A 144,179-nucleotide genomic window follows, 5' to 3' on the forward strand; every position below is an offset into this window, starting at 1 on the left:
TAGAATTCTTTTCCCTGGGACGGGGCGTTTGTCGAACTAAATTATGACCGTCGAATTGATTGTGTGAAGGATCTATTTTCTTCCCGTTCCCCATCGTTCATGTCACATCTTAAGCCAACATGCCGTTGCTCGTGGCGACTCTTGCCCGATGCCCAACGTGGAAAGATTGTCCACAAATGCAGCAACACTTGGGACGGATTTAGCTTCCGCCTCGAGGCTTTCTGGTGGGAAGTAAGCAAACGAAATCTCGGTTATCCCCCCCTGAGATATCATGGCCAAGGAGGGTGGGGCTTGATCCACCACGTTTTCCTTTTGTAAGTCGAATGGTGGGGGAGGGGATGGGAAGAGGAGGGCGATTTATTTATTGCCCGCCAGCAAACCAGAAGGAAACGTTGCGTCCATTGTGAGACACATCCGCAAACGGCCTTCGTCAAGACGCCCCTGCAGTGGTGTTCGATATAGCGTTGCGTGGCCTGTATAGCAAGCGGTTGCTCACCAACCAACCCCGTCCCCGTTCACCCCCAGGGTGACTTGGCCCCAACGATCAACCGGACCACCGGCTTTTGGGTGGCGGCCCGCCGAAGACATATTGAATTATAGGCTGTCCAGCATAATCGGTCTCTTGTTGATGGTAAACAAGGATGAATGAGCCAGTTGACAAGGCAATCCCCATTGAGATGGCGTTTGCTTTCGGCAAGTTTTCGGCCGCACATTACCGGCACGTTGGCACCATTGGGTCCGGACAAAAGGGACTCATTTATGCTGGTAAAAGCTTCCGGTGATGGTTCAGTTGGTCGTAAATAGTTTTTCTTGTTGTAAATCAACAGTTGAGTTCATTCGTCATCAGGAAAGCCAACCATCGGTCTTGGTTATATTGAGAACGAATTAATATGCTTCAAAAAGTGATCTGAAAGAGAGTTCAACATTTCGTTATGTTTTTATAATGTCTTGAATAATCTTTAGTTAGCAATCTTTTCAATCGTGCACAGAATAATCATCGTGTCTATTTGTTTATGTAACCAGTCTTTTGAATTTAAGAATATACGTTTAGCAAAGATTTTGGCGTCTATAATTTCATCTAATTGATCCTTAAAAGTTGAATTCTGAGGATTAAACAATTGCAATCAGCTTATCATGTATTGGAATTTATGTTTTCATTTTCAAATAATCGATCTCTGCAAACGATCTGTTTCGTTAAAAATCAATCGCTCCAGTGCACCACTTAACCTCAGATCGGCCAATTACTTAACGTAAATTTTTCATCCATTCAGCCCGGTACAACCGCTCAAGGGCCCTGGCATTCCCGGGCGAGTCTGTTCTGTAATTGGCATCGGCGCATCGTTTAGACACCACTCACCTGCACACGTTGCGCTTGGTCCGGATAATCCGCCATTGCCATGACTGCATGAAGAGGGCCCTCGAAAAGGCCGTCCACCATATAGCCAAACCATCGAGAAAGATTCGTTTGGCATTGGCGGCCAATGTTGTGTGTAAAGGTATGACAGGGTGAAGGTTCAATAGCACCTCCGTCTTTCGCGTTCGAATCAATGAGCGGTGGTGCATGCTACTCGCATGATTTGCTACCCACAACCCGCTCGTCGCGAGCGCGCGGGAAAATCCGCTTCCAAACCCGCTTTCGAGTGCGGGCACCATCCTGAACGGAAGAACCCGCACATACTCGCACACACACACACACACTCGCGCATGCCGATGCAAAAGCTGCAATTGATCGAAGCCAATCGCGGTATCGTTGCGCCAGGCAGCCACCCGATTTGGGGTTTGGACGAACCCGCGAACGTCGACTGCAGGCATTCGGCGTGGAAAACAACCTTCACCACACTCCCTTGCCTTAGCCTTGGTTGGCGCGGCGCGCGCGTGAAGGTTAATAATTCACGGCAACTCATAGCGCAACCGAGCGCCGGGACGTCACTTCGGAGTGGTTGTTGGTGTAGTTATGTTTCTTTTTTATTTTTTTGGTTCGTCCGCCTCCATTTCGTGCAGGAATGTTCCGACGACATCCGCCCGGTCGTTTCGATTTGTTGAGTCACCGCCGCTTTCAGGATCCCCCGGTGCCATTGACGGTACGACAGTTGAAGGTTAGACGATGGCAAGGTTTTCGACGTGAAGGAGGGTGAAACGATTTTTGCATTAGTGAAAAGTCAAAATTGCACGTTAGGCATATGGGATTGTGTTTTTAATCTTTGAAAAGGATATAAACGCCCAAATGAAAGGAGATGAAAAATCGGATGAAATTTCAATGTGACTATAAAAGTAGATCAATACATAATTGAATTCTTTATTGATGGGCTATTTTTGCAATATTTTCATATTCATATTTTTGATTTTGATTTTCTGGTTACCGAAGCGGAGGGTCATATCATTTTATACGTTGAGTGTAATATTTTTGAGGAGAAAAACTTAATTTATAGTAGAAATACATGTATTTATATATTTTCTCAAAAACATCCTTGTCAAGGGATACAAATTAGAATGTTTTTTCATGATGTTCACTGCTTCCAACTTTAATTAAACTTTTAACGCTATCCTTTGATCGTATAATTGCAAATTGATTTAGCCTTTTGATTAAAAAGGGAACAAACTATGTAGTTTTCCACAAATTTGAGAAGTAAAAACGTAGGAAAGTGGGTATTTTATGTGGAGTACTATTGCTGGGTTCCAAAAATGCTCTAAGTAGTAGATTACTTACATTTCTTCCTTTTTATTAACATAATAAATTACAATTATGAGATTATAAATTTCATAATGAACATCACAATAAACTAATAATTTATCAAAAAATGATGTTGATGATTATATTTTCATGGTGACTTGTTGATACTTAAAAGACAGATTTCTTCATCATGAACCCACGTGGAAAATATTCAAATAATTTCCTTTACATAAAACCACCCTCAACCTTCCTTCGCAAAGGCGGGAAAACGTATCCAGGCTTGCATGCCTATGCCGAAAACTGATGCGTTTACCTAATGACATGCACGAACATATCACCGGCTTTGCTTTTGTTTTTATCACTTCCAAGCACATGCGACAGACAATCGCCCACAACGCGAACGTTTACGATGTCTGGCCAGGGTCTAGAGGCAGACTAGGTTTGTTGTGTTTTGGTATTGTTTTGACGCAAACCTTTCCATTTTTGACGCTGGTTGCTCAACCCAGCCAACGGTTTGTAGTCAATGGCGACGGTTGCATGGAAGCGCACAGTGTTGAGGCACCCTCACGTTGGCGTTTCGGTTTCCAGGCCACACAACACACACACAAACCAACGTCCCGTGACCCTTTCGTTCGCCTGTTCGCGGTGTTTCACCTTGACGGAAGTGAAGTTCGCCAGGAAAATCCAACCATCGCAGTAGTTTACGACGGACTCCGGCATGGAGCGCAACGTGGTGGTTCGACCGTACGACAACCGTGCGGTTGCTCGGAGTTGCAAGCAACTGTGAAGAGCGCCGTTGTCCGTATTATCGATGAGGATTGATTTCCGAACTCAAACACGAGAGCCGTCTGGTAACGAGCCGCTTTGAAGCGGTTCGGTGTCCGCTTAGATAACCAGTTGGAAAACAAACCAGTGCCAAAAACCATTCCAAACGCTGTTTGTGGGCTGTTCATATGCTCGTGCGGGAGAAAAGTAACGCTATAACCTCGGGCTTCATTCGCCCACACTCTGTAGCGGGCGAATGGGGGAAATTTAATGTTCTTCCCTTTTGGGCCATCATCAACAACAAACGTTTCGCTAATGGTAAGTCTCTCCCTTGGTTTCTCCCTGCTTCAGCCTAGTGCCGTCCATCGACGAGATCGAAGCAACAAAAGTGCCTTACACTATTGCAGCAGCGCGCAGGACATTGCGGCGGCCGCCAGCGTCGCCATGGTGGCACCGGAGCTGATCGAGGCGGCCGACGAGGACGGCTTCACGCCGCTGCACCTGGCCGTGATACAGGGAAATCTGCAGCTGGTCAACCTGCTGCTGGCCAACGGGGCCGATGTGAACGCGCTCGACAACGAGGGCCACTCGGTCGTACACTGGGCTACCGGTAAGTGTTGGCCGGTGTGTCATTAGTGCTTTTCATCCGAAGGAGCCTTGGAAACTACACCGTCGTGTAGTGAAGAGTTGCGTACCAACATTACTTCCTACATTCGCGTTTCAATATCAATTAGAAACCCGAAAGGCGCAGTAATTGAAGGCACCCAAAAAGCGCCGGGTGCCAAGTAACGACGGCCGGTGTTTAATCGATATCGTTCGCCTTGTTTAGGCCGCGTTTTGTTTTGGTTTAGTTCCCCTTCGCGGTTGGCTGTTCTTCGAAAGTTCCGGTTAGTTCTGAGTTGATTCCATAATCGCCCTTTTTTTGTCCATACCTCCGAACAGTGTGCGGTGAAGTGGATGCATTGCGGGCGGTTTTGGCGGCCGGTGCGGATGTGTCGACGCCGGACATCAACGGTGGCAGCCCGCTCCACTATGCGGCGCAGATGTGCGGCGCCAACTACGAGGGCAAGACGGCCCGCGCTTCGGCGAAGCTGGCGCTGGAGATCCTGAACACGCTGCTCAACCATCCCGACACTACGGTAGAAGTAGAGGACAAGGATGGCCGACAGCCGCTCCTGTGGGCCGCCTCCGCGGGCTCGGCCAAGGCTGTGCTGGCTTTGATAAAAGCCGGCGCTCACGTCGAAAGTGCCGACAAGTAAGTGCGCGAATCGGGTTGACATTTTCGGTGTGGTTTTGGAGATCGGTTATTGGTTTTCTTTCTTCTTTGTACAGGGATGGCTTGACGGCGCTCCACTGTGCCGCCTCCCGGGGACACACGGAGTGTATCGATAGTCTGATCAATCTGTGCGGCGCCCACACGGATCAGATCGATTCCAACGGGTGTACCGCGCTGCACTACGCGGTCACGCTCGGGCATGCCGATGCCACGTCGCTGCTGCTCAAACTGGACGCCGACCCGAACCGGCAGGATCGGAAGGGCCGCACACCGGCACACTGTGGTTGCGCCAAGGGCCAGATGGAGACGGTGAAGATTCTGCACGCGAAGAAGGGCAACCTGTGGCTGCGGAACGCCAAGGGCGATCTGCCGGTGCACGATGCGGCCTCCTCCGGTCGCCGCCAGCTCGTCCAGTGGTTGATCCAGATGAAACCGAAGCACATCAACACGACCAGCAACGATGGCCGCACCTTGCTGCATATTGCCGCCGGGCACGACAACGTGGACCTGTGCAAGCTGCTGCTGGAGCTCGGGGCCGATGTGAACCTGCTGTATCGACCGTCCTCCAAGAGTGCCCCGCTGACGCCCCTGGACTATGCACTAGCCAAGGGCTACCGGTCGACGGCGAAGTACCTACAGATGCAGGGTGGCCTGCCTGCGAACAAGCTGCGCCTTTCCGGGCGGCAGCAGAAAATCCTGCCCGACATTGACCGCGTGGAGCCGCTGAAGCTGACCGAGAAGGAAGAGCTGATCGATCTGAAGACCTCGAAGCGCTACATCGTCTATCTGAACTCGAACTCGGAGAGCGAAACGGCAGACGAGCGGACGCACCGAAAGAGCCGCCACAAGCGGAAAGGTTCCAGTCAGCCGCGGGGACGTCGCACCAGCAGCTGCAGCGACACAGTCTACCTGTACAGGGAGGGTGCGAACGACATAAGCCGGTCGCGGAGCAACGCCGAGCTGCATCGGTCGCACGGGAGACATGGGCGACGTGGCAGTAGCTGTTCGTCGACGGCTAGTACCGGCTCCAGCGGATCGTCCTCGGGGGGTCACGGTGGAGGCGATTGCTGCCGACACGTACGCCGTAGACACAAGTGCTACCGGAAGTGTTCTTCCAAGCGGACGCACTCGCGCGACCGGCATAAAGACCGCGAGCGTGAACGCGACCGGGAGGAGAAGCCGGACACGCAGAAGGAGTACGAGTTTAAGTACGCCGAGAAGAAGGAACCCGGGCCGCGAAAGCCTGGCGAACGGTGCGGGAAGATAATCTTGAAGCAGATCCACAGCGGCTCGTCGGAAAACGACTCCACTGGGGAGAATGGGCGAGCGGCTCCCGGGGGCTTGAAATTTAGCTCGGAGCGGAACGGACGGGGTACCCATCTTGGGCTTCCGGCGGGTCAGATGGCCCAGTATGGTGCCGGTGGTAGCGGCGGTGGTGGAACATACGACCCGTCTGGAGGTGGGGATTATTACGAAGATCCCATGTCCCCGCGGTCGCCTCCGCGTGCCGAGTTCAACATTCGCAAGGAGTCGGACACCAAGAGTGAGGGTAAGTCGTCCGACTCGAGCGTGACGAAGAAGAAAAAGAGCAAAGTGGGAGCGGGCAAAAAGTCCAAAACGGCGAAGGCTCCAAAAAAGTCCGAATCACCCAGTGACGAGGAAACCCGGGGCGGTTCGGTGGAGGTGGTCACGGAGGCGCAAGTCCATCAGCCTCCGCCACCATCACCGGTGCCACCAGCTCAACCACCGGAAGTGGGTTCTATGGCGAAGTCGACTGAGGACGACGGAGCGGCGACGGACGCGACGTACACGATCGAGCAGCGGACCCGATCCGACGTCGAGGGACTCAGCGAGCCGGAAGAGCGATCCGCCATTGGGAAGGGTGGGGTACAGGGGAAGCCAGCCACGGAGACGATCGAGGAAGTGCGTGACGAGCCGGCGCCGGAGGTAATGGCGGTGCAGCAGCAGGCAGCCTCCACCACATCCCGCGCTAAGGATCGCTCAAAGCTCAAGTCCGCCAAGAGCGATAGCAAAAGCCGATCCAAATCCGACTCCTCCGAGCGGGAGATCGTAAAGGGAAAGGGATCAAAGGTGGAAGAACCACCGTTACCACCCCCACCACCGCCGACGCCCCCTTTAGTGCAAGAGGAGCAGCCTCCGGAACCAGCTCCGGAACCACCTCAACCAGAACCGATAACTCACCCCGATCCGGAACCACCGGAACCAGAATCACTGCCACACCAAGAAACGTTGATAGAGGCGACCGAAGATAGACATACAGTAGGCGACGATGAGTCCATGATCGCTGAGGAATCGTTGCCACCTCTGATCGAACCAGAAGAGCCACCGATCGAGGAGCGCGAAGAGCCACACGATACAAAAAACGAGCAACCGCCACCGGTGGAGATGGCACAGCAGGAGGAGCGGGAAGATAAAGGTACCCCAGAGGAGTCGACCGAAAGCACTCCAACGAAATCGAGCGACGAAACGGAACCACTCTCGGTGGTGGAGGAATCAGTTACGAAGGCGTTTGAAGAGCCAGTTCCAGAGAAAGAGGTGGAAGTAGTTCCTCCCGTGCTAGCGGTAGAACTTTCGTCCTCCAAAGAAGAGGAGAAGGTGCAAACTACAGAGCAGCCAAGGGAGCGTCCAAAACTGCGCCGCTCCATGGAATCGAAGATGGAGAGCGTGGAAGAGGAGCGACCAGCGGAACCAGCTCCGTTGCTCGACCAGGAGAAGGTCGATCAGACGCGAGGGTTCTTCGTCAGCCTAGAGGACGGTGGCGGGTCGGCCACCGAGCAAGACGAAAAGAAGAAGCAAATGAAGAAAATCAAGAAAAAACCTCGCCTAAAGGAGGACGAACAGGAACAACAAAGCAGCAAGGATCAGGATTCGGGATTCGAGCCGAGTCCGCAAGCGGTTCGCAGTAGGCCAACTATCTTCGAGCGGCCAACGCACACGGCCACACTGCCACGTCGCTCGGCGTTCACGATGGTGGAGGAGCGTGCGGTTAGTTCGCGACCGGAAGGACGGAAGCCGGGTGACAAGAGCGCCGTCAACATGACCACCGTCCAGCAGTCGATCCACAGGAATATCCGCAGGTAAGCAGCGAGTGCACGGTACGCCTCGAAGTGGCGTTTAGTAGCCGTAGTCTTTTTTAGCCGCCGGTAGCCTCGGTGTGAACGATCACACAAACACACACACACATACACACACGAACCCACATAGATCATCCACATACTCACCGCTCTTAGATCCCTGTGAGTGATTGTGATCTGTGAATTGTGCGACGAATGGCTGCGATGGTTGCATGTGAACCGTAGTGTGTGAATGTGTTTCGCAAAAGAAAATACTTTTCCCACCCCGATCCTTGCCAAATGGTTCCCCGCGTCCCGTAACCTACCCTTAACTAGTCTCGTGCCACTCGAAAGACCTAACTCTGAAGCCGAACCCCTCCCCCGTATTGTTGTTTCAGATAAAAAGAATGATAAAGTATGAAGATGAGTTGCTCGTAAACTGTAAGAAAACCGAAAACAGAGTGACATACACTAAAAAAAACACAACTGTGAACAGAAAACACGTACTCAGACCCATCTGCATCGTTGGCCGTCGTCCTGTAAGAGATAACGAAAAAAAGGACACAAACTCTTAATATCCTAGCAGACGCTGGAGCAAAAGCAATGGCTACTACAAACTACTCTAGAAGACATATTTTACCTATTCACATCGGTAGCTCCTCTAATCAACATAATCCTGGTGAAATTTTAAAGTTTAGTAATACAAGAAATGAAAGTGAACTATTTAAAAGGAACACATTGAGCCCCTCAAAATAATGTGAAAATAATTTTTATAATTAACATTCTATGGAAGATTTAATCTGGAAAAATTCAAAGTTTGTAGTCAAATGTACTCAATCCAACTCGTATTTTCCATAGAAGCTCCCATGTAACCGTAGCATATGTTGTGGTTTCCAAGTGTAGACAGGTGTGACTTTAGGGGTTTCTTGTTGGAACCGATTGTAGTTTTAGAACCAACAACGTCTACGTTGATAATCCATAGGTAAGAGGCACCATCTATAACTGCGTTTGTGTGATTTTGCGGGCAAAAAGTGTGCTAGATGGCAACGAGTGGTAGAAAATAGTAATTTCATGTGTGATAGTACCCTAAGAGTCAGGGGATGGAAGGGCGTAACTTGATAACGAAACAAAAACCCACCGAAGTGAATCCAGCCACTGAACCACCCTATGGACTTTCTAATCGAGAAGTTAACCTAGTTGAGCACATAAACGTGTTCGTGTGCATCTGTGTATTTGTGTGTGTTTGTTTGTCATAAATTAGGATGCAAAAGAATGCAAAAATCACTTCGAAAGTAGAAATATATGCCGAAAAGTATAAACAACCTCCTGCTACCGAAAAGCAACAAAGAGCACACAAAAGCGTTAGCGGCGAGAAAAGTGAAGAGGAAAACTTTGTGTGAAAAATCATGGATTTGAGCAAAATCTTTAGAACCAAAATGTTATTGTACCATTTTCTGTACTGAAGGTATTGGACTCCAGTCTTCCACACAAATCCCAATCCAAAGCACCATGCGCCTCCACCCAATGACCTCCTTTGCCATCATCGTGATCATGCTGCTGGTGCAATTTTTGAACCATTGTTTATCTTCCATTTTTAACTGTTTTTACATCTACTACATCCGCTTTCCAAAACAGCATCGTTCCGCTGCCACGATGTACATTTGTTTTACGTTTTCCGTGTCGAAATGTTGGTGTTTTCTGTTCCCTTTGAATTTATTTTTATTTTCCGATGATTTGCTCACATCCTTGCTGGTTCACCGATCGACCTCGCAGGGCTTCGCAGGGCTTACGGGAGAAGCAAACAAAGCTGTAAACCATCCACGTACATTTTCCAACACGTTTTTTCCTGTTGTGTCATGTTTGTGCCTTTGTTTTGCCAAAACCGACTGAACGAACTGCAAATCGATGCTAATCAAATTTGCTTACAATCGCCACGAGTCACTTTTTTTCTCCTTACTATATTTTTGTTTTATTGAACAAACAAGCTACGATGAAGCGATTCACAAAAAAACAAAGCAAAAGTTTAAAAAAAACACACACACAACCTATTCGAGGAGCAGCGTAATGCTAAAAACTTATGTTTTGAAAAACAAAACCCTCTCCATAACAAAAACAAAACTTCAAGCCGAGGAACATTACTATCAATCGAACCCCATACTGCCCGCTCTAATTCCCAGATATTATATGGAAAGAAAGATTTTCCAACACTTGTTAGAACTGAAAAGTTTGCAAATTCGGTCGACGAAAGTGAACGAATCGGTGCTGGTGAAGCGGGCCGTGGACGACTACCACAAGTCGACGATCGAGCTCGGGTACGAGACGGGCAGCACGCTGAAGCGCTACCCGTACACGGAGTACTCGTTCCGGAACTTCGAGCTGTTCCTGTACGACACGCTCAAGAGCCTGCAGAAGAAGGAGACGTACAATTTCCAGAACATCTCGGAGGTTTACGATGAGGTGAGTCATTTGGCGCATCCGTCCAGTTCATGCGAAGGTAACATATTTGCTAGGAGTAGGTTAGCATGTGTTTTTCTCGAAACTATATTTGATTTTGTGATGATCTATGGGATGTGTTGGTTGTTGGTTTTGAGATGAATGTCAACTTTATAATATTTTCTTATCTAGAACTTAATTTTCTTGAACCATTTTTAACCAATTTTATCCCAAACGAATAGCATTTTACTCTCCATTTTTATGTCTATTTATTAACTTAAATTTGGTCAAAACTCCAGAAGTATACAATACAGATATGTCATAAAGTTGACAAGACAACATAAAATTAATACACGGTTTTGTCAGTTTCACTTTCTTTAAAAAATTATGCATCATTTTTCGTTTTTATTTCACCAATGTATCGAGCGTTGTATGCGTTGGTGATTTATGCAGAGATTCCGCAGGTCAGACGCCATAATTACATCGTAACGCTGACGAGATTTGACGGTTCATTCCTCCTCCGGCAGGTCACTGGTATCCGTCCGCTGCGTTAAATTCCTTCGCTTTTCACCCCCCCCCCCCCGCCGCCCCCCCCTTCTGTGCTAAACTAAAAAGCGACACTCAAACATCAATCGTCACAGCATTCCCTGGAACTCCTCCGGTTAACGTCATAAAAGTTTATTTTCGTCCCAAGCCGTCGGGTTTTCGCAGTGCATCCGATAGTTGCGCCACCGCTCCGGCGCCGACAAAACGTCATAATGGTCCATTACGTGTGCTTTCGTAGAAAGAGTAAATAAATCCGTTACACTTTAGCGAATCGCTTGGATGTAAACATAAAGATAGAGAAAGTGTCTTAAACTGGGAAAGATCCAGCCCGACATACGTAGCACGAAAGCACGTAGGAAACGTAAATTCCTAGTGTCGAAGACCTCGCACGGTTGCCCCCGATGGCGTGCCGTGTTTGTTGGTTCTGCTTTCGGTACGTCTTTACGATGGTGTATCGTCAAGCGTTTACACTTAGGTGATGGGCTAGTTAATATTTCAAATAGCAATCAAGGCTGGATCGCCTGCAGACCGATCAACGCGTCACAAGATGACGCTGAGGAGCAAAGTTTAAGTGTTAAACGATCTGATTCAAAAATTCAACATATTAAACTGTTCGTAAAACTTTTCATTCAGTTGGATATGTTTGTGAGAGAGGATACCATGCTCTAAAAAGAAACTTTGTTCACAGATTCTTTAACGGAGCTGCTTTCTTCCTACGTAAATTGTTTTTCTTACAAAAGGCACGACTAATTAAAAAAACACATGTCAGTGAAACAGTAGTAGTTTTGTTAGGATTCCATACAATCCTTTACCTTAAAAGTGAAACACGCACACGTAGGTTCCTTTTCCTAAACCAGATACTACAGAATTTGTTACATGGGAGAAAAAAACAAAGAGTTGTAAATGATGATTATTTGAATTTGATCATTAAATAACATTCCAAAAGATGTTTAATGTAGGTTTGCTGTAGTCGTTCTCTATCCAAAGTGTTTCGTTTTACATTTATCTAATGGGATCACAATGTTTGCTGATTGCACGATACATCCACCTGTCGGTTAATACCGCGTTATCCTTCGCAGGCCGAACGCAGACTCAGCCCGGACGTGAGCCGCTACGAGCGCGCCCTCAACTGCACTACCAAAACGCACCGATGTCTTCATGCGACCCACGCCTACACGGGAATCCCCTGCGCTGCATACAGTAAGTACTGACGGGACCGACCATCTGTCTGTCTGCCTGTCCTATCGGTCCACTTGTCAGCCGGCGGCATCTGGTCGCGGGCGGGAGATAACGCGAGCACTAATTGTAACACTTACCTACCGTTCCCGGTTCCGCCCGATAGTACCGATGATGAACCATCACACGATACCGAAGCTCGGATTTGGCCCGTACAAATCCAGCAGCTCGGGGGTGGGTAGCTTCTTCCTGCCGAAAATCCTCACGCACCCCACCGACCGCAGCTGCGCCGGAGGAAAGGTCGCCCTGGAGCTGACGCACGGTAACAGTAAGCAGGTCATTACACTGCCATCCGAGAAGCTCGATAGCAATAAGCGATACTACGTAACGTTTACCCTCAACCCGAACGGCACGTCTGACGGTGATCCACCACCCGTTCCACCTGTTCCTCCCACTCTCTCCGCAGGATCCGCCCGAGCAGCCGCCCACCAGCCTCAGTCCCACGGCGAGCACCAACCGTCCGATCCAGATGCCCAAGATAGCGCTCAGTCCCCGCGCGCTCGACAGCAACAACATCAGCAGCAGCAGCACCAACAGCAACATCAACAACCTTCAGCCACGGTTCTTCGGCAGCAACAGCAGCAGGAGCACCCACAGTCTCCATCGCAGCCCTATTCCCTTCCCGCAGTAGAGCAACAGCGAGTCGCCGCCGGGTCCCGGGGAGGCGCCTTGTAGCATCGATACCGCATCCCAACGGGCGTGCACTGTCGAGCCGTCGGGGTTGCCTTCCTCGCACCCGGGACCGGGCTCGTGCTCCTACTCGGCCAGGTTTGGCTCGTGCTTGATCGTGTGTACATATACGGAGCCGTCTTTTTTCGCGTACCTCCTCCAAGGGTGTGGCGCATAATTTGTTCGACATTAAAGAAAAACCTTCGGAAGAAATGCTAAAAGAAAAATACCAGAAATCCATCCAACAAACTAAATGAATGTTGCGTTGCGTTTCATTCTCCACTCCCCCCCACTGTTTCACTTGAATTTCCCACCCCTGGATCGTATGCGTACTTTGGTACCGTTGAGAAATATGGTGTGCGTTCGGTTCGTCTGTAGGTTCGTACATTCGTTGGTATCGCCTTTTCCACTCTCTTGTTTTCTCTTTTTCTGTTGAGGTTGTTTCGGAGTATGAATTATCCTTTCACCTTGAACACGTCTAACCGATTGACGTCCTTGGTGAGTCCGTTGACCAGTCGGCCACTAATGGGTTCACTTATGCGTTTGCTCCGGGATGAAGGAACGAACCCGCTTCCGTTCCGGGAGCGTGCGTTTCCGGATGCTTCATGCCGATGTCCTTGACCTAAATCGCCTCTAATTACGGGGCGGCCATTTGCATATCCGATCGCAATAAAAAATGGGCCACGGGAAGCCAAACCCCTGGCCCTGGAGGTCAATGTTGGACCTTGGTTGAGGTGTAATTTTATTTTTCCACACTACTCTGGAACACGCCATTACCAACTGATGTGGTCGAAGCGGAACGGATTTTCCCTTTCTCTTTAACCCCTTTCGAGGGGGGTGACTACTTTCTCACAACAACTTTCACCATTCTTATCGGCTTTCCAAGTCATCGACCGGTGAATGCCGGATCGTTATCCTTGCTTTCCCGTTTGCTGGGATGAACAAAACAAAGCCCAAAGAGATGTCCTTACTAATTGGATTGATGTTTCCGATTCCCATGATTTCCGCAATACTACCAGAACCTCCACTGTGCTGGTTTGTTGTTTGATGCAGTGAACTATGTTTGCATGGGTTGGGTATACCGCTGAGAACTGGTACCAAGTTAAAGGGTAGAAATTTCGGATCAAAATCAGGGACCAGAAAGTACAGATTAATGCCATGGAAACAATTAAAATTGCCACAGTTTGTCTTCCATCATCATATGACGATGTAATTCCGGTTTGAAGTGTGGCAGTATATCAATGGGATTTTTTAATGAGGTTAGATTTTTAAGCAACCGGCAAATAAATGTACGAACCTACAACAACGAATACGAAGCATTGCTTTTGTAGCAACTTATCTTTTTCCGAAGCTAATTGTCTGTGTCCCCTCGATTCTGTTTAAGGCAGAACCGTTCAAGGAATTCCATTTTTAGCTCATTCCGTTTTGTCTCTTCTTTCATACTTTTAAACCAACGTAAAACCGCTCGCCCTAGCATCGAGTGTACCGACAATGTGATGAACTAAACAAGGGGAAAACTTTTCTGGAATGATCAGTCCACTTTCCACCCCTTGAAACACTCCATACCCGCGCAATATGCGCCAGTTTGTATCCAGTTCTAAAACTCTCTCCTCCCTATATTGTGCCGTGAAATAAATTTTCCATTACTCCAAGCGTTCGTTACTAGAGTTTAATAATGAATACCGGTGCTGCTAGTACTTCCGGAAGCGCACTTCCGCCTCGCCGAAGCCGAGCGTTTCTGTTGTTCCTGCTACTGTTGCTGTTGCTGTTGCTGTTGCTGATGCTGGTTGTAATACATGGTGCTAGTGTTTTCTGCTGCTGCTAAGTGTTGTTAATTGATGGCGCATCCTTTTCACAAACGCGGCAAGGTTGCCAACAGTTTCCTATGGCTGATGGGTATGATGGCTGAACGGTGGATCGGTAGCGGTTTGCTCGGTGGATCCCGGGTGGACGGATGGGTGGAACATGGAGCCGTAGCAATAAGTTAGAAAATATTTAAATTATAAAGTTATACCATTATGAGATGTAGTAGGAAAATGTGCAAGCATTCGCATGGCTTAGAATAATTGATAAGGACAAGCAATACAGAGACGGGACGAGAAAACGGGAGAGAATGGCGAAGAGGGAGAAAGAAACGGGCGGTTAAAAGTTGTACTACGTTACTGTTTGCGCTACTGCCGGGGATCACCGGCCAACGACGGAACGATAATGGGGCTTAGGGACAGAGAGTATCAACTATTTTGTTTACTATCGTCGTTTAGGAATCCAATAAACAAACCTTGTAGCTGTGTTGTAAATAAATAGAAGATTGGAACCATAATGTACCGAAATCGTTGTGTTTATTAAGCCATCGTGATGGGTTTGCCCGGGGTTTTCCAGCAGGCAGAACGCAACGTATTCTCCCTCCCACCCCCGCACCACTGTCCCTCTCTTTCCTCCAAGGCCAATCATCAGCTGGTAGACAATGGGGTATCAAATTTCATTCGTCGGTTTTCCTTTGGATATCCTGGTGATCCCATGCGGGAAGCTCCCGGGTAGCGGCCTTACGTTCGGTCGATAAACTCTCCGAAGGTCTGGCGACGAGCTCGAGTCGAATGGGACGTCGAGTCTGATAGCTCCCAAAACGAGAGGACCCTCGAACAGCCGAAAAGATTGAACCGATTACGGTTGGCAAGCGGACTGAAGCTGAAGCGTCGCTTTGCGGGGAGCCGAGCCCATTCGAGACCGCCATTGCTTGTGGCTTAGTGTGCAAGGTTTCCGCAGGCAACCGAAAACGGAGCCGGCACGGAAATAATAGGCAACAGCCATCGCACTACGGGATGCTTGCGGACATGCCAACGCCAACCGACAGTAAAATGCAAAGAGCCAGCGCATTACAAAGTTAATCTGTAATTCGTTGGAAAATGCACGACAACAACGACAACGATTGCGACGGCAACGATGACGACGTCGGTGGCGGTGTGGTTGGGAGGCGATTAGTGTTGGATGATGACGTTACCAGTGTTACAGTGGGCCAGGATCTTCGTTACCAGTATCCTTCTCGTTCCTTTGGCACCGTAAGGTGCAATCGGGAGACTCATTTTGAGACGATAAAATGAATGCCTCTGGAGGGCGCACGCGTTTTAGGAATCAAGAACCGCAACACCCGAGTGTTTACTTGAGTCAATGCTCATTTGTGCAATGTGATGGTGCACGACTGCTCTTTTACTGCAACCGAAGTGGGAAGGGCAACAAAAGTACGGTTTAATTAGATGCTGATAGATTATAATCATGTATAAAGGCTTTGTTTCTTAGAAAATATAAAGCATGGAAATTACGACAAGGCGCTCTTTAGACATAGCTATGAAATTTTGGAGGATTTTTTACTTTCAAAACTGTACAATTAGCTAAGTGAACACGTTTCAGGTGCTGTGCAAAAACATACATTTGGAAACCAATTTAAATTAAAGAATGTGAATATTTCAAAAATCAACATGCTGCTCAAGATCATGAATTTTTCTCAGGAGGAGGATTTTTCTTACAAAAAACAAACCAAAATGTCTTATTTTCGCTAACTAGTTTCGTGAAGCTATGAAATAATAAGATTTTTTTAATAAATGAAAGTTATGGGTCATCAATAGAATAGAAAATATGTATGTTATAATGTATCACAAGCAAACACTTTCATTTGCTTCAATCCGTAGTCGTTGTTTACCTCTATGAGTTTCATGTAGCAATCTTTACTTGGATAAAATATATAAAAGCAATTGAAAATATATACAGGTACGGATCTGAATGCAAAATCAAATAGGAACAACAAATATGCAAAAGTAATAGGACTTGTAGGTATTGGTTTAAAATAGGAATCATGTTCTGTATTGTTTCTACCTCGGTGAGATCAACAAAATTCACCTTCTATGAGAAGATAATACAAAAACTTTGAAAACAAATTTTTCAAAAACTATATCCTCACTGTTTGAAATATTTCTTATGGCTGAATTTACAGTTCAACAGTTAGTAGAGAGTGAGAGAGTTACTTCATATCAATTATAATTTAGATTTTAGTTACCTTATTTCCATGGGTCAACCTCATTATAAAATTCTTTGTTCAACAATAAGAAAACACTTTTCGATGCTAAAAACTGGAAGAAAATTGTTTTCTTCTCGTTTGGTAGCGTGAGGATGCATCCATACTCATTAGCGCGACATCATCACCCCTATTGCAATTTCATAGATATTTGTGGGCAACCATTCGGAACCAATTCTACCTTCCTAATTCATATTTCGTCCTTCGGAGGCCTGAAAGCTGAAATAAATTCCTTCACCGTTCCTAGTGCAGCAGTGTTTTCAAATTAATCGACTGAAACAAATGAAAAGCAACGAAAAAACTCCTAACTGCATCTGAACGATGCAGAATGAAGGCCAAACAACGGCGTGACCGTGGAGCAGGAACTGGCAGAGGAGAAGGGCGGAGGATAAAAACGATTTTGTGAATTACAAAACTTCAGCCAACTTTATAGCACAGTTTCGTTGTTTATGTGCACTATCTGTTCATTTTGATAATGGCTTTCTAGCTTTCACCCCTCGACGCTGGGTAGCCTTTTGGATTATGAGGCCAGCAATGGTGGCACATTGAGCATAAACTTCTGGTATGGTGCATTCCTTTTTTCAATTTGTTCGTGGAAGTTATTTCATAAAACCTTGTACTCGAACGAAATTGTGATAGAAGTTGTTCGAAAATATGCGGCACTTTTATGGTAATTGTAGTTAAAAAAAAAACCATAGCAAATAAAATGAACAGCTTTTTTTAACTGACAACGTTTTACCAAACTTTTGCATAAACTATAACTTTATAAATTTGTGTGATTCTCTCCTATTGAACCAAACATATCAAATTTCCACACATTTTCTCAACTACAGGCAACCAGGTTCAGTTTCTGTTCACCCCAAGTTGGTTAAACTTTGGCTGTGAAATCGTACGGTTTCGTTGCATCTTTTATCAAAGTTTGCCAACCCATTCTGCGAAAACGATGAACACCCTCTAACGGAACCGTGAATGTGAGCAAGTGCTTTTAAAAATCATCATCATAATAACAGCCTTAATCTTGACCGGTAATGCGGAGGGAAACATAATTTTTCTCTCGACCGAACATGAGTGTTTTCGTTCCATACGTTCGAATGGTCCGTTTGGTGGGTGTGTGGATGTTTGTGTGTGTGTTTCAGATTGGTCGAGGAGCAACTCTAAACAAGAACGCCTGGTAGTATTCGGCTTGAGTTCATTTGTACAGATCAGTAAGGAATATTTGCGGATGGTGGTATGTTTTTAGTTTGATCATATAAATGATCACTTTTTTGGCATAAAGTTTGGTAGGTTTTTTCTTTTTATAATAGAAATTCATCAATTGGAGAAAGTTCAGTTTTCATGTGTGTTAGTTTCATGGGGAAAATATTTCCCACCAATAAATGAAATGCTACTTTTCTCTCCAATACTGTTCACACACTTTTCGTCATTCTCCTTATTGAAGCGCGCTCTTATGGCGGGAGCAAAAGTGAAAAATAGTTGTTTCGTTGTTTTTGCTTAAAATGGAGCACATTTTCCTTCAGCTTAGAGACGTGGCCATGTTTCGTTCCCCGGTCGGCAATCGATCGATCGCACGGTGCGCTGTACGTTTGCCCGTACCTTTCGCTTGTTGGTGTGTATATCTGTGTGTATGTGTGCATATAAGTTTCCGCTCAGTGGACCATCGTTTAGCAGTTTTCGCACAAGGCACCATCCCCGTCGTCGTACCGGGCGAGTTCCTGGGCGAGTAAACAATGCTGCCGGCTGAGTGACGGCACACTTGAGATGCTGTTTCCGGGTTTTCCCGTTCCGTCCGGTAAGCGCACACCAGCGCACCAAGAAGCGGCCCAAGTGCTCGGCACTTTCGGTACCACGTCCGACCGAGCGGACCACAAGGACAAATGTTCTGCAAGCTGTGAGAAAGTTCGTTCCCTGCTTCCCCAACACGACGTTACGGTTTCCATTGCCTGGCGCGGCTCCTGCCTCGAACGTTTTCACTTCAAAAGTTTAAGTTTGGAAGCAATACTCAAAGACTTTCCACCGGCGCCAACGTCGAGTTGTTCTTCGAGTTGATCGTACTGTCGGCAACGAGGCTGGAGAAGAAAACACCTCCACGCAACCCACCTTGGGTTCGTGTTGTGGGAGTGTTTTTCTCTCAATCCATCACCAAAAAGCGGAAAGGAAAACCGAAACAAAACATAACAAAACATACCGCGGGGGAAGAAAATAAAGAGAGAAAAATCGCGCTGCCAACCGGGTGCAAAAAAGTTCTCAACTAGCAAACAGGATAACAGTTTCGTTCTACGAAAAACACAAACACGCTTGCACAGCAAACAGATGCAAGTACCTCGAAGCGGCAGGATTAAGTTGCATGCGTTGGTTGCAAGTGGGAAGCAAACAGTGCTCTCATTCGAGAGGAAAATATTGTTCCACGTGTAGTTTCTGTTTGGTGGATAATTTTCACCGTTTTCCTGCAAGCCATTAGGCTTGCCTTGGTTAGTATGCAAAAGTTTTCCTATGACCGTATTAGGATTCGATTAGTTTGGAGAATGTCAACCGGTTTGAACGGACCTGGGGTCGGCAACCTTAAAGTTGTAGGGGTTAGATTGTTAGAAACAATCTGTTATCTCACCCTTAATTACTCACCCTTAATTACACACTAGACTTGTTGATAGTCGGTCCTTGCGTGTAGCGGAGGGTTCGGTCTCGTTAAATTTAATATAATCTTTTTTTAACAATGAGTTAATTTTCTTCTTTTCGATGAAGGTCATACTTTAGTAAATCCTGTAAAGAAGCATGCATTTTGAACATCACGCCCTTTTCAATGACAACATATTGAAACAGAGTACATTTTATGCTTAAAATCCCATCCATGATATTTACCCAGACCAGCAAAATCAACGGAAGTTTAGTAATATGTCCTATGTTCCCATAACATCGTTGTTATGTTTCTGCAGTTAAGCTTCAAATGAACAATCAAATGTTTTTAGCGAGTTGCCATAATTTTTATACATTTTTCTCAGTTTTTTTTTCACAATTTTCATAGCCGAACGGCTTGTAAATTCCAGGACAAACATTCAGCTCACTGGAAAGAATCACTGAAACAAATGGGGTCGTTGAATTTGAATGAATTAATTTCGTATTCTTCGAAATTTAATACATCAGATTAATTATGGGATGAAAGAGCGCTTGACAAAGGATTTTAATAAATCGAGAATTGCCTTATCTGCTTTATCAAAGATGATCTGATTGCATATTTGCTGCTTCATTCACGCACTGGGCAAAGATTCCTTGGTACGGAGTATATTTTCCCATAACCTGAATCAGTTCATTTCAATAATCCCAAACATTTTGTATTGCAAATGATCCCATTATTACTAAGCGGAAGTGCAGTCATGTTTGACGGAAAAAATATTTGAATATACATACTCCACTTGGTACCAGGATGTGTCGAGCCATTCTTTCATAGCGTTCATTACCTAGCCATCTTGTCACGACGGACGACAGTTTCGTTTCATTACCACCCTACTGGGTGGACTGACTTCTGCCGGTGGAGCTATGATTGCAAGCGCCTTTCCAAACAGAAAAGAACGATTAAGGTGTTTTAACAGTGCAAACAGTCGTGTCAGAGTGATTTTTCTTCCGTACCTCTGCATGCTTCCGTTTGCCTTTGGGTGGCAATTTTGGCTTGTTGTGGAGTTGTTCCAGTGGTCTTCAACCCGTTTTGTTGACCATGCCGAATAGTGCTTAAAATGTGCTGTGTCTATTCTCTACCGGTCCAGTTTCGGTACACTGGGGTTTCCCGATATGAACTGAGCAATGGGTGGACAGGATAATCCCGAGACCGAGGACTTTACATAAAGTAGGTAGCAAGTGTACCTTTTAGTGAAAAGTTATACTTCTTTTAATGTACGTGCTAATATTTCCATCCCCGAACGCCAGCGAGAAGGAGGGACGCCATTTTCCGCGTCATTTGTTGGTTCGCTCGCTTTCGCTTCATCCGGCACGATTGCCGTAAAAGTGCAATTACAAAACGTGCGCACCGGTGTCGACTGGACCTTTGGAGTGCCAAAGGTAGCAGGGAGTAGTGGTACGATGTATCAGCAGGAGTCGTTTTCGTTGGCCTTTTTTTACCCTACAAATTTGGGCTCCAGATGAAAAGCATAGTTTTAATGGCGCTTCCCGCTTGGATGTGATATTACATTTCGTAAATTTCCCTTTTCTTTTTTCCTCTCCCGGGCCATACTTTTCCCTGCACTCTAACATTTTTAGTGGAAGAACAAATGGTTCGGCCGGGATGAGATTGTACCCGGGGATAACCGGCGATGCAAGCAAACGCCCGGTCGAGTAATTGTCACATTTTAATTTTGCTAATTTCAGCACAAACGGACAACCGTTTCTTACACGACCCATCGCGGCTGCGGGCCTTCGGTGAAACGGTTCGGACCGACGCGAGTGGAAAGAATAATTTCCACAGCATGATTCAAACAAGGTTTCGCCTCCCCGTCCCTTGCCCGCTCAACCCCGAACGGACCTCTAGTTGTATATAATTTTTTATGCCGTGTTTTGTTTGCTCGGTTCCTTCTACCCTGCACTTAAGTGCAGATTTTCCCAGGAAACGGCATGCTTGGGAGAAGGAGGTTAAGAGGGAAAAAACAACAACCACCAAAACGAGGAGAAAGTGATAAATTTCACTCCTCGGAGTTAGCCGGCACTTCGGCTCGATGTCAGCAAAAACTCCTCCAACCCGCACCACAGGAAACACTTGGTCACCATCCGGCTTGTTTCGGCTTTACAAACGACTGGAGAAAAGTGGGAGAGGGAAAGCAGTGGAGGAAAAACATTACGACGCTCACCTTTACGATGGTTCGTACACCACCGGAGGGATTTTCTCCGGGAAATTGGAAACCCGGCCGGCGCAGGCACAAGTGTCAGCCACGGGTATCCAACCGTAACGGAACTCTTGTTAGCGGGCAAACAATAACGATCAGGACTTTTAACCTTTTACCCACCTCCATGGGCGACCCAGGGTGACCCCAAGGGTCCGTCGTCAGCAAACGACCCTGGAACCCCGGTGCCACCGCACTCCCACCACCCGGGGGTGTTTGCCGTAGCCAGTATATTTATTTGCGTCCCAAATATAAAAACACGATTCGAGATTAGTCTCCTAAACAAGTGTTTTGCATTTTAATACTCTGCTCCCGTGCGTCGGGAAGTGACGAGTAAGGGATGCCGCATCGACCGGAACGCTCGAAATGGCCAAAGTTTTCCTTCCCTCCCCACTCTTCACGGGGCAAAAGATGGACGTTGGGCCGGATGTTTTCCATTCCCGGAGACGTGGTTTGACACGTGGTTTTTGGGTGGTTCTAACACCCTCGCCCAACGTATGTGGTATTGAAACTATGCTTTTCTGCCATTGAAATAAATACTTACCATGCTAAGAACTAAGTACCCTCGATCAAGACAAAGCAAACGCTACACGACCGTACGTTCATGAAACGAAGTTACTTTTCTGTTTTGGTTTTCCTTTATTCGTTTGATTGTTAGTTCGTTTTGTTCCATCGAGAAGTCGAGTGTCGTTTTGTAATGGATTTTGTTTTTCACTTTGTTTTTTTCCTGGTTGGTTTTTGTCTCTGATCCTCTCCTGCTCGGCTTTACACCCTTCTGTTTTGTTGCATTTTGCTAAACGTTTTAGTTTGGTAGATTATTGTACTGACAGATGCGTACGTGTCAGTGGGCTGCTTGTTTGTTCTTTTTTGCACATTTCGACTCCACAAAAGTTTATTTTTCTAGAAAAACTATCTTTCCACCGTCGCTCACGTGCGAGAAGGTGTGAGCTCCTAGCGACGTTGCACGCAGCGTGAAATTATCCGTGTCAGCGGTTTGGTTTTGTTTTAAAATTAAAATTTTGCAACCCTTCGATGCATGCATTAAACACTTGGGGAGCGATAGTTGATTTTCTCAAAATGAGCTTGTACACAAATCCTGTCGCCTTGTTACATTCAAATTCGACGGCATCGTGAGCGCTTTTCGTACACCTATAAATTCCTATTCTGGCCGGGCGGATGGCTAGTCCGCCCGTTCTTTCATGCTTGCTATGCTTGCTTACGTTTGTATCCACTTCTTCTTTGTTTGTTTGATTTTTTGTTTTCATGTTGTTTTTAAATGGTAATTAGATTATTTTATTCACTAGCTCTAAACTTTGAACTTTTTACAATTACCTTAAACACAATAACGGACAAACACTCTTGGACGAGTGTTTATTAATGTGTATGTATGTGTTTTAATTCCAGGTCATCTTGATGAGATTACGTTAGTACGTTAGATAAAATAAAACATTCTCTTTCGTTTCCTAACCCATTTTGCCTCTGGCTAATAAACTCTGCTTGTAGTGTACAATGGAATCGTGATCGTTCGCACAATCACTTGAAATTGCACCAAACCCGGGGCGGGTGGTTTCCCATCCCAACCCGGATAACGCTAAAAACATTACCGCTCGTCTCAACCCAACTCTCCCAACAGTCGCAACGCGCTTTCTGACTTGATAATTAATTTGGTATGCTTTAACTACTTTTGATTTGTATGTTTTACGGCCTATCTGCCCTCGGAGCCCACCAACTCCACACCGGTCCAGTATCCGGTTGGGGGCAACGGATTGAGTATCCCTTTTTAAAAAGTACGCCCGCACTGCCCTATGGCATCGCTTAAGATTTATTTTCACTATTCGACTATGTACCAGTATGTATATGCGCTGGAATTATGCCGGGCTCGGGCGCTAGCATGATGCCGGTGGCCGCCGCCGGTTCGTTCCTTGGTGTCCCGCCGTCTACCATCGCCGTCTGCGGGACCGAAAGTCGCTGTTAAGCCGCTGATAGGGTGGTGAACTCGATGTCTCCGCCGCGGGGCAGTATCAGGTCGGGATCTGCAATATAAACTGAAATTATAACGCAACGATGCAACGAAAGAAATCACAAAACAAACCGAAAGGGAAACAATAAACGAACGGAGCACACAAGCCAACGGAAGGGTGAAAGTGAAAGATGGAAAGAAAGAGGAAATTATATTTAGGTCGCTCAAGTGAGAGACAATCGGGGATAATGGAAACAACCGATAGTTTCACATTCCGTGGGATTTGTACCATGAAACGACTTGCTTTCTAAGGATTGATTTAGGTGAGCGTAACTTTTATTAATTTACCGTTTTCCCTTTTCAATTCAATGAAACTTAAAACGCATTTATTAATTCTTTTTCAAGCACATTTAATAATTAATCAACCTGAGAAAGCCGTTTATTAAACAGATTGCCCACCAATGCAATCTCTGCCTGTTTCACTCCATTGTTTGGACAAACACAAATTACCGTCATTCTCTTGGATGAAACCAAAAACGAAAAATTCTTCAACACTTAAAGATGCTTCGGTTGGTGTGAAGGTTCCGATTGTTGTCGAGTGACGAGCATAAACGAGTCTACTGTAGTACAAAACCCCAACCGAATGACGAGGGAGCGGCTACAACAAAGCTCTCCAGTACCGGCATCAAGATGATGATGGAGCAAGTTCTAGCCATTTGCTCGAGGAAAAGCACTCCGTTTCCGTTCCTGATGGACAACCGCGGTAGAGCACTGCAGCTGTGTCGAGCTTTCCTGGGGGGAGGGTGGCTACAAGGTCGGAGGGATGCTAAGCGTGAAAGGAAAGTGTATGTTTGTGTGTGTATGTGTGCTAGCAAATGGATTCTGGCACTTCCAGCCGACGTTCTTCGCACTCAAAACGAACGAAAACCGGGCCCCATCGGTTCCGGCTTGGCTTCAAATCATCTAACAAACACATTACATATTTGCATATGCAGCCCCAGGGACTGCCCCTCTCTTTCACTCCCTTTCTTGCTCCCCCTTCCACTCTCTCTCTCGCTATGTCCCTTCCTCAATTGGTGGGCATTTTCATTCCTTCCTTCATCGACAGCCGGACGCCGGTTCGAACCTGATTACGGCTTTCTGGTGCTGTTTGTGGTTATTCTATCGTCTGTTTTTTTGTTCTCCTCTTTTGCACAAACGTTGTTGTTGTTCGGCGAAGGGTCTACGGCTACCGGTGTGGCGCACTGGTTCATTTTCGGCCATATTAAAACAGCAACCCAAGGGCATCAGATTTCTCCGGCTCGTTTGTTTTGTCCGGTTGGGTTGGGAGGGGGGAAAAAATGAAATGTTTGGATTCGGTAGTGTATGTTATAGCTGGCTAGAATTTGTTTACCATGTGTAGGTGTTGAAATGAAAATTGAACATAATATTGAGTTATAGATCGAAAGAAATGTAGCACGAGAAGTTTGTATAACGAAGAGGAAAACTAAGGAGTAGAATGTTTTATAAAACGGTTTTATTCTAATTTTTGTATTTTATGAAACAACTAAAAAATACATGCTGCGTACTTTTATCCACTCTAGCGGCAACCCAAAGCATTGCCAAGGGAATTCCACTTCCAACTTCGGCCCAGGCCACGACTGTGCTCCGTATCGTGACCGTCTGTCCCGCATCGATACGATCCCACGCCACGCCGGAGCGGCAAAGTGTGGGAATTTGTTTAGGATTCCGTTGTTTGATTGGGTTTCTGCTCGCCGTCTGGCCGGAACACTGGACGTAGCACCGAACACATTGACACAGCATCAAGAGCCGGTCGGTCCTGATTGCGAATGCGCGACTTTACCGCAACACCGAGCGTCTTTCGGGCCGGGCGTGAAAGATTTTGGAAGCTCATCAATTTTTCTATTTCCATACACCGTCGTGCCGATCACGACGTCCACCATCACCACAAACAACACCGTGCCCAATCGTGGCGAGTGGTACGGTGGGCGTTCAACGAACAGGGTTTCCCACATGGGACCGAAGCCGGCGAAGCTTTGCGGAGTGCGCACAGATAAACAAACCGGCGGGTGTTTGTGCTTTGCCAGCAATCTACGTGCATAAGATTATTTGATGTGATTTCTCCGAGTGTTTACGAACCAGACAAGATTATGTGTCGTCTAGCTCGCCCGCAGGGAACATCGGTGGAATTCGGGTGCCGGTCGACGAACGGGTAAGCCGGTCCAGTTGCCGGCATGACGGAGCAATCATTTGATGCGGATGGAACGTACTTTCTGATGTCCTTTTGATTAATGTTGCCTCCGGTCGGAAGCGTTGAGCCCGGCCCGTCAGTTTTGTGTCCGGGAGCGCCGAGTGGGGGATAATAACGGTCGGCTGGAGGTGGGCTTTGAAAATTAATCATGTCAAATATTTTACTACAGCTGCACTTCAAAGTATAGGAGCGTTGTGCAATGATCATAAATCCAAACTATTCCGTACACAGAACAGCGATAAAGCACTGGGCGCCTCCATCCAGCCGGTAGTAATCAAACATCATAAATGACCATGCGTCTCCATTGGTAGAACAAACAGTCAGTTTTATCAATTAAAATGATCCTTGAGGTTTATATTGGAAATTGATTGAAAACCGAATAATTTTATATATTATTTAAGTTTTAATTTAATTTCCATGTCATTTGATATTTGCAACGTGAAGCCTCGCATCCACAGGATTTCAAAGAATGAAACTCCCCCAACTCTTAGGCTGGTTTTATTGCGTCAACCTATATTAAATACAAGCTTGACGCTCCAGTGACACTCGGTTAAAATGGGATGTAGGAAAGACTTGGGTATGTGTTTTACTCTTTATGCTTAAGTTATGCTTTCAAACTTTCTGCCAAAACTTTATTTGAAACACTTCTAAGAAATATCGGTCGAAATCGATTTGCTTCTGTATGACTTGAATTCGGTAAAAAACGGTATACTATGTGCATTTTAGGTCTACTAATCAGCTTAAGTGGTAGATAATATTTTATGCGGAATATTAAGATGTGCGCATCAAAACAAGCTACTCAGCTAAAACATCATTTCAAAATCACATGCTTAGCCTAATGCTTTTTCAATATGAAATACCTTGCAGACAGTCGAGGAAAGGTCACATTCCATGGAATATCAAGCCATAAGAATTTAGACAGATGACAGAAACGAATCTCTTTCCAACTATTAAAGAAATCTTAATTGAGATTATTTGCATTAAACGAATGAAGTACGTAAGATGGAAGTTGTCTGAAAGCCATCTATTACATAGTGCTTCAGATACTTGCGTGCGTATTAATGCTTCGTAACGAGTTGATAGAAATTGAAGGTTCTTCAAACCGTCACATCTATGCATGGAATGTCCATTGCATCTAGCCAAATGTTTATTTATTTTCGTCACATAATCCAACTGTTCTGTCGATACCAGCAAACGTTGAATATTATTAAAATTCTTTTCCCGACGTTCGGTTAAACGCGCCGAAACATTTATTCCCACTCACGCGTCACTGTGCCGGCGAAAGCTGACATAAAGTATTCCCGTGATTGCAAATCACACCCGGCACGACCCGGTCCGGCCCACGCCCCTCGCCATCTAGTGCCAACACCAACATTCCCAATATCGATCGTGTCTATCGCTCTCTGGGCTGCCGTCGCATAATTTTGCCACCGCCACCCACCGGTGAGAAGGGGCGGAAAAAAGCTCGTCTCTGGCGCTGGGCGGTTTCAGGTGAACGGTGAAGGTCGACGAGGCGGCGGCAGGTGTCGACCGACCACACTAATGGCACCGGCCGGGCATAGTTTGGCCACGCCGGGGATTGGCATGGGAGGGAAAAAGAACACCTGACAGGTTGTTGGCTCGAACCGTCCGTCCGTCCGTCCATCCGGACCCGGCGAACGCCGACGCGCGCTGGGCACGAGAATCTCATTTATTTATTGATTTGGATTATCATCATCACGTAATCGAATTTGCGTACTTTTGTGGTCCAAGCGTCGCCGGGCGCGCATGATGGACGGAGAGGTGTTCGGTTTTGTTTGTGGGTGCACGTGTGGGAGTTGAGGTGTTTTTTTTCTTGTTTTGTTCCTCGCATTGTTCACCTCCCGGGCGGTCGAGAAGGAAAAGTGAGTCGACGCGAACGCGTTGAAAGACCGAACGGATGGATGCTGCCCTCGGATGGCGGAGGGGCACGAGTAATGCAGGTGAAATTAAGTAAAATGAGATGGCAAATCTGAATTCCATTTGCTCCGACTAGGGTTTCCTATGTCTTGCGACCGGCCAGTAACGTCGGTTGGCATGGAAGGAAACATTTTTATCCCATCCGCAAAACCGTTGAGAACGGTCCGTTATCTTTCCTTCTCGTGGAAAAAGGGCTGTCGGAACGAAACAAAAGGAAGACGAAGTGGATCGCTGAACGGGAGGCAGAGGACGTGGGAATCTGCCACTGGGAAACTCACACCAAACCCAACATTAGCACAACCGACCACGGCATTGGGCGGGTGGGCACCAAGAGCCGGGATCGAGGGGGAAAAATTTGGGTTCCAAATGGAAAATGAACACCGACAGGCGGCGTCCGGAGTCGAAGAAAATTAAAGAGTTGATGCCTGACGGGTTGCTTCCGGGCGGAAAAAGGTTCCCATCTGACGGCCGTCGGAAGGTAACGAGCCATCATTTCAAGAAGTTTTACCCCGCGCTCGACCCCCCTCCCCCCTCCCTGGGATACCCGGATCTTTCGGGCGAAAGATTCTCACATTTGTAGGATCACCAAACCTACGAGTAGGAGCATTCGAATTTGATTTGATGCTAATGCGGTCCGGAGGAAAATGTCGGGGCTGTATTCGGGGTGTGGGAAGCGAGAGGCAACCGAGTGGGAGTGTTGGTGGAAGCCAAGGGCAGTTGAGATGATACCATCACGGGTTGTTTATCGCCTCATTCATCTTGTTGATATATGATACAATCGTCATTGATTGAATCGAAGGAAAAGCGGCACATTAATAGGATCGAGCATCAACCGCACACACACACATACACACATACACGCCTTCACCCATCGGGTGGGAATAGAATGAGTGCGGGAATCCCTTCAGGCAGTCGAAAGCCGGTGGGGGAGGAGGCAGAAATTTCCCTACAAGTGAAAACTCACATTCATCATCGGGGCTTTCGAGGGCAGAAATGTCTACGGATCGGGAAATGTTCTGACAATGCTAACCAAACGGCACCCAAACGAGTGTTGGAAAAACCGTCCGTGCCCACCATCATGCCCCAAGCTGGAAGGAACGTATCGTATCGTGTTGTTAAGAAGATAGGAAAAATGCTGAGCCGAGGAGAAAAAAAAAGAAAACCCCGAAAAATAAAATCGCTGCTTTCTGGGAGCGATTAAGAATCCAACGAAAAGCCCGACGAACCGTGGAACGGGGGATCCGAGGTCGGCCGGGGGGCCGGGAAGAATACACCGGTGCTCCAAGATGATGTAGGCAGCGGGATTATGTTTCCAGGAAAATTGGGTACTTTCGAGCATCTGCATAACGAACGCCACACGTCCGGCCGCTCAATCCGGGCGCCTCCCGCTATGGGTGGAAAACCCATTTGCTACAGCACACGCTGCGACCCCTTAATGGCCACCCCTCCGGTAACAGCGGCGAAGGCGACCGGCTTTCGGTAATCAACGTGGGATTGAGTTCCTTTTAAATAATGGATCGGTTCGCTTATGATTTGTCGGATCGAACGGGTCGCTGCGTAAGCCGGGTGGGGTTAACCCCCCGTTCGATACATTATTTATGTAGCAAACATTGAATGGCCCAATTCAACGTTACACTGTCAATGCTTATTTGACTGGGTTGGGCGTTATTTTGTGACTAATGCCCTATTCGAAGACGATATTATTGCACGCGTCGTGACGCAAGTCTGTAGAGGACAATGAAAACAGCTCGGTTCGGTTGGTTTTTATTGCTTAAATAAAAACTGACCGGGATGTGACACCAAAATTAAATGTTAGTAAAAAGAGGTTTCTCCTTTGGCACGAAAATATTTGCTATGAAACAGGAGTATTTTATTATTTCTCCAACAAAACGAGCCAAGAAGTATCATTATCAGAGCATCAAAGTCTTTTTTTCGCTTACAGGAGTATCTCAAACCAATTTCCTGATCGTTCCAAAACAAATGAGTTATTATTATTTAGTTTATAAAATGCACTGTCAGTGAAGAAGAAACAGAAAAACGATAGGTTAAGGGGATGTTTTTGTTTTTTTTCAACCGCTTAAGAGAACATTTTCCCACTGCATCGAGACAATATGAAACGTATAAACAAATGAAAATCCATAGTGAAAAAAACAAACAAAATCCGTGTAGAAAAAAAACCGTGCTCAATGTTTTTTGCAAGTCGTTTCAATGGCATCCTGCGAACATCGATACACTTTCCCGCTGGAAGAACACTCCGAATCGTTTTGCATCAAGCACGATCTGGGAGCATCGTCAGCGAAATAAATCTTCTCCCGAGGGGACACCACCCGGCGCTCACTACTTACCGTTAAGACTAGGTTGTGAATACTGTACAAATCCTTCCGATACGTAACGACTACTCCTAATGGTGGACGAGGCACGGCTGCAGCGTACATCCAGCTGGCGCTGATACTCATCATCGAATACATCGTCCTCGGCGTACATCGATGGCACATCGGTTCTGGCAGGTCTGGAAGGAGAAGAGGAGTGTTAGAAGAGGCGGTGGGGCAAATGGTACGAGAAAAACGGCAGGCGAGAAAGTTGCCAGCAATCGTCAACACCGATGCCCGATACTGGCTCTCGTTTGTTTCGTAGCGAACGGTTCCATTTACGCTTTCATGTCGAGGCATCCTTATAGACAACACCTACTGGAGTGTCATTCTTCTGCCATGCCGAGCCGGTTACGATGAAGCGCTCGCATTTTCCCTGGGGCGCAGGCTGGCGTTTGCTTATCACTTTTATGCCCACTGCGACTAATTGCAGAATCGCTTGTAATTATTCCCGCATCCGTGTCGGAGTCGAACGGAGGGTCCTTTTGCGTGGCTGCATGAGAAGGTTGGCTGTTATTAACAGATCCATCAAAAGTCACACGCCCAAAGGATCGCTCCGAAACGGTGCAATAATTATTCCCCAAACCGGTGGGAGGAGGGTGGGGTTGAAGCGTCACCGGATCGAATCGATACGGCTCAGCGTCAGCAATTCATTTTCTTCCGCAACCAGCGCAAGAGAACGAGCGAGACGGAGACTTTCTTCGGGAGCTGGTCGGTGTTTCCCATTCCCAGGCATCGAAGCGGCTCAAAGGGCGAGTCTCTGGAGCTTTCCCGTTGACTTGCTCCAATTGAACCATTGAACCATAAAGTCACAGAAATTACGTTATCAATTTAAACAATCTAAGTCATTTGTCCCCGGAACGGTGCCGCTCACTGCAGCAAAAGCTCTGCAGAGAGGCAAAAACCATCGAGCAAGACGATGCCCACGCCATCCCCGAGGAAATCGAAGCACGGGCCGGACGAGCGAGGAAGGCACCGTGGGCCATCGGGAGGGATTCCGTTTTGCCGAAAGCACTTTTCTTCTCCGGCCCCTTCGAACGAGGGCCTTCGTTTTGCGCCCGGCGTGAAAACTCTGCAGGCATTCGGTTTTCGGCCGGCCCTTCGTCAGACAGCCTAATGGCGCCCGGGAAATGCGTCCGCTCGACGTCTTCTTCGGCGCCGGTAGGGAAGGAAGCTGACCAGGCAGCGAGGGGATTTATTCGCCGAAACGCGCAAACCCAACGAACGAGCTGCCAGGGACCGGAGAAAACTGCTCGTTTCGACCGTCGGCCCCCGTCCGCCGCCGACCCGATCGTTCGCGCCGTAGCATCATTAACCCTCGGGATTAGTGAAGACGGAAAAATGACGCATATCATTATTTCTGCCACCCGCCACGAGTTCGTGCCACTGACCGGGTGGATCTGTTTCCGATTTCGAATCATTCAAATGAAACGAACGAATAAAAAAAGCGGTCCAGAAACCGGAGCCGGAAAGCAAAAGGGCAAAAAGGACCAACACCATCACCAGGGACGTCAGGTCACCTTTTGCACGGGACGAGGGACGAAGGCGAAGGAAAACGATTGGAATTTGCGTCCGACCGGAGCAGAGCCTCCGTTTCACCATCCGGTTTTGCAACGATACGATGGAAATGATTGTTTTGGAGCTTGTTATCGCCGCACACAATCGAATGTACCGATTCGGTCCGTTCGACGGTGGCATAAATGATTGACCAACAAAATGGTGGGGAAAATTTAAAATCATTCAACCGGCCGTAACAATTTGCCGGCACGATAAATTGCGTTTGGTTCCGATGTAAAATATGGTGAACGGGCATTCTGGACCTTATGGTGTAGTTATGAAAATTACCGAAAATCAATTATTTGTTTTGTAGCGTAGTAATGGTTGTTCCCTTAGCTTACTGCTTTCGCTCCTCGTTATTTAAACAGCTCTTAATGTCCTCGACATGCGTTTTGGAAAGTTTCAATAAAAACACTTTTAGTCAGAGGCGGTTTAAGCATTTTAGAGGGCCCACGCGGCTATAATTTGAAGCTCCTAATACAAACATATTATATATACCAAACATTTTTTCATTTAAAAGTCATAAAATTTCAATCAAGATCAAACCAAAAATAGTATTGAAATTTAGATTCAACTAAAATTTACTTCTATTTTTTGCATTAAATTGTTTTTTATTTGGCTAATTTCATGCGATATCATGCGACAATAAGAATTTAATGTTTTACTCTTAAATAAAGTAGATTTTCAGTCGTTTTCCAACTGAAAAAGTGTTCTTTGTAAAATGCTAAAAAAGGATAATAGATTTTTCATTATCTCTATGTTTTTAAATGTGCAGTACAGTACTTTGGCTTATCCAGATATGTCCATTATACTCAAACCATTCTGCGAAAATTCCTCTTTTACATGAATTCTTTGAGCCGATGACTCAAATATACGTTGATGAATCAATCTTTTCATTTTAACCCCAACAAAAACAGGAGAATGGTGACGTTTGAATACATTTTCTTCATCAAAACTCAGTTCTGATAATTCAGATGTATCGTTCTTACCTTTTCATATTCTATTTTCATTCGAAAAGTTCCTATTGAAAATTCTAGGAACTGTTTAGTGTGTTTTATGTACGCAAATTTCTCAGACCTTTCCATGGTAAAAAATGTCAACGTTTCCTATTCGGTGACAAGCAGCCATTTTGTTGGAGAAAATTTTGCTTTCGAACAGAAGAATTCGTTTTTAATTGGTCCATTGTCTAGATAGCATCCCAAATTAAGCTTGTTAAATTAAACCTACTCGAAATGTCACATAAAACGAAACCATCGACGAACGGATTAAATGTCATACCGCAGGACGCTTCAACACACTCGTACACATCGAGCATCCGTACAGTCCCCAAAATCCGGCAATGGCCATCAGTATGCAGTGCCCAAACGGCACGACTAGAATAGAATGATTAACTTGATTATGGCTTTGAGGTTTACTATGTGCTGCTGCGCTCGAGGTCGAACCGTCCGCTGGGCATCAGCATGCCATCACGGGCCGCACTTGTCAAAGCCATACGGAGCGATTCAGTGCATCCCAGCGGGAGGGTCCTCCTTCATCGTGAGCTGAGTGCCATTTTGCCATCATCCGGCCGAAAAACCGGGCTCAATGCACATCCGGACAAGCTCTCCAGGCAAGCGCAACCCGGGTATGGCCACTCCACGCCGAATTGCCCCACGCTCGTGGTAACGTTTGTTGGAAACACATATGACAACCTTGCCGCGCCGACGCTACGGGACACTTGGCCGTGTCGGATGTGCAACTAACAAAAATGTTTCATAGAAAACAGGTTTCTTTTTCGCCAACCACCAACAACCAGAAATGGTTACCGGGCTTCGCTTACCGCATTCGCTTCCGGACTTCCTGCGGCTCGGGTGGCTTCGGTCGTTTCAGCCGGCATATCGCCACGAAGCCGGCGACGATAATTGAGGTTATGATGACACCTACGGCGGCCGCTACTGCGGCAAACATGACCATCTGCGACTGCTGCTTCTGCTTGTCCTGGTGGGACGTTTCCGCCGGCGTCGGGTCCTCCGAGATGATGGTTTCGTCCACTGCGCAGAATGAAGGGGAAGAGATGGAAAGAAGTCGACAAACATTGCCTTTTAGTTTTACTGCATCCATGAATAGACGGTTATTTGGATCTATTAAAATAATGTATGTATAATGTTCAATCATTATGTTCCTATCTGCAGTCATTGGAGTTATGAGTTTTGGGCAATTTTCTTTATGAGAAAAAGTTTCCACTTAGTCGATCGTCTTTATTACTCTGCTCTCGTTTTTGCTTCGTCGCTTTCGAAAATAAAACCAACTCAATCCCAATCGAACAACAATTTGTATCATGATTCGTTCACATTTTGACAAAAAATAAACTCCGGATCCCATCCATCTGCCGCGTTACGGAAGGATTATGCCTTCTCGCTTAATCTATCCATTACTCAATCACTTCATAAACCCTGCTCGAATGTGCTCGGGATATAAAAGCTGCTCCTTATCGCAACATACATAGAATCAACCTGTTCTATCACCACAAACCATACACATGGAAGAAAGCGGCAAGAACGGGTTTTGCCTTAAATCCCCTCCCCTATCCCCGAACGGGGCCATTCCCACCGGTCACGGGCCAGCAGCATGGCCGGGTCGGCCTGTCATGAGTTTCGCTCACAAATGAAAACATAAGATTGATGGTTATTTTATACCGTGAGCGATCGATTGGGGCCGAAGAAATGCCCTTGCACACTTTCGGCGTGCTTCCTTGTTTCGGCGCTCTTCGTTATGCGTCAACCGTCTTTCCCTCAGCCCGTAAAACCTTTTTCCATCCACCCACCCACCCAACAGCCGCCGCCGGAGAGGATTGGCCTGAAATTGATTCCTTCAGTCAAGCACGCGAACAATCGACGGATGCTATCGGTGACGGCCCGGCCCACGGGGGTGGGTGTGCGGTGGGTGGGGTTAGGTGCGTATGCAAAACCTGGGTTTGCATTCTCCAACCGATGCCGGGCCAAGGCCGGAGAAAATTTCCCCGGAAAACCTTTCAAAACCGGGCTCCACACGGTTCGCGTTGCGATGAATGTGTACATGTTTCCATTCAACCTTCGCAATCATTCAAACAAAAAAAAAAAGAAAAGTTAAAAAGGAAAACGAAGGCGTGAGGGTCAGATAGAGGAAAATAGGAGAAACCACCTAAGCCCAACTAAAGCAGTGAAAGCAAAACATGATCAACATTTTTCTTCCATCAGATGCTTTCCGTTTCCGATGCCGACGAGCTCGAATGACGGAGGAGGGGGGAAGAGAGATGGGTTGGAAGGGAGGATTGGTGAAAATAGAGTAGAAAAATCATTCACACTCAGTTCAGCGGTTAGCAGCCGCCGGGCCGGGAAAACCCACCGAACGAACCGGAACCCGGAAACGGATGAGAATGATGCTGGAAAAGTCACACACAAGGGTGGAAAAAAGCCTGGGAAAACTACCGCGCGAACGTCGAAAAGCGCAAACCAAAAGAAGAAAAAATAGAAGAGGACATTCACGGAACGGCCGATCCATCCCGGTCCCGGGAAAACTCCCGTTGCTAGTTCCCATGTGTGAATAAACGGCCTCACGGATGCACAATGGCATGTGTGGCAAGAATGAAATTAAATCCTTCCCCCTCCTCGCACGGTCACTCTTTCGCGTGCCTTTTTTTCCTGATAGCGTAGCCCGGATGTGACAGAAACATTGCATTAGCTCGGCGAGACGACCGCTCCGTGATCCCTGTGATTCGTGCCATTTGAATACACACAAATCGGAGATCATATGTTTCAGCATGATTACGTTTCACTTTTTTAGTAGCTTCAGGGCTCGGGAGTTTGCAACTCGGGTGGATTTGACGATGCTTTTGTTTGCTAATATACCTTCCGGTTTTTAAAGTTTGGTAATGGCATTAAATTTGTTAAGGACTATGAAGTATTTTGAAGGGATGGTGTCATTAATGCAACATTTTAATTGGAAGTTTTAAACAGATGTCTTTCTATTTATCTTAAAGAACATATTACTATTAGGATCTCTAAATCACACCATTTCTATTATTAAAATCTCATGTAAACGACAAAGTTAACTGTTTTCCAACGTGCTATCGATGCTCGTCTCGTGCAAAACTGGGCGAGCTTTGTAACTGGAATTTGTGTCGTCTCGAGGAAACGGAAGCCTACGGCAAACGGTACGCCGGATGCATTAGCGAGCACGAATCTAATTGAAGTAGTTTCCGGAAAAACCCATCCGGATCGTGTCCGTTGCGGAGCCGGTGAGCCGACCGCTAGCGCTGAACTTACCGTACGGTGGTACGAGCGCCGAACCGACGCGCACCTTATCGATAACGAACGGTGGATCACTCTTGCCCTTTGCGTTGACGGCGTACACCAGCAGCTGATAGTCACGTCCCGGTTCTAAGCTGTGCAATTTAAACTGTGGTATCTGCTCCTGGATTCGGAATAATGGCGCTAATGTGGCCTGCGGACGAAAATAATAAACGAGAGTGCAGGATTAAGTTTTAATTGCTGGCATTTTCCGACATGCTTGTTGTTGCGTGCGCCGCTGGGTGGCGGGCAGGGGTGTAAGTGATACGGACGTTGGCTCCACGCCGGTAACATGGTAATGGTACGGTTCGGTTCGGATCGGCACACTCATGAATCATGCACCATACACCGGTTGCCCTGCGGTTCACATTGGGAAGGATTTCTAGTTACGCCTCGAAGGGAACGATGGAGCACTCGGATGGAGCGTTCTCGAACCGACCGAGACAACATCATCCACGAAATTATGTTTACGGTATCTTAGAAATTATAAGAGCATGGATATAAAATACTTCAATTAAAAATTTTCATTTCGCTTCGAATATGAAAACTGTCTGGATTGAAGTTTCCAGTTGATTTTTTGAAGGAATGTTTCAGAATGTTTCTCAGCGTTGAAAAAGTATTTTTTGAAATTACGAGATACAGTTGATATCTTTCTAGCCATTTTTCCTATCACTGCTTCCGTTGACGTCATAAGGGAGTGGCGAGTGCGCCCTAAATCTGTGCATGAATAACCTACAACAAGTCGCAACTTCATTTCCAACGGCATTCCAACTTTTCGGTTCGATTTCCCGCAGTTCAGAGTGCACATTCTTTCGCCGATGGTGCCTATGGTTCGCTGCGAAATCACCTCCAGGCACCGGAAACGAACCAGCACACAGAAACACACACATATGCGCGTACAATCGCACAAACAGAGAAACAGCACGTTGCCAACGTCCGGGTCGGGATGGATGCGAACAAACAAATGCCATTACCTGATCGTTCATGGTGGAAATTTCATTATCGATCTCCGTCGGTGGGCCCCGGGTGAAGTCCAGATTGTAGGCCAGCGGGGCCGAGCCACCGACGACCTCGAGCAGAAACGACTGCATTAGGCCACCGTCGCTGCCCGCCTGGCACACCACCTCCGGCACGGTGTCGTTGTGCAGCTCGCAGTTCCGAGGCGTATCCGGAATCTCTGCGTGTTCCGATTGGGGGCGGGAAACGTCGTCGTTGTCGTCGTTGTCGTCGTCGACATCATCAGCGGCGGGCGGAAATGAGTCCACAGATGGCCGCCGGGCAGATAGGGCAGCGATGGGAGCGCGAATGGAAGAACGTGAACATCAGCATTTTTAATTAAACGCCGTGAAAGGGGACCATATTTGGGCCGGGTAGTAACCGGGCAACGGCCAACCTTGAGCGCTGGCAGCACTTGAACGACGAACTTCTTTCCGGAACCTAGGAACAAGCCGTCCGAGCTCCAACTTCCAACCAGTAATGAGGAGGGATATTCGCCTTTTTTGTTGAGTTTTGCGCCCTCCCCCAAACAACGCACACGATGGCGTTATTTGATTTGGCACTTCTCATTTATGGAACCACTGCGGTTCGTCTTTTTTTTTTTATATCAGCGATAGCCTGCGCGCCAAACCCATCCATTCCAGGTGGAACACGGAACTGCAGTGTCCGTCGGCGGTCCTATTGGTTCCTCGGTTCCGGGAGTCGGTAGCCGTTCAGTGCTGCGCATCGAGAGGCGATTGAAAAACACACTGGAAAAACGTACTTGCGGGTAAAATATGTATCAGACAGGGCACCGTCTGGCGGCCGACATTGTTGATCGCCCAGCAGGCCAGTGTCACCAGCTCCGAGTCCGACTGGGGCAGGTGGGTCATGGTGCTAACGAGGCCGTGGGAGCTGATGCGCGAGTTCAGCACCGGTGACACATTTCGCGTGTTGTTGTACGTCCAGCTGAAGCGTACGCCGTCCGGTGGATCCGCTTCCACCTCGCACTTGACGTGCAGCGAGTGCATGTTCAGCGATCCCACCGACGTTTGCTCGGTGCCCGGTTTGCAGCGGGGTGCAACTGGAATAAAGAAAAAAAAAACGAAAACGCAAAAGAACATTGATTACTTGTGTCGCACAATGAAGCACTGTGATGGAAAATTGGAACAATTACATACATTTTACTACAATCTTTCACAAAACGTTGCCGATAGTAATGACAGTTGCGTGCATGGCTTCCTTAGGTTTCATGAACTTTAAAGAATCGCTAGAATTGTATCTTCCTTGCCTTCACAACTGTCTGCTGAGCAGATAAGACACAATCGGTGGCCGTTTTTCTGTCATTCTTTTCTTTTTCGTCGATATATAGAGAGGAAAATGCATACACTTCATTCAAACTCTCGAATGCCTGGTCGCTTCACTACCATATGCATCCTTTCAAAACCGTGCGTCACCCAAATGAATAGGGCCTGGCTTTGCCGAAAGGAATCTCCGGAGCAGAAAAGTGAAATGCCTTTTCCGTACGCCAGAATACCGGGAACCCGACGACCAAGGATCAGCATTAAGTCGTTCCCTGGGCGGCCATATTGCAAAAATGGACGACTTTTGAGCCGGTCGTTGGTATGCTTGTTGCGTAGTGTACTCCGTGTGCAAGGAGGCGCCTGAGCCTTGTACACACATTGTATTCAGGTCCTTTTACGAAAAACTATCCTTTCTTGCCGCCTTCGGTGGCCTGGATATACTCGGAGTAGTTACGGGGTGCATGAGATGCTGGCACGGTTGGTTATGAGATTGCTGAAGAGTTGTGAAACGAGCATTTTTCTTTTTCTCTTTCTAAACGTTAGCTTTTCTCATGTGCTGCCCGGTGCGTGTGTAGAACGGAATGTTGTACAAAATAAGGCAAGATGTCGTTTCGAACGACCAAGCAGCGTTGACAGAAAGCTTGTTTGCAGCTAAGTCACTAAGTTCTTGCTTGCTAACATCATTAGTTCTAGAAAATGTTTAAAAAACAGCAATAATTTGAATGGATCTTAGGGATCTCAATCGTTTTGTCGATGTTGAAATGATACACTGAGTATACTACAATTACATCGGAGTATATTTTAGATATAAAAAAGTAAGTTAAACTAAATGATGATGACACACATACTTTGCCTTCCATTAGATGAGATGCTCTACTAAATTCAACAAAAGAAAGAGAACAAAACAACCGAATAAAAAACCTCGTCCCTTAACATTTTAAATTTCAAGCATGGCGTGCTCCAATTTCTGGAAAGTACCAACAAGCACACAGGAACTCCTTTGCCCGAACTCGTACAGCGTGCGCGAATTGTTTGAATTTACGAAACAAAAACAAAACAAAGTATCCTCTTTAGCGGAAACGCTCTCGCTCGTATCCGCTTTTCGGTGTATTGTTGCGATTACGCTGAATGCGACCGAACCCGGCGGACACGGAGGTTAGTGTGCCCGATAAGAAACCCACACAGGACTGCGGCAAGTCTTTGCGGACCAACATACCCAGGGACGGGGCACAGAAGCGGTGGGAAATCTTTTCACCCGTCTCCGTTCATTCATTATTCAGAATTGTTAATTCCATCCCTTTCTTTCCCAACCGTCACCAGCCCCGGTAGGACCAAGTTTTGCATCTCCATCCAAACCACCATCCTTCTCTGCATTACCGGGCAACCTCCGGTGGGATCGTCCCGCATGCCGAGCGTGCACTAAGGCAAACAGAAGTAAGCCCGGTAACTTTCGGGTCAAAATATTAACCATTTATGCTCTCACCTCCGGTAAGCGACACGACGGTGGTGGCGACGTGCGGGGAAAGAAAAAGTACAGGAGCTAGCAAGGGGTTTTTCTAATTGAAGCTTTCGGCTTTAAAGAGCCAAGGTGCGGGCTCAAGCCGCATCTATTAATGCCCTTCAAATGGGATAACGCTTTTTGCACATTTTCCCACTTGTTTGTACATTTAGTGCGTATGTAGAATGAAAACATGGAAACCCCCTAAATATTTAACTCCAGTCATGAAACAGGGCTCAAAGTGGTTGTATCTTGGAGGTGGCAACAATCTCTAAATTCGTTTGATAAGAAAGAAGAGAGAAAGAGAGAGAGAGAGAGAGAGAGAGAGAGAGAGAGAGAGAGAGAGAGAGAGAGAGAGAGAGAGGAGAAAGAGAGTAACAAAAAAGTACCAACTCCCAAAATTGTACAAAAGCCAAACACTAAAAGCGAGCCCGGGGGTACATAAAAGACGGAGACGTCTTTCGCCATCGTAGACGGAAAAATGGGAAAAACCTTCCGAAACGGAAATATTATTATCTCTCCTTTATCCGACCCGCGTCCCGTGCACGGCGGAAAGGATAAAACGCCTACGGACAAAGAGCGAAAACGTCCGTGGCTCAGGCTCAACAGGAGCCTCGTTCGGGTGGAACGGTGCCTTCAGGAAGGAATCTCGCTAACGAATAAGCAACTAAGTACCACACAAAGCCCCTCAGGCTAACGGTAAGGAGAAGGCACAACGAGGGGGGTGGGGGAGGGAGCATTTCTCACGGAACCGGTGAAAGAGCGCTGGCGGAACTGGTCCTGATTATCGCCGCCGGGAATTCGCTGCGCCTTTGTTTGCCTTCTTCCAGGCTAGCGCAGCCATTTCCGAGTGGCCATTTTGGTCCTGATTCATGTGCGGGGGGCTAGGGGACAGCCGGGCCCGCTGCTCCACCACCCCCCTCCTTCCGGAATATCGTCGATGCGGTGCTGATACGTTACTGATAGCACATGACTAGCAACATCGCTTGGCTCTCTGCGTGGTCCCCGTTCGATGATTATCGTTTGTTATTCTTTATGCTTGGGTCCATTTTATTCAATTATCTCTATGATGTGTGCACTGTACTTTAGCTGCCCCAATAACTGATTCGAAAGCGGTCGAACGGGGCGAAGGATTATTGGGGAATGCTGGCGTAGTGTATAGATCTAGAGACTAATCTTGTTACCGCTTATTTCCCTTGAAAGCATAACTGTTTGATTATTTTCCTACATCAAAATCAACACGCTCGATTGATATGTCGGTGGAATTATTTATTAAGCGGATTTGAGAACCACTGTTTGCTTAGGTAAATAATCACAGGTAAATAAATGACTCTGTTGATGGTTACCCCGGTGATTTGTATCCGCTCCCAAGCAGTGTATCGAATAGACAAAATCCACTCACGGTCGGGCAAGAGCACAGCTTAAAGTTTTCTCCCCACCGTCATCCGTTCGGTCCGCTACTTTGCGTGAAAGCCACCCTAAAGAGGTCCACTGAATATCTTATAGCAGACCGGCGCGGCGTCCGTTTTTACAGCGATGGTGGCACTATAAAATCCCAACCCATCGGGGTGTCATTTGTATCCGACTCCGATGGGAGCTGCTTTAAAGCCCGGCCCTTCATCGACGTTCATTTTCGTGCTCGTTCGCTTATCGGTGGCGTTTCTATCCCAACACGTTATAGACGCCGTCGCAGATGGTGGCTAGCGCAACACCACGGAAACACTGAAGCCGGGTGATCTTTTATCATGAATCAATTATGTATTTTCTAGCCACGTTTCCTCCTTTGCACCGAACTCTCTCTCTCTCACACACACATACACACACCGTCCAGTGCCCCTCGGCCAATTTACATTTAAATAGGCCTCGATTATAAAAGCGGCATCATATTCCAACCACGGGCAGGATTGGAGGATCTCCGACCCCGGGGGAGTAGTATTTTTTTTTTGCCGGGCCAACCTACGCTCGACCGTTGACCGAGGTTATCGACCATCGAACATTTATTGGACGGATGGTTGTGTTTTTTTAAATTTCTTTGTTTTTTCACCTTCCCCTCTCAACACGGTGGACATTTATCTATCTACGTGGGAAGCTTCCGGGGCCAAATGAAGGACACAAAACACACACCAAACACGAACACAGATGGAGAGAGCGTTAAATTTTCATGGTTTTTCAATTATGGTAATGGTCGTTGGCGGAAAATACGACCACCATAATTACGATGAGTAAATGCAGCATGCGAGATTGCAGGTTCACCCTCGGCAGCGGACTGGTTCGGCCAAAAAAAGGTACGATGAAAATGTTGTTAGTTATAGCAACCAATTTGGAAAGAAAGGGCAACAGAATTAATAAATGTACGGTGTGGTTTACGCAGCGCAATAAAAATGCATTTTAATTTCACTGAAACGAGGGGGTTGCAGTATAAAATAGTGGATATCCGTTGTTTTCAATGATTAGACAAATTATTAAAAATCAAAACATGCAGCTTTGAAAGGCACAATAGTAATACGTGGAAATTTTGCTACATGGTTTGTGTTTATTTTTTTTTCTCTAAATTTTCTACCGAAAATCTTCATGTTGAAGGAAGCAAGGGCATGAACTATCGTAATTTAATGAAAACTGTTTTCTTGAAATTCAATTTATCTTGTCATGTAAAAATTTTGCTGTGTAAAGTTGTTTAAGTAGGAAAATAAGGCGTCTGTTTTTTAATTCTGTTGAAACATACTCGACTGGCTATATTCTTAGTTGAAATAGACACGAAGAGTCGGGTTTACTTACACTGTATCTTGAGCGTCAACGATGAGCTGCGTGTTTCCCCTTCCGTGTTGGATGCGGCACAGGCATACGAGCCGGCACTTTCCCGCTCCAGCTGAGTCAAGTACAAGGTTTCCCCATTTTCACCGGACATCCTCATGTTCTGTTGCGGGGCGATGGAAAGAAAGAACGAGAAAAGGAAAACATGTAGCAAATGGTGAAAAACATTCCAAGATGCGTCCGTAGACGACGACGACGAGGAACGGCGATGAGCGGCGACAATGGCGTGAGTACGACACCCGAGCGGATGATGATAAAATAAGTATGTTGGTAAAAGGCGAAAGCACTCGGGCCAGTGCTCCGTGACATTGCGGGTTTCTGCGGAAACAAGAGCGCATCATTAGCGCCGTTCGCCACCGTCTTCCAGCTGAAGCCGATATGGGGCGCGGTTTCCGAGGACAGTGCGGTCTCCAACTCCCGAGCGACAAACTCCGATCGATCTCCGGACGAACCGGGCTAATGATAGATCTCGTTGCGATAGATGAACATTTGTTACAAATCTTTAGCTGCCATGTTTGGATGAAAATGTGCTTGTTCGCGCGCTCGGTCGTGCGTCCTTTCGACGTGGTTTCTTTTTCGGTTCGCCGATAAGTGCACCCGGCACTTTGGAAGGTGTCGCGCACTGCTGAAGGTCGTTACGGACAAGCAACTGGGAGGACTTGTAAGAACACTTTCCACGCGGTGAGGACGAGACGGACAAGAGGGAGGCAGCCATGTTAGCGACGAGCGGGAGAGGACCTTGGGAACGAAAGCGCAGCGTACCAGGACTATGTTCGGTGGCGAAGGTCGCGGTGCTTGGATGAGGTAAAAAATCGAGGTATAATTGAACTGTCAAGTTCGTACGCTTGCAAACCCCGATTGCGTGTTGAGCCATCGGTTCGGTTCGAGCAGCCAGTTGCAAGCGCTCAACCTCAGAAAAGGGATAAGTGGAAAGGAAAATGCTCCACCAAGCCAAGGGCGAGGCTCCAATTCCGGCCAATTTATCCTCACGTCTGCGCTGGATTACACTCGTTACGTCGGTTGGCGGGGTTGCCAGTTGTCAATCGGCTGATAGACTTGCATAACTCTGGCTCAACACTGGGTTTAGATAGATTGTTGCAAATGTTCAAACAGAATGCATCTGTTTTTTTTAAGGATTGCATGCTAAGCGTTTCAATTGAAAAGATGAAAATGTTTGAATTAATCCAAAATGTTTGAAAAGCAAAACCATTAATTCAACACTCAAAAAGTCATTGGTGATGACAACATAGTATTTGAAAAAGTAATTCTTTCCCCTAAATGCCTTCAGTACCGTTGAAACCAGCAAAAACCAGAGCGAAAAACAGTTTGCCCTCCCACGAAAACACAAACAGCCGATTACCGAAGATTGACTTCACAAACCGTCACTCCTATTAATCGGTAAACTTCAAGCGATATTCTGGTCACTTCGTGCTGCGAAACGTGCTGGTAGTACTCAGTTGGAATGATTGCAATCGAAATGGTGGACGAGATAGAAAAAAGGCAAACCAAAAATCTCCCCAACTTTAGCTATTTGGTTTCACTTAACTTTTGCCAGAAAGTCGGTCGGTCTTTGATCAAACAGACCATGTTGGGGCGTTTGGATGCCGGGTAGGGCGACTGGCGACATGAAGAGTTCGCAGAAAAGCGTACGTCGTTCTCATCCTTGCCATTCGAACACGGCTAATAACAATTCCGTTTGACACCCACGCCACCGCCATCGCCACCACCGACCTTCGCCAAGGGATGGTAAAGCCGGAGGGTTACGACCGAAAGCCGTGCCAAGTGAAGCCCTTGCGCACCGCACGGATGACGCCGGGCGTGCGGGTGTGGAGACATCCAACAATCACTGGGAAAATTAATTAGTTTTATCTTCGCTTTGCCATCGAAATGTCTGTCATCTATTTGATCCTGTTCCAGCGACCGACCACCACCACCACGCTCGCCCCGGGTGCCCGCGTTTTCCCCAATCGATCCCAAAAGTTACACATCTTAGGAATTCGTTTAAAACCGGCACGAAGGGTCGGTCGAGCTCACATACACATAAAAGAAGGGAAACCCGACCGGTCGGCAAGTTTAAATTACGTCAATGGACGGCCCGAGGGGGGCGGTCCGCGGATATCCGATGCTTTGCCGAATCGAAAAGCAATCCGGCAGCCTTCGCAAAGCGCCGGCGAAGGTTGACCAGAACGTTGATTCCCGGAAAACAACCACCGCTCGCTTTTCCCAAGCAAAACCCGGTACGTACGACTTATTGGAACTGCGGCCGGAGGGTGCACAACTTTACGACACAAAGTTGACAAAAAATAGACTCAGCAAATGCTAAGTCTTGGCTAGCGTTCGCCAGCATTTGAAGGCCCTTGACGGATGCTCAACGCACACACCCTCCGGGAAGAAATACGTGTATATCGACCAGTGCTGAGCCGTCTGTCACCCGCACTGATTCGCTGGAACTAGAAGTGATTACAAAACTTCCCTCCGGGCGCGGTACTGTCTTGCAGAAACGGTACGACGGAGGCGACGCTTCTGTCGGCGGATCTTACTGGGGTCTTATTTCCGACAGGTTGGATGAAAATAGGTCACCACCCGGAGCAGCCAGAACCCGTGCTGTCACTAGCACTAGGTGCCAGTTCATCAAAGGAGTGAAGAATGACGCCCCGTGATGAGTGTCAAATTCGGATGATATAATTAAATTGTGTCTGGTCATCGCCATCAGAGGTTGCCATGAATTTTTATGAGTTGGCAGCCCATTTGACGTAACGGAGGAGATGGTGAAATCATTTGAGCAGATGTTTTGCAGAGCTTTATCGGAAAACAAAAGAATTTAATCCTACGAAAAGTAAGGATTATTGGAAATCTTAGGTTGTAGCGGGAATAAAATCAAATCCAATTTATGACTTTGGACATTTACAAACACGACTGTGAAACTAAAGCAAGCGAAACCAACGTAAGTTTCATTTCATTACAATCTAAAACCTACAGCAAAGTCATTAAAGCTTTAAAAAGCTACTGAATGGTGAGATTCCGGTTTTTACACCCGCTCGGCAGCACATTTAACGTAAATTGAATTATTACCGGCTTTCCTCTAATTAGATAACATTCACCGTTGGCCTGTCGCAATAAGGCGGGGAGTAAAAATTACGGTCATCTTCTCGGTGTGGCCACCGAACAGATATAGTGAATAAAAATCGATCAAAATCAAATGGACCTCCTGCAGGATAAGCCGGCGTACGAATGTGCGCTTCTTTTCGCAAGGCAGGTTTGGTAACGAAAGAAAATGAAAAGAAAATAAAGAAAATTAGCTGCCTACACTAAAGAGCAGTCCAGGTTAGTGCGAGGATGGGTGTGAGATGTTGCCCGCCTCGAAGCCCGGTAAGGTGCAAAGGGCAGTAAAACTAATTATTTCTGAAGGATTGGGAGGAAGGTAATAAGATTAATTTGTTTGAAATAAGGGATTAATGATTTAATTACGTGCCGGAAACCTACCGGGCTCCGGGTGTCATCCGGACCTTGCCTGCTTGCTTGCAGCATTGTAGACGTAATTGGTGCGAACGAGCATCGGTACAACAACGTCCGGGTCATCCCGGATCATCGCGAACGCAAAACCACTCTATGATAGCTAAGGCAACGGCAACCGTTCACATGATCCTTGAGTTGATTGTGGATCCTTTCGAGATCCAGGTTTTCACATCCTCTAGGTGTATGTGTGTGTGTACGTATGTAGGGCTGGCATTGTATGTTATGTCACGGGAAGTGAAGTTGCTGTGGGTTTCCGCTCACTAAGCATCCAATGTCCTTATGACTTTCCGCCCGGTGCGGAGCTAATGAAGGTGCATGCCGTTCTTGGCGTGCACTCCATATTTTTGAAGTGGCTTCCGGTTTGACCCCAGCTAATTGAGCGTACCCTGGGCTCGTGGCGCCTAGCAGTAAGTTCCGCACCTAACGCAGAAACTAATGGAGATGAAATGTATTAATACTTACGTTTTTGTACCAGGAAAAGGAAGTCACCGGTGGTCTCGCGTCCGCTCGGCATTTCAGCGTCACGTTTTCTCCCTCGGAGCGCGTTATCACTCGGCTCGGGTCCTCGTTGGCCAGATGCACCGACACGACGGGTTCATCTACGGGAAAAATAAGAAACAGCCCGATGCGAGCACAGTTGAAGGGTTAATATTCTTCCGTTCTATACGCTCACTGGTAGAAGTCACTTCCGCCGAACTGTCCCTCGGCACGCCATAGATAGTTGCCTCCACGCACCGTGCGACGGTGGTTTCCACCGACTCTAGGCCATTTTGGTTCGGTTCAGCTGATTTTCCCCTGCTTCCGGTGCACCAACTCCAAGCTCCATAGTGAGGTCGCTTTCGGTTGCGCCCGTGAACCGGCGTGGAAGCCCGTCCAGTTCAGCATCAGCAGTAGCGGTCGTCGCAGAGGAAACTATAAAATTGAATTTATCGTTCCATTGCACACGCCCCATTCGTCAGATGATTAAAGGACACGCGTGCTTGGGCTCGATTGCATCGGGCTGGCGTCGTAATGGGATTCGCTTTAGTGCTTCCCACCGCCAGCGGGATATGATTTGCGAAAAAGGGTGGCGAATACGACCATACGGTTGCGAACGGAATTGGTCTAGCTGCTGATAGCGAAAACCCACGCGGCTCGGACCGTGCGCGGAAAATAATGTCACCTTAATAGTCCCGTTTTTGTGACACGATTGATCGTAATAATTTCACACAAAATCCAGAACCATAGACATTGGTTTGGGATTTTACAGTCGTGCTCAAAACGACGCCATCGTTTGTCGGAAATTATTATCTCTGATTCGTCCAAAATGAGTGTCACTCCTGGAACTTTGTATGAAACGAGATTTTTCGGTGAAAACGTACAGCCACATTCTGTAAATAAAATTTTGCTGGAATTTTTATGATTACAGTAATTTTTCATCCGCAGTCAACATGGTTTAACCTTCCACGAATGAAACGATTCCTGAAAATCTAGCACAAACGAGTCCCCGACTGTTTGTACGAACCCCAAAAACAAAAAAAGCGCAACCCGGCTGAAGCTGATCTTTTCGTTGCTTTAGCTAGGACACGCAGCCACACAACCGCACCGACCACTCACAGGCTTTCCCGGGCTAACCGCTTTTCAAATGGCTTACTGCCGGTGCACACAAAAAACCCCATCGGCCCGGTCTCCCGGAGTCTCGGGCTCGCAGCGGGATATCAAACAAATACACCGAAAATAATTAACTATTGCGCGAAGTGGGTAGCGACGCCGGCAGCAGTTTATGGTTGAGTGAATATTCACCGAAAATGGAACATGTCCCGTAAAATATTGATACGCCGTGGGTGCCGTCACTCCGTGGTGGTCGCCCGATCCTGACAAGGTTACCCTTCATAATGGGCACTGTCGAAGGTCCTCCGCTGTCCCTTCCCCGGGAGCTGGGGGGCTAGGACGGTGGGGGGGTTTATTGGGGCACGTAATAGAAATCCGCTAAATTATGGTGCATCGAGCGCAGCGTTCGGGCGGGCATTTCCGGATGCACCGCGTCAGGGTGAGGAAAAGTAAAACGTTTATCGGGCGGAAAATAAACAGCGCCGAATGCAATTTCTGGCCGGAACTATTTCACAAGGCACGGGCCGGGGTCGGAAAGGATCGGTGGAGTTGGCGATTGGCGGCCAAAATGGAGTTGCGGCCGTGCAAATAAATTACATTAATTTCAGTTTTAGCCATAAGCCCGTTTAATGTGGGAAAATTTAATAAAATCGAATTTTAATCGTTTTATTGAGCTAGCAGAGAGCTCGCGCGTACGTGTGTTAGTGCGTTGTATGCCAGATCGCCCGATTTAGTTTTTCTACGTTCCAGCGAAGTGAAAACAAGGCGCGTGATAAAAAGTGAACCACATTCATGACATGATTAAAGCTCATCACCGTTCGCCAACCATCGCGTCCGTTCATAAATCAATGTGCAACCGCAAAAGGTCAGCGCTGCAAAACCATTAGCTTCGAGGAACACACACACAAACACACACTCAGTGCACAATCAGCACTGCGGTGGCTCGAGCACTGTATCGTTTTCCATGGTCGGGGCCGGTTTTTCCTCGGCTTGCGTGAAAACCAGCTGGCTCGATCAAAACCGGCATTGCGCTGCACAATTTCTTCGGTTTGCTGAGTTGCAATAATGGTCGGTCGTAAGTTACCCCCTCCCGGCACGACAAGGTTTCCCGGCACGTCCCCCGGGCGTCTTATCTGGGCAGGATCGTCATATGGCGGTGTGGCGACCGTCGCCAGCGCCAACGCCCGGGCGGCAAAGTTTCGCAAGTGATAAATCGTAACATGCTACTATTTTTCATCCGCCACTGCGGCTTTTCTCCGGCATCTAGGATGCGTTTTCCATGGGTTGCAGCACAGGGGGGGGAGGGGGGAGGCGATGTTGGCCACGAGACTCACGTTGTTTTGAATGATGAGTTGTTGAGGCAGAAACCGGACGACTCTCGGGAAAGCGAATCACTTTCCGCCCCTTCTTTCTGTCCCATTAAACGAAACGATACGAACGTTGAGAAGCACTGCTGCGGTAGTGGAAGGGCAAAGGTCCTTCCATTTTTGAGTCTTTTTCAACGGACCAAAGGATCTCCCTTACCGACGCACGGTCGCCATAAATTAAAGCCCGCGAGTCGGTATTTACGGAAGTCGTTAAAGATTTCATCACCTCGCCAGAGCGGATGGCTTCCCGGTGGTTTTCATCTGCTGTCTGCCATGCCAACCGTAACTCATTCTAAAGTGCATTCCCGGCCACCGCAAGGGCGAGGGCCGAGGCAAACGGGATCGTAGTACTTACATGCGACGCTTATGATGCGCTTGTCGTCGATGCCACCGCCGGAAAACCACGCGTTCGATGCCCGGCACGTCAGCTCCGCCCCGTCGTTGCCGGCCGTCACGCGGAGGTTCAGTATGCTCGAGGTCAGATTGCCGTCCTGCGCGGGGAGAAGGAAAATTAACAGCGTTCCATTTTCTCACGATTACAACGCGACGGTCGACCCGATCATTGAGCCCTGGGATCAGGACTTGGGGCTGGCCGTTAGTTAAACTAACACTTTGCTCGCAACCCAGCGCGCTTCGATGGCCTGCGGGCATACAATCGGCAGGATGACAGTCTACTTACGTTGCTGTCCGTGTGGGTCGTGATGTCGGCACTGCGGAGCGGCTCGCCGTCGAGCAGCCAGACGATTTTCGCCGCCGGATAGGAACCCCACGCCTCGCATCGCATCGGAACCGGCCGGCCAGCCGTCAGCAGTTCGTTTGGCGTTACGATTTTCACGCGCAACGGTTTCACTGGAACGTTGATATAAGAGCTCGGGATCAATATGTTTCATTGCCGTATCGATTTTCGTCGATCTATTTCCTTCCCCTCTCAATACGGTACTGCAAACCTCAATCCGGGTTCGTTCGAGCATGCCAGAATTTAAGCCGAGTACCGAGAACACTGCGAGCTTTACTGCGAATGTGTACCGGCGGGCTTTCCGGGGGTGGGAGGAAAGGATATACATTAATACTTACGGTGAACCTGGATGGCAACTTCTTTCGATACCGCCGGGATCAGCTTGGAACCCGCGGCGCGGCACTGCAGCTTCGAGCCGAAGTAGTCCCTCGTGACGGTGTGGATAAATAGTTGATTAACCATGGCCGAGGTGCCTTCGACGGCGGATGGGTGACTGGTGTTGGAGATCTCCACGCCATCGCGCCACCACGTTACCCTCGGCGGGGGACGACCTTAAAAAGGCGAGAGAATATAAGCATTATTTATATTGTTCCAGATGAACTTCGAGAGATACACAAAAATTCGCTTCATAGAAAAAGCTTTCATGTATGGAGTTTTGTGTACACTAAAAACTCAATCAATACTGAACCGTCGGTTTTGAAACTTTCCACACATTAAGTTTACGCGCAGGTATTGTTGAAAATTAGTATTTTTGATAAAATTATTCAAATTTTTCTGTTGAACTTCAGTTTCACAAATACAAAAGAAGGAAGCATGTACATAGTTGTCAAGGTGTATCCACCATAGTTATACAACAAGGCTTATACAACACGTGGAAATCGATGAAATATCAACCATTTTAAATATGTCGTTATTGTAACGATTAAATTAAAACATAACTCTCAAGCAAAGAGTTAAACCATAATTCTTTTCTCATTCCCTTCTTAACCAAGCATCGAAAGTGCGTCAAGCTAGTTATCAAAATGAACATTTATTTGCTTCTAAAAGGATGAGGTTATTCAGGATCTAACAAGTCAGTAGGAATAGCAAGAAATGAAATGGTTCTTGGAAGAAAATTGCACTCAAAAGTTTTTTCACGAAATAGAATCTTATTTTTATCTTGTAGTGATTTAAAGCAGCTACTTTTAGCAATTACTCAAATCTGCTCAATTTCAAAACAGAAAATGAAAAAACCGAACTCATTTTATCACCCCTCAACCATTTCGTCTAAGATAAAAATGAAACTTCTACAATATCCAGATTGCTCTGGCCTATCCTAGGTTCAACAACGCATTTCATTTGCTTCTGTCTATGTCTCACACTTTCGGCAGAGGGTAAAGCTTTTGTAACTGTTGACAAACTCCCACTAAATGCACGAAGACGCTGTGTGTTTCAAAGAACGAGGGTTGAGTGGAAAAATGACAGGAACCCTTGGGATGTTAAACCAAGCACGTGAAGGCACCACTCGACCATGAATATAAAGTGTTTTTCACTCATACACTCCATTTTCCGTCATAGGGAACTTTCCGCCCACGCGAACGGGGGCACGAGTAAAAGTAGTTCCGAACAACTGAAACCGTTGTTTCAACGCGAACATGCAGAAACTCACATACACACATACCCGCACAAACACGCACACGGTCATATATACATAAGCACTTCCTGCGAGTGCTTCCACCATTTCCGTTCTCCTACCGCGTGCGCATCTAAATAAATAATAAGCCTATTTACAGGGACGAGCAGCGGCGGTAATAAAAAAGCCCTTCAATGATGAGGAAAACTTAGAGAAATAAGTTCGTGCATCAAGTTTATCAGCTTCCGCTTGGTTTCCGCAGGCGGGACGGCGCAAAGAGAAACAGAATGTTTCACTCGGCACGTTTTCGGTTCGGTGGATTTGTGCGGAACGTGCGGCGGAATGTGTTAACCGGGGACTCCTACAAACCGTGTCGGAATGTGGCCCAGTTGCCGAACGAAAGAGAGAGAGAGAGACGCGACGGTGGCCTACAGACACCCATCCAAACATACACACAGCGAGACGCTAGCTTTGACTCGTCTTCTCCATTGGCGCCCGAAATGATGCCTTTTTATGATGCAACCTTCAATGCCAGCAACAATTTAGAAGTAACATCCTTTTGCACCGCAGTCATTTTCATGCAGATTTGCTGCACGGGACGGGGGTGCTGATGGCGAAGGCGGTCTATTAAATTTTTGTTGCTAAACGGAAAACTGTGGTTACGAGAAGCTGCCTCAATCGACCGTCGTGTTTGGATGCGGGAGCGTTGGGGGCGCGCTGTTTTTGAAGCAAGTGGTGACCTTGGTAACGTTTTAAATTAAATTGATTTTATTTTCCGTCCCTCATTCCACCGTTTTTTGAACGATTGCAATTCGTTCGGGAAATGCTCAGTGTGTAGAAATGTGTATCCATGGTAATGGAAATTTCGAGTTCTGCAAATCGAAATCGAATTCTATTTAAGTTGTGTGGTACGTTTTTTCATGTGTTATGAAATGACATATTACATAAATTCCTTGAATTGCTGAAGATGAATTACTAAAACAACACGATGCTATGCAAAGTCAACAAAAAAGACAAGCATCTTCAATACATCGTTAAAGCAGCACGTGTACATAAACAAAACAACCGTGGCTTACAATTATTTGCAAAATGAAGCTTAAATTTAATGCTCAGTCTAAATAAATGGCGAAAGAACATTGATGTGACTTAAATCGATGTGTTTAGAGAATAACATGTTCATGTTCTCTACTCTACTTCAAGCTTTAAAATTTGATATAGCTGACAATATTTTACATGTCAAACAGTATGTAGTGATCGTATTACACATTGGACATTTTAATAAAACGCAAATGTTTTTGAGTGATCGAAAAGCTTTCCAGGGAGCGATTTTCAATTAAGCGGTTGATTGACGTATTTCGGTTACACAAACATATTTTAATGCTCAAAGGGTCAATTTAAGTTTTTGTCCGATCCATCAGGTAGGTTTGCAGTACAATTTTCATGTTTTGTTTGAAGTATTCTTCTTTCGTTATAAAACTAAATTTAGTAAAACTAATTGATTTTCCAAAATAGAATTGATGTGATTCAAAAATCCTACACTTCTCGAAGTTCCTGGTCAAAGCCGGTAAATAAATCCTACCGAAATGACTTTATCCAAGTGGAGGTAAGCTTTGGGCAATCAAAAATACGCCCCTTTCTTGAAACCGCTTGAGCCTATCGTTTGAAAATGAATTCAAAAACCGAATGAGAACCCCATCTTGCTTTCTTTTTGCATACCACCTCAAATCCAGGGCCAACAACCTACCGATCGGGGTCGATGTGTGTTGCAATGGTTAACCCACATTGCGAAAAAGAACCAAAGGCAGGCAAACAAAGAAATCATCCAGCTCCCACCAACCTTGAAATTGATTGTACCGTCAGTGCATGCGAGCGAAAAACTACGGATTTTCCTCGCCAATCTTTGCCCTAAATTCGAATGCAAACAGTTTACTTTCGATCAGCCTCGCACCCAGGCCGGGAAACGTGCGCTCCGCTCCAGCCGGGGTGGGAAAATGTTTTGTTACATTTTACGACCGTGCAGCGGCTACGGGCTATCCACTCAAGGCAAGGTTTCTACATCATCAACATCATCAACACTAGCATCATCACCATCACCACCACCGATTCGAGCTTCAGTGGCACCATCGTGCGCCACAGGAAGCTGCACCGTTACGAGAATTTATTTATTTTTATTTTATTCCGAGCTTCCTTTCAGCACGTGTGTGTAAGCGTGGGGAAGGTGGGGGGAGGGGGGGGGAAGGAGAAGAGCGTTGCGAAAGAGTTAGACCAAGATCGGAAGGATGAGCAGGACCGTACCGTTTCGGACGGCTTTTGGTTTAGTCTCCCGGGAGGATGTAGTATCCGTTGTCGGCTGTCATAAAATGGAGCACGGAACGTGCAGGATAAAAATGAAAGGTGCCGCAGAAAGAAAGCAAGGGGTGGGGACGATGATAAAGGCGGGGAAAATCGGGCAAACACTGGCGCGCAAAGCCACCGGACCAACGGGCGAGCGTCAATTGTTGACAGGCATTTCTCGCCCGCACGACAAACGAAGCGCCCCGCACTCAAGGATACTCGAGCCTGACGGACGAAAAACGGTGAGCTGGCGCCGACTTCGGGGGGGACGAAGCGTGATGATACCTGGCGCTCGAATTGGGTGATACACACCCGATAGAAAATCTGAGCGTCTCCCGGCCGGATCCGTGTACGAAACGGTACCCAAAACCGAGGACATATGGCCCTGCACTCGACGGTCGGCACGAGGATCGCATGGTATGTGTTCAATTGACGTTTGTGTTGCCGTTTCTGGTCCGTTGGCTCAGTAATCGATGGCAAGGGGGCAGAAGCGAGGCAGGCAGAAAAAAAGACTCAAGTGTGTCCATCCATTCGCTTTCCGTCGGAGAGGAAACAAAACATTTGATAGCACGGGCACATTACGTCCGTGCAAACGGACGACTTTTTTTTTGCGACACAACCCGGCGTGAGACGTGATCCAGTTTTCCGGCTTGCGATACCTGTGAAAGACACCCCATCGAGCAAAGCCACAGTGGAAGCGAGAGCAGGAGAGTGATAGAGCCCACCAGAAGGAAGCTGACAGTCATGTGGAAGAATAAAAATGGGAAAGGACGTGTTGTTGCACGATTTCGATTTTTCTGGCCGTTTTATGGCTACGTCATCTATTCCGGCTGCCCGGAAGGTTGCGAGCTGATCGATTGCTGCAAACCTGTCCGCTCGCACCGGGATTGATGGTAATTCGTTTTCTTATCAATGCCGGAGTGATCTGGATTGTTCGGGCAGTAAAGCAAAAACAGGAATAAAAAAACACGGCGGCGCATCGCAACGGATCGTCCGAGGCGGGAGGGTTTTATTCGGGTGTAAATTAATCGAAATTATGCAGAATTCCTTATCCCTTTGGCAAAAAGGTGCGCCCGGATGAGCCGGCGCAGCCATGGTGATGTATCGAGCTCTGGGGATCTCACTTCCGTTCCGGTGAGCACTAAACAAGCCATCAAGAGCTACTACCTTTCGTGCGCCATAAAAACTGAGTTTTCCACTCTAGCGCACTGGTGCATGCCTCCAGCGCTCCTTATGGTTCCCGGCCTGCTTTGTTCACCAAGAAAATAGTACCTAGCCGGGGTCCGAAACCATCATCATCCCCGTTCGCAGCGCCAACCAGTTTCGGGAAATGGAAAGCGTAAAACAAAGAAAAACTTCATCCCTACCGGCTAATGTCCTATAGGTAGGTTATTTATTACAAGGGGGATGTTTTGCGAGACAACTTCGACGGGTTTCCTTCCCGGAACCCTGGTCCAGTGGGTCGTACGTACGTCGATATAAATATTCATATGCAATATGTGTATGATCCATCGTGTGGAAACGGGTTCAATGAGCAGGTCCTGCCTACAAATGGATTGAAATGAATCTCCCGTCTGGTCCGGTGCCTTACGGACGGGATCTACGCTGGTAGGAGTTTGCAATGGCATTTTAATGAAAAGAGACACCATAAAGGGTCCAACTTTACGGTTTCGAAGGAACATTTCCGGGAAAGTGGGCTATTTTTCAGGAGAACGTCATGGAGATGATACTCGGGTGCGAAAAGTTTCAGATGGATAAAAATGGGAGCTCATATTAGCATCGATTTCAAAACTCACACAAAGTCCAATTGCAATCCGGAACAAAAGGAAAGGAGCGACGGTGGGGGGGGGGGGGGGGGGGGGGGAATTTATTGCGAAATTAGTTGTATACGTACCTCCGGATACCTGGCACGATAAGAAAAGCTCATGTCCCTCTCGAAACGGTCCGGCAACGGTAGAAATCTCCTTGCCCTGTGTGTCGAATATCCTTGGCTCCTCCGGTGGAACTGAAAAGCGAGTTCACACGAAATGGAAGTATTAACATTTCATCGACACGGGCATGCTGGGAAATTGGAAAAATGCTCGCAAATTCCCGGTACCAGTCAATATGGTTTGCTGTTGTTTTAAAATCACCGCTCGAAGCGATGAATGTGTAGCGAATATTTCTAGCAAATCCAATATAGGCTGGTACGTATTTACGTGGGACAATTTGAGCAAGGCCATTTCTGGAACAACCTCCGATGGAGGCGCCCGGTGTTCGATGAGGTTCGCTTACCGGCTAGCGTCAAATTGACTCGGTAGTTGCGCGTGGGCGAATCGAAATAGTCCACCCGGCACCGGTAGACGCCACCGTCGGACGGTTTGATGTTGCGAATCTGCAGGCGGGCTTCGCTGGGCGTCGCGCCGACGGAGAAAAACAACCGCTGGCCGAGATCGTTGGCGATGGTCGAGTGCTGGGCGGCGGTAATCGGGACGCCGCTGCGGGAGTCCAAGCTGTACAGCGGGATGCCGGTGGAATCCTTAAACCAGAGGACCAGCTTGACGGCATCCTGCGCCGACGGTGCCGTGATGTTGCACGGCAGCTCCGCATCGTGATCAATCGCTGCCCACACGTTGCGCGCTGGAACTGCGGGAGGGAAGAAAGACGAGCGATCGGGTGAAGGTGTGGTACGGTGAAGTGGAACATGGAAGGAGGAACAGAAATATTAGAATTTTGAACACGGGGCCAATTTCAACAAGCAATGCAAACGAATAGAAATCCAACGAGCATAAAGGCAGCAAATGTTTTCGATTTTAGGAAAATTTTATTTTAACAACAACAAGCAAAACAAATTCACAGCATGCGGTGAATATGTAGTACAGTACTAGTAAATAACATTAGAAAACGGCAGGCTTATGAACTTTGAAAACAAGAATAATGAAAAGGAAAATTGTTTTGACTGCGCAAGAACAAAAAACTGTTTAACTTTCCAAGCAAAATCAAATTTTTAAACATTTTGAGAACAAAACAGATGAACGGTCCAATAAAAACCAATAAATCACAAGCTGTGTGCAATAACTGTGACTGGTATTGAATCTGTAAGCAAATATTTGCCTTTTTTACCTAAACTTTTCAACATGCAATTCATAAGAAGCAGAATTAATTGAAAATATCAAAATTAAGTTAGTTTACGTACACAAACTGAATATTTCTTGAAATCATATTAAACAATCAGCTCCTTATTTTAATAATAAATTGATTCATAGACGCAATTAAATGTATTCCAACAAAAACCACCTAAATGCAATGCGCCATTGAAATAGTTTTAGATTGTGTTATTAAAAGTCTTTGGTTGCTGTCATGCATTAAGGATATTTTTCTACACATGTATAAGTATTTACATTTACAGAGTTTAAGTAAATAATTAAAATTAATCTTCGTTATGTATGAAACTCTTCCAACCCTTCATTCACCAAAGATCCAAAGACTTTCAAAAACAAAGAAATCTGTAGACTCAAAGGTCTTTATCATTCTAATACAACTTCCGAAAAGAAAAAGGAATCCATTGTTTGGATTATGAAACATTGTAATGAATACGCCCGAAACAAAGAACATGAAAGCGGCCACAGACGGCCCAAGAAAGCTGGTGAAGGACCTGCAATAAATATAATTCGAAGCATTACCGACCCTCAACCAGCCACTCAGCGGAGTATCAGACGTAATGCTTGGCTGGAATAATCCCGTCCGCCACCACATCCTTCCAGCATTAATTATTAACTGGAGCCTTTCGCAGCGTGCGCCCACATCGCCCGGTTCACGAGGAAACGCATTAGCTGTAAGTTGCGATAGTGGCCAATATCAGGCCGCACTCCCGCGCTCACATCCCTCCTAATCCTCCTCGAGGTTTTGAGGGGAAACTCGAGACACTGCAATTTTGGCGCAACCGTATCTAACCCCGAAATCCACTAAATAATGCAAATAATTGCAAACGCAGTTACCCGGCCACGGCACATGCTACCGGACCAGCCACCTGTGTGTTGATGGTGAGTGAGTTTGCGTGTGTGTCCCACATTATCGTATCAAAACTAAACCACTTTTCCTTTCCCCCGGCCACACCCGGTAAATGGTCCACGTGATTGGGATTTTCCCTGCGTGTAGGCACGTGTAGATGTACTTGTGGCCGAGCTAGTCCCAAAGTCCGGTTCATTAATTTTTAATCTCCTTCGCACACCTGTTTGTCGGTGAACCGCTCGGGTTTGAGGTTTTCCCTTTTGGTTTTGTTTTGCTGTTTTTTTTTCGGTCAAGGTACCCAACCATCGGCTCCACCCATCGCCTTCGGCACGAGCTTACGGAAAAGCCCCATGCGAAACCGGCTGGGAGGGAGGCTAGCCACTTTGCTCATTATCCCGAAAGGCTCGTAAAACATAAATCCCAACAAGCTTGATGCCGGCATACGGTTCGGTCGTGCGGCAGGACAGCTTGCCCACGGGAGTCGTCGCTCAGCGGGCCCACCTGAGCATACGGGTGTGTAAATTACAAGCTACCGAATTGGCGGTGTGTAAAATTGACGATGGCATGTGGAAAACAGAGGCTGCACAAGCAGCGAAAGCAAAAACGAAAACAAAAACGAGCCGCTCACATCTTTCCCTCACCAAGCGACCAAAGTCCGGTGCAAAACAGAACCGGTGCCAGCATGAGCGTAAAATTGTTGTTATTTATCCCGGGGAAAGCTTCATCTTTTCGGGGCCGCGCCGTTCTAGCCCGTGAGCTCCAAGTGCAGTCGGCCGCCGGGGTTGACTTGAGCCCAAGCGTCATCGCCCGGGCGTACGGATGGGCTCTGACAGGGAGTTAAACTGATGAAAAACCGTCACCTAAGTACCATGCACAGAAGGACCATCGCGTGGGTTTCCGAAAACGTGGCTCAAAAAACTCGAACAAATGTGCCAAAAAAGTCCACGTGGACGATGGGATTTTCTGCAACGGGGAGAACAAGGATAAAATCACAGCAGTAACAGCATATTGTGGGAGCTTATTTTGGTTGAATGTTAAAAAGGATTAGAAGATTATGTTGAACGTAGAAAAGCTGCTCAAGCGTACCGGTGGAACAGTAGAAAAAAATGCCCGACAACACTGGCACTGGGATTCGACTCGATCATGTACTCGTTCCCCGGAGCTGGAACACATTGCTTTTTTATATCCTCTCTCCGCCCCATGACTCCATCCTCTGCGACGCCTGCATGCAAGAATCCTTTTTTGGTTACGCCGACACTGGTACACTCCGTAAGACGATGAAGAGTGTTTGTCTAGCGGCTTTAGGTACATCTGGGGCGCAAAAATCAACCAACTCCGTTTCGAGAGTGAGCGATATGCATCCCTTAAGCATGGCAAATAATTCTGCATGACCTACATGGGCCCGACCAGTTGGAGCGCAGTTTGTGTACTTTATCAACGTGGAGATTACGTGGAGATGGAAAGTGGTTTGCTTACAGTTTTGGATTTAATTTGAACGAGTTTCAGCTGTGTTTCGGAAAAATCCCTTTTAAACACATGTTTCATTTATGAAAGAAAACTTTTAAATAAACATTTTCATAGTTACTTGAAAGAATGATTCGAAAAGTATACAAGAGCATGCAAAATGTTTAATTTTTACGTGACTTTTTATGATATGGATATGATCTGTTTAAGAGATAGGAGACCTGTATAGGTAAACTTTTGAAGATAATTAAAATATACAATGGGAAGAACGGTAAAACCAACTACTACATTTATGAGCAAGTAAGTCAAATGTTAAATCAATGATCAGCATACTAAAATAATACTATGAAAGACTATGAATTTTTTTCCAAATGCAAACTACGTCAGTTCATAGTATAGTGAAGAAACTTTTTGCAACATTGCTACTACTAGAATAATTGCAACATGGAACTAGTACAAGGGATAAAGAGCGAGCGAGATTAATCTTTCCATGGTTTGACGCAAAAACAGTTACATACTGGTATCGACCGTTGCGGTTGTTGGTGAAAATTTTCCTGCAGACGAGAAAACATAAACATCAAAGTAAAACTGTACCGACATTTGATTTTGCTACCGATAGAAATACATTTCCCGGAAATGATGCAGGAAATCCTGATGCCCCGTAGGCGATTTGCCTCCATGTTATATGTACAATGAGGGAGAATGCAAGTGTTGAGTTTTTCATGTTGTGTGGTGTTTTTTTTTTAAATATTTGTTAAATTAAGGTGATTTGCAATACTGGAACTTTAAATAAATCATACCATCATAACAAAACAACAACAAAAATAGGAATAATAGATTTATTTCAACCCAGATATAAACAATCTCGTTTCTTCGAAATGATAGGCGAATGTTATAGAGTTGAATTGGAAACCAAGTTAAAATTTATTTCTCGTCTCGTCATGATACACGAACTTGCATTCCGAAAAGAACATGGTAAGCGCATGCTAACAGCAACGTATCAAATAAATGTGCCCCCGGCACAGCTGAAATTCTAATCTTAAGATTTTCTGCAGTGACTTTGTCTGACGGTTGATAAATCTGAACGCACTGAAAATAACGAACATCGTTCTTCCGAAGAAATCGTAGGAAATAACCTTGCTGATTCGAGGAAATCAGCGCTACGTTCCAGACCGTACGTTGACAAGACAGCGCACGGGTAACATACTTTAGGCACATGTTGCTTGCACATGTTTTTGGCACATGACTTCCTTACCAGTTCGTGGACTTTTGCAAGCAAAGAATGTCACTCTGGCATCGAACAAAAAAGAAGATAATAATATAGCCTAAAAATGGAACCAAAACTGACGTCTTGAGATGTGAATAACAATTTGCAGCAATGTTTTGTAAACCACGAAAAGGATTGATGTATTAGCTCACTTGGGAAGATAAAACAACAAATGTTTTATGTATTCTCTTTATTGGGATTTTCTTCAAACAAAATAATCCATATCGATATTCAATCGAAAGTGAGTTATTTATGTTTACAAACAAAAAGTTTTATTTTGTGTAGTAAAGTAAATTATATATTGTCTTCATCAGAATGAAATAAGTTAAGGTATATACAAGAAAATAATAAAAACATATGATTGTTAACAAAAGTCTCTGTAATAAATCATCCAATAGCTTTCAACCAAATAACTTGTTAGAGTGCATGTATGTGCTTTGAGTTTTTAAGAAATTGGTGTTATTAGAGTATGGTTGGATTGTAAACATTTCCTCTGCCATGCACAGTCATTTCCAGGTTTACTCCGGCGTCGGTGGCACACTTACCTGGGGAAGAAAGAAGAAAAATACAAAACTGCGTTATATTTGGTTCGACATGGCTTCAATTTAGACTGTCTCGTGCATCTCAGTCATCATTTGAAAAAGAACTGTAAAAACAAGTACAAAATGCGACGGAAGATTGGTCTACCTTCATTAGGCAAGTCTCTGGAAAATTCCGGCCAGAGATCAACTCGCAAATCACTGAGGGCGCATCGCATCTGCAGCTGGTTGGGAAGATGGCAGCGTTGGACAAACGTACCGCTGTGCGCAAAATTCAATCTAAAATAGCACCCTACGAAGACGATGATTGCGCCGACGATGGTGGCAGAGAAGCCGTCGGAAGGACAAAGGCGGGAAGACCGTACCGTACGCTGTGAAAATGGCTGCACACACAAATACACGGCGTTGGCCGCATACGGAGAAAACCATTTGACACTCTGTCGCGACCGGAAACGTACTGTCAACTAGTGGTGGGGAATGGATTTCCATAAGGAAAATGTGCCCCCAACGAACGACCACGACGCTGTAGGTATCGCGTTGTCTCTTGCAGCGAGGAAAATGAGAGCGCGATGAAACCTCGCCACGGAACACCAGACATATTTATGTGGTTAATAAAGGCGGGATGGTTTTCATTTACTTGCTGGTGCTGGTGAAAAGCACCACAGCGTTATCCGTCTTATGCGATTCACTGGAAATGGCGTATGGAGTCTTCTCTAGAGGAGCATTTTGTTAGCGGGTTAATTTCAGTCTAGACGGATTGTTAAATCAAACAGCGTATTACTTAATGATGTGTCCGTCTACTAAATTTTCATTTAATCAATAGTACAATTTTTATTGTTACCAAAAAACTAACATACTTCATTTTTCAAAAAGCATGTTGTAAATGTCCATACCTTGAATTGGGATTAAATGAACAAATTGCCTGAACCATTTCATTTTAATATCCAACTGTTATGGTAGTAATAAGCATTTGATGGAATTTTTCACAACGCTCTACAAATTTCGTGCGTCAGAAAACGAACTAATATACAAAATCATTCTACAACGAGATGTAGAAAAAAGTAAGGTGCCTTATGTCGGCATCATTATCACTGAATAGATTACGCTTTATTTGATTCTTGTTTACTAGAGTTTCATATTTCATGGGTATAGTTTAGTCTTTTCTTCGGATCGTTTTAAGCTTTAACGGTTATAGACTTAGACAATGGCCGTGAAGCGTGAAAGTACTACAGAACCGGGCACAGGGGTGTAAAACAGGGTAAAATGGAAAAAAAACCTATTCAAATATTCATTACGATTATACGAAGGTGCAGCCAACGAGTTCTGGTTTTGTTTTCCTCGAACGTGACTGAAGACATCATCATCCGGTATTACTACAATGTTTAGTAGCAAATGTGTTTTCTTCTTGTATTGTTGTGCTGTTTGTGTCGGCACGATCGGCTTGTTCGTCATTGTCGTGAGAGCATTACAACCATCGTCTATCCTTTGATGTCGCTCGAAGCGTTGCAGGTGCAGCAAACTGTTTGTCACCGTTCGACAACTGCATCGGTATTGTCTTACGTACGTTGAACCTGGTATTGTGTGTAGGTGTAATCTTTTCCATCGACATCGAGTGCAGGTGTAATCTTTTCCACTTCCGAGCAAAGGATTCATGGTTGGTATAATTACTCACTCTTAAGCTTTTGTTCCCATTGGGAGGAACATAAATTCTTCCTAACGACTCCTTTTACGAATAAAACAAGGATTATTATTTGCTTCTTTGAATTATGCACAACATTGCAATGTCTTGTCTATGCAGAGGCGTTCGATAAGATGTGTTTTCGAGGGAACCTGTCGCCCCGTCGCCAGCAACTTGAAGTATTTTGGCCCGCCATTCAGTTTGCCAAGCCAGCGTACAGCCGGAGACAAACATGTCCCAAACTGGTGCGGAAAAGTTTTGCTTGCGTTCGGTATTTGCCAGCTTCCGGGGTAAATTGATTTATTTATTTCCGGCTGTCGGGATTTGCTATCGAATCCAGCTTGTCGCCCCGTGTTCGCCTCTTCAGTGCACTGGTGTTGATATGTTTGTATGCACAAAACAAGTTGTTTCGAGGGTGCAAAAAAAAGGAAAAATCACCCCCACCCGGAAAAAGTTATTGGTACATTTCTTGTTTGGGAAGACCAAACTGGGGGAGTCAAAAAAAAATACACACACATTCAGTCGGAGTTCAGCGTACCGGTGACCAGTACCCGGACTGGACACGACACCAAACTACTATTCCCTGGGCGCGATCAGGCTGTTGAGCCTGAAATTGAGTTTCCAAGTGGTAACTTTGCCTTCCTTCTGCTCCGTCCGGCGAAGTTGGCATTTGGCTTCTGCGAAGTCAGCTTAGTTTTTACTTTTTTACGGAAAGTTATTTTTCATCCATTCAGGGTTCATTTTGGGAGAAAAGAATTTGACGTCGTTTTTTTTTCCTTCCTTTGGTAGCCTTCCTTTCAGGCCAAGCCATCGGTTTTGCACCCATCCGGTAAAGTCGGAACAGGGTAAGCAATCGAACCAAGCATCCTGTAGTAGGTGGGCAGATTTTCCTCGTCCTTTGAATCTCTCGCCCCTCGCGCTCACCACTCCCTGATGAATTCAATCAGAGAAGTTAAATTAAGTTATCGATAAAAATCGTCGAATGTGAAATAAACAACTTTTCCAGCTAGTGCTAGTGTTCGGAGCGCCGCACCGGATTTCCTATCCCGCATCGAGCGGCTTTCGGGCACAAGTGACGCTTCCTTTCCAAGCGGAGACGCTTTCCGGCTGACCGAACACGGTGTTTTGGGGCTTCAAGTGCCGCCCGGACCCTCTGCAGACCCTCTTGCGGCGGCTCGAGGGAAGAATAAAACGATTTTATTTTCCCAAGAGCTATAAATTTTTCTCACCCTCCGTGCGCTCTTTCATTGGCGGAAAAAGGAAACATTTGCCAAACGTAAACAAGTTACTTGCCGCCCAAGCAGCGTTCGTTTCGCGTGCGGAGAAAAAAGTCATCCGGTTCAACTAGTCGTGAGATGTTGCCTTACTTTGGTCACTTTTGGGGTATTTTTTTTTTATCAACAGCCCGCGTATTAATAGCGCTCACAAACACTCGCCCTTGCTCTATCTGTCCGTCATTGAATACCTCTTTTTTCCAAACGGACTTTCACTTCCCTTGACGTAGGACGAGGGGCCCGTGCGTCTCCTCGCCTTCTCCGGGGGCCTCAGGCCTGTGCCTTATAAATACACCACAACACAAATATTAATTGAGAGTTAAGATTATCTGATTGATGAAAGGCCCGAGATTAATCTTTCTCCATTCACAACAGATTCTCTGCGGCTTCGGCCGACCATCTGCATGAGGGTAAACAAGCCCGGCGGGCATGTGAAGGACTTCCGAGTGTGCTAGGTTTCTAGGGGGGAGGCCTTTCCAAGCTAACCTTCCTGGACCGAATCGGTGCAGATGGGAATTTTCTTCCCTACCGACCAGGGATAAGATGATCTAATAGGCTGGGAAGGGAAGAAAAACAGTACGGCGAACTGGACTCGGATGTTTACAGAGCGTGTTATTGAAACATGCGATCTTAAGGTTCATCAATCTGCAGAACGATCTGCCCGTCGATCGATGGACATGATGTGACTTTTATTACACCCGGGTTTGTTTATAAATCAAGCAAATTTGTTTTCCTTCCTCCAGTGAAGATGCTGTGAGCAAGAGCATCGGTTTATTTTTGGACAACAATGGTGCGAATGATGTTTCGTTGCAAGAAGAGATTTGATTATTAAAGGTGAGATATGGGATTTATGCAATAAAAGACTTTTTAAAGGTAATTAAAGGCCAAATAGATACCTTTTTGAAAGGGAAAATTGGAAATAGAGCGACGTTGTATTTTAGTTTTAGGTTAGTTTTTTTAACATAAAAACTGAAAGCTAAATTTATGATCATTGGCTTGCACTCTCGAACAACATTTCTTCCTTAGTTTTCCTTTTCTGAATCGCCATAAACAACATGATCTTTAGCTCGGTCACTCTATCTATTTCGAACGCTAAAACGAAAAAGGCGCTGTGACTTACTACCATTTTCCTCCAAATGCCACCCACCGGGATAGCTTTATTGGTTTTTCTCGACTCTACTCCTCTTCCCCTTCCTCCTCCATCGATTTGCGCTAACGAAACGAGCACGATTTGGATATTTATTTTCTCAGTTCAATTAAGAAAACTAGCATTCGGGGCACGGGGCCGGCGCACGGTGGCGTGGCTCGAAGCGGATCTCCGTTCTGCGTCAAAACGCCAGCGGTGACCAACAAGGTATCCAGTGCATCGCGTGGAGACACACCGACGCAACCTTTCAACACCGCACGATCAGTCGCGGGTGGGTGTGGTGCGGAGAAGATTCTAACGATCACTAGGGTGCGATTTAGTCGACGTCGTTTTTAAAACCTAAAATTAGACAACGAGGGAAAAAACGCTTCCATTTAGCACTTGAATGAAACGGTTCTACCGCGCCGTAGAAGCGCTGAAAGCGAACAGATGTTACGACATTTTGTTTCGCTGCTGAAAAGTCAAAGACGTACTGTAGGGAGCGTTTTTCAGGTGATGTAGTTAACAGCATCAATTTGAAGTAACAGAAATTTACTTCCGTTGTTTAACTATTAAATATTCATAAAGAAACAAATTAGTTCCAATTGATAGAACAGATCTCTGTTGGAGAAAAAGCTGCTGAATTTCTACTCCAGCTTAAACGTCGATTCAGATAAGCTATTTATAATTATCTGCTCAAGGCTACCGCTCCGTGAAGATCATGAATTTATTCACTTCATTTTACTTAAGAAAGCCTTGAAGCCCGTCAACATCAACACTGAATGCATAAAAATTCATAACCCTCAGCCGAACCATGGTAGAAACGCCCAGGATCAATCGGACTCATGCCGGTATGCCCACCGGCCATCGCATCCATTCAAAGGATCCTTCAACTTTTGGGAAGAACATTTCCACACCGGTGATGCCAATTTAAATGACTTGTCAATTTTGTTTGATGAAGGTTCGGCCAGCCTAGGGCAGGGCGTGTTTTGCCGGTGAATAATTCGGGTAGGCCGCGGTGCGGGATGACGGAGAGGGGAGGGTAACGAAATTCAGTGAACTTCACGGTATCGAATCAGGCAGCAGCTGTCGGGCAGCTCTACCCTACCGTGTAAGTCTGCGCCGTCCAAACCATCTGCAATCTTTGGACTGGAAAATAAAACAAAACCTATCCAGTACAAAGGAAAGAAGTCTGGCCTTCTCGAAAAAACAAGTTGTCTTCTGACAACTCAATGCTCCATTTTTCAGCGGCAACGTTCGACAAATGATTTATCTTTCAAAGTAGCGCAATGGAGAAATTGTTTATCAATTCCGAGAAACAAAATAAAACATTATTCTTCAACGCGTAATGTGCTGAAAGGGCAAAGGAAGAAAACATTAAATATTGGTTGCCTTTGGAATCCTTCCAGATTGTTACTGTCAACCGTTGTGAGATAAGGAACGACAGTTTGCTGTTGTTTCGACGGGTAAGACATTACGGATGTACAGTTTGAAACCTGTTTATACATTGCAAACACATCCTGTTTTCCACTCAACCACTTTGGAAAAAAATGAAACATACTCGTTTCTGCTCAATTAACAAAAAACTCAAATGTTTTAAATAGTTTATATTGGAAGATTCGCGAAAGAAAATCAAACTTCAAATGCTCTAGGTGGCACTCGAAAATCCATAAAAATTAGCACCCATTCGTCGCCGGGGGCTTAGGAAAACAGTGGACCCCGGTAGAATGAAGCAGTTACAGAGCGCTATGCTAATTATCCCCCACTTTTCACCTCATGCTGTGTATATGCATATAATGCGATGAGGCGAGGCGTTACTTACTGCTCGCCAAGCTCCAGCGGCGCAAAAATTAAGTAACCCAGTTCCGTCCGGAGCTCGTTTGACGTTCCCCGTGGCTGCGGGGCAAACCGGAAAACGCATCGTAACGAAGCAGCCTGACAGTTTTCTTCCCCGAGTCCTTCGGTCGGGTTGCATGAAGGAGGAAAAACATGGAGCTGCCACCCCCCGCAAACACCTTCCCGGGCGGGCTTCCGGTTGGCTGGAGTTGGGCCGATCTCGTTATTTTCTTTACGGTTCCTTCAGCGCCAGGATTCAGCGCTCTCTGGTCGCCGTCTGCTGGAAAGACGTGACTTTTTTAAGCAAATGCATCCAAGCTTTCATTCTTTGCGACGTGCATGTGAAGCCCGAAACGGCACGGTGAGTTTCACGTTTCACGGTTCGCCGTTCTTTCTGTTCTCGCCCAGCTTCCGGTTTGCGTTCCAGCTCGGTTTCATCGTCTTCGCCATCCGCGGAGGGATATGGCAAAGAAGGCTGACACCATCCTTCGGTTGTCTGCCTGTGGTTAAGGAAACAGTTTCCTTTTTTTTCTCTTCTTTTATTACCCTATCCTTCAGCCGACGCCGTGACACGTTCCGTCCGTTCGTTCGTTCGTTCGTTCGTTCGTTTACTGGTTTGGCCTGTGGTTGCCAATGTGTATAGTTTGTGCGCCTTCCGCAAACGGACAGGACCACGCCGCCAATCCATCTGTCTCGCACATGTGCTCTCGCTCACGTGCTTCACACGCTTCCCGGGGTCGGTTGGCAGCAGCCTTTTCAGAAATTCAAGTCGCCTGTCGCAAGGGTGCCATATTATAGCATCGGAACTAATTCAATTTGCATAGACGTATTCTTTGCCGTCTCATGCTGATTCGAGGCTCTTATTATGTAAATAGTTACCGATAGTGTGATGAGATAGTTGGCAGCACACACACACACTGGGTGCACCGCTGGCAAGCTAGGATGCTTTTCGGTAGCGCCCCGCACCACTACGTCTTTTCCCCGCTGGCTGTTTTTATTTTTTGTCCATCATCACCTCCGCACGGCACGGTGAACTTTTCCTCCCACAAAACGCGTTCCATTTTTTACTTCGTGCGCTACGCAGTGAACGAGAAAAACGTGAATACTATTTTCCATTTATTTGTGTCGCGCAAGAGGGTTTTTGTTTACTAGCCCTCTTTTTTTTTTATTCCACCGAAGAACTGTTCGTGTGCATCGATGGCATTTGGAGCCGATCCTACGCGGTGGGAAAAGGTGACCGCAGGGAATATCAAACCACATCGTGTCTTGTCCCCACGAAGCCACATATACATTCTGAGTGGCATTTCGAGCCGTAATTGTAATTAGAATAAACGGTTTCTAATGATGAGCCAAACAAGTGGCAACCGTCCTTGGTAGCAATGTAGCTTAAGGTCAAATATTTGTTTACGTTACAGCACGTAAGTTCTTTAAAATTTTTCGAACGAAATTTCACTGAATTGATTTTGTATATAACGATTTAATTTTATTGCTATCTCTCTGTTCCACTTTCTTTAGTACCTTACCGTATTATGGTGGTCACTCGAAACTAAAGTAAACCATCCCATCCGAGTTGGGTTTTGCACAGGAAAAAAAAGTCATTTAATTTGTACGCTTGGTTTTGCATTCCACTTCGGTGCCAAAAAACTGTACCGAAACCCAAACTATCTATTTACGGAAAGTTTTACGCGCTTAATGAGATTTGGAGTTTCGGCTCGGTGTGAAAGGAATCGATTAAATACCGAGGCGAGTGCAACTAAACGAGGCTCGAAGGGAGTGGCTGGAAGGCGGAAAATTCCCTTAACTTTTCCCGTAATCAGCGGGACGTGTTGGTGCAACTGAAAACCTCCCACCCTCAAGGCCGGGCGGGCTTTGAATGTTTGTGGTGGAATACTCTTACTTCGGTGCTACAATGGTAAGATCGAAACACTTGATAGTTGAATGGGTACGCAGTAGTAAAATTTTGGGCAAACAAATCATGAAAACGCTCTGGCCCGGGTTTAACCTGGCACCACTGGATGGTACTGTTTTCCCGACCGGGGCGAAAACGGAACGCCAGTCCAAGCAAAACACGGTTTACGAGCGAATGTTAAAACCCGAGTGCCGAACTCATTGATGCAATTGATTGCTGTTGGAAGCCTACTGGAGATTGGTACTTCTCCCAGCAGACGGGGCCATCTTTGCTGAGCAATTTAATTTTCTACCGAAAGATTCTTCCTCAAAAGAGATGCTGGAGCACTGTTTTGCACTGTTAGTGCTCCCGGCTGCTCACCGAAAGGCCTCCCGGTGTCGTTAATTCAATGTACCTTGATCCTATAAATATTAGACACACTTTGCTGATTTCCGACGTCATTAAAATTTTATCGCCAGCTCAGCCTCAACTGAAACATCTTCCAACGGACGTCTGGCCCCTCGGACGGCACACGTGGCGCACGGTGGAAAATAGTGATTCCATCAAGGCTTCCCGTAACGATCGATTCCGGGCGCCTGACCGTACGGTGTTTTCACGAGGCCCTTTCAATCTCGGAACATACGGTGGAAAAGTTTTCAAAGTAACCTTGGGGCTGTCCTCGAGGCAGTACGTCCAGCCGGGTGCTAACCATTTATGTGACATACTTGCTCCGTCGTTCCCGACAACCGTTTTCAAGCCTTGTTGATTGTTGTATGCTTCACGCTGGAGAGGTTAAACATTAAAAATGATTATGGTCATATTTATAAGACTTTAATTTTCTTCGTTAATTAATTTCCTTCGATTTTATGCCTCACTGCGAAGAACTTGTGACTTATGACAGTAACTACCGTTTTGAACGCTCGGTTTTAGCTTATCGTTGTTAAAACTATTAAAAAGATACATTTACATTAAAGACAAACGGAATTAATGTGAAACTTTAAGTATAAACAGTTGAAAAATATGTTTCGTATATGCGTTACATGGTTCTCTTCAAAACCATCACTGAGAAGCATATGACTTGGTTGGATGTTGCAGTGCATTAAAATAAACATCTTCAATACCCCCTCATACCCGCCGCCCGCCCTTCCCCACCTTTACCTCGGGTGAAGGAGCGCACTCCACGGCGTAAGATGGCACTTTTATCGGGCCCCGTTTTATTACCATGTGTGTATAGGTGTCTCCGCACTCAGGCCCGTTCCGAACTCGCTGCAACTGGGCCGACGACAATTTAGCTTACACCCAGCGACGGTACGAGTACCGTACGAGCGTGTGTTGCTAATGGCAACGTGCTGCAAAAATGCATCCGAAGTGGAGCAGGCGAATGCGAAGGTCGGGCGGACATTTGTGACGTCTATAAATATAAATTTAATGTTCTGCTTCCTGCGAGCACGCGGTGCAGCGTCGATTCCGTCCGCATATTTTGCATTATCCTTTTTTTGTGTTTTGCTTCTTTCCCGCCTGTTACTGTTTTTTGCACTCGAGTCTTTCGAGACGGGGGGCCCTTGGGTTTTGGGAAGACCAGTTTCCCGGAGAGGCCGGAGGTTGTTTATGCTTTCTGCTAGCCAATGTTTACTACCGCCCGATGCCGACTTCGCAATTGAACCGTTCACTGCTCCGGGAAGAAAAACCAATGCGACTCTTGTAGCTTCTTTCTTCTTCTCCATGAAAGGAACTGTTTTGCTTTTCTGCTACGAGTTTAATGAAAATCAAAAACCATTCAAAGCACGGCATACGAAAAGGGCTAGTTTCATTTCAAGCGAGCACAAAAAGAAGCACTTTGGTGTAATAGAAAAACGGCCCTGAAATATTGCCCCAAAGGGTAGCGATTGGGAAAAGGTCACCCGGCATTGCACTCGATCGTACCGGGGCCCTCTGCCGGTTATGGCGAGTGGCCAGATTCCTGGTCGTACGGTGAACCCGGAACACCGGAAGGTGAATCACGTCCGTTCCGAGTGAAACCATACGCAAAAGAAATGGTGGTGCCACACATAGAATGCGATCATACAACAACGGCGCGTGAAGAAAAACGGGTTTCCCATCCAAACAACTACGCACCGGAACGAACCGAAAGGACCGAAAGGTGCATGTTTCCAGTGTTTCGAGTTTATATCCGTTTGTTTGTTTTTTTATTTTTTATCTTGCCCCCGACACATGTTTTGCAGGCCGAAGAGTGAACCGTTTGTCGGCAACGGGTTTCCACTTCGGACGAGTGTGGGAAAACGGGCGGCGGTTTTTGTGCAGTCTGCAATGACTCTGCCTCGGGTTGGCGTTTGAGATCAAACGGAAAGGGCACCATGACGTGGAACGCACTGACGTCGGGCATTATTCTTACAAATGAAAACGAATCGCTTGCGGGGTGTAACTCTTTATGTTTGTCCTGCCTCGGGCTTATGCGGACGTGTTGATCCTGCAGTGTGTTTGTTTTCATTTATATCTAAATTAAGACAGTTAATGTGTCCTGCTTGGTCGTTTATCAGGAGGACTGTTTGGCTTTTTTACTCCAGTAAAATGGTGAGATAATCAATTATTTTCCATTTACTTACTTTTCCCGTACATCTACGCCAAGGTGCTAAGCAAGTAAACTTTCCCGCACCACCATCTGTTTCGTTCGGTCTGAACTAAAATAATTAAAACCAAAAACCAATAGAACTCTTCCGCAGGGCGCCGGAGCACTAAGGCGATCGGAAGGATGTACGAAGTGGAACTCCAACTCCAATGACACTCGAAAACTCGGCCAGGACCCCCGAAACATAACCACTTCCCCCGCTCGCAAAAGCAGTGAATAATTTCATCCGTGCACACGAAAGTTTTCAGCAAACTCGTTAACACCAGCCCGGGGGCAAACTAATAACTAGCAAGATCAACATGTACAACTTTGGTGCCACCGGAAAATCGGCTGCACGTTCACGACAAGGGAAAGGAAGAAACGAAACTAAAAAAAAAAACACACACACACCAAAAAGATGCAACCGAGAGGTAAAAGCTTTGTCATTCCGTGCAAATCATGTTTATACCAAAGCTCCGGAGAAGAGGACTTCGTGTTGTGAGTTCCGAGGACGGGTTGGGAAAATAACTTTTTCCGCACAAATTCCTTCTTTCACTAACCCTTTTCGAGCGATCAGAACTTTTTTCTTCCCTTGAGCCAAGCGGGATAGTACACTCAGTGTAGTGTATGTGTGCCCCGAAATGCGATCGCCACATTCCCAGGCCAGCTCGAAGCTATGTGCGCGCTATCGGGGCGAAATTGTGTGCGGTGTGGGATTTACATGTTTCCTGTTCCTCGTCACGTAGTTTGGAATGTTTTGTAAAGATTTCAGACCATCCATTGCCAACCGCTTCTACGCCTCGAAGATTTCCTTGGATCATGTTTGCTGCTCGGTGCGATGCTGTGTAAAAGTGTAAGATCTTAGATCCTGCTTCTTGCGTTGCACTATGATTGACACCACGTAACATTTTGGGAATTTTGTTCAAGATCAAACGTTTGCTTTAAATTAATCAAGATTTTTCAGAAACATGTCATATGGATCTTGATTACTATATGTGAAATAATCTTAAACAAAATTTGTCAGTATCAGAGTTATTTGACATCATGTCTCATTTTTTCACTTAGTATATGCACTTGTTTATTAGCTTCTTTGGAATACTGAAAAACACTAACCATGAGCTATTAATATTAATAAAAAACCCGAACCTTCTGACAAATTTTCGTGCATCGTAAACCGAGACAAATTTTTTCCCCCAACCACCGGATATGCAAAAAAATAAACTTAACGCTTCCTGTAACAGCCCGGGCCACACTTTGCACGGTGAATGTTGAAAAGTTTTCTCCACCAGCACCAGCGCTGTATTGTACTGCGATACTGTAGGAGAGTTTACCAAACTTTCGTATTCTGCAAAACTCACTCGGTAACACAACTAAAAAAAAAAAACGTAAACTGTACACTATGAGCCTTAACGTGGCTTAGTTTCCGATTTGCTACATGCTGTACGCCGCTGCACTATTGTACGGCGCACATCCGCCATCTTCAAAGGGAAAAACCCCGACGGAGAGATGGACGTCAAAGGATTTCCACTTGCCGCATTTCATCCCTTTGTGCAAAGTGTGTACACTGAAGGGAAGGTTATTTGTAAGCGAGATTATGCTTTTCAGAAGGAGTTTTCGTGCTCAACTTGTTCGATGGTGCTGTTCGGAAGCTGTTCGAATATTTGAACGGAAAGTTAGAGAAGCTGGTGGGTTATTCATTTTTTTCATTCTATGGAAGGATGTTTTCCTCGAGTAACTTTAGGCTATAGGAACATAATTGTTATTTAGTCCTTTAAATAAGTTTCTTTTCAAAAAACAAATTCGAGCATTACTGTTCTTCTATAGCGAGCTACAAAATGTTTCTAAGAGCTTTTTGTTTTAAAATGTTTACAACGGCATTATCGTAAATTTCCAAACAAATTAACGCACCGCTATCGAAAGGCTGACCATCATACAAAAGATTTCTAGCGCTTTTCGTATAAAAGTTGCATTACCATCATCATTATTTGAGTGTCAAACAAAAAACCATTCTGGTCCACAATAAAGTTCTCCCCGGTCCATTCGATGCCGTCCCACCCGATCCCTTGATAAAAAGGCAGCCAAGGCAAGGGTGCGGCCGGGAGAGTAACAGTCGTATTATGAATATTATGACACTCTAGGGTCCTCCGCCCGCAGCGCTGTGTTTGCCGCACGGCGCCGGTGTTTAATTAACAACTGCGAATCCAGAACACGCGATTTGTTGTAGCGAAAGTTTCCGCCCGCGTTTGACATGGCGCGCACAACACGATCTGCTTTTGTGTTTTGCCTCCCTCCCGTGGAAAGTTGGAAAAACCTGCACAACAATACGCAAGCAACAGTAAAGTAGGAAAAAAACTGGCAAAGGGAAAAGGGGAGGAAAAATGATCCGCTATGCGGTTGCTGTTTTATTTTAGCTTCCTCCTACTTTCCTCGCGCGGGCGCGCGCGTGGCTCAACCAAAAGTAATGACTCCAGCGTACGGCGAATGGCGTAATTATTTTTTATCATTCTTTACGCACCCCGCATCGGGGCTACTGATTTACATTGTGGCCGCCGTTACTTTCGGCTCGCTTTTAGCGCCCGGAAGCGAAATGTTTAGCACCCAACGCGGCCAGCACGACGCCGTAGCTCCTCGTTATCGGGATCTGGACGCCAAAAGTCCCCCCTCCCCCCCCATGAGTTTCCTGGACGAAGATGCTTCTGGACGTTATGGGCTGTTTTATGCCGTCACCGCCCACCGCGCGGGCAGGATCGGGTCACTTTTGAACTTTTTGCCACAAACCGTTGGCTCACTCGAAAGTTGGGCCCCTTCCGGGGCTTCCGTTGTTGGCTGCCGCTATCTGCGAAAGGTCGCGGCCGCACACCCAATCAGTGCCGAGACGACTCTTACAGCGGGGTTACAGCGTCCGAAAAGTTGCAGATCTTGAGACAAAACAGCCCACATCGCAACGAGGCCCCCTGAGGGGTTTCCGGATAGCATTCCGTGGCATCTGCGAGTGTAGCAGAAACAATAAATAACCAAAGTCCGGAGGCTGTTGGACGCTCATTAAAAGATTGTATTTTTATCAAAGCAACCTCTCTCTCACACACACACATACACAAGAAGGAATATTTGAGCAAACCACAACTCCGGCCAAGAAGCTCCACTAACTGAAACGGAATCTCAAGATCCCTTCAAGAGTTCATAAAACTCAATCCCGCCCCCCGATCCACACGGGGAGTCAATTAAAATCACTTGAAAATGCTTACATCGTACGGCAGTCTCCTCCCTCCAGCTCCCTCTGGAGCCGGTGTAATCGATGGAAAATCTCCGATCCATCGGCAATGGCTATTAAAACAAAAGTACCCAAGTGTGCGCACTCTTAAAGCTGGAGCATCATCGTCCGGAGCATCGCATCTGCGACGCTGGCCACACAAGCATCCAGGCTGGTCAGCGTGACTCCTCCTCCGCTCGACACCGGCGGTCTTCCCGCTCCGGAGCGGAGCGGTTTTATAAGTTCAATTATAGCTTTTGCGATGAGTTTCTGCCAAGTCATATTCATGGGTTGTGCTGTGGGGTTCCGGAGAAAAGCGCAAGAAAACCTCCGGCCACTTTGGTTCGGTGATGGAGAGTGAAGAGCGGAGGGGGATGAGAACTAAACCCCTGTGGAGGGTGAAAACCAAGCATCCAGTGGTTTTTCCTTTTTGATAGTAGCTTCTTTGTTACGCCCGGACACAAAAACAATGGCGCGCTGCAGACGGCAATGACTTTTGCTGGTGGAAAATGGGTCGGGTCTGCGTTTTTCGGCAAGCTCGCTATAAAATCCGCCGTGCTTAAACACTCCGCTGAGGTGGTGGCAGAACGTCGTCTGCACCGAGCAAAACCCATCATCGATGGGTTGCATTGCTGTGCGATATAATGTAAACCACTGCTGGTTTAAGCCACCGGAATGGAATGTCCGAGGCGGACTGGAAACGAGATTATCCTGGTGGATTTCAGAGCAGGACGCAGTGCGCTTCCATTTCGGGCGGTACGTGTCACAGTTTAATCGCATCAAGCCGGAGTTGCGAATGTTGCCTTGCTTTAGAAGTTGCCACAAGAAGTTAACCGAACTGGAGAGGATTTTATTTTTATTTCAATGTTTATTTATTTTTATTAACGAAATCATTAATCAATTTATTTTTTTATTTCTTACTGTTTCAAGATATATTCAATACCGTTTCATTAAAATTATTACCAACCCTTGTATCCCCAATCCTTCATCTCTTTATTAGGCTAGTTAATTTGCTTTTCTTTTTATCCACAGGAACATGGAAAAGTTTCCGAAGCTTAACGAATACAACTCACAGCATTTAAATGCCACCAGCAGTGAGCGAAGCACCGCAAGTGGTGGCCTGCAAAAGGTCGGTTAGCTTAGCCTCCAGCAGGGCCAGGAAAGGTTGCCGGGAAAAACTTTTCCTCCGAAGCCCTAACCCATCGTTAGCGGTTTAGAGAGCGCGGAAGAATTTTAACATTTCCGTTCACGGACGAAATCCGACGCCATTGCGAGCGAAGGAGTTTCTGTGTGTGAATGGTGTGACCCTTATGAGTGCCGCGAGGGAGGGGGGGTTTGAGAGGGACGAAGATTCTTCGCAGGCAAACCGGTGTCTGTGGTTGCTGTCGCTGATGTTGCCGCTCCCTGATTCAATCCCTATCCCGCAGGAGAGCACATAATTCCCGAACAACGTGATCCCTGCCCCCAATGCACTCTTTCGTTGGCGTGAGCGAACCACGTGCACGATTTTTCACACGACCCCACCCTGGGTAGGGGTGAACGGGGTTTCCACCCGCCAAATGCCAATAGTATCCGCTCCGGCTCGATGGAAACTGTCGACACATTGCGCTTCCTTTGGGGGCCGCTCAACGCAAATCCTCACGGATGCCGGTGTCCGTTCTGTTCGGGATTGGAAAATTGACCCAAGTTTGCCCGCCCCGCCCCTGAAACAGTGGGCGCATTTTTCTGCCCTGCAGTTGGAGAAGTTTTCCCATTTGCTTCTGGCACCGGGTTCTTTGCCCTTTGCCCGCATCTCCCGCAGGGTTTGGCAAGGGACAGCGTTACAAACTTTCCGGATTTTTCCCTACCAGCAGCGACACTAGCTTCTGAGGCTAATTTTCCAGTCTCTCTCTCACTCCAACAATATTGCTACGCTTCTTAGCGATTGGCCTTTTTATTTCTGCATTGGAGGAAAATAAAGCTGCCAGACACAAACACGTTTGAAGTCGATTTGTGGTCGAACTATTAGTTTTTTTTTTGTTCTGCTCAATATTTCAACCACAAGAAAACGTTTTGGTGAATTGAATGTCGTTTTGAAGCATTCAAGGATCAAACCATTCATTTATTTGAAAATTTATCTCATAATTTTCCTTTGAATTTTAATTTTCAACCAGACGAACAAAAAAGAATGAAAGTAAAATAATATTTTGTATCATTTAAAATCAATAAAAATTAGCCCTAAAAAGTAAATGACTTTTATAAATAACATGCGGAGTTGATTCAAGTCTAAAGTTGCCACAAAAACGATCTTTACATGGCAGGTCAAGCGTTACCGAAGCAAGTGTTCTTCAACCAGAAGGAATTGCGAAAAATAACGTAAACATGGCGTCTATGGCTTTGATGGTGTGTTTCATTTCTACGTTCTGTCTTACCCTTGAAATCAGCACCCATCGCGGAAATTCCGAAGCTACAACGCGGGGAAGCTATTCGGGTTAGCCTTGGGAGATGTTTCCGAAAACCGTTCCTCCACCTTGCGAGGGGGTTTTCTCTTTGCTTTATCCTACATCCATCCAGTTTTTTTTCTTCTGACAGGCGATGAAAATTCGAGCCGCTTGAAGGCCACACCCGAGCCGAATCGACTACGGCTTCTTTAAAACAAAAAGTTCAACGCCGCACAGCGCGAAGGAAGGCGAAACAAAGGCCGAAGGAAAAAACATGCCAAATGAAAAGTGGGCAGAAAGTGAAGCTAAACAAAACGGTCGTGTAATTTTCACAAACAATTTAGTTTATGTGCTCGTGTTTGCTTGCTTTTTTCTTCGTGGAGTATTTTTTTTCCACGAGCCGCCCCTTCTGTCGCATACCAAGGGTGGAGTATTCGTTTCTTTTTTCATCCCCACCCCGCCGTCATCCTTCCGGTTACCCACTCAATTCCGTTTTGAAGTGAAAAGCCCTGCCGGTGCGGCGGGAGGACGTCAACACGCTTCATCTTACCACCTGCCAGCGCGTGCGTTAGAGCCTCGTTAAGCGTCGTGAAAAATCGCTCCAAGTGGCTCCCTTTTCACCACAACCGCTTTCCCAAACCCTGAACAAGAGCTGATGGAGGTTAAGAGGTAGTGGAGGGGGAGTGGGAACACCATCCTTGCTAATGGAGTGTTGCCGAGCCGGCGCGGCAGGGATGGGTTTGGGGGAAAAGTCTTTGAAATGAGAGTTAAGTCACATGTTGCATAGCGAAGCCGCTTCCTTCCGCCAGGACTCTCGGCATGTGGGGTTTGGCTCGTCGATGGTGGTGTGTCTTGATTTTTGTTTCACCGTAACGAACCGAACCTTGGGGCCTGGTACTTTTTGATGTCGGTACTGGCTTCTCCAACCGGTGGGAGCGGCATGTCTCGGCCACTTTTCCGAGCGTCTTGCAAAGCAGCACCATCATCACCAGCACCGGAAACGCATCACACACACGTTGAAGCGGAATTCTTTTCAGCATGATGCATGTGGGCTGCGCACCGGTGAAACAGAGACGCTGGATGGCAAACTCGGAGGGTCGCACACAACAAGCGACGGATGTAATTGCAGACCGGGTTTCACCGGTTCGCAAAACCACTTCTTCAGTATGTTCCTGGAGATGCTTGGCCGGTTAGTGGCAGGGAAACACCGGGGAGGTGTGCACCCACAACCACCACCTCCAGTGCCCATGATGAACTTTTGAATGCAACAAACTAAGCTTCGGCGAACCCAACCCGAACACAACGTACCGTACAACCGGTGAGCTGACCGAACCAAAACCAGGCGGATTAAAGTGTTGGGGAGAAACAATGTAAAATGTTTCATTTTGATCTTCTTCGACGGAGAGGTCCTGTAGCTGACGTGTATCTCCGGTCATGTTTCCACCTCGTTTCCCCAGCTTGAAACTGTTTGCAGTTTAACAGAAACGCTGTTAATAACACGAATGCATACAAAAGGAGCACGTCACAGGGACTGATGATGACTTTTGCCGGAAAAGTAGAACTTCACATCCTATTTTAATGATGAGCTGAATTGCTTCTCGTTCTTAGAATATTGCACTGTACACTAAGTAGATATTTAAAGTGTGTGAGTCTGTAGATATAGTATAGGTTTCTTTAAATTTGATCTTTCCTTCAGTAAACATATAACTGAAGCCAGTTTGAGATAAAACTAGACTAGATACCAAGCTTTTGATTGTTTGATAGGATCACATTCGTAATGAATACTCTTTTCAATATGTGAATAACATAGATGTAGGACATTTTCCTTCACCCAAGGACCGAGACGTACATCTTTGACGAGACACACCTGATGAAACCATAAATAAATCTGCCTTTTTGCATTTAATCTGGTTTTTAGGTCTAGTATTTCAACTTCCTTCCTAAGATCGTGTGCTAAAAACAATTAAAAGAATAAATACTGTACTTGCATACAGCGGCTTTGGGTGGGTGGTCAAGCCGTCCTGTAATCAGAATGGCCAACCTCACTTGTCCCTCCGACCCGCTTGTGGTTCCCTTTGACACTGGACGGTTGCAAATCTTGGTGCAAACTTTTCACATGTCGGTTAGATAAATTTGCTCACCCTCCGACCAACCTCAAAGTATCTGAGAAACGATTCCGAGACACTCGCAACAGACGGAACTCTGGGCCGCCCAAAAACCGCAGTAATTAAAATGCCTCCAATATTTTACTTCTGCACTGTGTACCGGCCGGCCAACCGTGGGAGATTTAGTTGAAGCCGGTGGAGAAAGGATGTGAGAAAAATGTTCGTTTCAGAAGAAGTCTATTTAATTATGGTAAGGGCTGAGATCAAAGTTTTAGGGTCGTCGGGCAAACCGGAGGATGTAGTGTAGCGGGGTAGCCTGGTCGGTCAACACACTACGAACCCCATGCGCCCTATACTCGGCCCAGCGAAAGTACAGCTTAGTTCTCCACCAGGAAACGGGGCAGTATCTACTACGGTGCCAAGTAACTCTATTATTTCGGTTCGCTGCCCCAAGAGAGAGAGTGTGTGTGTGTGTGAGTTTAGCTTCCGTCCGTACCAAACACCGAAAGGCTGATGCCCAGGGAGATTTAATTTAATCCATGTGTGGAAAACAAACCCCCGTATTTGCCAGGCAACTTGTTTAGTTTGGTCCTGTTTCTTATCGCTTTGAATATGGCGTAACGAGTGGCCCATGAAATGCCTTCAAAGTTTGCCCAAGGCCCCGGGTAATGGTCGGGCGGGCCATTCCCGGCCCGGCCGATGTGTGCAAAATAAGCTCTCGGGAAAGGCCCCGGGAAACATCTTGGATGCTAGAAGGAGGAAAGCGAAACAAAAAAACGCCACCTAGAAACCCAAATTGCGTTTGATCTGAGCAGGCTGGGCTTTGTAAATGGGGGCAGCTGGAGCAAATATTTCCCTTTGGCATTTAGGGAAACGGAAAGGGGGAGGTGGGTGGAGGGGGGGGGGGGGATTTCCCTGTCTTTATGCGAGTTTTCCAGATACTCGTGCGAAGCTTTCGAGCGAGCTGGTTTCTTTTTTCCCACCAAAGAACATTCCCGCCGAAGGTACAGGCGATTCCGAACTCCCGAGGAAACCCCGGCACTTTTCCCAAACCCCCCAAATTCCCGAGCGGACGAAAGTGGAAGCAAAATGGCGGCAGCAACTCGTGGCAATTAACCGTCGGCCTAATGAAGGCTAATGGATTGACGTGAAGCTATTCGCCATATACATTCACCACGGGCCGACCGGGCCGGAGTCGATACAATGCTTGACAAAGCGCATGAATATGGCTGTGCATAAGTCATGAAGTTCGGAACTTACACCGTGCGCTTAGGTGCCCGGCCCGAACGAACTCATAACTAATGTATGCCGCTGAATGTGGCGGGCGCACGCTCGTTAACGTCGTGCGTATCCGTTGGCTTCTGGGCTGTGGTTCTTACCGCCAAGTGTGCCTGGGTGTGTGTTTGTGCATGTGCGTGCAGTTCCACCTAACGTTCCCAAGGTTAGAAATTAATTCCGGAAATTGCCAACATTTCCCACAGCATAACGTGTGATGTCATACCTAGTGCTAAGCAATAAAAAAGAAATGCAGGAAATGCATCGTTCTCATCGGAATGAATAAATCATAAAAGTACACAATGAATGTATTGTCCACTGCAAGCATTGTCAATTTATTGTATGGTGTGTGATGCTTGGTTTCTAGCTAGTGAAGTTGGGCTAAAAGATTAAAATTTACCAGTTTGCGCCAATAGTTGGAGATGACGTTTCGCACAACGAATTTCCACCGAGCTATTGCACATTTTCGAACCAACGCATAGAAGACACGGCTCACACGTTGCACATCACAAACCGCACTCTCTCAGGGTTCAATCATAAATTTATTTCCAACCGGGAGTGGTTTTAACCATAAAAATGTCTTCACCGATGCGTACTTTCCCGATCAGCGTCCCGCTATCGGCGAGTCAAACATACGGTTTCGCGCGCTGGAGATTCACTTTTCCGGGCCGACACATTTTTATGCTCGGGCAGAATAATATGAATAATAGAGATTTATGGCCCTCCGGCGCCCCGATGCAAGCTGCATTCGGGCGAAATCCATCGCCAACGACAGTTCACCATAATGCATAGATCGCAACTGGTGGACGCGCCGATCGAACATCAGCAATCCGTTGCCGAGCAGCTGGTCGTGGCGCGACATACTTTACCACCTTCTGACCTCCAGCAAGGCTCTATTTCATAATCAACTCGGACGGGGTTTTATGCCAAATGTGTATTGATCTGTGCTGGTGCAAGTGTGCACCGACAACCGTCGAATGCAAACTGGAGGAACCGTAATATCAGACGCTTTCGGTGCACGATGGAACGATGAATCCACCGGGACTATTATCTAGCACCGTGCGGTGGCGGAGCCATCTGGTCACGCCGGTTCATGGATGCAGTTCATGGCTGGGTGCGTTGCAAACTGCAGACTCTGCTATTCGCCCCCGGGTGCTGCCCCTGTAATGCTTTGGAAGCGAAATTTATGAGCAAAAAAGGCTTAGGGAATTTGGCGATAAGTTGATTTTTCCATTTTTCACATTTACGATGGTGTGCAGAGTTTTCATATTTTTGTTAGGTTGTAGAATTTATGGGGACGTCTTTTGTAGAATCGAGATAGTTCTATTTCGACTCGATTTCAATATCGACCATTAAGTTTATTTACCTTGTACGCACGAGAATATTATAGTGAATGAAGCGCTTTTTGTAAAATTAAATTCAACAAATTGCAAAATGTTTAACTGCAGCATTGAAACAACACACTCCTTCGCTGGTGAATAAAACTTTGTGGCGGTAATTCGACACTTCACCAGTTTACGCAAATGTTGCAACAAGTGTAAATCCCCCCTTTCTAACCCTTTTCCTCGCCATGTCCGCGCTCACACGCCGGGGGAGATATTATTATGAGTATCATGTCGTAAACTCTCGGCAACAACAATATATAATGTAAAATTCATAGAACAAGCTGGCCGATCCGTGCATTTGGGGATGCACAAGGGAAACCACCGCATCGGCCACCATCGGCATAAAAGCGCCACCCTTTTTTTTACTTTCGTTGGCCAACTCACTTTCCACCCGAACCCGAACTCACTAAACAAGCTCACTCAAAACCACCCGCCAAACCGCCGAGCACGGTAGATATATTCACTCGAAAATGTGGGGGAGAAAATCTTGCCCATATCATGGGAAAAATAAGGGAGGGGGCTTTCCCTTGAGCAGCCCGATGAAAATACAAGAAAAACTGAAAAAAAAAACCGTGCAGAACGTTTTGAAAAACTGCCAAATAAAGGCGGCAAGTATAAACTCGCGATACGATCGGCCGCGCGCGGCTCCCGAACCACCAACATTCATTATTTAAGCCAGCGTTCTGCGGTTTTTTACCGGAACGCGAGTGCTGTTGCTACGCCGGTGGAAAGCCTTTCTGGAAAACTTTTCCCCCTCCATTTCGGCTTGGGCTTCCCAGTGCCACCCTCGGGTCGCTCGGGTTGGTTGTGAAAATCTGTTTTTTGTTTACGCTCGTTTTTTGATGTTCTCTATCCCATTTCGCCCCCCCCGTTCCCCGCTGCCGTGGTTCCTTTCCCCGGGACGCCGTGGTAACCGAGGAAAATTATGCTCACCATAGTTGCTCGTGGAAACCACAGTGGGCAAACTTTGGTCCTTCAATGAGCAACAGCCTGCTTTCCGCCGGGCGGCTTCGGCAAACACATCAATAGCAACGCGCTCCGGGGTGACTTGTGTGCCGGGGGGTCGGTTGGTGGAAAGCTTTCCATCATCCCATCGCGGGAAGCACGTGCGCGAAATCGTAGCAGTGGCAGATGCGGGACGTACCACTGCCCCGAAACCAATCACTTTAAATGGAGATTGTTTATGATAAGTAGCGCTGTTTGAAATCCGTTCCTCAATCGAACTGGATCCCGCCGTTTGAGATGCTGCCACGTCGGTGCGCAAGATGAAAGATGGTTTTCCGTGCTATTTACGTTCAATCAGGTCGTGGTCAGGGGTGACGGGGTCTATTACAAGCGACGGAATTGGTGGCTTTGGTCAACATTCGGTCGTCGCGAGTTGGTGAAACAGACCGATAAACAGGGCGTAAATCTCCAGTCAGTGCAAGAAACAAGAAAATGTACAGAGGCATCTTGCGTAGTGATTTATTTCTAGAAACAATGCTCACTCACGGTAGCATATTGTGATGCTCGTTCTACAACGTTTTTCAAGGGCCCACAGCCCGGTGCAAAATAGATCACACGACCCGACACCAAAACGCCCGCAGTTCGCTAAGTAGATCAAGTGAAAAGTCAAAACGCCTCCCACAACCGACGAGGAGTTTTCCACACCCCTCCCTCGCACAAACATCCAGCGTAGGCAGTTTTGAAAGTGCTGCTCTACTTCACTTGGCACACTAATTTAAGCCCTTCGGCGTCGTTGGTCGCCGTTTCTGGCCGACGCCCTCACCGCTTGGCTTGTTTTAGTTCATTTTTCCCAACTCCACCTCCCCCTACCAAGCACCAGCTAGTTGCTTCGTCGACCTAAGCCAGGACAGATGTCCCCTGGTTAAAAAAAAAAAAATAGCGGAAAAACCCAGCAGCTACAGCAAACCTTCAAAAGGCCAACACAAGGGGCCACCATATTTAGCACGAGTAAGCACCGTGCATCGGGAAAATATTTCAATGTTAAGATTTGCACGCCCGCGGCATATGTTGGCATAAATCATACAACTTTCCCTGTGCGCCCGAAGTTCGGCCAGCAACCGGGCAAACCGGCACCGTAGCGCAACATTTGGTAGCTGCCAAGATTTACTGTTTACTCCCTTGTCTTGCACGGGCTGCACGGGCTGCGAGGGGCATCTTGAGAAAATTTAAAACCGAAACTGCCTTTGAAGACGCGCATTGCATTGAGGATGCTGGGTAAGGGAACGGGGCAGCAACAGCAGCATAGAAAGACGACTTTGTCCGTACGAAAAGGGACCCCGCGCAACCGTACCGAGCGCACGCCGAAGAGCAAAACTCATTAAATTGTTGTGGAAGTTGCCTGGTTCGAAAATAGCAACCCAGAACGATTTATGCGCCCGTACGTCACATATACCTCGGTCGGCCCTCGAAGTTATGGAGGGCCAACTTTGGGCGTGCGGAACGTGAGCACTACATATATTTATGTGCCGCGTGGTGGAACCATTTTCGGGTAGCGTGGCACTTGGTGGTAGCAATTTTGACCGCAATTTAGAGCTATTGATTGTTCACCTTCGGGGAGTGGTATCATTTTTTTTGCGTTCCGCTTCGTTTTCGTGGCATGGTTTTGAATGGATCATGCATTTCCATATCGCTTCTGTCGTTGGTCTGGTGTTGACAGCTGTCAGAAATGGCGAGCGCGAATCCTTTGCGCAATGTGTCATCGCCGCGGTGCACAGTGGGTAAACACACAATCCGAATCAAGAACCGTGGTCATTAGTGGCATTGAAAATGAAACCATTTTCCTCAACTTCGTTCATGGACGATTCTCACAAATTTCGTTTATTCATTTATAAATTGGTTTCAATCTAGCTTCCGTTAAATTTGTATCCATGTATCGGTTAGTTAACATCTTTATGGCCACATATGGGACATACATGGGAGAAAAAAACATAAATAGATTAGTTGGCAACACCTTTGAAATCCCTATTCGATTAACCTACATCCTTTGGACATTGAAGGCATCGATCGAAAAGAGAAATTCTTTTCCATTCCTTTTCAGATTGCTTCTCTTCCATTCAACCTCAGGAAAGGAGTGAAAGCTTCAACGGAACATTTCTTGTACTTTTCCAAACAAATTGATTCCTGGGGACAAAAAAACCCCTCTCCTCGGATGCTCCTTCCACCCCGCAGCTGGCGGGTTATTGAAAACGGAACAATCCCCGGCGGAGGCCGAAATCTGTGGTAGTCAAATCAATCAAATAATGACAACGCCATTGGCACATGTCGCCCCGGAGTGACAGGCTGGTGGCGCTGGTTTCATTAACTATGCGTCCTTACCGCACGACATCTCGAAGGTTTTATATATATAGATATCTTCCTTTTTTTCTATCTGTTTTTCCTCACTTCGGTTTTCCCTTTTTTCGCACTCGAACGTTGGTTTGTTTTCGTCACCTTGGGGCGACAGCTGCGGCGGGCTTGAGTCTGACTGATGCCGAAAAGCATCACATTCGCAATTGGATACTGTGCGGCTGAGAGGGGGGTTTTCGATTTAATTGAAAGCTCCAAAAAACTCCGTCCCGTGTCACCGGGCGGGTGTGGTGAGGAGGAAAATGGAATTCCGTTACCTAGGCTTGGGTGGGGTCTCCTGTCACCCAACACCGGAGACGACTCCTCAGAGTATTCCCTTACACGAAAACGAGGCAACCCGTGAACCGTACTGGCGACGGGTTTGTATTTAAATTTCAAAGCGTTGGGTGGAAAACCTTCCCGCCCGGCGTAACGGGACCCACGCGACACACGCACATTCCGATTCGGAGTGGGATGATGCGGGGAAATGTGCATTTCAATCGATCCCATAAATCGTCCGCCGTTTCTTCAGCCCCGGCAAGGGTAAATGGGGAAAATAAAATCGACGCCAGCTTGATCCGAGATCGCATTCCCGGGGGGATTCAATTTTCCGATTATAACGGAATACCATCATCGAACCCGATGCCGTCGCCAGTGTCATTGGAAGTCATTGGAAATTCCTCACATAGCTTCGTGGAAAACGTTTCGCTTCGAGGAAAAAAATGTTCCAGCGCTGGGAGGAGGTTTGCATCGAGTAGCTTACAATTATTTTTCACAAACCCATTCCGACGGCAGAGAAAAATAAATTGGACAAGAAAAAAAAAGGAAACGATATTTCGAACGGACGGCTAAAAATACTCACTGTTTTTCTGGAACTGCTCCGTATCGTCACATCCGGTTTTGGTGCACAGTCCAGCGCAGAGGAAGAAAACGACGGTCCAGAGCAGCTGCTGGGTGACGGGTCGTCGCGGAAGCGGGCCGATCGTAGCAAGGACATTCCGTCCGGAGCTGCTCCGGCTGGTTGGCTCGACACTGGAAGACAGCACGCTTCGTCGCCGCCGGCCCACCGGCCCCACCGGCCCCAACGTTCTTCGGTAGCTTAAGCATTTGTGGTGCTGCTGCTGTAAATCGAGCCGCTTGTGACATCGATACATCGTCGCCCGCGATGGGTCGGATCTTAACGAACCTCCCGTGGCTGCATCCTGATCGGATTGCGCCATTTTAACTATTTTTAACAAAACACTTCACCTCACAGACACTGATAGAATAAAACAACTCACACACTACCGAGGTGCGTGGCGACCCTGGTTTGGTTCGGTTTCAAACACGTAACACGCTTTGATCTTTCGAGTTTCGAAACACTAATTCTCCTTCCTGGCCACTTTCGGCGGCATCAAAAACGCACGCGAGTTGAAGACACCAGAAACAGAAAAAAAATGACCCGAACACCACGACCCACGTCTTTTACGAGCGTCGCGTTTCGCTCGCTTTGATAATGCTTTAATTTTATTTATACGATCAACGCCGCGAGCGCGTGACGGGGAAACACTTCCTGGGAATCGTCACTCCCAGCGGGATTCGGTGTGTCGCCGTTTTTTCTCCGCCTTCCTGGAACGAATCGCATTCGTCCCCTCGGAACAGGCACTCAGAGCCGCACCCCGGACACTACCGTGGCACCTTCGTCGCCGTGCGCAGCTCCGCGCTCACAACGGCGGCGGAAGCGGGAACGGTGGTCGCGGGACGACGTCGTGCACCATAAAGTCGGAACAGCTGCCACTGTTACCGGTGGCCCCATTTTGGGGCCCGACCCCGGCCAGAGATCAGGCGGAAAACGACGCGATCGTCCACGGTGGTCGAATCTCGCGCGACTCACGCTTCTCGATCACGCACGATCACGCGGTGCAAGGGGATGGCGAAAGGGGAATAGGGGGACTCGGTGCGGAACACTTTTTATCCGTCCGTCGCTCGACAGGCCGAGGGATGTGGCTCATTCACGCTCATTAAAGGGACCGCTGCCGCCAGCTGCCATTTTCAGCCGAAGACCCTTCGCTTGATGACGTTGAGTTTTCCGTTTTTCCTTCAGCACTTCTTAACGTTTCAAACACACATAATCACACAAACACTTTTGATTGCTGCCACTCCAACGCCGTTTCAGGTGCACCGGGAGCGTTCGATTGTTAGGCCTCGTCCTGGGAGGACTTCCGCCGTCCCGCACGGTGACTCATTTCTGTAAAAAAAGGGACAAGAAAAAAAAAAACACAGGTAAGCGGAAACGAAAAACAACAGGGAAACCATTAGCTGGGCGCTGATTGACACTCAGCTGGTTGTCACGATTAGTCATCGGGCTCGTCGGGTGCCCGAAGGTTTAGCTGGAAACCCCGGCGTTGGGAGGGGAGGATGTAAATGGGTAACAATCACGATATGGACACAACACACTACGGCACGTCACGCGACAGGTTAAACGGTGGGTCTGCCGGAGGAGGAGGTGGGTAAATAAATACAACTATTCCTGGCCATCCGCCGAGCGCGATGGTTGTTTGGCTACTGTGGTAATAGCACGGTCACTGTTTACAGCCACAAAATCATCAAAAACAAATTAAACCGAACCGAGCGTTCCACGGAAGGGAAAGGGGGCCAATGGAAAGGGAGAAAAGTGGCTGGTCGGCCAAGGAACAGCATTCCGATCGCGGTGAATGATACCCGATTCCGGGGTGAATTTAGTCGGATGTTATTGATACTAGTCGGGCGCTTGAGTTCTCTCCGAAATTTAATGCCAACCGCACTCGAGTTAAAACGGTGGACCAAAAAGAGCATCGCACTTGGTTGGAAATATTGATTCAGTCCGTAGAAATGTTGGAACATCATTCCAATTGAGAAATTATTCCCGATTGGTTGGAGTTTAAGTACACAACCTGCTTGGTCGCAAGTACGACATGCATTGGTGGGAACAAGGCCTCTCTCCGAAGAGAGTTTCTGTGACCGAAAGATGATTATACTATTGGATTTGTGGTTAGTCGTTCGTAATACCGGAGAGTGCCAGACTCGAGATTCGATTCCGCATCTGAGGCGTGGTGTTTCCTGGCGCTACCACTGCGCCATGGGCACCCCCAAAGACATTTATTTAATGAGCGCTTATATTTACGCAAATGGATTCATCCATTCTATTCGGTGCAATTTCCAAACTTTAAATGTTATTCCTTTTGTTTTTGTAATGAAGCCAACCTTTATTTTTATTATGAAAGTGCGTGAAAACCTCTTGTTATTTCCAGATGTAGCCACGCTCTATTAAATTCTTTAAAATGTGACAGATCGTTGGACCGCTGAGCTAAACAAACCGTGGCACGGGCTCGCGCGTTATCATCCCACACTGTTCCTGTGACTAAGCGCACCTTCTGCCAGCTTCCAACACCTTCCACCACCGGGGTTCCACGGTGACGAATGATGATGGCCGCATAATTGGTGTAAATTTGATTCATTTAACATTTTGTCCTCATTTAGCCGGCGCCAGTAGCGGCTCGCATAGGCGCCTAGCCGCCGGGCGGCTTCGGATGGGGCGAAATCCGCTCATGTCTCGCGTTAGGTCCTAACCCCGGGTCCGGCTGACGTGGGTTGACCCACTTTCCAGCGCACTATGATTTACGGTGAGTGGAGAAATTACATTCCCAGCTAGCGAAACGGTGGGGCCTATAATACGCCGTGAGTATGCACCTAAAAAAAAAACGGTTCACAGAAGGAACGGAGAGAAAATAAACGTCCGCTGTGCAAATGCCGACACTCTATTAGGGAACAAAGTTATATCCCTTTAGTTTTTTGCTCTCAACTTTGCCCACTGTTTTGCAAACCAAGCGAATCCTGCGCTATCATATCGGCGGAGCCTGTCCCGTAAACCCCCGGGCGTGCCCGCGGGCCGCTTCAATGGGACCCTTTTTCAAGGATTTTCTTGCTCCACTCCTTCGCTCTCGCACGTGGGGAAGTGGTGGGGAAGGTCGGGCGGGTGTTTCGATTTTGCACGAACTTCCCACGCTCGTAGGCTTTCGGTTTCGGCACCAATTTTCCCATGGCAAAGGGATCAATATCGATTGGTGCCGGAATGGTGCCGGAAAATACCATTTCCAGCTTTTTTGGTGGATAATGATGGTTTTTGTTTTGAATGCTGATGAGCTTCATTGACGAAAGATGGTGTAGGTGAACGTTTCTCGCAAAAGTTTTCCCACGCATTGCTGCGGGTGTTTGTGTGCTTTGGGCGTCTGTGTGCTTCGGTTGTTGTTGAGTATTAGAATCGGGAGCCCTACCCTTGTGAAGACTATCGCGAGAGCATCATAGACACGCGTCAGACCTGGAAACGTGACGTTAAAACTAATTCCCAAACATCCTGATGGGATTCCTGCGCAAAGGATGCTACGACGTAGGGAATCAAAAATGTAAAAATTAGGAAATCCTGTCAAAGGACCTAATTTTCAATATACATACAACGAACTTTCTGCAAGAAAAGTATTCTCTTTCCTAAAGCAAATAAAGTTTCCATCTCGTAACTTGACACTTAAACAAAAGCTGTCCTGGCACCGGTAGACCCACTGCCCTCCTCATTTCCCTATTTTCCCCGATTTGATTAGCACCGTGTGATCCTTGTTAAAGCGGCATGAACTCAACCGAAGCGGAATACATAATTAAAACTCGCCCCCGTACCCGGCAATGCGGCGAAAAATAACAAGCGTTGCCCGGAATCGAAACGTAATCCCGCAGAAGAATGCCATTCACTCGAAATAGCTGGCCCGTTTAGGGGCTGGGAAAAACATACCACCCGCTTCCAGCTACTGGCTTGGCTGCACGTCAGCAGATTAATTACAGAACCCTTTCGTTTGGCATTTCTTTCGAATACTTGTAATTTTAATGCCCCCTTTTGCCGTACCGGCGTAATTTGTTACCGACCGTTCGGAAACCGAATTTCCGAAGCCATGAATTTATTTCATCTCTTATTTCACCTCACGGCTCGGCACGAGTCAACACTGATTAGCGAGTTGGGAAACGAGCACGAAGCAACTTGTCCACCGGCGGCTGGTATCTTTTCTTTATTTGCATTTTCATTTTCCTTCCTTTCGGTGTCTTTTTTGCTATATTTGCCCAGATTTTCCTTGCCAACCCCTGGTTTTCAATCTGATTGGAAAAATTGTAATCAAAGACTCATTTCCGGCCGATGAAACTTCGGTTCGAGCTTTTTAACGAACAAAAGTTAATTTAGGCAAAAGGTACGCCGGCGACTTTTCATCGCATTCGCTTCACCATGCTAGCCGTCCGAGCGGAAATGAATGTTGGCGTTGGCCCTCTGAGCTTTGGATAGTTTTTTTTTTCATTTTTGGTTGCTTCGAAACCTTCCCTTGCGGATGTAAAAAAACATCCGAACACGAAAAGAAATAGACCATCCCTGGCGCGTAATCCCTGAAGTACCCTTTTCACCGGGATGCCTGGACAGGGAGCTGGAAGGCGGACGAGTGCTGGAATTGTTCACTCTGCACAATTTGTCTTGCTGTCAAATTTTAATTGGCAACGACGGAGACGAACGAGCGCTGGCGAGCGAGAGTGAAATCCAGGTTTGGGATGGAAATTCAGTCGAACACGGATGTTGAGTTGGGCGTTTACGGTGAACCATTAGAAAATACCTCGAACTCGCTGTCCTTACCAACCTAACGATTATTCGGAAACACTCATTTGTTCGGTGTATTGGAAAACAGTTCCCGTTTGACCTTTCCAACGTTTTCCTGAACATAGGGAAAATTCTTATTCCAGGAGTTACTGGTGAAAAACTTTTGCATAAACGTTCAGAAGAAATGAATAAGTATGGAATCAATTTTTTTAATGATTTGCGGCGATCATACTGAACAAAACAAATAAACAAATCATTCAAGTACGATTCAAAATGCCTTTAAACTAAAGTTGTGTAATTCCGATTCAGGTTCAAGAATCTGAATGACTTTTTGCATCGTTTAAGTGGTTCATGAATCTCTCATTTAAAGATTCATTAATGTTAAAAGAACAGTAAACTAAAAAATAAAAAAATAGGTAAAGATCTATGAAAGATTCGTGAACATTCATTAAGGTTTAGTAAGATTCATCGACGTTTGAAGATTCGAAACCCTAAAGATTCATGAATCAATCTAAATGAATCCAAGGTGAAGGATTCATACGAATAAATCTCACCTGAGGATTCAGAAAGCACAACACTACTTTTAATCCTACAAATAAATATAAAATCTTAAATTTTTATTTTCATAAACGTAATTTAAAAGTAATGCGTTTATTTATGGTTGTTTGTATGTAGCCACGCATCTTTCCAGCTAAATAGCTTCCTCAAGCTGTCCACCGAACACTTTCCTTCCGGATTCCGGGTCATATCTAATTTTAGCACCCCTTTCATCTCCAAACCGTTGCTCCATTCCGCATTTCGTCAAACGCATTTCGACGGAAGCAAGTTCTTAATTAGCAAATAGCGTTGATCCGATCGCAAACAGCGTGTGACAAGCGAATGCGGTGGACATTTCAACGCCAGCGCATGGTGTTGGTGTCTCGGCAGCGCTCCACCAAGGCACGATGGTGCGAAACCGGGCGGACTTTTGCTTCGTCGAGTGAGCTGGAAATGCATTCACTCCACGCTGCATACCGGATCTTGCCCTAATATCAATCCATCTTTGCCGTTACCGTTGGCTCCCAGATCTCCATCGCTTTCCCACTCACTCACTCACTCACACGTTCCGTCCTTCTCTTCCTCCCGCCATCGGTTCAATTCGATGCGGGGTTTCTCCGCTCTAACCACCAACGATCGACGGTAGCCTTTGAGCCATTTGAAATGCAATAAGGAAATGCATCGCAAATTTTCATCCATGCGACGGTTTCGTACGTCGTGACAAATGATGCCGCAAGACGCGAGTCCCCGCATCCTCGGCTGGCCCCGCACTAGAGTCCTCGACCGCTCAGTAAATTATCGACAAAACCCTGCAAATGCAGCGGATGCAGCGGATTTATGCTGCACCGCTTAACCGGGCTCAGGTTCGCAGCGCCCTTGCACTCGCGCAAGCGGAGGAAACATCGGGACATCGGAATGATTTCTCCACCCGGGCACGTAAAACGGGATCTAGGGTGTCAAGAGAATGGTTGCTGCATTAAGATTGGACGCGTTTTAGCGGTTGATTTGGCACGCACAAATGCAAGACGATGGCCGGGTCTTGGATTGGACTGATTGACAATGATATACGACTTTTAAAAGGCCTGCTTTTGATCATCCTCACACTCGTAGTTAATCGGGACTTTTCGCGAAGGTTTCGCAATACCGGAGAGCTGCATTCCTCGTTAGTCGCGTTTATTTATTACATTTAAATAAACGGGTGTGAAGATCAAAGAACATGACCTATTCAGTCGATGAATGCAGTTGTCATAATTCTAGTTTGCAAATCCTTCACAGCTTCATCCTTCACTAGCGCTCGACGCTGATAAGAAGATGCGGCGCACTCTCACTCAAAGTGGACAGCTTCCAGCTTCCAGCTACAGATAATGAAAAGGCACCGCACGAGGGCTCTCACCAGTCGTCAGCGGGCTTCCGAGAAGCTGTCGACTTAATTATTTCAGCCACGCGGGACCTACCGGAGCCCGCTGGCCAGCGTGCGGAAGACAATAATTGAGTTAACGAAGACTGGTGGACGCAGTCTGCCCCTCGCCAGGGCCTTTCCCCAGGCCCCCACTCCGGACACTCGGTGCGCCACTTGCCATTTATGCTGCACATAAATTGTGATTAATGTATCTGGGCCGGTGACTTCACGCCTCTCGCCAATGCGTTGCCCGGTGCGCCATGTGTCAAAACAATATTTCACCAATCAGCCCGAGGCTTTGGCGTGGTTGTATTTTTCCCTCCCCCTTCCCCCCCTTGAGGCCGGACTTAAGTAGCCGGTTCAATCTCGAACCACCGCGTGGACCTCATCGGTCAGCAACAATTCAATTGAGTATCGATTCACCACTTCACGGCTGCACCCCGCCCGCTTCCCAACCAGTTGCAGTTGAACGCTCACTTGCAATCCGTCAGACGTCATATTTGCATCCCCGGCGCTGGAGCCACTCAGTCATCTCGGGCGCAACGGCCGCAAGTGTTGATGATAAATAAAAATTAATTAAACACATCCATTCCGGACGGTTCGTGTGGCACGGGCTGGCGTACATTTCCCGATGCTTCATTTTACGCGCCTCATTTCAAGTGTGATACGATCGATTTTGTTGATCTCATTTTGCGTATCCGTTTTAAATTGAGATTGATGCTTGGTAACAAAGCATCACTACCCTAATACTGCCTCAGAAAGAAAAAAAAGAAAGTACATCTTCAAGGTAAGGTCACGATGAAGGTTAACACCAGGTTCGGCAAACCGACTGTCATCGAAACTATGCTTTAAGAAGCCGTCCCGTACTCCGTTCAATTCACTTTAACGAACGTCGGCCAGACTGGGCCATCAAACTTACCAACCGTAACGAAACCGTACCGATCATCTGCAGGCGGTCTGGAAGGAAAACGAACTACTATCGTAAAACTTGCCGGGTCGTCATTTCAGGAGCAAATATCAAAGTAACCCAATTTTTTTATAGATTGCCCTCTCGGCGAGGCAGACAAAGGGTGGCTACTCTGGGGTGAAGAAAAATACAAGACAGCCCTTAGAGGTAACCAGTAGGACATTCCGTCGATCCTAAAACGAACCGAGACGGACACAAAAAAAAACACACACCCAGACGCAAACGCCACGGTAATGGATCATCGTGAGAATTGTGATCAGTAAGAGAACGGTTGATGGATTCGGCTGCTCGCTGACGACAGTTCGGATGGCTTCTCAACGCTCCAGCTCTTTGTTCTTTCGGGTGGCATGTTGTCCCACCAGCGTCAGGGTGCGAGCATATATTATTAGCTGGAAGCCATGGTAACCTTCCCGGTGCCGCAACCAACCCGTCGACGCTCGATCAAGCTGGGGAATGTCGAATACCATCTGGCCATATGTTGGGCGGCGCACGAAAACACGACACGGACGCGGACACGGAGAACTTCAAGTGCGCACCGATCCCACATCTGACGGCCATGTGCCGGGGCGTCATCAGAAGTAATATACATTCATGACACACCAAACCGACACCCCTTGCACGCGACGGCTACCGCGGAACCGCTTTCCCACACACTCATGTTAATTACTTTTTGTTTCAATTTTGTCATTGTTTATGCACCCATGCTGTTGCTGTTGCTACGAGACGAGGGGGTGTGGTGGCCAAACGCCAATCCGATCGGATTATACAACCGGATGTTCAACGGACGGACGGAGAACGCTTCAACGCTCGTATGAAAAAGAACGTTTGAACGATCGAGTGCAATACCAGTAGCATGCAAATAAAATTTTAACGCCTGTCATTAAATGAACTAGTGCCATTTATCAAACAATGGTAAAAATCAAATTTTTCAAATTGCCCTCATAATCGATAGCATTGTTTATTGAATGAATCAATCCTTGCAAAACCAAACAACCCACAGCGTTTTATTCAATTACCAAACGTGGCACATATTCATCATTTCCGAGCCTTGATTTTGCCACATTGAATCAAAGCAACAACGATGAACGAATGACGAGCCGCTGTCGGGGCATATTAACAATCGTGCAATCCCGTGCTGTCACACGTGGAAGTGGATTTTTTTGTTTGTTTTTTAAACCCATTGAACGATGACTGGATGGATGGCCATGTAACGTTTCATGTTTCACGTTCCGGGGGCGAAACGTCACACCTCGCCGTAGCTGTCGAAGCGTATTCATTAATTTAAACTATCAAATGAAATCGAATAAATAAATTGATCGACACCGTCATTGCCACACACACACACCTTGATTTCCACCGTAGTGGCGCTGTGGACTTTTCATTATGATTTTCATCAAACGGTACTCGTTGGTTACGAATATTGCGGGGGAGAAAAAAAATCATTATTGTCGCTGCCATTTTTCAAAGCACTTTCGCTCGGGCGAAAAAATGTTGAGTAGGACAGATGGAAGCATATTTTTCTCTTTGGTCCTTCATCCTTGTGGGATTCGCACGCGAACCACTGTATAATAAAATGTCCCAACTATGAGAATCCGTCTGTTGCAAGTATTGAACAACCTATGTACATTTATTCCTATGTACATGTAAATAAGAACAGTTATTCGTAATTAAATTTGGATATCGATAATATACAAATATAAATTTTCCATTGGTGAACACAAAATGATTTATTTTAGTTCAACCGTCTTCATTAATTAATAATTTCAGATAATTTGATTGACACTGACAAAAAAAAATCAATTGCCTTTATTTATATCAACCATATGATTAAACTTCTCGTTTATCAACCAGTTTGGTTTTCCAATGGTAGCGCCTCTGATCTACTTTCCTATGTTATCCATGAAAGATGAAAGTGCATAAAAGTATAATGTTTCAGTATTATGATACACGTACCTTTCGAGAAAATCTCCGGACGCAAAATAAATTGTACGCAGTGGTGGCAAAAATTACCTTGCTCAAAGGCATTGCGTTGCAAAATAATCAGCAAACACTTGAAAAAGAGGAAGTTGATGCAGGCACGTTGGTTGCAAATTAAAAGCGACCACTAGAGAGGTTTTCCTTTGACAATCGCTCGGGAGTAAGGTAGGAAACCGGTGGCGAGCGCTACCCATGGCATCAACAATTGGAGTCCAGTTTTACTTTGGTTTTTGCGTTTCCACTTCGAGCTACTTTTTTGCTTTCTATCTAGTTGACACGTCATAATTATGGTTTCATTTTACTGCAACGATCCCTCCGGTTAGCAGATGTGCCATGGCAATGGTCGAGTTGAACCCGCCTCTGCTAGGGCCCTTGCCTGCTGCATCTCGCACAGCGCTTTCATCATTCACAAATGCAAGGGTTGATCCTTAAGCGGCTGCATTTTGTAATAACATCTCGACTGGTGGCTAGTAGCGCATGGGAAACATATTTTTCCCGCCTGGCGATCCCAGGCCGCTCCACTGCTTTGCGGGTTGCCGGTCTCACCCTTGCACCGGGCGGACAGTGGAGCACAAAATATGCCCCAGCATATGTTTCCATGGTTTCCATGCAACTGGTGCATGGATGCATGCTGGTCGCGCGATGCTGATGCCGCATACCTCGTGTTCTAATTTTAATTAAAAATTGAATTTGAAACGGACCAGAAATTGCTTCGGGGAATAGCGCACTTCGCGCGCTTTTGCTCACTCGCCACCCACCCCCTGCCCCCGACCCACGGCTGGAGAGCATTCCTATTAGCCCTGAACGTAGGTGAACGTTTTCTGTTTCCCCGTGGCAGAAACGATAGTGTTACAAGAGCACGACAGTGTTTGCGAGGCCACGAACAGAATGTAGCACTGTTAATAATCCCACCGGATACCGGGTGCGTGTGCATCTGTGTCTTGTCTGACAATTTTAATTAATAGACCACAGGAAAAAAAAGGAGGAATCTCGTACTCCACCCTTTTCCAGCGACCACATGAAGCACGGGTAAGCGTTGACTTTAAGCGTACTTAAGTTGCCTATTAGAGTTTTTAATTCTTTCTTGGGGATGCAAATGAAAATGGTCTAGAAACAAAATACTAATGAAATAAACGTTGCATGTAATATCAGATCAGATTTAGAAAGGGAAGAACATTTCTTAGAACCATTAATTTTGGTTTTGGTATAAATATTATTACATGTCTTTTGCAATGAAAAAATGGTGATGCAAAATACAAAATGAAATTCTAAATAAAATCTCTGTATGCAAACAGTCGAACTTATTCTGCCCGTGAATTAATTTCCCTTGCTCCACCGAGTTAATGTCATGCAATTAATATTATTTGATGGTCGACGATAGGGATCCTAAAGTCCGCACCATATAATGCACATCCTCACCACGCGACGCCATTGTCTACCGGAGTGGCACATCTGTAACCTACACTTCATTATCCGCCCTGAATGCTGTCAGAAACTCGAATCAATCAACCGACGGCATGGATCAGTAGACGAACGTATCGTTTTCCTCCCAAGACGCAGAGGGAGCTAATGGGCGGCAGGTTCAACAAACGAGCAATTCGCTCGATATGGGAGAACAACGCCCCAAGGGTAGCGCGTAATGTTATTTACCCAAGACAGTGTGTAGGCAGCAAGTGTGTGTATTGATTCAGATTTTAGACTTCTATCTCAATCCAACGCGAAGGACAAGGATATCGACAGCAGCAAAGAATGGGATTGATACATGACGCTTCACCAAAGCGCTCGGACAAATTCGCTTTAATGCACGGATGCGAAAGTGGGCCGCTTCCATGTTACGCTGGAGACTATGTACGCCGACGTACCAGTCGTCGCATTAATCAAAATAAATTGACAGATCTGACGTAATTACATTTTCATATTATATCATTACGCGTCATTATGAGCGTGATTGCTTTCCCATCACTTGTCTACATCGCTCTGGAAGCGTCCTGTTCGCGTAGAAAACCGTCCGGAACTCTAGTTGGGGGGGCGCAAGGGAGTACGCATGTGTATGTGTGTGTGGGGGTTGATTGGTACCGATTTCTAAGCCACGTCCTGCCGTAATGTCAAACGGGTCTGCCTTTGCTTCCCGAGCTGACGCATGACAGCTTTGTAGCGCGTCAATGATACTCCCCTCCGGTGTTCCGCTCGAGTACGCGAACGATTTATTATTTATCGGCAAATTCCGGAGAAGTTTCATGACCTACTCACCCACCCATCCACCCACTTTCGGCGCACTTTCCCTGCCCTCGACGTTGGAGGTGTAGAACGTATTCGATATTGCTTTTTGTTTTCAAATCAGCAAAAGAAGTCCTTTCCGCCAGAACCGGCGATTTCTGGTTTGAATGGGGGCGCTTTCGGGGCACGTCGTCAACGCCACGCCATGCCATTCACGCCGGCATACCGTGTCACGCACCGCTTCCGTGCAGCTAAATCCTCTGATAAATTGCTCTCGGACGAGACTGGCGTTGTAAATCAGGCTCACCTTCGCCTGATGAAGTCGCCCGGGCCGCGGCTTCGCTGATTGGGCTTCCGGTAAAGGCTGGTTCAGGCAAGCCGCTTCAAATAACCGGCAGCTTATCGGCCGTTTCGGGCTCTGCAGTTGATCGCCTAGTGCAGAACGTTATCGAGCGTTCGGCGAACGGATTGTGGAGACACCCCGGGGCGATCACCTTCACTCTGCGTCTCGCTCGCGCAAGCCCTCTTGAGCGTCAAACGAAACCCCCGCCATGGGGCGTGTGACATGTGGACAACTTTGACCTCGAGAAGAAATCCACCACCTTGGCCACCACCGCCCCTTCGCAACACCCCCCACCGCCGGGTGAACGCTTTGTCTTTCTGTGTGGCGCCCACAATCGAGAAGCGCACCGTTCCGCGTAAACGTCAACCGTTCTCTGAATGGGCGACGTTGAGGCGTTGACAGCTACTTCATTTCCGGCTTCAATTTCAGCCTTAAAACTTGTTCCATCCGTTAACTAGCCAGCGCTCGGACCGGTCGCCGGGTGGACGGGTGGTCTTTGGTTGTAGAGGACCTTTTATGCAACCGACCGACCGGTAAATGTACCGAGTTTTCTCGCTTGCTACCGGAACGGTCCATTGTTGGCCTGGAGTGGATTTGATCGTGCTGTGAATTATTTTAGACGGCGTACAAGGTACAACCGCACGTTCCGTATGTTTTTTGAGCACCATGAAATATAAGAAAAAACATAATTGGAGGTAAATTTTTCCATTGTTCTTCCATCAAAACACAATGCAAACATTTTTCGTTTGGCACAAAAATGCCCTATATTTGCATGATATCTATCGACATGTGGTCCTCTCACTAGCTCTATTATTATGTTTTTAGCGAATACATCAATTACTGGTACAAATATGGCTTTTGAATTTATTTCCGCAAAAGCATATTTTAGCAAGCTAATAGAAAACAATATAACCAATGTTTGTACAATACAAATGAGAACATCGCATGAATTTAATTAAATGGCGAACAAATACTTGTTTTCTATTCCATTCTTCTGTAGCGAACATTGTAGGAATTTATTTTTCACATTCAAATTCCATTGCACAATTAAAATTATAAAACATTAATTACCATTTTACATCGGGAAGCCATCTTTGTAAACTAACGTAACTCATTGCTAATTGCACTATTCATTGTCTTGCTGTTGAATAGTTCATCCGGGCGGAATTGTTTAATCGGTTTGCAACACATCAATATTCAACGAGCGGCCTACAATTCGAACATATTCCTCCGCAAGCGACCCGTTAGCACAGCCGCTTAAAGATGCTATCGATTGTCTCAATCCCCATTGTGCACTAATCGCCCGACCGAAGCATCCGCCAGCGATTCAATTGACTAGCTTATTGGAACACTCGGGGGCTTTTTGGCACTCTATTCATTAGGCGCCACCCGTGTCGCAGCATGTTGCTTGCATGTTGGTACTAGAAAACAAATGTTGCCACCCGACCAAACTGGAGTCGTGTGAACGCCGCACCGACGCTAACGCCAATGTTGAACCGAGCCAAAACACTACGGTAGATTAGTGTGGAAGGCAGCACCGAACAGTGGGCGACCGAATGGCTCCTTTTCGAATCGATTCCTTACCCAATCAATTCGCTCGAACTCCCCCAAAAGTCTTCAATAAGGATGACGAGGACAGTTCCGACGACGACTGCTGCGACTGGTGGTTGTTAGATAAATTAAGTTTTGAAATTGAATTATCTCCGTCTTATAAATGCTTTTCCCTTGTATCGGTTTTGGCTTTCATGTCCCTGGATGGTGCATCCGCATGGTTTCCTGCCGACCTCACCGCCCTGCACTCCTTTGGGGGAGCGACGTCCAGAAGCAGAAACTTATGCGATGCCTGCTTGCTGTCATCGACCGCTGACCGACTACGGGCCGTCGGCTCCGGTTCACCCACACTGCGTTCCGATCGGATCGATAGGCCGGAAATAATCAGAAAGTCTTCGCCAACAACACAGCAGACTCCACCGAGTCCGAGCAGAAGGGGTCAAAACTTTTCAAAACCCTACCAACCCATTTCAGGCAAACCCGAACCGAACGCTCGTAGCCGTTGCCGCAAGCGAAAGAAAGTGCCTCGGAAAGCCCAACCAGGCGAACTGGAAACAATTTCAAAGACTGCGCAACTTTTACTCATAAGCCATGCAGACACACATACGAACACACAAGCCGCAATCGATCGTACCGGAGTAGATTAGTCGATCGGAACCAGCCGGGAAGAGCCGATCGAACGGAATGGGAAACTCACATTATCGAATGTATCGAAGTTTTATGCTAGGGACATTTTCATTATCATAAAGGATTTAATATATTCCTTGTTTTTCGCTCCTCCCCCCGTGAACTCCTTATGTCTGTCTGGGCCATTTTTCTGTGCCTGAAAATGATTTCCGACACACAAATCGATGCTAGCCAATCGGGGTTAGCACATTTATGCCCGTTGTGTCCTTTTCCTCCCCACGAGTTCTGCCGATTTCCTGTTATCATAATCATGGCGTTGGTTGGAAATAGCTAAGCATTAATTTATACTCCACTTCAATCAAAGAGTTTTTTTTCGAAGGTTTCCATTTAAGACCACAGCGTACGGATGTATTCCATCAATTTTTGCATACATCTCGTTCGACAGCAGGGAGTAATGGAATGATTTTCATAGGAAAAATATAAGTTCTTACTCAACGTGATTGCGTTCGGGGCATGTGTCCCTGAAGGCACAGAAAAATAGACTTCCATACTAATCCTTGTCGAAAACGAAAGGATCCACAACGATTGCCCTGAGGACGACGCATGTCGGACGTACTACACGTCCCCGGCCTTGTGCTGATTACAATCGAAAATTCCATCCAAACCTATCAGCAGCTCTCAGAACTTCCGGATACCAACTCATGTACCCCACCCACGAGGGATTCGGGTAGGCCGGGGTTTGATTGCAATGAAATCTTCAAATCTGATTATGAATATGTGTTTCTGGTGGAAGTGGAACCGATTTGCTACTATCCCCTTGAAAGCCATTCCGGTGGTTCAACGAAGCAAAACAAATGCCAACACAAAAAGGAACTCAAAAGGGGTGAAGAGGGCTTGGGGGGGGGGGGGGGGAAGCAGATTGTGGACTGCATTGAGCAGCGTTCAGATATAGCCCCGAAAGCCTTTTATCTTTCGGAACGCATCGGCGAATGGATTTTCAATTAAATTTTTACTTAAGCCACCCCTCACACTGACCAATTTCCTCCCTTTCCTTCACCTACCCTCTCCACATTTTGGGGTACAATGTTTTAAGTTCGACTCTTCCCGAGCATGGAAAAAGCTCACTGCACGACGGTGGTCATTGTAACTTTGCAATCGGTTCGAGCAGCTGCTCCGGGAGCGTACTTCAGACATCGGCCCGGGATGGATGGATGGTTGGATGGACAGATGAAATTTATTTATTAAAAGGCAATTTGCATAATCCTCTCACAGCATTATGGACCTAATCCTTCGGAATGAATCTTGCCTCGGATCGTAACCCGGCAGCAGTCGCAAACGATTCGCACATTTTCACACATGCCTCGGCAGCCCGACACCGGGCATGCTGGTAAATTAACATGTTTTCTTCAAGACAACAACACGTCGGGTGTTTGCTTTCCAAACAACCTCCCTCTCCATACACCAAAGCAATGATTTCCCTTTCATTCCCCAAAGCCCGAAGGAAAAGCAACGCATCGGTAATGTGCTACATTTTCCAATACGGGAATGTCAAGGCACTTCCTTGCGGAGAGTTTTGCACATCCATCAAGTTTTCTGGAGCAACAGACAGAGGTGATATTGGCAACAAACACTTCAGCTGTAATCTTTCCCTAAGGATCAAGCTTAAAGTGCGGACTGTTTATTCTGCCCGTGTCATTCTGGTTCGAAGGGAAAAGCGGGATCGGGTGCCGAAAACTTGTTTGCCTCAGAACCGGCGGTCCCTGCTTGCCGGTAATCTTTTCGTTTGCTTTGAATTTCACTGTTTCCCAGACGCACCGAACGCACAAAGCACGTGCCGTGGAAATCTTTTATCGCCAAGCTTCCGGTTTTCCATTTAATTCATCGCCCACGAACGAGATCCAACATTAAAGCCCAATACACCCGATGCTGGGCGCACGGTGGACGGTAAGTGGCCATATCGGGACGATTTCTTGCATGACCTACACGATGGCAGGAGGCAAACACCCACACAATCACCGGGCGGTTTGGCCGTCGTTTGGCGGAGATGAATTTTTAAGAGCACAATCTTCAGAACTCTTTTCCATGGCGAACTAAGCCAAAGCTCGTTCTGTTGAAACGGAAGGCTAGGAACGACGTGGAAGACGTCGGGAGAAGGTACTTCCTCATTGTCTACCGGTCCTGCATCCAGCATTCGAAGCTGTCATTGGTACGAGGCTACGGATCCTTGAGAGTTGAGAGGCACTTACTCTTCACCTGATGCCTTCTACCAGTAATCCCTTCTCCGTCAGCAGCCGTCCTCTTCAGTGCAGGAGAAAACTCACCACTTCGCCCTCACTCTCCTCTCCCTCCCTCTCTTCCCTCTGCTTGCACTTGTGGAAAGGATTTTTCGCCTTCGGTTTTGCGGATGTGGCATGTGGCCAGCGAAAAATCATGAACGTGACTAGCCGTAGATCCTTTGCACTTTTGACATCCCGGGCGGAGAAAAAGGACAACATTTTCTTCCCCCGAGGATGCCTGGTTAGGGGAGGGTGTGGTCACGGTTCGTTTCGTTTCCCTCTGGAGAGCGGAAATGAAATGAAATAACAAGTGCACCGTTGTAGTTCGAGGATAAGCGCCTCTAGGGCTACGGAAACCACTAAAGATGGGCCCCGGTGTCGGTTGAAGTGCTGATGTGCCAAAAAAGTAAACCACAAAAGGGAATAATGTCCAGTTGGGTCGTGTATCGTAGTGTTTAGTTTATGTCGCAGGTTGTCCAACTTTTTTTGGATTTCCTTACATTTTGTGGTAGAGTTATAATCGGAAAATCTAAACTATTGCGAGTTGATTGATGCTACGTCTTAAATGTTAATCGAAATGTTTTATATTTTCCTGAAATATATCGTAACCCAACCTCTTTCGCCATTAAGTCAGTGTCAGATAAAAATATTGCTGAAGACCTCTTCCACTGTTTGCTTGCTGTGTTTTAAGGGTTTAAAACTTGAACTACTCGTAAACAAGCAAACTCCCAACGGCCTTATGGCAGTTGCCCGGGCCGATCCAGCTCACAGTTTCTTGCACTGGACAAAGCGGACCAGAATTGAGAATGCATCCTTCCTTACACTGTCACACCCTATGCACCGTACAACGTAGGGAACAAACTCGAACCAACTACTAAACGACCTCCGGCAGGCAATAGACTCTCTGGCAGGATATTATTGATCTGGACTGACCAACGGCTGGAAAGAATGGATGCAACACGGCAGCAAAACGGTAGCATCCGACACGCTGCCCTGTACTGAACTGCTCCATTAAAGTGCTACGATGACAGGCGGGTATTTTGTAGCTTTTCAACTTGGTGTGCCACTGCAACACCTTGTTCAACATCGGTTTCGATGGCAATTTATATCTCGATTAGATCCTGCTTACCCTTTCGAGACAACCTTATCACGTCATAAAAGTTTATTCGTTCAGCAAGATTGCTGGTGTACACCGCTCCTGCAGGACATGCCGTTGGATAACCATTTTTGCCATGCTTACACAGTGGGAGAAATCTTAACTCGGGCTTGACTCACTTTGACGACAATTAACAGCCCTTGACAGGCACTCGCGAACTACCGCAAAGCGAAAAATTAATTAAGTTTTCTAGCCTTCGCAACGGCGGTGGCACTTTCAAGGTGCCAAAAGTTTTTTGGCGGCCGATAATGGAGCCTATAATTTAACGCCGGGGAAAGCCTGCAAGCGGTAGCTTCGCGTTATCTTAAGCAGAGGATTTTCGGGGACGAAAAAAACAACTTTTCTTTCACACGCCCTAGCAAGGAAGACGGAGCGCCGGAGCGAAACGTGCCGAAAGATGCAAAACTTTGTGCGAGGTTCGGTTGGTGGTAAAAAATATATGGCTGGAACAAGAAAATGCGCGAGCCAACCGGTAGGGTAACCGAAAAACCTTCCTTCAAGGCGAGTTGACGAAAAAAAAAGCGGAGAGTACGAAGGCAACACTAAAACTGCAACTTTTTCTATTGCTCTCTGGCAAACTTTCCGATAGCAAAAATAACGAATGGCAATAGTAACAGCCCGGAAAGAAAGCAAAATGGCGCCCCTTTGCAGCCCCGGCATCGGTCAAGGTAATGCCATTTTGAATGCTGCGAACGAAGCGCCTGGGAAACGTCGGCGTCCGGTTGGGAAACGGCGTAGCGGCGAAGCGATCATCATTTGTGAATAAAAATAGATTTATTTCCGAAACTGGCCACAACTCAGCCAGCTGCTGCCGGTTAAGCGAGACCGGGAGGGAGGAAGGAAAGGACAGGAACGGTTTGGTTAAGTAAAGCGCAGTCATAAAACATCATAAATCCAACAACTCTACCAGTCGCAGCTTGTTGTTTCCCCCCCTTTCTGTTGTTTTTCTTGTAGGAAATGTTTCTTCTGCCGGGTGACAGTTGTAAAAATGGGATGCAACCAATTTCGTTTCCGCTTTGTTATTGGTTCAGGAAAATATTAACATGAACAGTGATGGAAATGACAAAAAAAAAAATGTTGGGAAAATGGTAACGCTCGCTGGCGCTCGGTTATTTTCAATAAAACTCATGTAAGAAATCTAGGTTATAATACAAGCTGACAACCGGTTGTCTTGGCAAGTTCCGTCGAGATCCTTATTTTTCCACTGTTTTAACTAATGCATTGTCAGCTATGGATGGAAGTATGTTTCGAGCTTTCACTAAGAATTCCATACTTTACTTTTTTCGATTTTGTCTGTTTACTTGACAACTGTTTTATAGAGCATATTTCATTAGATTTGCAATAGTTATGCTCGCGAACCAAACGATAAGCCTTAAATTGCGGCATAAATTATGTCCCATAAACCTCATCGACTTCGACAGAGCTGGCAATGTTCAACTATCTGTGTAACCTGTCCCATGTCCGACCGAGTCGGTGGGCACGTTCCATTTATCGAATTGAAACTCACAAACCACACGCGACTAACACCTTCTGACACGGTGTGAAAAAGACAGCAAAAAGAGGTGGGGGAGGAAGAGTGAGTGTATAAAAAAAAAATGTGAATCCTTGTGGTAGCAAAAGATAAGCCAGCCACCAGTTGGCATGTTCGTGTTAAAAATAGTCATTCTAAATGAAATGCTATCTGCAGCATCACACACCCGACCGGCCCAGGTGCGTGTTATTTATTTTGCGCGTGTTTCATTTCGTTCCTGTGTTTTTCCTCTCCTGCCCAAGCCTACCGCTCCCACGAGATCTGGTTGCGGTCGGGATCTGGGACCGACGTTTCACATTAATGCATTTGGAAGTACGAATTTCACTTCCTATCGACATTTCCACCCGGACACGACCGTATCGTTACAAGGGGTTTTCGTGAGTGTGTGTGTTTTATTTCGCCTTCCTGTTTCCACCCATCTCACCGTTCAAGCTTTTTACTGTCACCGGACCGGAACATTTGTGACAATCGGAACCGAAGAATGGAAAAACTGAGCCGTCCTTGGGAAAAAAATCAATTCCGACTGCGATACCCATAAATCCGAGGACACTCGACCGTGGACACTCTCGGCGGCACGAAGGACGGACACAGCAGAAACTTGTTGATGGATGCCGCTGCCGCCCATAAATCACTCGGCCCGAGTGGGTTCCACCACGGCCGGCCGTCCCATGGTTGGACGGTTGATTTCGTTGCCGGAAAGTCCATCCGGACGAGTGATCACCGGGCGTGAAATCGTTTTTAATTGATCGACGCTGGGAATGTGCGCTAGTTACGCGGAAACTGCAGCGCTAACGATCCGAAGGGGGAAAATCGATTGTACTCTCGTGTCGCGCGGCGAGAATCGTGATTGATTCATGATTGCTTCGAAACAATAGGAATCAATAGAAGTTTAATGAAAAATGTATTTGATATTTTCCGAACTATTAGTTTAAGAGCTGCACGATAGAAACTTTAACTTAAAATAAATTCGTACATTAAAGAACATCTCTTCTGATGGCAAGGTTTTAAAGTATTGCATAATTAAAAGCAGATGCTAACCACATTAACGTAAACCCAACCAACCAACCAACCAAGCGAGTATATCGAAAGCCCCGGATAAAACAAACCTTGCGCAATGATGCAACATTCATCATATCGCAAATCAGACCTCTTTTAATACGCGAATGCGGTTGCAATGATGATGTAATGATGCCTCCGCGGTTTGATCGGCCGGATAATCTTGGTTAATACCATGCTGATGGTGCAGGGTATTAAATTTTCTGGCTCCCCCTGGCTCCGCAATGACAGGCTGGGACGCATACGATGCGATGCAATGCTGGGGAGGGGTGAAAACAAGCTGAGGTACCATTCATACCGTATAGAGCCGCATCCGGCAGATAATGTGGCCATCCGAGAAGCGTACGCCGTTGGGGATGTTGCATAATTTACTGACCTGAAATGAAGAGATGCGGAAAGGATAGGAAAAAAAACGCGTGTGAGTGTGAGAATCATACAATCTGCGGTGCTGAAACTTGCTTGGGAGGGTGAAGGGCCATCGACTGACCCACCCCAAAATCCCTCCGCGCAGGATCGTGGCAGGACCATTATCTTGAAAAAGGCTCCCCAGCCAGTCTTTCTCCATTTCGCCTAACCAGACGAGCTTCCGTCAATTTAATTAAGTTCCCCGCGGGCCTCAATCTCAATTGGGCGACGCTAAAAGTCCCTCCGTGCAGCATCGACAACCCCCCCAGGGGGGCGGGTTGAAAAGGTTCATATTCATCCGCTTCCGCTAACTGCACGTTCCAAAGGGAAAAGCGTTCGGGACAGTGGTGTAAAAGGCCAAAAATTGAAAGCAAAGCTCCCCTAGATCATTTTTACGATGGCCAATTATTGTTTTTCTCTCACCCAGGCGTCCTTGCCCGGCGGCATGAAGTCATTCGCCGGAAGGGGATGAGAGGAAAGGGTGCCCTTTTTTGCCGGAATGGAAGTAAGTGGTTCGGGAATACAAAGGAGACAACAACATAGGGCAAACAGGAGAAAAAAAGCGAACCGACCGGGTTTTTCCAACCCCACCGGAAGGGAACGGAGCTAGTTAGTACTTTAAAAAGATACACCAAGCACATTAAAGGTGGCATCGAACAGGGATACCCCATAAAGCACCCGCTTTATGTCGTGGTCCGGCGGAAAAATTTTCCCCCCAAGAACGAGGAAGGGAAAAGTGGAAAAAGGCCCAGCTTGGATTTCAGCAGAGATCATCATCCCTTGTTACCCCTGGCAACAAGCAGGCTGACGAACTTTCACTGGCAACATTCGAGGAAGAAAAACAACGCTGCGGTCGCCGCACCGATAAAGCCAAACATAATGTAATCCAAGCAGTCGGTACCCCACTACCCCGTCTCCGGTCCACCGACCGTGATACACTCACCAGCACTTTGAAGTGTGATCTCGGAAAAACATGGTATCCCACCCGTGTGTGTATGCGTGTATTTTTCTCGTGGATGAGGAGAATCATATTTCGGTAGGATAAGAATAAAAAAAAGATGAAGAGAAGAGAATGTCCTACTGCAAATATTGACAGTGGATGCTCGGAAGCGCAGAAGGAAAAACAAACAAGCCAACTGGCAGCCATTGGACACCGAAGGGGAAAGCTTGTCCGAAAGAAAAACGCGAAAAGTTTGAATGAAAAGGGACGAAAAGAAAAAAGAATCCCAAAAAGAAACAACGCAGTAAGCATAATACCACTCGCTCACACACACACACACACAGGGACACACAAAATTGAGCAATTTTTCGTGATATGAATCAGCCATGATACGACACACTGACAGTGGGCTGAAACGGCGATCGGTACCATCATTACAGATGATGACGGCCATAAGGCCACATGAACTCGCAGGAAGCCACAAAACACGGCGCACACCGTCGGTCCCGCACGCGCTAGCTTTTCGCCTTCCCCCACCGGCCAGGAAATGATCATAAATCATGCTTGCAGCACTCCGTCACGGAATAGGGGGAACGCACGGGGCGAGTGAGGTCGGTGAGCCTTGCGGTCACCGATGGTTGGGACACGTCCCTCCAAGAGAAAGCGCAAGACTGCGGAGCTGAGATGAAATGCTACAGTTTCGGTGAGGATACTGGTGATATCGGTCCATCGTCCTGTCCGGTTCCGCGGAGTGGGGAGTGCGAGCGATACGGATCGCCCCGGAACCAAGGGACACCATGGACACAGGGATGCTCGGGTGCGATTGGAAGCTCTAATGAAATTAGTAGTGATTTAAGGAAAGCGATGTTGAACGTGATAACATCGGGCGCATTATGACAAATGACGTACCGGGCGGCCGCCGGTACACCCAATGGTTCTGCATCGGTCCGCCCTGGTTCCCCGGGCTTGCCACCGTCACTTGATAATGGCACCATAATTTGTCATGTGGCAATAATTTTCAAATGGAACACCTGCCGGTACACGGCAACTACTCTGCCATTATCGTCACCTTTTCTATCCGTCATCTTATCTTGCCGGCTGACGACGGCCGTAACACAACGGTGAAGCTTAATAAAGAGCTAGCGAGGTGGTCTTGCTGCCTACTCCTGATGTTACATCAAACAGAAACAAGAAACTTCTGTGTTTTGTCACTTGCTGACACTCGTTTCGCAAACGATAACGGACAAGAGCAAAACATAATGTCGAAAGCTATGCACTTAAGCATAAGTTTCCTTCCATCAGAAAGGTAACGAATCTAATGATAATTTTATAAAGAATCATTTAACCAGCAGGATCAGTCAGGCCACTTGTACGACATAGATATATAAGCCTGCCGACACATCCCTCACTTGGTACTGCGGTAAGATACGGGTGGAAAGATGTATCCAAATCCTTCATCCCACACCCTCGAGAGATTCCGCACTTCGTACAACCGGAGCGTCAACATCTTGCCGAACAGTGGTGCAACCATAAAACATGCCCGAGCAAGCGATCCGGTGCACTCGGCTGCAACCTACCAAACTTGGTCATGAGAGGTGTTTCGGACGGGCGACCCGGCATGCAAAAGGTGCAACCCTTGACTGCTGGAATTGTTTGCAATATTAAGCAGATCCTTTGCTTGGTACATGCTGCATCAAAAAACACCTCCTCTATGCGGAAGTAGGGCATGGAACGATGTGAACAACATCCGAAATGAAAAAAAAAAAACCCGGTTGTTCTTGTAAAACGTGTGCCTCTACAAACCATTGCAATCAAATAGAGGAGGTCAACCAAAAACATTGTTTACATGGCAAAATGAGCGCGATAGGCTCTTGTGAACGTTTAGAGGTGATTCTTCCGTTTAAAATTATCAAGAAAATATTTCATTAGCAATTTATTACCCTCACACTTCACGGTATATTTATCCAGAAAAGTGAGACGATATGAATGGTTTGATTAAATTAAGTTAAAAACTTCTATTAAAAAATAACCCCTCATCAACGCTTCCATTTTCAAAGCAGTAGTTCTCGGAAAAGTTAAAAGGAAAAGCCCTACCGGGGGCTTCCAATTCAAACACTCCACCCTCAAGCAGTTCCGTAAACAACTTGTGCAGAGTCTTGCTGATGTGTTACCGAGGAGCATGCTCGCCCCGTGCTGTCGTTCTCCCCCGCTCGTGAACGACCGAGTGTATGTTCATTCCGTCTGTAGATGATATTTTGGCACAAAATCAACGAAAACCTCAAGCTGTGCGCTCTATGCGAGAACAGAGGATTGTCCTATATTGCGGGGTTGGAACGGGTTTTTGTAGAGGCAGAAATGGTACCGTTTTAATATGTACATATAAGATTTAAGACGACCACAAGCACCCCCATCCAAGGCCTCACTCGCCCTTTCCTTTCAGCATCGTCAGAAGGTCCTGGAATGTGTGCCAGCTCAAACGGAGGACTTCATCATTTCTCGTTGTCGGTACGGGAGAAATCCTCGGTCGCACGACGATGAGGTTAGATTACCCACCTGATGGTGGTTTTGCCCGAGAGTCTTCGTACTTCGCCAGATCTTCAGAGGAGTGTTTTCCGTACAGTACATATGCCAACCATGCCAGAACTCTTTTCTCGAGTCGTTTCGGTCAAAAATAAGATTTCGATGGAATAAATAATTTACAGTGATGAAACAGAAAGGGTTTTCCGGGGGGGAGGGTTGCTCCATTCCACTAATTGTGCACTCCAGTCGCTTCAGTGGCATGTGCAAACGGATTACATGGAGGGAGGTATGCCAAACGACCAACTCACCGGCGTTGACTCGGGTAAAGAAGTTCAAACAGTAGGTTTAAAAAGTTCAATCCTTTATTCAAAAGGCACACTTTTCGGATGGTTGTGCCTACCAACCAGGGAGGATGAAAAGCTTTACTCAACCAGAAGGTCCTCCCCCCGTCCCCTCTCCATCTCTGTAAACGGTGTCCAGAGCATTCGGAGCAATACCTCGGCACCGAAAGGCGGGATTGTAAACGGGATGAGCTGGGAAAGGGCCCCAGCAAACAACTTTTCCCTGGGCGACCACATTGGACTGATTTGAAAGGGCTTTCAATTAGGAATGAGGTTTGGTTGTATGTGTTGCAGCCGGTGTGAAAACGATCCCCCACAGGCTCACTTTGCCACTTGTGGCTGCGGAGCGTACCGAGGCAGCTGCAGCTGCAGGGGTACAGGATCAAAAGCCAACCGTTCAGTGCCTATGTGTTTAAAGTGGAACAATTTTACTTCCCTACGGTATTGCTTTCTTTAGTGGGGTGCTTGTGGATTCCTTTACCGAACTCTTTATTTGGGTGAAACTTTCACATCGTTTACCCTGTTTGCGTTGCCTTCCCTTCGGCGGGGTTTGTTTTCTTTGCATTTTTATGATGAACTAAATTAGCAGAACTTTTCTCTGTATGAATTCAACAGGGCTCGTTTCCGATGCAATGAAACCGCATACCGTGTAAGTTTCTTTGATCTTTACCGTTTCAAAAGCGAGTTTCATTATTTCCAACTGCAAAGGAATACGTGCACTTTATTTTAATGTTATTTTCTCCATTCGATGTTAGGTTTCGAGTTATTTTTTAAAAACAATTGAACCCTATGTCAAGCGGTTTTCTATGAGAATTATTATTGAAACTGTTATTACAATCCTATTTTCTACTTCACAGATATCTCAACCTACGAATTGTCCATAATTTTACAATAATACTTATCGCTTTATGGCAAATCTCTCCATACTTCACGCAACATTTGAACGGGATCATCCGTGGCATACAAATATGTTAAAAAAAAATATCTTATTTTATGATCAAAGTATATAAAAAAATCACTTTTGATCCAAACTCGCACACCGCTGTTACGGGGCTTCACCATGAACGTTCCTAATCCCTTCCCTCGGTGCGAACCGTCAACTCAGTCGTGCCACAAGATGAAGCAAATATCCACCGGAGATTGTCACTGCCATTTGATTTTCATCCGCCTCTGCCCAATATCGCTCTGCCGACGGGAGTCGAACCCGGGGCGGATGGTCCCGGAGCAGGGGGGGAAGGGTTTGAAATAGACCGAAGAAGATCGACTCACCCCTCCCCCGCCCCATCATTCGGCACCGCTTAACGCCACCGGTACTAAAGCATATTTTTATCATGTGCGGGAGCCGGTTTTTTGCTCGCTGTTCAATGGAGTTTCCTTGTGCTATCGCTCGGTGCGTTGTGGGTTATGATTGCCAGTTGGCATCCGGGGGGCCCTTCACGTACGTACGTAATCCGCCGGCCTTTTCCCGGCCCCTTTTGCTTTCCGCGGGTGGGCAGAAGATGAGCCCGCCGGAGGGGCAGAGATTCGTTAAATTGGTGAAAATTGTTCTTTGTTCATACTTCGCTCAATCATGTGCCCCTCGGAAACGGCTCGGAACGGTTCACCGATGTCGATGAATATTGCAGCCGGGCAAAGTTTTTCACCATTTTCCCAACAGGGCAATCTGAGGCGAAAGCTCTCACGCTGCCTTCTGCGCCCGCTCTGCCGTCGAATCTTGCCGCTTTCCACGAACGCCGGCGCTGTTGTTTTGTGAAACGTAGAACGAGCAAAATACCACGAAAAGGAGAAAAAAGGATAACAGTCAACTGGAATAGAAAAAGGCCGCTACCTTTCGCTAAAACCAATAAAGAGCTTCTCCGTCTCCAAACCACCCTTTTGCACTACCGTCGTGCGTGGCGTGGGGGGAGGGGGACATAAGGAAACGCAGCGGTAGCGGAAAAACCAGGGCACAAACGTACACGTACCGTGTATGTGCACATATCGTCGTCGTTAGGCTTTGCGATCGTCCCGCCGTGAAAGTCGTCGGGTCTGTGAAGAGAAAATCTATGGGCTCAAAATCCTCTGCGGAAACGCCCTGCGGAGTGCGTTCGGTTGATAAGAAGGATCATTCCGCTTTGGGGAGCCACCAAACGTGGAAAATAAAAATATTGAGCAGTAAACGCTGCAAGCGGCTGCTCCGTGGAAATCTTTTCGGTTGTCTCTTCCGTTTTTTTTTTCCTTTATTGAGTTGGAATCATCGGCGAAAATCTGCGACTTGCTGGCAGGGTCTCCGTCAAGGTGGTGGGGGAAATTAAATCTACGGCTTCCGGTGGTCTTGCCAGCATCCACTCCGGATGCTGCCTGAGATGAAGCAGCGGTGGTTGGCGGTTTAGAAAATCCACGGTATTTCCATTCGGTGAGCAAATAGTCTTCAAGTACTTAGCCTTAGCCGGTGTTGCCCTGACGGAAGTAACCGTCCCGTTCGAAAGCTGTACGAGTGTATGCGGGCCAAGGTTTGGAAAATGTATTTACGACTCGCACGTAACCATCGAGCGCACAGCATACACGGAGGACCGATTTCCCGCAGCAAACCCCAACAAATGACACTGATTCTCGGTTGGACATCCGAGCATAACTTTGCCTCGGTGGAGCTTTCCTCCCCGGAGGCGAGGATTTGGAGCGACGAAGGCGGCGGCGATGGCGAAAACTTTTCCGCCTTGTCCTTTGTGTATAGTTAATTTATTTATATTCACGCGCGAACCTGCCCCGGAGCACACATTCGATACGCAACGATCGGAGATGCGAGCGTGCGTGCCTTTCGATCGTTAACATGCTGTGGTTTCCTTGCGGTCTGGGGCTTGCTTAGGCATGTGCACAACCAATTTTCCGCCAGCTTATGATCACCGGCCACCGGCGGCTCAACGGTGTGCTACGGCCGATGGTCACGCTGGCAATGGCTGTTGCTGGGGGTGAAGTATTTAATACACCGACAAAATTTATCGCAAATTGTTTCACTCGCCGAAGATTCGTCCGAACGAGTCCCGCATGTCTAATTTCCGTGTGATTTCTGTCCAAACTTTTTCTCTCCCTCTCTAGGCCAGGCGGATCCCTGAAAGACGTTGCCCGTAAGAATTTAATGATTTCACCGTGAAGGGGTTTGTGCTGCTGTTGTTTGTGCGTTTATGTTGTTTATGTTATTTATTGATTATTTGATTGTCCCATCAATTTAATGCTGGTTAATCTTCGAAAATATGATTGAATAAATTACATTGAAATATTGGCACTAGTTAATTGTATTCCACAAGGATACTTTCGTTTCATTTTCATAGAATGAACAATATCTCTGATGGTACATTAGTACCTAATCTAATAAATGGGAAGGAAACAGGTTCATCTGATTTAACTATAGTTAGTAAAAGCGTTAAGTATGTTCATTTAACGCTTTTACTAACTATAGTTAAATCAGATTCTCATAGTATGGACAAATCATACATAGATGTGTCTCAACATCTAGTCTTCTGTGTATAGTATTCGTGAAGCTTGTAATTTCAAAAACCAGAAAGTTGTATTACAATTTGTGTAAATCTCCTTTTAAGTATTCTATTTTATTTATTTTCAGTTTTTTTTAATCAAATTTTTAATTTAATTGGTTTTTTTTTAAGTTTGTTGCAAACATTTTCATCAATTTTCTCCACATGATCTGAAGTTTTGGTATGTTCCCATCAACTGCTGCTGCTTCAAATGACTTATATGTAACATCAGGCTCAATCTTTTGTACGTTCTTTGACAGTTGTTTCGTATTGCTTTTTTTGTCATTATCGATAGGTTTTAAAATTTGAAAGGAAAGCTTTATTCGTTTCTTCCACTGTCTGTGTCGGTTTGTGGCCCAATTGTTGTCTTTTTTCCCTTAATTTAAGCGTCTACTTTCTTCGGTATCCTGGCGCGTCGTACCGGCAACCGCTTCCATCAATCTTTTCCTTCACGCTAATTGACATTTCGATTGACACTTTTCTGTGTCACGCCATCGTTTTGTCGCTGAGTCATTCACGTCGCCTTCCGCAAACGCATTTGGAGTGAGCGCAAAGCCTTCGCAAATGCTGATGAGATGAGAGCAACAAAAAAAAAGAGAGAACAGTAAGTTCGAGATCCTCAAGAAACCTTACAATGTTCGGTGGAAATGGCGAAATGATTAAGAGGCCGCCGGAATGAAACAATGGTCTGAGGGAAGCTGGGGGATAGGATGCTATCCTGCAGCCTTCGGGTGACGTAGTTCCTGCGTAAAGAAGGCGCATCGTCCATCGAGTGTCCAAACGGGATGAAAGCATAAATTGAACATTACAAAAAGGCGGAAGGCGGAATAAAAAACCATTTGGAATCCCATTCTTCACACACACGCACACATACAATAACACACGCCGGGAAACGATTTCCAGCGATTCATCATGACTCATGACGCTTCGTCCCACGTTCATTACTGTCCCTCGAGAGCAAAAAAAAAACGGTCCAGTGGCCGGACGTGCGTTTCTCATGCCACCATTGTGTGCGTGTGTGTTCAAATTGAGCAGGAAGCAGTAGGATTCCCCAGTCACGAGCTGATTCACTGGAGACCGTAGTGTTAACTTTAGCTTCAACTCGCTCGCCCGCCTCAAGAGGGTGTTAAAATGCGACAAAGATTCATGAACCTCAAGCCGATGAGAAGTGGGGCGGCGGGGTTTGGGGAAACAACAATGCCAAAGGGAAACAGTAGCAGGGGGCCTTGGAGTAAGTTGCCTCGGAGGGATGGCAATTTTGTGCGAAACCACAAAAAATCCACCCAGAATGATATCATCAAAATTTCACTTGACCCGATCCTAACTATCGTGCTGGAACGTTAGTTCTTCTCTCTAGTGGCTTTTTTCCACTCTAGCCATCACTCTTCTCTCTCCTTCTCGTGTCCACTGCCCAGAGCTTTACTCTGATGAAGATATGGACGAGAATAATGAGGTAGGCTAAGTGACTGAGGACATCGTACTGCACATAGCCGTCGGAGGCGAAGAGTTGGTGGAACCGAGTTACAATTAATAAAAATGTACTCACAGCTCCACCACCCCATGGCCGGGGGCGGGTCGGTGGTTGGGTGGCGTAACTATTGCTCGCTTTGTTTTCTTCCTCCTTCACTTTTTTTCCCCTTCTACAACCACTTTGCAACGCCATCGCGAGTCACCGAAACGTCAGGACGAGTTAAGCGAGCCGCCTGTTCCTCGCGCCTTAGCGGACGGAGGAAGGCGTAGACGGAAGCCTTTGGGAGAAGGCGGGATGGGAGAATAAAAATATAGCCCTACCGACAGAAACCCCGGCCGGCAACCGTCCGACACCCGGGACACGTTCAACAAGACAGAATAATTGGTTATTTCCATCTCATTTCCTTTGGCGCCCGGAATCCGGCGTTGGTTCGGGGGTTTTCGGATTTTTGCTCACTTTTTCTCACACCCTCCGGAGCGTTCGCTAGCCCTACCCTCTCCCTCTCCCCACGCCAATCGACCCATCCGGGCGAAGGGACCCAAGCGAAAGCGATTGACTCTGGAGTGTCATCCAGAGCGCCTAGCGATGGACAACCGTTCGTCCTTGTCGCCGTCGTCGTCGTAGTCAACTTCAGTATTTCAGCTTCCTGACCCTCTTCACGCTCGCAACGAGCAGCGCTGGCTTTAACACGACTGCTTCTTCGTCCTTTTCTCCTGCGGGATGCTGGGCATCGGGAATGGGCACCGAAACGATGGTGTGTTAGTGAGTGTGTTACGTAATGTTTCGCCATTGCCTGCGATGTACTAATCTAACATTTATGGAGAAAAAAGAAGCCAGCGCCAAACGTTCGGAGGGCTCTTACTGGCGACATTTGGTGGGCACTAGAAAACGGAAAGGAAAAGGAAAATGGGTAACGGGCGGCGGTGCACGAGGGTTGGGCTGGCCAGCTGGCACCTTTACCGGTCGATTCGAACAGCGGCCATTTGGGAGGAACGGAAAGTAAATTTTCCACAAAGTGCACGAGGGAAGCGGGCGACCGGGACGGGGTTGCCGGCGGGAAGGAAGCACCGGCTGAATCCGGCAACCGGCGGCAAATGGAGCGAACGGTTATGAAAACAGGAAGGAAATGAATGCTGCGGAAATTATTCAAAAACTGGCTGGCATTTCTGCCGTCGGCGAGGACGGCTCGTGGAACTTGTGCGAGGATCACCCCGTTTTTTTTTTATTCTTCCGCTGCCACCATTCCGGGCAATGATTTCGGGCCGCCCACGACGAAAATCGCGACGAATCGGTCGTTGCGGTCGGCTGCGGTGGAAAGCGGAAGTGCCCGGGCCCCGAGTACCATATGAAAATGAGGAATTATGGCAAACAGGAGACGTATAAATTCCCGGGAAAACTGCGACCGGCACGGAGATTTCGCGTCTCGCGGCCACCGAAGCGTAACGGTGCATGTCGTGGCGACGTGACACACACATACACACACTCACATCACCCTGCCTTCACTTCCTCAACTGTCCCACGACTTTTGGCAGTCCATGAATCGTGCCCGTTTGGCGACAGACTTGCGGCGAACGCCATCATCGGGCGAACGCTGGTGCTGATCTTGGGTTTTCCACGAATGGTTCGAGCTGGCACCCACCCGGAACTAGGACATTTCGGGGGCGAGGGGGTTGGTAGAGGACCCGGTGCTCCGAAAAACGGGATAACCGGATATATTTGTGTCTTTGGCAATCGGTGGCCACGCCACGAATGTTCCACGAACTGTGAGCGATGTGGAATACTTGCAGTCCTGCCACCCTCCCACGGACACCCTCCTCTCCGAAGGGTTGCAAGGAATTCCCCCCAACCGGCTGGCTGAGCTCGTGTTCGTTCGCTGAAGCATTTATAATTTTGTAATTGCATTACTTCCAGCCGCGTATTTGGCGGAAATTGGCAAACAAAATGATGGTAAAATCAGCCGGTACCAGTTGCAACACGTGTGTTGCGTTTCCTTCCGACGAGCGGTTGCACTTTGGTGGACCTAATATTTCACTGCCAAATTAAATTTAATCCTCCAGTGCTCAAATAGGACGCGGATCGTTATTCCATTCCATTCGAAATATTCGTTCCCAGAACACTTTGATATTGCTGCGCATTTTATGAATTCAAAACACATGCGTCGTATAATCATAACTGTATTGGCGTTCTTGGATTTGCTGGCCTTTTATTTGAATTTATATTCAAAACATATTAAACATCATTGCAATACAGAAATTGATGATTCTTAATTGATTTTAAATCACTTACAACAATCAAAATCCATTCAAAATATGAATCTGTACAAATTTGTAAAATTTTGCTTGAAAATATAATTTAACTAAAACTATCCAGTGCTCAAAACAAAGTACAAAAATAACAAAACTTACAACATCTCTCTCTAATCTAAGTTATGTGAAATGGCTTTGAGTTATTTGAAATGTTCAAATTGCTTAACTAACATGATTGTGATAGTATTTGATAAAATTTCCTGCAAGTTGGTAGCCGAGTTTATTTTTTTCTATTTAATATGCTTAAAGCCTTCCTACTTATTTTTCATATTCTTTTTTTTCTATCCAAAACCATAGTTGAATATTTTTAATATTTTTTTCAAGTGTACCATTCACAAGCTAGGAAATCACTTTTTCAACCGATCCGGGTGATTTAGTTGAAACTTTATTGGCATAAACATAACAACCTTTCGGCCAAACAAAAAAAGAGTATTCTGAAAAGCATGCAAAACAAACCGAAATGGCAGCCTTTTGTCCAGTGTTGAGCAGGGTTCGAAATTGAATTTCACCGCAATCCAAATGAACATACACAGTCGCTGTAAACAGCAGACTAAACGAGCCGACGATCCTCACTGTAGGGTAGATATGGAAAGATATTCATAAAAGTACAAATGGCCATCCAATCCCCTCCCCCTGAACCGCTTGAAATGCCAGCTCCACCCCAACCACGTGCCCACGCGCGCCGTAGATGTTGCTGTAGTAAAAATAAAAAGACTCGCCAACCAGCTACGCACACGCACGGAGCGATGCGAAGCAGCAACCTCTCATCTGAAAGGCGAAGTAAACATACCCGAATGCCGGCCATGCATCTTCCGTCTTCATAAAATGACACACTAAATGAGACATCACCGGGGGGGGTTTTCGGTTCGGACACACCGACGCGCGTTCTTCGGACCGACGGTACCATTTCCCTAGCCGGGTGGACCGACCAAAATGGGACCATCACCTCCCACCCCGTTGCAATAGCATTACAGAAATCATAAATTTTTGGCTCACGACGAACCGGTCCGCCTCAGCCGATCCCCTCTTTCGATGGAGGGACCGGGGGGGTTCAGTGTGGCCAGTTATGAGCATCAGCTCCAACAAGCGGCAAGCGAATATTTTATGCGTTCCATCTCCTGCCGCTACCTCGGGGCCGGTCCGATAGTAGGGCCGAAATTGTATTTTTCTCGGGTCCGAATTTCGGTCGCAGGTTCCAAACCGGTTCAAGGAAGGGGAGTCTCAAATACGAAAATCAACCTACAAAAAAAATCATGCGACACTCGGAACGACTCTCGGAATGGAAGTTGCACCCAGTAGCTCCACCGAGCACCGCAACACCCTCGGCCAACACCCGGACCGGCCCGAAAAGGGCACGGTCGAAAATGAGAGTGCCGCTTATTTTTAGCTACCCGGCTTTGCCAGCCCGAGAAAAACGAGGTTAGCGACGCTGGCACACGCGTGTGCTTTGATTGTGATTTTTCGTTTCATTTTCCTTAACCCCAGAGCGCGGAAAGTGTTTTTCCAAACGACCCCCTCCGAAAACGAACGCGGTACCGGGGACCCAATCCGTCACCCAAAGTTCCCATCCGTCGCGGAAATCGGGCTGCGGCGTAACTCGGCGCCAGCTCCGTGAGGGAAAGTTTGAGCTTGGCCAACAACTAAGGTTGTGCCATTTTTCTACGATTGCCTGGGGTTGATGGAAAGGAATTTTCCAGCCAACTGAAAGGCAACGAACACCCAAACTGGAAGCAACATGGAAAACAAAACCCCTTTCTGCAAAAAACCGTTGCAAAATTGCTCGGCCACAGATTTGCCCTTTCGCTTTTGCCGGCGCTTTAGGCAAGCCGTTTCCAAACCGACGAACGGCGGCCATCGCAATGCCAACTGCCGTTCCGAGAAGTTTCCGGTCGGTGTCAGTGGTGCGGAAATCATTGGTCCGTTTTCTTTACTGCACGCTTTTCATTTCATGCCACTCTTTTGCTTGCTTTGTGCGTAAGCGCTTCTTCGGCCCCAAAATCGGTTGTTTTCGGTCGAGCAATGCATTGAAACCGGGGCGAGCATTTTCCCATTAGTTTCCCTTGTGGAGGGGCAGGGAGAGTGGGGGTAGGGGGATGTTCCTCACACCAAATGGCAAATAGTGCGGCGGTCAGATGCTCATTCTTTTATAAATTAAAAACTTACCACTGAAGCGCCGAATTCGCCGAACGATGCACATCGGACAAAACGATGCACATTCCGGGAAACTGACCCGGGAAATGGACACCGTTGGATTGCAAGAGCGGACAGCGAAAAAACAAAGATGAAAAATTATCCAAAAAGAAAAAGTCGGAAAAATACACCTCGATGAAAAAAGTTAAGACTGGGAAATCTTCCACCGAGCAATTGCTTTCGCCGACAAAACGAGCAACAAGAAATAGAAACGATTTGAGGAAAATTCTTCCAAACAGTTTGCTAGCCGAACGTGGCAATATCGTGAAACGGAATTGCTTGGTTCTGGTCTGAAATGGTGGAAATTTTTGGAAGATTTTTTACCATCGTTCCAAGGGAAGAGATGACTTTTCCAAGTTGAGCTCAACACCGAGCAGCAGCATAGAACCTTTGATTCAGGGTTTTTTGCCTAGAGTTGAGTAGATTTTACATTACTACTTTTCAGCTTGATGTTTTCCTACTGTGTAAATGAACATACTTGCATTGCGAAGATTATTTTGAAGTTTTCTTTTTCCCCAGCAAAAATGTCGTTGGTTAAATGTTAAAGCATTACAACTTATCTTTCCGAAAAATATGTTCCACCGAGAAAGTGGTACGTTTCTTAGTCATGTGTTTTTTTTTACACAAAACGACTCAGAAAAGATCATTTAAATATTTTTCTCTTAAACTTTTGCTGGGAAAAGGTATATTTCGGTGTTTGTGGAATATTTGTGGATATTTTGCCTTTTCCTTCCAAATACTGGTACTATAAACAAATTAATATTTACAACCCGTAACGAGTTGTTTCGCTGCCGGTCGATTTATTTGCATTCCCTCACATTTTCTCGAAAGAACAGATCTAGTGCAACTAAACAAACTTTGTTTTGTTGTGTGTTCGTCATATAGAACGTAAAAATGTCTGAGAATGGTGCTTTCCAAGTAAGAAATAAAATAGTTTTCTTTCAAATACTTTTCCTTCATCTCCTTTGTGACAGCCTTCCTTCGGGAATTGCTTCCTGCGCTGAGACCGTCCGGAAAGATTCTTTATTTCACAGCTTTATGGTTTTCGGGCCCGTGGTTAAAATCTTGGACACGTCCTCCCATTCTGCCCGGTGGTGCATCGGTTGATGTTGCTCTTGGTGGAGGCGCCTTGCCTTGCGGTGAGCCCACCCGTGGTCATTTTCGGACGATGGATGAATTTTAAAATACACTTCAACCCTTCCCATCAAGCCGGGTTTACGGTGTGGTCATTCGATGGGTTTACTTTTTTATATCTTTGTGTGAGAAAACCCACCCGTATTCCTTTCATCCACCACCCCGCGAGTGGGAGGATGCCAGTGAAATCGACAACCGGTAAAATTGGGCCACAGATTCTCGTGTAGCATTCTGCACGTGTACTACCTCGAGAATGGGATCCAGGCGATGCCCAAACAATGTGTACTTTCCCTCTCCCTCACGTGCTATATAGTTCTCTTCCTCAATAGCTACTGGTTGCCTTTTGCGTTGTTCATGCTTTCACCGAATGTTTAGCATCTCGAAACGACCCACTCCGGCTCGACGAGGGTTGGATGCTGTTCGGTCACAATAAAGTCCTCCTCCCACTGCAACCGGTGGACCGGAATGCGAATGTATACATTTTGCTTAGCATTCTTTGTGTGCCCATGTGTTTGTGTTTCTCCAGTATGGGGATTTTTTCACCCTCTCCCCCCGGGGTAAAAGGGTTTTCCCAAGAAAGCGGTGCTCACGAGCCGATGCAGAGCAACCAGTGAAGCGAAATGCTTTCCTACCGCAGGGATTCAAATTAAATCTCGTTCACACCGAACGTAAAATGATCGTTGCTTGTTATCCCGGGTGTTTGTCAACTGGCCAACGGTTGCCTCCGTCCACCGGTCTTCGCCAGACTTCGGGTACAAGGCTGCCCTACCGAGCGTCAGCCAATAGTTTTCCTACCGTACATATTTATGCTTTTCTTTTCTGTTTCCCCGTGGCCCACTTTTTCTTGTTCGGAAAACCCTTTTTGCCGTGGTGCAAATGGAACGAGGCTCGAAAAGATTCGAAATTTGATTATTTTAAGAGAAATTTAATAAACAAAACGCAAAAGAAAACCAACCATACCCATAAAATGCTCGGCCGGGCGCGTTGGCAGGCGCCTGGAGGGTGGAGGGCGGGTTCTAAATGGATTAAAATGTCCTGCCCAGTTTTTGCGGACGCCCTTTTTCTCGAAATCAAGGCGAGAACAGTTTCAGTTTTGTTTTTTTGTTTGTTTTTTGCGCCCAAAGCCTAGCCAGCTCGATGTTTGGAGTTTTCGAGCAGAAAGAATCGTAACGATGCACAACGTGAACAGGCAGATATTTGTTTCTTCTGAATCTCTAGCGTTCTTGTTTTATTTTTTGCCCGTGCCGAACAAACGTCCGAAAGCTGGGGTCCCTGGGAAAAACTGCCTGCCGGCGGTTTGCGTTCGTGAGTTTGCTTTATTCGTTATGTTATTTTCTTTTTTCTTTGAAAATCGCTTTCTTCTACCACGCTGCTCGCACGGATACACAAACACAGACCAGGGAACGTTTTGAAAATATTCGTGTTTTTTTTGTCCTACTCTCTAGCAAAAGAATTTCTTCTGCGCTCCATCCCAAAGGAATTTTCGGTGAGTGAGCATATTTTTATGTGGAAATGGAAGTTAGTCGTAGTGGAGTGGTGGGAAAAAATGGCCGTTTCAAAAAGAAAATAAAAAAATACCTGAACTCAATTTTAAAAACATGAGAGTTTGGAAAAAAAGGGGTCGAAAATGGCCGTACGTGTGACTGTGAGATTGGTCCAAACGTCTGAAAACACAAAAAAATACACAAAACTTGTGGAAATATCCATGCTATGGTCAGCGTCCAACGAACGAGAAATGGCCTGGTGAGCCGCACGGGGGCAAGCGGCATTTGGCCACGGTCAAGCGCACCATGTCGATCGCGTGAAAAAATATGGATGCGATCAGTTTACGAAACGAACAAGCACTCACGGCTAGGTGAACGAAATAACACACTAAAAATAGCGCGCCTTTGCGGAGCGTGTTTTCCATGACGAAATGAAGCCGTTGACCGTGCTTAGCGCCTTGAGTGACAACATATTTTAAATTTATGTTCCCATTTTCGTGCGCTGCGTAATAGGAAAACATCGCGCAGGAAAACTGACGCGTTTTTTGTTGGGATTTTTTGGCCCCCGTCCCACCGGTTTGCTATAAAAAGAAAGGTGTTCCATTTCGTTGCGAGTTTGGAACGAAAACAATCTTGTTTTCGGTGACATGGAGCTGTAACACTTGACAAGAGTATCAGCCCAAAGGTCAACATCATAGTTAACTTTCCTAGCCGATTGCAACCATGGACACAGCAGCGAGGATTTTTTCCTTATCTTCTCATAAGATCATTTGAATTATTCGAAATGGGCAAATGGTTAGGTATGAAAACTGATTATTATCCTAATAAAACCACGCGTTCACCACATTCTACGACGGCCGCAAAGAACGTTAAATGGTCTCTTAATTGAGCTGTGTTCGCTTCCGACGCATAATTACGGCTAATTGGGCTAATGATCTGAGAAATATGGCGGACCACCCTCAGGGCGAGGGTGCAAACCCGTTGAGGTGTGTTTAAGACCGTTGCGTGGATTATCACGGGGAAAGAAAGTTGAACCATTCGTGATCTGTTCCAATCCCTACCGGCGGAAAGGGGCTTAAAGTCCCCGGTAGCTGCCCCTCGCCGTCCCGCGGGCCGCCATAACTTCAGCTCATCGAAGGCAGGAAGCAAAATTAGCGAAAATCGTTCGGCGAGCAGTTACGCGTTACTCGTTTGACCGGAAAGCTTGCCCCACCCATCGCCCATCGAACCCCGACGCTACAGGAAGGGGAAGCAGGAAGGGGGAACCGGCGGAAGGTGTGGGAGGTTAAGTTGTACAAACACAATTAATCATTCAATCAATCTTTATTTGCACTGCCATAATTATAATCAAATAAGCCGCACACCATTGTTTACACTTGCCGCCCTTCAGCCTTCGTGCCGGCCAGCGCGAGCCTTTCTAATACAGGCCCACGCTATTACGGGCCGTCCCATATTTTGTTGCACTATATCCCATTCCGATTTCGCAGGTTCTACCCGCACCCGATCGCGGCCAACTGGTTCCCTTTCTCCGTCCGATGGGTCTGCTGTAAATAAACTCCATTTTGTAGGCCTATCCTTGTGTTGGCGGAGAGAGGAGGAAAACGAAGGAAAAGGGAAGACAAACTAGAGGGGCAAAACGCTACGCAAACAGGCGCGTCACGCGGGAGTGGCCTTGCGGGGTTTGGAGTGTATAAAAATAATCATCATAATCAAGCGCCTTTCGCCACGAAACGCTACGAAATTATCCCACCGGCGATGTATTTATTGGACTGCGGTTCGACGCGACGCGGTGCAAATTATTATTATCCACTTGCTAGCGACTTAGCGGGGTTGAGCTCTGGAGCACCGGACGGTGGAGGAGGTTAAGGGTGCTAGTTTTCCCCAGCCGAATTCACCCCGCGAGGATGGCGGGAAGCGGCGGTCGAATAAAGTGGCGAGCGATGTCCGACTGACCCTGCCCCGTAAACGCATTTCGTACGCGTGACAGCAGCGGTTTCCACCATTGCTACGTTGTGGCCTCGATGCGCCCTTCATCGCCTGTATCATATTTCCAATAACGTTCACGATCAAATGCTCCAATAAATGATTCTCTTTTTCACCAGCAAAAAAACCACATACACACGGATACTTAGTATGTCACGTTCGAGAACGACTTCGACCCGTACGATGTGTGTTCCAAAAACATCAAACAGAAGGGCCAGCAGTTTTCGGTTTTCCATGGCCAACGTTAGCGCACTTCAAAATAACCCAACCGAGCGGTCGAAAGAGGAAAAACCGATGTGTGGCAAACGAACGGCACCTTGAAGGCTTTGAAGGGGGGTTTTTCCCCGGGGGCGGGAAACTTCTTCGCCTCGGTAGGCCGCCGGACGGGAATGCGAGCTGACAGGTTTCTATGGGGTGGAAAATTGTCCGTTTCCTATCTCGGAAGCTCGCACAGCGAACGCTTCCCCGTCGGTAAATAAACAATACATCAGAATGGGTAATTTATTTTTCCACAACATTTTCCCATGCGTCAAACGATAATTTTACCGCAATCAAACACGTTTGCTGACAAATCAGATATTTTGTTTGACTTTCGGATAACACAGTATATGTATGCCACAGTATATTTTGAACAAGAAATACTTTGAAGTTTCTGAAGAAAGTCAATCATGTTTTAATCGATAACTCAATTTCAAGAAATCAAATCAATTTATCAAAATTGAACGCACGTTCATTAAAAACATTGAAATAGAAAAAAAAAAGATAGAATCTTATGGAGCACTGATGAAAATTTCAAGTGGTATCACATGTTTCATTTCCCAAAAAAGTCATGAAACTGGTAACCGAAACGATCCATCTCTGCAGCTGTTTAAATACGCTGATTCGCCGAATCAGGAAATCCTAAAACCAACCGAAGCCTTACAAAACCCACACGAGCACTTCGATGACTCTGCAAATTGACTTTGTCGTGATGTTTTCTCTTTTTTGCTTAACCCGTTCGACCCCAACCGATTGGCTAACGACCTTAGTGCAAAGGCTTTTCATATCAAGTACGGGCGAGCCACGATTGAAGATGGGCCCTTAGAGTGATGTGCCGTTCTGGTAAAACCACAGGAAAGGAGGTTCCCCAACATATTCGCATCTCAACATTCGGGAGATGATGGTTTCGATATCGTTTCTAATTCAAGTGACAGACAGCCTCTGCCCACATGCTGCTCGGTCAATCTGCTCCGATGGAATAGATGGAAGTTATTTCAGCTGCTGGGGGGAATTTTGCATTCCGCATGCCGACATGAAGCCGTACTGTGTTCATTTCGACAGCCGCAACCGGATAGACATATGCTGTTATAACAGCATCTTCTTCCCGGTTCCGTAAAAACCAGGCCGAAAACTTACATTGAAAAGGTTCCAATTTCAATCTTCCCAAAAGGTAGCTTATAGAAGAGTTATCTTTTTTCCAGCACAAGAGGCTCATAATTAACGTTTTGAGATGCGTTCGTTTATTTTAGACTCCCATCGTTTGGTTTCTAAGGCATCATTTCCTGTCAGTAAGACAGGTTCGGTATAGAACCTGAGATTGACGAACGGTTTAGGGTCGGTTAAGTTGCAAAGTTAACTACACGCAAGGTATTCGGTTTCTCAAATCTAGATAATGAAACATGGATCTTGTTGATTTTAGCTCATTTGTTGAGTTTTCAGAACGATTCTTCAATTCTATGTGGATCCGAAAATCTTTTCCGTGCTATTTTTGTCGGAACCTACGCAAACGGTTTCCGATAAAGATGTCACCGATAAAAGTTTACCTAATCGATCACGATGCTTCGCTCGTGTGAAACCAAAATATGGTGAACACTTTCAACAAGTTGCAGCATAAGAGCCTGCTCGGTTTCGCGCGTACGTGGTGGAATTTTCATATTTTCGACAAACTCAAACAGCGCGACGAATTAGTTTAAATAATCCAATTTCACCGATATCACAAACCTCCCCTCTTTCCGGCGGGCACACAATTTCAGCCATCCGTGTATTTTAGTCGTTATCCTCGCGATCAGCGCCGCCGGCTTCAACGGTTTCGATGCCGATGCCCCGGATGCGTGTGTCACATCCCGCGCGGTGCTTCCTCACCTTCGCGAGCGCGAGCGGATCATGTTCGTTCGAGCAGCCGGCGTGCCCAACTCGCAGAACTACTTTTCAAATTAACCACACTCGAATGGCCCCATAACCGGATACGCCACGCTGACCGTGACGCTACGTCGCCCCGCTTCGAGGAAGCGCCGACGGTTCGCCCGAACATATGTTTGCCAATGAGTTAAACTTCATCCGCACGTCCTTCCTCAACTGGCGCCGACGTGAAGTACACTCACACCAGCGCATGCAGCTCGGTTCGTTTTACCGGCTTGTTCCGTAGGAAAAACCCCGTCCCAATGAGGAGGGAAACGGGAGGAACCGATGCACCGATGGGGAAAAGGGTTATGTGAGCATATAAAAAACCGATTATAGGACCCGTCATTCGCGAGTCGGCACCCATCCTGCCCCCACCAGCCATTCCCGCACACGGTTCCCTTGTCACTCCATGTCTCGTTGCACTCGTTTTATGGGACGATTTTGCAAATTTCCGCCCGCCATAAGACGCGGAGCCCCATTCTCCGTGTTCGTTCAATCTTTCGCTTTGTCATGCTCGCTGTCTCTATTTTTCCCTGCTTCGAGTGCCACATGTGTGTGTGTGTATGCGCTGAACCATCCGATACAGGCCCGCACACACGGATGAGTGGTTGATGATGTGTGCCGTGAACTTTTGCGCTTCGGCAACAGCATCAGCACCCGTGGACGACAGATATAGCGAGGGTAATCCCGTAGTCAGCCTCGGAAAGCTTTCTTCCACGGATCCATAGGACCTCATTTGAAAGGCACATACCCATACACACACACATAGAAACTCGCACACATGCACCGAGAGCTTGCTTTGCTAGGGAAATTAGAAAAGCGTTGACAAAACACACGCCCCAACTTTTCCCGACGCTTCTAGCTTTCCCGTCAGAAACGGGCCCCAACCTTCTCGCTTGTTTGACGCTTGACGTTAGATCGTGTTTTTTTTTTCTTCACTCCCCCGGTGACGCACCGACGCCGACGGTGCTAATTGAATTTTCCACTGAAATCTCACTTTTAATCGAAATTTCAATTTCCGCTCCCGCGAAACCTATAACGCCATGTGGCGTATTTGCGAGCGAAAGCAGCGGATTTATCGCAGCAGTATAAAAAAAGGAGCGATTTTTTAACAAGCTGTTTGAAGACACACCCGATGATGTTCTGCCACGCTGGAAATGTCCTCCATCCAGCGCAAAGTGCATCGGATGTTGACGTTGGATCGTGAATGCCCATAACCGGTTGCGAACCGGTTGACGTTTCGTCGCGGTTCTCTGCCATTTTTTTGCCCCGACCACAATGTGCATCATAGAGCGTTACACAAGCGAAGGCGAACACAAAGCCGTTGCAGCACGGAGGTCACCCGACCACAAACCCGACCCGGCCGACTTTGAGCGCCAGAACGGTTCGTTGTGGTATTATCAAACATTATCGTGTCTCTTCCATTTCGTTTCATTTCGGATCCTGCTGGCGCAAGGACGATTTATTCATTTCACTCTCGCGTGCGAAGGGGAGGGAAAAATGCGGTCGATTTCTGCGCTTGAAGAAGAGGATAATCTTTATTATCTAGTTTTAAAAAATAATTTCCACCGTGCATGACAGAAATAGATTATGTACTTTAAATTAAGCGACTTTATTTATACAACATCATTAATGTACGCTTCCAAAGTATGTCACGAAGGGCTGCAAGCGAACCCGTTTCTTCCTCAGAACTCAGTTCGTGCAACCTGCATGCCCGCTTTACATTGCTGCTTATCGTTTGGGCTCATTTTTATGTCATTTAGTGGTGGTTTTGCTGCATTCCCGTAGCTCCCGGTTGGCTTTGGCACCGATTGTGTACGCGGCCGCACGTCCACACGCGCGCCGGGAGGGGTGCCGAAGAACGAAGCGATCGCAGAACGGTGCCAACGGCAACTCTCTCGGTGCAGTCTGCTGGAATGAATTTCCCAGGCCATTACGAAACGATAGATGCCCGGAACGATGGTTTATGCACGACCGGCAGCGCGAAAGGAGAGAAGTCAATCTACGGTCGAGAGAATACACCAAAAAAAAAAAGAACAAGGGACTTCCGAAGCACCGGAATAACGGGGAGAAGGAACGGACTGAAGAGTGCGAGCGGTTCGGGCGGTATATTGAAAGCATAAAGTTGTCGGAAGGCGAAAGGAAAGAATTTAAAATAAGAGAGCCCAGTCCAGTCGACACATTTTTTTCCCCATTCCCTTGCTTCAGACGATTCTGTCGGTAGGTTTATCTAGAGCCACGTTTGCGAGATGGAAAGCAGAGAGCTTTCTAGGGGGGAATAAAAAATTGCCACAGAACGAAAAAAAAACACACAAAATGCAATAGTGTGGATGTTGAATAACTTGAGCTGGGTCAATGTGGAAAAGAATGTAGATCTTCATACTTTGCGCTAGAGTGTTGGAGTTTTTTCTTTCGAGCTGATGTAACACCAGAGTCTTTCAAAGTTTGTTTTCGTAGTTGTGTTGAAACAAAACCATTGGTGCCCTTCTAAAGAAAAACGGAACCGTTCTTGATGTGTTGCGAACTTCATTTTATTTTATACTTCTCTACAATATTTTATCGAAATTGGGGATATGATGTCGTAAAAATGTTTCGAGAAAACCACGAAAGGTTAAATTGTGTAGCAACAAGAAAACTTTTATCGAATTGAATCTATAACTTATACAATTTGCAACACGGTTGGATCTATCGCTCGCAATTCAACGAACAATGTCGTCGCAACGCAAGAGCACCGGCAAAATCATCAACATGACTTTACAGGCTTCAATTAGCGCAAGTAGCTTGCTGCCAATGGCACGACAAGGTTAATCGAGTGTTGCGGTCTCGGTAACGGACAAAATGACGCAAACTTGATGTCCCGCTCAACTCATGATTATTTCGTTTTTAATTGACTCACTTAATGCACGCTTTCGGGGTGATGCTTCAGAAGCATTTTATGTATGCTTTTTGCCCTTGGATCATACTTTTCACTACGCAATACAGATGGCCAGTACAGTGTCTGGAAAAGTCGTTTGCGATACAAAACCAGCGTCAACAATGCTTTAATATCTTTAATAAAGTGACTTCAAATCGTAGACTCAGTAGACTTTAGAAATGTATATTATCATTTGATCCAAAAATCTGGTGAAAAATTTTCACCGATTCCTTATCTTAGCTCTCAACAACAACAACCCCCGATCCTACGCCAGACGTTGTCACCGGATCGCAACACATTCCAATAATCTTAATTGCGCCGGATCCATTAACGCAAACGGCGGATATTAGCTAATAATCCAACCGCAAAATCCGTAATGTAGCTGGTGCCGTGGAATAAACAGAGTGCTCCAATGGGTGAGAGAACCCAATGGGGTAAGAAGTCGTTACGTGTCGTCGTAAACGAATCTTCGAGTCTTTGCTGAGCAGGCAGCTTCTTTTGCGCCGGCGAACGTCTGCTTGCTGGCGTAAGCAAAGAATCCGGTATCGCTAATTAAAGTCGCTCGGTCGAGGATCTGTTTCAAAGTGTCTCTTGGGTAGAAAGCATCGCAGATTGTCCGACCCCGCCGGAAATCGATTCTATCCGAACGTAAACAGAAATGGAGGCGCTGGGGTGGTGAACCGCTTCCGAAAGGGTTGACTTCGAAGACGGTTTCCTTTTTTAAGGTTTCATATTGGGAGAAAGGGTGGTTAAGTTCAATATGAATCAATGACTTTAGAGTACGATAAACTCTCGATAACATTTTTCCAGAGATTTTCCCAATGGTTCACGAATTTTAAAATTTATTTAAAGATATAATTAGTTTGAACAACTACTCTATATAAAGTAATCAAAATAATTATAATTTGTCACTTTTAAAAGCTTAATTTTATTATGTTTGAGTACTTAACACAGAAAAATTGTTACATGACGAAAATTTAATGGGTATGTGTAGCGATGGAGGCGCCTGGTGGAATGTTAATAAACTACATTACGTACAAAGTCGGGCAGAGATAAGAGATGTTTACGTAGTCTGAGGTAATTGATTTATGTAAAAACAATCGAGAAATAACATGTTCTAATGCATAATTCACTTTAGACTAATGAAAAGAAAAGACGTAAATGTATAAGAGCATCACATCCCACTGTCATTTGCCATAACCTTCATAAATCACGTATCCTCTATCGTACGTCTACACTTTTACACACACAGCGAGCAGAAAGATGAACCAATGAACCTACGCACTACATTTGAAAATCAAATGACGCTCTCGGGCATCCGCGTGAAATGCGACGGTAACATAGCGAAAACAAAATAAACTCACATGAATGCTGTTACTTTCCCACACAGAGAAATACAACGTTACACACAGAATCGCACACACACACTCACGTACCCACACAACTCTCCATCACTGCTCGGAGGGACATCAATTCACTTCAGGGCAATGATTGATATTTCGTTGGTAACCGCTTGGGCGGCCATAACTCAGCATCCAGCAAATGTGCTTTTCGGTCAAGACGCTTTCCACTTCGGGGCGAGCAGAAAGGCTGCGTGCGAATGGAGTGGTGGAACGGAGAGATGATGGAAAAAGGGATGACAAATATCAACAGCAGCCGTATCGCCCCGGCCGCATCGAATCCAATCGCTCGGTTCGTTCATCAAATTCGTCCTGCTGCCTCCAGGAAGACCCCATCCACCACCCCCGGGGGGTGGGATCGAAAAAATCGAAAACATACCCCGCCTCCGTTTGCCTTATTTTACCATACGGGGTGCTACCTACCCTTGACATCGGCAAGTTTGTTTGGCATCAAACTTTTGCGGTGTTTTTTCGGCCCCGGGTTCGGTTAAGGATCTTCCCTCCGTAGCACCACTTTGAACATCGCTGGCAAACGCGAACCCCAGCATCGTTTACAATTCAATCACTCACGTACCAGCCTTTCACCAGAACCCGTGTTTCGCCGGCCGCGTTACAAATACACACACATACAGGCGCACGTGCACAATCTTGCTGCCTTCTGGCGTTCGCCCCGAATCGCCCACCAACCCCCCAATCAACCAACCCCCAATCAACCTCTTACATACTCAATTCCCGACTCGGTGTAGGGTGGCCGGCTCACGCACGCACGTACGCACGCACGGAGCTCTCGATTTATGCTTATATATTCGCATACGATCGTGTTTATGTTTATTAACACACCCGAAGCTATAAATTTTTCCCTCTTTATGCCGTGGTTGAAATTTTATTATTTATTCACCGATCACCCATCGTTATCATGTCCCGTCTTCAGCCATCGAAGCGAACCGACCGGACGAGTGTAACCTCCCTTTGCGAACGTCTTCGATGAAACGATTTTTCACCGGTTTCTTTTGGCGGCTCGGGAAAGTTCCCGATGTGCTCGAGCGCGCGAGACGTAATATCCCAGTGGAAGATGATTTCCTTCGAGGACGAGCGACGGGCGAGTATTTAACGGGAAAGCATAATCTACGCTCAGCCGGTTCCGAGATCTTATGTGAGCAGTGAAAATGGAGAAGGGAAAAAGAACGTGCCCAAAACCCGCCGGAACCCTCAAATGATATATTTCAGCCCAAAGTGATGGGTAGATTGTGGTTTTCTGGTATCAGACACGCCATCCCTAAATGGTTAACCGTCGCAAGACGCCTCAATAAGCCACAGGAGCACACAACACTCGCACATACCACCACACCATGCACACACACACACAAATACACGAAGAGACAAATATACAAGCTCCTAACTCACCCCGGGCGACTATTTCCCCGGCCTACGCAGCGGACCTTCGGAACCAATCTCGAACAAATCGACCGGAACCGGTTGCCAACATGCCCTCCGGGAACTCATCCACACTCGAACCGAAACCGCACGCATGTTCCGTGAAACGTACACACACACACAAACGATGGTCTCCACCGCATACGCACACGCATTCCGCCCGTTTCTTCGAAAGGGCATCCTTTTTCCATCGCCGTTTTTCGGTTGGCGTTGTCGTCGTTATTAATATTTTCTTCTTTTCTCTAACACCAAACGCCGGTGGGAACCTCTTCTCTTTCCCGCGCTAGTACATACTCACACACACACGCGCGCACGTACACGTCGAAAATCTAATTCCCACTCTCCGCAAGGTTTTTCGCCAAAACCGATCCGATGTTTTGGCAGCGGATCCTTGGCCGGAAAATTGTTACTGCAACGCGGCTTGAATTTGGAGCCAAAACGGCACCCTAAGGCACCCATTGCCGTATATTCCATCCCCGCTAGGACCCCTCCCCTCCCCCCGGTGGCGTTGCCACCATCGCCACCAACGGTTGGGAAGGACTTTTCATGGAGCAGCTGCCTCAATCCCCCCCACCTTCCTTCACCCACAAAAATCGCTGGCTGGGAGTTTAGGGTGCCATATCCGCGCTCCGTATGCGTATTGCGTGCTGCGGTTTGCCCGTGAGGTCTTTATCCCTCTCTCGCCCCCTCCCGGCCAACACTTCATCTCTCCATCCTTCACCAAAAAGGTATCGGTTCGTGTGCATGTGAGCCGCGTTTGGGGGTGAGCGCTTTTTCCTGTGGAGGCTGATCACCACAAACCATCCTCCCAACTTCATCCACCCTCCAGAAGGGTGGTGGGGGGGAGGGTTTGGTTTAGCTTGGTTCATTGCGTTGCGCCATATGTTGATTATTGATTCCGTATTCTGTGCATAGAAATAATAATGGAGCGATTATATCTTCCTTCACGTGGGCACCGACGACGCTTTCCCGGCTTTGTCTTTCTAGTCCTGTCGCGGTTGCGGTTACCGCGGTTTCCGCGAATGCCTTTCACCGGCGAACACGGGCTTGTGTGTGTGTGTGTGTGGAGGTTAGGGTGGGTGGTGGTTTGCTACGAAACCGAGTCATTTTTTGGCCAGTGCAGCGGCAGAAGCGATAAAAGAAAGATATAATGGCGGAACCCTGCAGCCGGAGAGTATCGAAAAAAGCAGCCAGGGCGAATAAATTGCGTTTATCATTCGAATCGCTCACGCGTGACGGCGGCTGGGTGGCCAAATTATTATGAACCTCGGCACCGCGAGGTAGGGCTCCTTTATTGACAATGATTAAATTGGGTCTGCATTGGGCGGAGGAGTTACAGCAGGGGTGGGTCGAGTACGTGCTGCAATAACCTCCATCCATCTTCAGGTTTTCTTTTTCGACTGAATCTTGTTTCTTGCGATGAATGAACAAACGTTTAAGTACAATTATTCTACCTTCCCCAAGAGTGAACTATTCATATCGTTTCGTCTCTTATGGTTTTGTATCTTTAATCTCAGACTTTTATAAATCATAGTTTTTCAAAGCAGCTTCAAGCGATACCAGAACTTATCTTCCCTTTTCATTCCGAAAAAGTATTGAATCGTCCCCGAAAGTGATTGGATTCCAAATAAAATGAACCTGTTCGCTTAAAACTTTCAAAACGCTTCTCCTTATCTCCACTCTAGTTCCACCATTTTCGATTAAAGCAGCACAATCAAACGATCCTTGTCACCCGAGAAACAGCTGCTCCGAGAACGCTCAGCTATCTGCACTTTTGGGCAAAAGAAATCCACTTCATTCACGCTCCGGTCCTTCATCAAAACGCCAAGCGCGAGCTTAACGCCGCGAAGCTCACTCATTATCGACGATCCCGGGCGATATCAGGACCGTTCGAGTTCGATTCGCTTTACTTGTGCTCGGGTGAATTAGTTGAACGATAATTAAGTTCACTTTCAAGTTTAATCTAATGAAAAAGAAAGTTTGTTTTTGTCGCTCCGTTTTTCCACCCCGTTTTTCGGAGGATAGCCTCCATCCGTCCCCGAGTTTGATGGTTCATTTTGGTAATTCAATTTATCCCCGAGTGATTTCCACCCTCTCACCGACAAGCGGTGACTGTTGGCAGACGAAAGGCGGTCAAGTGCGGCTTTGGGGATTAGCAGACGAGAGGCGGTGAAGACGAGAAGAGACGAACCATCCGGTGGAGCAGCTGACTCGGAGGAGGATGCCTGTGCCAACGATGTGATCACCCCCAGAGCTTTGGCTTGGAGCACTTCCAGAACTCTTCGCCCACACCCGCGCAACCACCTTTCGTAGGGTGGCCACCAACAATCGAAACCAATTTCAAGCTCAGTCAACTGGTGGACGTTCCGCTCCGATGACGAGCGAAGCCCGAGGACGCTCGAGTCGGAAAAAACGAAAGAAAACGCCACAGCACCAAACGACGGGTGAGGGTTTAAGCAACGTCTCTTGATCTTTTCCAACTGCTGGACAAATGGTGGCCGGTGGAGGCGGTAGACAGTTCTTTTTCTCCTGCTGAACAACTCAACCCATCAAAATAAGCCACAGTGAAAAGAATCTGATAACCATTCGCATCGCAGCTTTCAACCGAATCGGGCACGGGAGGTTTTGTTCATTTCGATGATGGCGACCCGGGGCGGAGTACGAATTTTCCAGCATCAAACAGATTTGCTCATCAGCTGCCATTGGGGTGGTCGCCCTGGCGGCCTATAGAGTTCATTTACATTCTCCGCTAGGCCGGTGGGCTTGTAACAGGATTTGGAAACATCACAAGCACAATTACTTAACATCATGATTATTGTCAATAAACGCGATGAAATGGGAACGATCTAAGTAAACGTAGAATAATATCTGGTCGTTTGAAGGTTGTTTCAGATTTTGATTTACTGTACAGCTTTATTACGCAATTGATGTTTACTATTCTTAAGCGATCAACATGAATTTCAGCATTTGCGAAATAATACTTTAATCTTAGTATGTCATATTGTTGAAATTCATGACAATTTGAAAATATTTGCCTATTCAATGCCAAATTAAAGTAGATCACATGGCTATCAATCTCATATACCGGCTAATTAATGTGCCACACACTCCACTCGCTTCTCCGCACGAGTAGAACTTCAAGAGTAAGGAACGTGCTCCGCCCTTCGATCGCACTCGGGATGCGATTCCGAACCCATCAGACCAACCAGCCAGCGCCGGTATGCTCTTAAACTATTACCCAACCGGAACGACACGTTTCTTGTTGATGTTTGCATTGCTCATCACCCCGCCACACACTCGTCGCCCCCCGTTTGGCCGACCATTTTCGGGCACCGCAAGCCCTCTCGAACGAGCAGCTTTTCTCCGAAGCTTCGAAGAAAGCGGCCCCATGCCAGTGCCGGAAAGTGTAACTTTTAAATCAAATTAATTTCAAGCCACCCAAGACCCAGGAGACGGAAAACGCTCGGTGGGTAAAAATCACACTAAAAAAAAAAAACCAGAACTCGACGAAGGAAAGAAACGGCCCGCAAGGACGTCTCGCTCGAGGTATCTCGCCAAGCCGGCAAGATGTCTACGTCGTCGTCGTCGTCGTCGTCGGACACGTTTCGGTTTAGTCAACATTGGTGTGCCCGGTCCACCGGGAGCACAGCCGGTGAACTCTTACGGTGGAACAGGCACCTTATTAAATCACCGTTTCAGCCTTATTTCAGCTAATGCCGACAATCGACAGTGCCGTCGAATCGGGACCGAAACTTTCGCCGACATCTGCGGGACGTCTGACGTGCCTCTCCGCCTCCTTTCCTGCCGAATCTGCAAACCAAAGCTGGTTCCAATATATTACACAGCCGGAGGGCAGCAGCAGCGTGGGAGAGAATAAAAACATTCGGGCCCGGGCAGCGTGCGCCTTCGGAATCGGTAGACAGATAAATTTGCAAACTGCAAAAGACGAGGCACGCGAAGGACATGTTGAAACAAAAGTATCTTCCTTTTTCCGTAGATAATGAGGAAAATAACGGCCAAGAAGATTAAAGAGAAATGAAACCGGCCATTCAACGACGTTGAAAGACTCCGAGAGTGATTTTAAGCGATACCTTCGCACTGAAGAAGCTTTCCCCATTCAAACCACGGTGCGACGTTCATTTGGAAATCGAAAGTGCAAATAAAAGAGAAGAAATCTTGCAAAAAAGACCCCAAATTAAATGACACTTGATCGAAACCGATCCGCCTCCGAGAAAGCATTCCACCATTACCCATTTCCATCGATCCGAAACCCCCGGCGAGAAGCAATGTTCGACGGAATCAAATTAGCTGGCAATCAGCTGGTCCGCCCATTGTTCTTCCACGAACCAAACTCAAAGGCCCGGGGCTAAATTATAATACTTTCCTTTTAATAGACTTCTTCCGTATCCATTTTCCGGCAGTGCCAGACAAAAATGTGTTGCTTTTGAAATAAAACCCAATCGAAAGATCACGACAATACCGGTGGGAAATTACCATTCACGCCCAACCCGTCCGTGGGAAAATTCTAATCCCAAATTGTCGTTTAACCCCGCTTCTCAGTAACACTTTCCCGACCGGGGACACCCTGTTACGGTGAACCCACGTAACGGTGTATCCTGCCACGGGAAAGCGGGCAAACAAACGAGGATATTTATTATTTTTGAGTAGATGAAAAAGGATATTCCCCCGTGGAGCTCGGGTGTAGTCGCGTGAAAATGGATTGATCGCTCTGGTTTACCGTGTTTGACACCGGGGAAGTGGTTTTATTTTATTGTATTTATTTTTTACATGGAAATAACTTCCCTACCGACGGTTAATCCTTGAGGTTGCCGAACACAGTGTAACATTCCCAAAACCGGTTGGTCACAAATTGCTACCGATGGTGCCACGAAATGGTAGCGGGAGTAAATTTCAGTTGGAAAATTGTTTCTTCCTCGTTCGTGCACTAAGCCTCTAATATATTTCCGCCCATCCCCGACTTTGCACCCCCTAAAGTGAGCATTCGAAAGTATGAAGTATATAGAGACTCCCGAATGGGTGACACTTGAAAAAAAAAAATGGCAAACAAATTCCAGCACCATAAACCTTTCTATCGGGCGCATGTGTGCAAACAAACACTCTATTAGAGGGAGCCATACAACTTCCCCCGGGGTAAGGGTGATATGGGGGTGTGTATTTATGTACCGGGTGGTACTTTCGCAAGTCTATGTAAATGCGGGTGACATCCTTCCGATGAAACCACTTTCGACAGGCTCATGACGCCAATTTGCCGAAAGGCATCGACATGATAAATGGATCGAACGGAACGTTTCTTCGTGACGCCCTCCACATCGTGCAACCATAAATCCCACTTCCACACGCTGCATGTTGTGCGTGCTGGGTCGAGACTCTGCCTCCGCCCGGTAATGATCGTTATAAATTGGGGTTCAGATTTGCTAGACAAATTTTGTATGGCAACAAATATCAATTGGTGTATGTTTCTCGAAACACAGGCATTATTATTAAAGACATCCGTACATACCACGTTACATTGTTTGCTTTATGATTGACAATTTTTATCCCACCTACAGCTGCGTCTCATCATACCACCTTTTATTTTACCATTTTAAAATGTTTCAGAGAATTGGCTGAATCAATAGAAATAATGATGTAATATCATGTGTTATGCTTAACTTCAAAGTTATAACAGCTTATTGTCAAAACTCTTCTACTTTATGTTTGTATTGAGTGAAATTTCATAAATACATTATTGCATATTCAACCTAAAGAATGGTTGACAACAATACATTGCATTAAAGTTTGCAAAGATGTATAAAAAATTGCTCTATCCTGCAGATTGATTTATGGAAGAAAATTGAAATTCCATACCCCCGGTATTGATTTTACAAAAGTTTTTCGTTTTTTTTTTGCGCAGTTTTAATCCGATCGATCAAATAAACTTCCAACGAGTTCCAAACCAGCATTGGAAAAGCCTTTTTTGACGCTAAGGGCACGATCCTGTACGGCATCGGCTCGTGTGTGAATCAGGGCGCACACATTCTGATCTCCCGACAACAAAAACCAAAACTGCCAAACAAACCAACAAATAGAATACTGCATAAAACAAGTTGAATGGAAAAAGAACAAAAAAAACCAAACTTCAACCACCTGCATGAACTGCGGATTGGTAAAACGAAACGAGGAACGAAGAACGAACGCCGGAAGGTCGGGGAAAATATCACAACCTTTGCCAGCAATAAATCATCAAAACTCCAAACGCCGGAGATGAAGCTATCGGTTGATTTAGCAGTGAAAAACAAATATTTCATCGTTAAATCTGTAGCGCTCGGCAGTATTTTTTGTTTTACCGTGTTATTCTCATCTGCCAACTACCCGTCCATCCCTCATGTCACCAACCCGAGGTGCACCCCCCCGTTCGGATATCCCTCGCGGACGTACCAGACGACCATCGACCATTGCGAACAGAACCGTGCTGGATGATGTCCAGCCAATTCCGAGCAAATCAGCTCTGTTGAACTACGCAATGTGTAGGTTTTTCTATTTCAGATTTTTTGTTGTTGCTGCCCCAATTCGCCTCACTTTCCTTAACGGGATAAATGGGGGGCAGCTTTTCGAGGGCAACATTTTTCTCCCCGCTTGCTAGCGCTCCCGGGTACGAGGAAATGATCATAAATCAAATATTTACCTATTTCCGGTGTATCATTCCATCGAACCTTCCGAAGCTGCAGACGGAAACTTATGTTCCCGAGAACTGCCACAGAGCTGCTGATAGCGAACTTTTCCGATGCATTTCTCTCCAGGCTCCCTCCCGAGTTACCCTGATCCGATGTCAAATTACCGATCCGATGTCAGTTGCGAGATAGCAGCGTTCCAGTTTTTGAACAAATGTCCTGCTTTAGGGAGTGTGTTGCTGATGAAGAGTTATGTTGCGCTGCTTTTAACTCTATTACACTTTTCACTGCTTCTTGTTTTGTTTGGTACGTTCACATTGACGATTGATTTTTTTATATTTATTTTCACATTCACATACTTTCGTCGTTTCACTTATTGGACATTTTGTTGCCCTTTTTCATGTACACTTATTGTGCAGTTTTCACTTTTTACACTTGACTCGTTTTTATAACTTTAATAGCACATTTGACAATTGCAAGAGCTGTAAAATTTCTGATAAATACATTAAATGTTGATAATTAAAAACGAAGATAAAATGAAGCTAATTTACATGCAGTTTCAAGCAACCTGAATCGGTTTAAATCGAACTGATACAATTAAACGCGCATTTCATGTTAACTCGTAACCACTTCGTCGATTTCCGCTGAACCCCATCAGCGTCGGTAACGGATTTAAATCCCATTACAAAACCCCCGTAAATCCAGTACGTGAACTTTTCACTTCCATACATTGGCTTCCGTAATCCGCCGGCTTCACGAAATGGGGATTTTCTTTTAGTTTTATTTCATAGCCCGCCCACGGAATGGAAAAGATTGTGTTAAATGAATTTTCCAAAATAAATATTTTTGCCACCGTCGTTCTGTCGATCTTCACTTGTTTGTTTTTGCTTCTTTCTCACGTCACGGGTTTTTTCCGTAATATCAGTGCATCCACCATTTTATTTTTCCTCCCCCTCCCCCTCTCCGCCCTCCCCCCTCGGGAAACTATCCCCCATCCGAGTTGTTCGCATTGCAGCGTGCCGTAGCTAAATGGCAAATGGTCGTAAAACGTAGCATTACCGGCGTCGGGATCGTGCTGGCGCCAGCATCTCTCCCACCCTCCCGCACCTACCTGTGCCTCTGTATGCTCCTGACTTTCAGCGTAAGTGTGGCACAAAAATGTTGAAGAAAATCCGTCTTACATCACATCCTTCACTCTACGGTGCGATCAAGGTGCAACGTAACGAAGGTGGGAAAAGGAGATGACTCCGGGAAGGAGGGAGGGAAGCGAGCAAAAAACGCACAACAGTAAAATTATTGCAAAGGCAGCGAAACGATCACGAGGCAACTGAATCGAAGGACGAAGCTCAGCGACGCGTTTCCGCAATTCCGACATCCGGTCAGTTCGATCGGAGCATGGCGAAAGAGCGGGAAACATTGCAGCATCCATTGAAACCGGAAAATCAAACATCGACTAAGGGAAAGCGTTCTTGCGTGTTCGTCGTTTCGCCGCTTTTCACCACCCCCCTTCGTAATACGCACACACGCATGTTTGGCAGCCTTTTCCGTCACATCCTTCGTCGACGCCGGGTGCGCCGGGATGGGCAACGACACATACAAAAACAAAGGTCAGTACTTGATCCACATGCTTTTTCCTCGACGGCTCGGAACATAATCTACAAAAGCTGGCTGAGGCCGAGCGGCGGAGATGCTCGAGCAACTTCGAGACGGCTCTCGGTGCTCGGTGTGTTTTACGATTGCGAGCATGATGACAATTTCTGGCGTCGTCTTGCTTGCCAAGATGAACAAGATGAATATCACCGAGCCACCCGCTAGGTCCGCGCTTCGAATGCCTTCCATTTCATGTTTGCGTCTTCCTCGTGTCCCACTCCCACCACAGGCTGCGCCACGTTCTTGTACATAATTTTTCCTCTCCGCCCGGTGACATTTCTTGTCATGGCCTTTCCTTATTATGTGTGCTTTTTGCACACTCCACTTAGCCGAAGCGTACACAGGGAATGTGTGTGTGTGGGTGTGCTTCGGTATGGAAGAAATGTATTTTCTTTTTGCTCAGCATTTCTTTACCACCCCGTCTCCTTTCCCTCCCTTTTTGACAACGCCATTTCGTGGACGGTTTTGCGGGGTTTGCCGAGGTTTATCCTTGCGCGAGAGGCCAGATCGGTGACAGATGTGACATCGTGCTGGTCGGGAAAAGTAGAGCATAAAATAACAATAGCTAGCCAACAACCACACAGACAGGCCCGGTTGTGATGGAGAGTGGTTGGCCAAAAAAAAAGAAGAAACAAAAAAAAGCAACTATATAGGAAATTTCAGAAAAACCACCATAACGCACACTTCTGCCGCCAATGGTGCCACGTCAGAAGGGTAGTGGGTGGTGTGTCCCCTCTCCGTTGGATAAGCATGTGCGAAAGTCAACTATTCAACCGTGGTAGCAGCGAAAAAAAAAAATGACGGCCATCGACCAAGCAGGGTTCGATGTTTGTGTGTGTGTTTGGGGTTTTTTTTTGTGCCCTTCCTTGGCCAACACATGATCAAGCTGGCGCAGTTTTCCCACCCGATCGCACCGGGGAAACATTTTCCCCCGCGGGTGGTGGAAGGTAGGAAAATGAATTTGGCCGTTGTTATGATGATGCCACACTTCACACACACACACACACACACACGCACGGAACAACGTGTGCTTCTCCGGTTGCCTGTGCCGGTTGCGGTTTTTTGCCAGGATAATTCTTCATCGGCCAATTTTCATCACCTTCCTTTGCCGGCGGCAGGCAATCACTACCGCAGCAAATGGCGCTGATGAAGATGATGGCAGGCCCGGGTCCTCGCCGGGTGCCAACGATGAGCGCCTTTGTTATTATGTATTTCACTGAACATAAATAAAACATCCCACGTTTCGCAATTGAGTCATACGGAGCGCATCATCCCGGGGCCGCCCCCGGATTAGTATCGCAACACACACACACCGAGGAGAGAGATGGAGTCAAAATTATGGTTTTTTAAGCGTTCCTCCGTACGGCGCGAAACGGGGGGCGGAAGGGGAAACAAATGAGGAAACACATTTTCAACACACTACGGGAAAACATCACGAACACGCGGCGCCGCTCGAGATTGGAAATGGTTCGCGAACCAAAGCGGAAAAATCGTACACACACGGCACGCGGGGTTTAGGAATGGAATGAGCCGGTTTTCCGTGGCGCACGCAGGAAATGCGTACGAACCTGGCCTCGTAGCGTTTCTAGCACGTACGTCAAGCGGGAAGCGGACAAAAACAGGGAAAATAAAACGATGATAGTAATAATGACGATAGCACGTTGACAGCCTCCCGTCAAGTGGAGGCAATGGTTCGGCGTTTGTGCATCTTTTCCTTGTGTTTTTTTTTGCACTCATTTTTCCGTACACAACCGAAGATGAAATATCACGTACGCACTGCACTAAGTATGACAGCAATCGCGCGGGTGTCCGCCGGGTGGGTGGAGAATCGTGCTACCCACCGCGTTTAGGGTTTTTTTTTCTCCCTAGGTCATTATTTTCCTCACTATGGATTTGGGTATTTTTTTTTCCTTTTCAACATCTTCTTTGCTTCTACATCTTTCTACCGTCGTCGTGAGAACACTTCACTTGAAGGACACACAGCGAGCCGGGCATGCTTTGGTGGAATCTAATTTTCCAACCCCCTCGTTAGCCGGTTGATAAGCATTTTCCCTTTTCTCCGAAAGGAGCACGATAGCAACACGGAGTTCGATCCGTCTTCGTCCGTACATCCGGGCGCCGGAGAAAGAACTGTTCCACCTACGTCTTTTCCCCTCGTTCCTGCACTATTTCTTATCGCACTTTTCGTGTCACCTTTGGGGCGGCCTCCCAGAATCGTTTCCACCAACACTGAATGCTCGCCTTGCCAGCCATTTACATTAATCAGCATTTTGCTCGTTTGCCGGGGCAATTAGGGGTATTCTTCCTTCCACACGGAAGATAAATCCAACACCACACAACCACCGAATGGCGAATGGAACAACTCTCACTCGCTTGCCCTGCCCTGCTGCCTCCACACTTCACCGTACACAAACCGTACCCAAAGCTGCACGCGTTGCGGTCACGAACCGTGAGATGGACGCCGTTCCCAACCAGCAGATGAACGCACTCCGTCACGCACGTACGCGTATGCACCGACGACGTAGCTGCACGAATCTCGAACCGTGACTGACCGACCGTGTGGGACGGAAGAGAGATCACTCGCGGCTTTCTTCGGGCGAAACGCGGCCGCCTTCGCCTGTGCCGAGCTCGGATGCCGCGAGGCGCGTTTTGTTTTGCTCAGCTGAACGAGGGTGTGCGTGTGTGTGTGTTTTGCGTCCAGCAGCTGTGCGCAATGGAGAATAGCGAGAGTGTGTGCTAGAAAAACGATAGAGAAAGAGAGCCAAACGGTGAGAATACGAGGAAAAACTTCACAACAGGACTCGGGAAACTCGCGTGCGCGGTTGTAGTACCGAGAACGGACACCGGGCGGCAGCACTGTGCAAGATGCACGCGTATCCCTTCAGCCTATAGGTCGACTGGAACGCACAAGGCACGTGAGTGCTCGTGAGTGCACGTTCGGGTTTTTGGGAGTGGCAGGATGAAAAGGAAAAGAGAAACAGGAATAACAATAAGATTTCTAGCCAGCGGAAAAGGAAATCCGACGCAGCATCCCAAAACCGCGAACTCACTCTCTGTTTTTCTTCTCGCCGTAGTACCCGAGAGAGTGAGCGAAAGTGTCAAAAGGATATCTCCTAGAGCTCCGAGAGCATGCGAAGCGTTTACACTTTGTTTTGTTTTGAAGCAGCTAAACGATCAGTATCGGCAAACTGATAATTGAACGTCAATTTGCTACCGTCCTCGGTTGCGTTGAAT

The 144,179-nt window shown here is 46.7% G+C and overlaps 2 protein-coding genes across 2 annotated transcripts in view; one reads left to right on the top strand and one right to left on the bottom strand.

Moving 5' to 3' along the window:
* Window positions 1-12,676, top strand: part of LOC131284343 (uncharacterized) — an 18,551-nt gene extending 5,875 nt beyond the window's left edge. Inside the window, exons 2-7 of the mRNA XM_058313199.1 lie at window positions 3,788-4,046; window positions 4,379-4,691; window positions 4,769-7,810; window positions 9,964-10,243; window positions 11,845-11,965; window positions 12,108-12,676. Of these exons, the coding sequence (XP_058169182.1) occupies window positions 3,788-4,046; window positions 4,379-4,691; window positions 4,769-7,810; window positions 9,964-10,243; window positions 11,845-11,965; window positions 12,108-12,676 (4,584 nt within the window). The remainder of the gene's footprint in view (window positions 1-3,787; window positions 4,047-4,378; window positions 4,692-4,768; window positions 7,811-9,963; window positions 10,244-11,844; window positions 11,966-12,107) is intronic.
* Window positions 12,677-23,569: 10,893 nt separating this feature from the next.
* Window positions 23,570-86,375, bottom strand: LOC131284344 (hemicentin-2). Its single transcript, XM_058313200.1, has 15 exons — window positions 86,018-86,375; window positions 59,696-59,731; window positions 55,998-56,348; window positions 55,618-55,728; window positions 50,116-50,328; window positions 49,721-49,890; window positions 49,397-49,532; window positions 46,547-46,683; window positions 42,533-42,671; window positions 37,740-38,039; window positions 36,955-37,157; window positions 35,957-36,134; window positions 33,493-33,703; window positions 30,093-30,256; window positions 23,570-23,631 (listed from the first exon to the last, which is right to left on the bottom strand). Exons 1-15 carry the CDS (start codon window positions 86,373-86,375, stop codon window positions 23,570-23,572), a joined length of 2,769 nt encoding a protein of 922 aa, XP_058169183.1.
* Window positions 86,376-144,179: the final 57,804 nt, after the last annotated feature.

Source organism: Anopheles ziemanni, chromosome 3 (genome assembly GCF_943734765.1).
Source record: "Anopheles ziemanni chromosome 3, idAnoZiCoDA_A2_x.2, whole genome shotgun sequence".
In the NCBI taxonomy this organism is placed as follows: domain Eukaryota; kingdom Metazoa; phylum Arthropoda; class Insecta; order Diptera; family Culicidae; genus Anopheles; species Anopheles ziemanni.

Excerpts from the sequence above, each read along its gene's own strand:
- LOC131284344 (XM_058313200.1), bottom strand. The coding sequence starts at position 86,375 with ATGGCGCAATCCGATCAGGATGCAGCCACGGGAGGTTCGTTAAGATCC. Across the intron at positions 49,891-50,115 it reads AGTTGCCATCCAGGTTCACC|TGAAACCGTTGCGCGTGAAA; the intron begins GTAAGTATTAAT and ends TCAACGTTCCAG. Across the intron at positions 49,533-49,720 it reads CGACCCACACGGACAGCAAC|GACGGCAATCTGACCTCGAG; the intron begins GTAAGTAGACTG and ends CTCCCCGCGCAG.